Source organism: Plectropomus leopardus, chromosome 7 (assembly GCF_026936395.1).
Source record: "Plectropomus leopardus strain MGB_pleo_1.0 chromosome 7, ASM2693639v1, whole genome shotgun sequence".
In the NCBI taxonomy this organism is placed as follows: Eukaryota; Metazoa; Chordata; class Actinopteri; order Perciformes; family Serranidae; genus Plectropomus; species Plectropomus leopardus.
Genome location: NC_142182.1, coordinates 29841268 through 29983209, shown reverse-complemented (window position 1 = coordinate 29983209; position 141942 = coordinate 29841268). Strand labels below are relative to the sequence as shown.

Here is a 141942-nt window from a genome sequence, read left to right as displayed (position 1 = left end):
TCACATGGTTCCTGTCCGCCTTCGACTCCTAGGTAGTCACTGACCCAACACACAAGGTCGCCTCCGAGAGACAAACAAAGCTGTACTCATCCTCCTAATTGTCGGGAATGTCCTCATTGAGACAAGAAAGAAGCTCATTCACATGGCGTTATAATCAGAGTCATGCTCCCTGTGCTGAATTTCGGAGAACACTTGTTGAACAACTGCCTTGTCCTCTTCCAATTGGCTCTGTGTCCTACTCACCCCTGCAGAACCACCACGGGACAATGTTAATTCACAGCCTTTGCCCATATCCCGATCTCTGTAATGCCACATCCCTTAACTGTCACTTGTCACCTTTTTGTGTCTCTTTGATTATTCTTTTTGTTCATACTACGGAAAATCTAGGGAAAGAGCACTCAATAAATTACAGATCTCCCAGAGTATGTTAATCAGGGTTGTGTTGGGGTTGAACGCAGGGGCACATGTTGCCAAACAGATTCTAACAGCTCAGGTGGGTTACCTTTAAAGGTCAGAGACAAGTCAGTGCAGTTTGTGATCAGGCTCTTCATTCAGCTGCTGAATGCATCACTCAGTATGTTTACATGCACAGTTTAGTCGAGCCAAGATCATAGCTCAATTAGGCCATTTAATTGGACTACTGTCCTTGTCCCAGTATACAAGAACTGGGGGAGAATCGATTTATTAGAGGAAGTATGTCAGACTCTGCCACAGCAGGTGGAGATATGTCATCTTTAATCTAATTGCTATAGACCTATAATTTGTACAGTCTATAATATAGACTAAATCACAATCATAACATATCACAGAAAACTGTCGTGTCACGTACTTATAATCAAAAAACGGCACTGAGCAAGCTCTGCCTTCATTGATTAGTTGTAAGCCCCCTAAAAAATCTATTTCAGTCTAAGTGTAGCTTACATTTTATTTAGAATATTTTCACTACTTAGCCTTGCTGTGAGACAGTCCTTACTGATATACCATTATCAAAAGCAGTCATTTTACTCCAGTGAACGGCGGAGTTGCTGGTTTACTGCTGTAGTTTCCGAGTTGGGAAGTCATTCTTCTGAGTCGGGAAGTTGTTCTTTCGACTTTGTTGTGTTCATGTGCTTTGAGGTCGTAAAGTGGAAAAGACCTGGAATCTACAACTACAGTGGGTTGCATTTTAATGATTAGAGTGTTTAAACAAGAGGTTGATAGTTTCTAGTTTATTTATATTTTAATATAATATTTAATTTTTCTATATTTGATATACAATATTTTTTATGCTTAATCTAGGTCAATCTGTGGACAGCAGTTAACATTATTACACTTTACATGTCATCAAAATTGAAATTTAATACATGAATCAATAAAAAAAAATTCCCAGTGACCAAACACTGACTTTTTCCTGCTATGTTTATGCATTTATGACATCTAATAAGCAACTCATGTTATAAAATAACTATCACTATTAGTATACTCGCCTGGCATGCTTTATAGTTAAAAGTTTGCTTGCTTGCTACCACTAATAGATGCATATACTAAAATGTGCAACTAGTAAAAGTAAATGATAGCTACCAGGAACAAAATAACCAAATATATATATTTTTTACTATCAGTTGTTGACACTGTCTCCATGCCTTCTGCCATTTCTGCTGCCCTGAGACATCACACAAACGTCACAACTCCACAACTCTGATATCATCTAAATTTCCCAATTTCCCACTCCTGATTACGACTTTGGATGACTGGTCATGTGCTCATAAATACAATATTTCCAAGGAACATGTGAAGGCAGCGTAACTCTGTTTAGAAGCCAGCTTCAAGTGGCCATTAGAGAAACTGCAGTTTTTGGTACTTAAAGCTTCATTCTTCAGCCCCGGAGGTTGCCAACTGGTTTAATTCAGTAGTTGTTTTCTTGTCTGTATGCTTACATATTCTTGCTGTAATCTTATCATTTTTAATAACAAGTTTGGAAACACTTTGGTGTACCGCCCCATTTAACAAAATGATCTGATGTCATGTACTGAGAATTGACCATGAATACATTTCACTCCATATTAAACATGAAATGAACATTCTAGATGTTATAACAAACGAGTGTGTCAGCCACAAATATGATGTTAGTGTCTGAGCGTTGGTTACAGCCCCACTTTGCTATGCTGATAGAAACACACGGCATGCAATTCTGACTTAACTGTGATTTGTGTGTTCAGATGTGATCTGAGTCAGCTGCAGTAGTCATCATTGTATCCAGGAGTCTGTAACAATTATAGTAACAAAGCTTTACAACATATAACTTGAGAGTAGGGCCTCTGGCTGCTCCGCAGGTCTCTGCTCTCACTATTGTGCTGCAGGGTATTACTGTAAATCTACGGGCCTTCTTGGCACAATCCAAGAGGGTGTAGTCTATCTTTAACAATATGACAGTTGGCAAGTCGGCTGACCAAGCATTAAAGACACATGTCGGATAATACACTTGTCTGCACACACATTTGCCAAGATTGCTTCCACAAGTCCGCTCCTCAAATAGTGGCGAGAATTCTCTGACATTTCTACGATCCTGGATTTAAGATTAACATTTTCTTTTATATTGTATAACTGTCCCTGACTTTGTAATCCCACTGAGAGATCGTGTCCCTTTGGTTTTGTAATGAGCCGTATTTCACAGACTTCAGCTCCTCCGGGGACTTTGATTTACTCTGAGAATTAGCAGACTTGAAGTAATTTATGGAACTATTTCCCTGCATCATAGTACAGCTAAGGAGTGGGCCATTTTCTTTATTATTATGCCAGCCATCTCCTGCCAAATTTGCATGAGCTGGGGCAGATTGACAGTAAACAGCTGTGTGAATGTGGGGCTAATGGGTCCACACGCACGGGTAATATTTCAGGCTGGGATGAGTTGTGTCACAATTCGGAGTAATTTCACAATCCTGTGTTGCTGATGTTTTTGAATTCAAGGCTTTCTTCTTTCAGTTGTTGAAAGCAGTCAAGTCAATGTGCTCGGTACTGTGTGATGGCTCAGAGTTCGCTGATCAAACATTCCTAAAACTCCATCTATCTAAGCAAATAGATTTGTGGAAATTCTGCTCACAGACAATAATAATTGGGATGTTTCTGTGTGGTTGATCCAGGTCTAAAGATAGTGTCTCACATGGCAAACACAAGACGTGGACTGCCGGGTACTAAACCTGTATACTGCGTGGTTCCTGAAATTGGTGGCCTACTCAATTAATGCGTACGAGTACACAGTGGGGTTCTGGCCAGAGGCCGATCAGGCCGCGTGATTTAGCCTGAAAGGTATCAGCGATGATGGAGGGACATGGACAAAGGCTCCAGTCACCAGTGCTCTTTTGCTTTACGCCTCAAACTCACGCGCACTGCCCTTCGATTGCTTATTGAATTACATCTAATCATTCAATTAAAGTCACATGGAGGAGCAGCATACGTTGGGACGCTGGATAACGGGCACTGTGTTGTTGTGCGTGGGAAGTTTCAAAACAAGATGTCTAAAATGTTAGCACCATGACAAACATCTTAATGTCCGGCTGCAGTCAGTTTTATTTGGCGTCGATGTCTTGAGAAAGCACCGCCATGAATGTACATTAAACAGGGGCAATACATCCCACTCACAGCTCACAGAATATGAATTCATGATTAGATGCTTACAGATTTTTTTTGTAATATAGAAACATCTTTCTTATAGTTAGACACTGATTGAAATGTATTTATTCATAATTGAGTAGATTATGCAATTAGTGTCCACACTTTACAAAGAATAATATGATCAGCAAAGATTATACTGTAGGAGAGAAGAGTTAGGAAGAGAATAATGGGATTCAAGCTTATTAGGTTGTCAATCAACATTTTAGTGCAACAGTGCAGAAGAGCAACAAATCTTTTAATTTTGTGATGTCTGGTGCAGCCGAAGATCCAGCCTGTTAACAGATAAGAACAGGATCATCAGGCTGTCCCGAGCAAATGATCATTTAATAACTGAGGGCTGTAAAAAATACAATGTCTGTGTCAAATGACTCATGTTGATAGTCCAACATTTGGGATAAACATCATGAATCTGTCATACTGTTAGTTGTACAGGCTCCTGCAAAATCATGAATTGAGACTTTTGCAAAAACATTTTAAACTTTAAAAAAAAAAAAAAGCCCAACCTGAAATACTTCTTACTTTTCTGGAGGCAACAGGTGTACTACAAGGTTCTGTAGAGGTACATCTTTGGTGAGTGCAGGCTGGTGTTTCAGTCACTGATTATTGTCATTAGTAGTTGATCTGATGGTTATTTTCTCAATGAATCATTTGGTCTATAAAATATATGAAAACGTATGATTGAATAGATGTGTCATATCATAAAAATGGTTAAAAATCCCTTTATGGGATTACATGACCCACAATAATCTTACTTATAAACAGCTTTGACTTTCATGTTCCAAAGACAAAAAAAATCATGATGGCATGTTTTACACAGAACTAATTAACACGTATTGTCCAAATACCCGGACAGAGCAAGATTGTCAAAAAGTTTGTTCATAATTTTATTATTTTCCAAAATACAGCAATTACATTTTAGTTTAAATGAATAACCTCTTTCTAAAGTTGTGACAGTTACAGAAAATAGTAAAAATGTAATAATTGTTTTTTCAGTGTGAAAACTGACATACTTGTGTTCTTTGTTTTGTCTTATCAACAGTCCCAAATGTAAAGATTAGGGCTGTGTATCTTTACTTGATACCTTTGGTACTGAGCCAAAAAAAAGAAGAAGAAAAAAACTTACTACCACATAAAAAAAACTTCTCCAGTTAAATGATACCTTATCAATGTTATCATATCTATCTATCCTTTTTCTACCCATACGTGGTAAAGAATGACCATTTCTTTGGTTTTGCATGAAGCCAAATATTGCACGTATTCTTCAATTTAATGCAACGTATGATTGGCCCGCTACTGCCACAGCTCTAACCCATTCAGTCTGTGGTGCTGTAAAGGCGAGTGCCCTTTAGTTGACAAGTTGGCAGTTCAGTGTGCAGTGATGTCACCAAAATGTGTGAAAATGTGGCTAAACTACATGCCTGTGGATGAAGAACTCTATTGTTATCTGTAGCACACAATATTACAATTTTCTCAATGAGACCCAGCATTATCAACCCTGTGTCTATTTTAAAGCAAAAAAAAGCAGAAAATCTTTGTATTTAAAGATGCTGCAGTCAGTGACTGTTAGTGACTTGTGCTTGAAAAATGATTTAAAAGCAAATTGATTTTCAAAACTGTTTTGTTGATCAACTAATTGGTTAATAAAATAATTATTTAAACGATGGTTGACATTAATCCGTGCAATTGAGGCCTTTTTGCTTATATTCAAGGTTGTAAAATGTTTAAAATGACTTCTCCTGTTAGATTACCAGCAGGATCTGATAGCACTGGCATCAGCATTTATCACTATATTATATGTTAATTTCCAAATGTCGACATTGCAACAAAGTGTATTATGTAATATGTGGGAGAAGTGGGTCATTTTTTGGCATAGTTCTCCATGTATGTCTAAGGCCTTATGCAGGGTCACTTCCAAGGTTTTCTCAATCTATACAAGTTCCATGTGGAGATCTGCTGTGGCTGCAGCCGGTTGGGTGTTGAGAGGCAGCAGCGAGTGAGGAGGAAATGGGGTCTGGCATGTTGACTCAGGAGTAAATCCCCCCGGACTTCTCAAAAGGCTGCTATTAGAGTTTAATCACCCTGCGATTCTGGACACACTCTGTAGCTGAGAGGGATGACTGATGAGCATGCAGAGTACAAACTGTGAGCATCAACTCATCCAGAAGCTGCAATCAACGCTTTGGATGGATGAGTGCAATCCAACGATGAGGAAGCACAATAAGCTTTGGGGGAAAAAAAACCCCATTAAACTCGTCTTTCCACATTTCATGCTTCCTATTTTATGAAAAACTGGCTTTGGAACAATGTGTTTTTGAATCCATTAGATGTACTAAATGATACTAGTTATGTTTTATTAACTCAATTTTCTTAAGGCCTTCACAACAATGTTCTCAAGTTCTCAACAAGCCAGGCTCTTAGTTTTCATTATGTACTGCTTATTTTTGGACAAAGGGCCCATTCTGTTGTCTGCAAAAGCAAAAGGCAGAGCACCAGTGAATTGTTTCAAGGAAATTTGCATAATGCTCAGTGACTGAGTCTCTATTTTGAGGGGAATTTTTTCCAGACATGGCTGCTCGATCTACCAGAGAAAAGAGAAACGAACAAGTGTGGAGAGAAATGGACTATCAAAGGAAGGAACTCAGCTTTCATGTTAGGACACTTTGATTGTGTTACAGATTGGTTCCAGGTGAGGAAACTCTGAAAGAGAGGAAATCCAAGGGAAGAGAGAACCCCTTAACTAAGGATGGCATTGCCAGGATTTAAGCATTAAGGGAAGATTTAGAACAGCAGGTGTAGAGAATCGATGAGGCTCAAATATTTTATATTGCCGTGGGTGGCAACTCCCTGCACTGCTCCAACAGTTTGGGAAAGTGTCATTGTCATAGACGACAGACAGTGGTGGATGTACATGTACTGAAGTTCTGTACTTTAGTGCAGTTTTAGAAGTGTTTAAGTTTACTTTACTTTAGTACTTAGTATTTAATTTGTATGCTACTTTTTAATTTTACTTCACTACATTTCAGAGAGAAATACTGCACTTTTTCTTACACTACATTTATTTGGCAGCGATAATTACCTCTTTACACATAAAACATGCAATCAGTTTCAGGGCTCCAACTAACGGTTATTTTAATGATCACTTTAATCTGCTGATGATTTTCCTGATTAAGTGATTACTTGTTAGATCTACATCACAGTATCCCTGAGCAGAGGGTGACATCACAAAGCCCAGTTGCCAGAAGAAAATTTGGGCTTTGGGCCTCTTTGGGGCCTCTTCTGCAAAATAATAAGGGGCCAGGACATTTCTAGGATTTTAGGACATTTCTAGGATTTTCAGTTCTGAAAACCACAACAAGGGCTATGTTACACTTGCAAGTTTCATACGCAAACTATACTGCAGACAATTGCTCGAAACCCAACAAACAACCAAACCCGTTGTGTTTTAGCGAGTCATTGATGTTTGTCTAGCAGCTTTTAGGTTCCAGTTGTGGGTGTTTTGTAGCAGCCAATGTGTGTTTTTCCACCTGCTCTTAGGCTCCAATCTTGGGTGTTTTGTCATGAACTGTCTTTGTTTTTCCAGTGGCTTTTAGGCTCATCAGTGTTTTGTAGTGACCCACTGGTGTTTTTGCATAATCTTTTAGGGTCCAGTTGTGATTATCTTGTAGTGTCCTGTCTGTGCTTTTTCAGAAGCTTTTAGGCTCCGATTGCAGGTGTTAGACTCCAATTGCAGTTGTTCTGTAGTGACCTGTGTGTTTTTCGAACAGCATTTAGGCTCCATTTGTGGGTTTTTTGTAGTGACTCATCATTTTTTCCCATTGACTTTTAAGCTCAAATTGTGAATGTCTAGCGATCTGTGGGGGTTAGGCTCCAGTCGTGGTCGTTTTGTGTGACTAGTCTTTGTTTTTCCAAAGGCTTTTAGGCTCTAATCTTGGGTGTTTTGTAGCGGCCCGCTGGATAGAGCCAAGTAGAACCATTGTTTTTTACTGAGACATGGCTGGTCTTCTCGCTGGGCTTGTACCCCCCAAACTGGGTATTTTAAGCCAAAACATGATCTTTTCCTAACCATAACCAAGTGGTTTTTGTGCCTAAATCAAATCATTGTAACCACAGCATTGTTCACACATGAAAATTTCATAGTAAACACTACATGATAAGATGCAACTGTAATATATTCATGGTTTGCAGGAACGTTCAGTGCCAACATTTTTTTATGGTGATTAAGTTGCATCACTTAATGTCTTGTTTTCCTTACCAACCAAAACCAAAACCCCAAAGTATTCAGATCAAGAAAAGCAACAATTATCATATTGTGAAATACAACAAATGTTTTCCTTGAAAAATGACTTAAGCAATTATTAAGTTCTAAAAATAGTTGCAGATTGTTATGTTTTTCAATAATCAATAAATCGACTAATCACTGCAGTGCATGCATTTAGGTGTAACTACTCAGGATACGAATAAGTTAAAATTAGCCACATCTTGACCTGCTACAACTTGAAAACTACATATACATACAGTACACAAATGCAGAACTTTTACCTAGAGTATTTTTACCTTTTGCACCACTGACAACAGCCATACAAAACCTGTAAATGTGCAATTTAAAAGCCCTGCCCAGTCAATATTTCTGTGCTTAAGTTTTTGGTGATCTGTCCAGCTGTGATCCACCATCCTGCCAGTGTGTGTGCCTGCATGCGCTGGCTCTCTGCAATGATTGGAAGCAGGCATTGCGTGGGAAGTCCAATTAGAGACGGAAATTGCGCTGAGCCCGACGCTGTGTAGCCACAAGTTTGCCGCATGGTCACTTACCTGCACATCTGCACTGATTTTTTAAAAGCAGTAGCCACCTTTTTCCACCACCTTAATTGGAGTTTCCATTGCTGATTGCTTGAAAGAGAAACACACTGCCACGGTCTGCTTCCTGGTAACGGTCTGGCTTTTCACTGATGTCTGATGAGAAGGAGGTGGGTGTCAGGTTTAGATTTATACCAGGAGGTCTTTTTTTATGCTCATCTAAATACAGCACATTTAGACTTATAAGGTTTGGTGCACAAGGTCACCCATACTGTCACTAGAATGCTATATAAAATATGTTGTGCATGATTGTGTTGTGTTTTAATGAGAAAATGGAGATTGTTGGCTGAATAAGAAGAAACCACAAGAGTCAATCTCAAAATTGTTAATAACTGAAATAGCTATTCACATGTAGAAGAGAATAAATCATAAACATGATTTAAGATTCTCACTTATGAAAATCATTTTTCTACTTTGTCGGACAGGTTTACTCTTTATAATTAGCCGCTTTCTGTGCTTGCACTACAGACAAAGTTCACCTTTGACCTGTGACATCGTTTTCACTTACTCATGGTCACATTGAACCCTCAAGAATGTTTTCATCCGATATGTTGCTTCATTTTCTTTACTATTCATCCATGAAAGTACAACAAGTCAGTGGTTTTGGAGTTATAAGACACATAAAGCCCATGATTGTAGTTTTAATCTATAGTATGTGGTCTTGGCATGCATCTTTATTATTCTGCAATATTGCTGCTTGCCCGTGTGTCAGTCAGTGTGGGAGAAAAAAATGGTTCACCTAACACCCCACCCATCCCATCAGGCCAGCATGTTTGATGCTGGTCGTGGGACAGAGCCTCATGTGTAGTTGGTTCATCAGAAGCCAGGAACACTGCTCAACATATGGGGATCATTTCAGGGGGGAAAAAATGACTTATAGCCAAAGAAACATATGTAAAAAACACACAGTATATTGGCTTGAAATAGATTTACTACACTAGCATCATATATTTTTGCAGATCTAAAGAATTTCAGCTATGATAAATGCAATAGTGTGTCAGCATATGCACGTGTTCAGTGACAGTGGTGGAATGAAGCAAAGTGCATTTACTCAAGAACTGTATGACCATTTATATATCAATTACTTACTGCACATTACATTGAATTTGCAAATGAGACTTTTCTTGCATGCCTTTGTGATGAACGGAAAATCCAAAAAGGGCAAAATTTCTTAATTAATTGAAGTAATGAGGGGATTACTTGGCTGTGCTTGAGACTGTTTGTAGTGATGTTTTTTTTTAAATCCTAAGGTTTTTGTGAAAATACACTTGGGAAGTACTGAGCATACAACAATATAACACAAGTTATATTGGAGTTTATAATTTTTTTTTTCTTATTTCCTTTCTCACTGGGAGTTAGATAAGTTTATAGATAGCAATCTCATGTTTGTATGGTGAATTTGAAGCTACAGCCAGGAGCCGGTTAGCTTAGCACTAAGGCTGAGGGAAACCACCAAAGTTTGGAACTATTCCTTTATGTACAGAGTTGAGGTATTTTTCTGTTGTATTACCATTTTATGCTAGTTTACACTTCCACTACAGTTCTGGAGGTAGTATACTTCTAACCACATTACATTTATTTGACAGGTACTTCACAAATTCAGATTTTCCATACAAAACATATGCTCATGTCATAAAATATGATATATTTTCAGTGATTTAAAGGTTTTCTATGCAGGAATTGTCAACTTCTGTTTGTACATAGTATCACCAGAGAAAGTGAGAGCCAATCCCATATAAGGTATATTTGGGTTTTGGTTTTTTTTCCCACAACAAAATAAGAAGAAAACAGGCAGAGGCATGGATGCATTACTGAATATGCCTACATGCCCTTCGCCTTGGTGTGTTTCTGTGCAACTTTTTGGCCGAGACACAGCGGCGTGGGGTGATACAGCAGGGGGCTTTCGCCGCCTCTAGTTCTCCGATGTCGGCTTCATGTGTCACCGCCTTAACACGTACTGACCAGGAAGAGATTCATACATAAGGACTACAAACAGACACAAAATATAAAGAGGCAAATTCACCACAAAGTCTGTGTCCTCCTTCTATTTAGCAAAGGTGCTGAGGCCTTGTGCATATCTGTGCCCAGTGGCCCATTGTCTCACGTCATTGCGACACACTTCTAGTGGGTAATAAGTGATGATAGAGACAGATTACTTTTATGTGTATGACTATACTGTTTTTTAGAAAAATCCTGGATCGTATACCTTTAACTATATAAAACTAAATTTGACTCCATTTTTGGCCAACTAAAGAGGTAAAATGCTACTTATACATTAATGCATCTGTAATGAAAATTCAGTTTTATAATATACAATAGACTGACACTCACAGGGTCCATTTTCTGCATTGAGTACTTCTATTTGGATACTTAAAGTAACATGTAGGTCTTAACTGAGTATTTTTACATTCCTACTTTTGATTTGGTAGAAGATGTAAATATTTTTCAACCACTGTGCTCCAGTCCCGCAACCTGTCTCTTTGACATAAAAGCCTGTAGGTATCCAGGCTGAAGCAGTAAACATCCACAGTATTCACAGAATCCATCACATCACACATCTATACACGCGGCTGGTTGAGGGGATGGTGAAAGGGAAATACAACAGAACATGGAGGGAGTAAAAAACGGATGGGAAGGTAGATGAAAATAGGTGACAGAGAGATTGTGTGAGGTAGGAAGAGAGAAAATATAAGGTGGCAGAGAAGTCAAGGTGGAGGCAGCTCAGTCTTGGAGTTCTTTTGGGGCCCCAGAGGTCTCCTACCTAATAAATCCTCGGCACATATTTAATCCAGTCAGAGGACAAGCCCAGGGAGAGTTAAAGGATGCACGCTTATTACTCACCTATCCACCTCTGAATGTGCTGCCGCTACTCCAAACCCCCCCCCTTTCCAAACTCTACTCCCACAGCCTGTCCCCCGTCCAGACTGCAGGCGCTATGAGCTATCAGAGAATCGCAGCAGGAATGTGACTCCTGACAGACACATCTCTCAGGACCACAGACTGAATATGTTCCCAATTAGCTCCATCTGATAAAGTGTGAGTGCAAGTGAAATCCAAGGCGGGCATGATCAATAGCGCTTGACTCATTTTGTCAGACGGGTCTGACATTGACGGGCCACGTTGTGATTAATCACCGTGGTGCTGCAGATAATTGTCCAACCACATCTTCCTTTGTAGGTGTCGTTGAACTTTCACTGTCACGTCTGTAGTGCTTTGAATATGGCTCGTCACTTTCAGTTCAGCTCTAATTAATCTTTTCTCGAACTGGCGTCCATATGAAAACCAGTTATATTACACACATACAGGCTTTTTTTTCTTGTACATTTGCCCAAGAACTTGGACCAGAAGTGCCATCTGCTGTTCAGGCTGCTCACTGCAGCAGAGTGAGGTCGATGTGTGGTGGTTGTTTCAGTGGGGTGAGCTGTTTGATAAAAACAAGCTGCGAGCCGTTGCGGTTTCATCCTCAGAAAGTCTCCTTGGTTTCCATGCCCACAGCTGGATGTTTTTAGGTTTACCCGTACGGGACTGCTGTGACATGGGCACTGGAGATGAAACAGGCCTCCCTCAGCACACAAACACAGCACTACACTCCCGGCCTTGTGTACAGCTGGTAGGGATGACACAAGAGGCACAGGGCTTTATTGAGTCCTGCTGAGGCTGCTGTGCAAGTCAGCGTAGTGCTCTGGCAAAGCTCAGCCTGCAGGGCAACAGTGGAGAGCCCGGCCGATGGAACGCAGGCCGCTTGGCCGATGCTGTGGGTCTCTGTAGGCCGGTGTGTTGTGTGTGTGGATGTCATGAGATGAGACCTGGCCTCCACTCAGCTCAGCTCTCATTAAACTCAGTGAACTCTTTATAGAGAGAGAGAGCTACAGATGAAGAGTGCAACACCTTCCTTAACACTCAAGTTCTGTTTGGGACTCCTGACTCAACTTGACAGCTCGAAAAAAACATACCTGACATGGTTTTATCATTGCATGCTTAAAAATGCAATTCAGGGCCGATGACATGTTTCAAAGATCAGCTACAGAAAACAATGCTTTATTTATGTTTGAGGTCCAGGAGGCCACAGCCATAGACAAGAGTCTATAGCAAGTGGCTAAAAAATGAACGTAGCAGTGCCAAACACTGTAGTTCCTTGAATGGTCACTTGAGACTGGCTCTGGACGTGGGTCAGTCCCCATAGACCCCAATGTTAAAATGCCCAGTTTTACTTCAAAAGTAAACATGATTATAGCCTTGTGCAAAAACACTTTTGGTCTTTGTAGTCATGGCAACTGTGCAGTGGGTGATTTTTTATACAACTCTTCCTTTTAACTGTCATTAAGGCTTATAGTTATCGACAAATAACGGCGTCAACTTGGGTTCTCAGTCAGATCCACCCCTTGCTCCTCCACAGCTCCACCATCATGTCCAAATATGTTCACCTCTGGCTCCAAGATGTCAATGGCAGAAATGCCAAAATCGAGGCTTTAAAATAGAAGTCTAAATTGTTAAATAAATGTTAACACGTCACAGTTTACAATGATATCATGTTTACAATTAGAAGTAATCACAAGTTATAGCTGAGGCTTATGGGAATGTTAGTTTAGCAGGTATTTAGTGCCAAAAGTATTGAACAAATTTTAAGTTTAACCAGATGATGGGTGTTTAAAGGATCACCAAAGTTGTTAGGACTCATCCTCTGAGTATTACAGATGTCTGTACAAGGTTTCATGTCATGGTAAGCACCATTAAGGTTAATTCTCATGGCACCTTGGGTATAAAGTATGTTTATTTAGCCTATAATCACTTGAAAATAAGAACTTACGAACTACGTACCTTTGAATGAGCTGTTTATAATCTATATAGGGAACGAGTCCTTGTCATCACCATAATGTTGCACCACCATGTTTTCTAAAGTAGCCCAGAACGATGTAACCTAACATAGACTCTAGGTAGGGCCTTTCGCATTTTTATATATTTGCGTCGGCCTCTTTTCACTGAGCAGCATCAGAAAAACACAGATTTTTATTAAAGTGTGACACTGCTTGATTCAATGTTGTTACCAGTTTAAATCATCAGGTTGTTTTTTTTTTTTTTGAGAGGAAGAGACCTCTGAAGATCATTCAGCTCCTAATAAAAGCCCTCAGGATCTTAAGATGAGTTCACACTTGGCACATGGGAGGAGTTTCAGCCAGTGGCATGTCCAGAGTCTTTTTTGTTTTTTATTGGGGTGGCCCAAATGGGGCACTGACTAATGCAGGGGTGGCATGTAGTACAAGCGCTGCGGCAGGCACACATAGCATAGCTTCAATTTACCACTTTTGTCTCCACTTCCCATATCTACTATTAATTACTAAAATTGCAGTGTCTTACAGTGAATTGCACCTTTGAACGAAAATTAATTTTACTCGTCAAAGAGTTTAGACTGACTGGGCAGATAGGACCAATCAGCTGGTTGCAATTCTCACCGCTAGATTTTAATCCTACGCATTGTTTCTTTTAAATAGTAAATTCCATATTTGGTGCAAAAACAATGCTTAGTTGTCATTTCTGTATTTTGTCACATTTATTAAATGTATAGGCCGAGTTTGTGGCAAAGAGAAGGGTTACAACTTTGCTACATATTTAGTTTTAAATGCAGTCAGAAGAAAAGAATATCTGAAGGGGGGAAAAATTGTGGTTTTGTAATTATTATTCATATACACAGCTTTGATGTTTATGAGACTCCAAACTATGAAGAAATAAAGCCAGTGTCAACAAAAACACAGGGCTTAACAGTACTATGTCACCAGCATTGTGGACGTTTTACTACTGAGCGGTTTCCAATACTTTTCGTTGTTACTATGTTATTTATCCACACACATCTTAAGCCTGGTGTTCAGTATGGAGCTGATTTGTTGTTGAGACCACCGTGTAGTAGTTTTTTCTTTGCAGCCATTCCTCAAGCATTGCTTAATGCCACACTGACGATTCTTCAATCTGCAGACCTCCAAATGAGCACAGGCCCAGTATCCCTCTGTGTGCCTATACACTATATTCCCATCTCTATTGTGGGAAAACTCGTTAGTTTCCCCATAAGTATCTCTTTCAGCAAAAGCGTCATCTCAGCCTGGGTGGGTTTTTTAACTCTATCTGTTCCTTCATTCCCCTTGCTGTGAAAAACTGTCAGGCCGTGCCAAAGACACCATGCTGGAGCTTCTGTGCCCTGCCGTTACCCTCTTTTTGTCTCCCCTTTTGTCTTTCTTGCAAATTGTTTCCCGGTTACATTTTTCACCCACTTATTAATGTCAGTTAAGCCCATTTCTCTCACCCACTAATACAGTGTTGTCAGGCGCCTTTGTTCCCAACCTCACACGCAAGAGCAATCCATGGATTCAATTATTGATGTTATAGCTGTAAAGATAACTGGGGATGGCAGGAGTTTGTGGGATGGCACTGGAGGAGCACGCCTTGTGGCCAGTTCAGAGTATAGTTGACAGCTGGCAGACATAAAGAAGAGAGCAGAAACACTGTGAGGGGTACCAGCTTTGAAGACAAGACAGTGAGGAGGGAAAAGCCAGAGACAGTCAGTGTTACAGCCCAAAACATCATGACTTCATTAGCATCAATTTCTTCTGTTTCTCTCTCTATGATGCATTCTCTCTTTTGGCCCTGCCAAGAGTTTGTTATGAGAAAAATCTGCATCACATAATAGGTTTTTAATATTTAACAGTTTTCAGCAGCTCCCTATGACCTGTCTAAAACAACCTTAACTCAGTGAACTACAAGTCATTTTATGGTTGGAATTTATTAATCTTTTAGTGACCTCTTGTGGCTAAAACCAGTGTAAAGAATAGGGCGCTGCCTCATCAGAAGCGTCTACTGTTATTCTGTTAAACACACACCCACTATGTTTTTCTTCATACTCTTAAAGCTCATAACTGTTTCTCAATTTGATATTCACTAATTACACTGAGCATATGCTATGTGCTAATCTTTTTAGTATATTTGCATTTTGTGTCCAAGAAATCAACATACGCTGCTTTGTACATTATTTTTTCACACTATGTGTGCAGTGCAAAGGCCATTAACCCTTTGAAACCTGGATCGACATCAGCTTTCTTGTGCTGCGTAAAGGTCTGTGTCACAAGCATTTAAACCTTTGAGGCCTGAATAAACTGGGTGCGCACAAAAATCAGCATTGTTTTATTTGCATACTGACTGAGTATACTTAAAACTTGCCCAGTGCTGGTATGTAGTATGTATGTTGATGGCCATCACAATTTTCCTTTGAATGTATGGACTTTAAGTTTCTTTGTAACTGACAGGAAGACACTCACACCATAGATGATCACTGTTTTTCTAAACTGTAATTTATTTAATAGTAAATATCCCAAAAGTCCTGGGTGCATCTCCAGAGAGGTGTAACAATTATAAAAGACACTGAAAACAGCTCCAAAGTCAGAAAAATTAGTATTGCGTGGAATCCCTCGATCACTAGAGGGCGCCACCAGTTCAACCTGGCAGCACAGTACAATCATTCTGATCAGGATTTTTCAAAATTGACTGTTTTCCATTTATAGCATGAAAATCTGGTAATGCTTCATTTTACATGTCTGCAATTTCCTAATTGAGTCTCTAATTTCCTGGAGCAAAATACAGAACTGTTCATGTAAAAAAGAAACAGTCTGCAATGTGAAAATGTGAAATTTGTCCACAGGCACGCATGTAATTTTTATTCTAATGCGTTTTCACTGGTTTAATATTGCTAATTATTTATTTTTATAGGTATCTATTTATTCTATACACAATTTGAGTACTTAATGCTATTTTTTACACCGATACCTGGGTACTGCATTTTGTTCTTTCATGTTTTCATGGTCAGAATAACAATAAAGTATCCTTGAAGAACATGAAGAATTAATCTTCCAGTAATGAATGAATAATTACTTGGACTGGAAGTGGTGAAGTTCCTTTAGCAAAGTTTCTATTTTCCCTATAATTAGGACCAAAATACATAGTTCTTCCCAGGAAATTCTCAGGAAATTACGCACACATAAAATAAAACGCTACAGAAATTCTCATTTAACGCTTCAGACCAGACTGAGCTGATGAAACAGTGTTTGACTGCAAGAAACTAGCAACTTTTTTGTTCATTACTATGCATTGCAAGTTCTAAAATTCCAGTGTGTATAACAAACAGCTATTATTGCATTTACAAGTATTTCCAGTATTTAAGCATTTTTTGCACTTAGATGAAAAGCCTTCTGTTATTGCTGGTGCAGCAGGGAGCAGTGCAGAGATGTAGCCTCTCTTTGAGTTTAAAAATGATTCCATATGAATGTCTGATGCGTGATACGTACGGCCTGCGCAGGCTGCAAAAAAAGTCTGCTTATCAACAATTTGTTCCCTTTAAAGCCAGCGGGAAAAGGCAGGGTGACGCTCCTTCGTGTTGGGTGAGAGATTCTGCTAAACCATGTTGTTACTGTTGAGTTTGGTCCACTCAAAGATGTCCTGCTCACACACAATGTCTGAGTTGATGAGCAGGTAGCGGTCACCCACGCAGAAATGCTTCTGGCAGGCGGCACACTTGAAGCACTCCAGATGGTAAACCTTGTCCCGCACACGCATCGTCATCTCAAACGCTCGAATCCTCTTTTCACACGAAGCACAGAGACCATCTTGACCGAAAAGCCTGAATGGATGAGAAAATATGAGCATAATACTGAAAAGACGATAGAAAACATGAAAATTTGAGGAATCTATTGAGTCCAGACCATAAACCATACAATAATACTAACTGGCCTCAAGATTTCTGTGGTCCAGTTTGTGGTTACTAGAATAAACACAATTGCATTTAGGAATAAAATAAGAAATTTTAATTAAAAATCATGAGTGAGGCCCAGCACCATTAAAAAACAGGGCAACAACATTAGACTATAATTCACAATTGTATAATTTCCTGCAAAATCTAAAATACCAAGGGCCAGACTGTTTCCCCATTATATCTACTGCATAGGTATAAAAATGCACCTGTTAAACAATTAATCAGCAGTCCAGCATGTGAAAAAGTGGTGATTGTCAAAAAATGTGCAATAATTTACTGTGATTTTTAACACTTAAGATAAGACTGGCATTATTCTATATTTCTGTTATTGTCAACACAACCCTTGAAACAACCAACACAAACAATGTGTTTGTGCGTCTCTCAAAACTTTCTGACTTTGTTATCCAGTCTGTGGCACGCGACCTAAAGCTAATTTTTACTGAAGATGTAAATCTTTTTAAACAGGTCAACAATATACAGTTTATTCTTTTAAAAAACAAACACCTCAAACACCTGGGCACTGTCATCTTTTTTAAGTATAACCCAAACCAGTGTAAAAACTACATTTGTAGGGGGAATATTTTCAGCTGTAGATTAACACATTTGGTGTGCGAGTGTGTATTTACAGCACTGTATGCGACCGATTTAAAACAAACATGAGTCCAAGTGTAAAGAAGAGACATGTAACCAAGCGCAACAATGGTGCAGAGGAATATTTAACAGGCTTTGTCTACATTTACTTGCTGGTCTTTTCATCGGATTTTATTACAATAACATAAATATAGAATATTATGAGATTTATCTTTTAAAAACTTCAGTGTCTCGTATTTACACAAATCACATAAAACTAAATGAATAAATCGTGATGTTTAGACACCATCGGACCAACCTGAGGTAGTCTCTCCGACATAGTTTTCTTCCTAACTTGTAGTAGAGCCGGCGGCCCACCTCCCCCAGTCGACAGCCACACAGGTCACAGCTCAAACAGTCCTCATGCCAGTACTGCTCGATGGCCTTCAAGAAGAATCTGTCACCGATGCTCTGCTGACACCCACCGCATGTCAGCAGAGACGGGGGCATCTGGAGGACCTCGTCCACCGGCTCCCTACACAAGAAAGAAAACTGATTAGAAAATCCAATATTCTACACCAAGTTATTGTTTTCTCAGTTACACAACTCATGTAATAGGCTGCTATTTTATCTAGAATAGCATACGATGGGAAAACGTTTGCTGATTTGTTCATATTTTGAGTTTTTCAAAATAATTGAGTTTAAGGCTCCGACTTCCAGATGATCTAGTTTTGCCATTTATTTGTCCACTGAATCTAATCTGTCCACCTTGAGTTACTTGGACAATTGCAGTTTGTTGCTGTCCACCTGAGGGAGCCATTGGATATTGTTCAATTCAGTCCTGTAGTTGCAAAAGAACTGCCACTTTATAAACCCCTCAAAATGTCCCTTTTCTTTCTCCCTAAGAGTCATTAATTGTTGTAGAAATGATCTAATTCCACACTGTCTTATGGTACCAGTGACAATATTTTCTGTATCGACTTGCTCAACTCTTCATGGAAACTATATGATTGTTAAGTGAAATATTTAAAACCTAAGACCCCACTTTTTGTGGCTACACACCATTCAAAAAAAATTAAATATTCTACATGTCTTTTGCATTATGTCAAAGCCAGATAAATTTGGTAATTAATCATTCCAGTAGAATTTAAAATGAAGTTCTGTGTGTTTGAATAGTGACCTAATGTTTAATACACAATTTGTTATTACTGACCCACTGCTCTTATACACAGCATCTTCCCAGCTTGCAACTTTTAGTTCTTAAAACGTTAAGAGAACAGCACAGTGCAACCAGTGCAGTGTTTTAGTAATGTTTTCAGCGGCAATTTCCAGATTGCTCTTCTTAAAGTTCGGACAACATTCTCTATAAATATTTAAAAAATGTTAAAAATTAGCATGTGTTTTTTTTGTTAACTTATCACATTACATTACATTTTCATAAAAAAATGTTCTGTAATCTCAGTCCTCAATAAGATATTAGGGTTAGGCTTTATTCTCATGTGACATTGTGGGAACGTTTTATAAAAAGAACATTCAATAATCTGCCAGCTCTCAACATCACAAAAACATCCTCAGAATGTTGCAGTTAAAGTGTTACGTCTTAGTCAGTCCTTAAAACGTTATTTCAGCATTAGATGAAAATGTTTTCTTTAAAACATTATTGCAACTTGTAGGTAACGATAGCCAATGTTGTGGGAATGTACCCGCTGGCTGTGTTTGGCCTTCATACCTGAGGAAATATAGATAAAACTATAATAATAATTTTCAACAATCAGACTGCAGAGTTACACAGCCTATTGTACCTCCAGGGCACTTCATATGAACTTTTTCTTGCCAGGGTCTGTTTTTACTCCCTGTGTACACACCCTTGACAATCTGCTTTTGGATATATCATTTTTCTTGCCTGTCAGCAGGAGACTCCTGACCTCATGTTATCAGCCATCTGCAGTTATTGCACATGAGTTAGGCTGTCACAATGATGATGCGTCCTTTTTTTTTAAAATAGCCTATCAGAAATGATATTATTGCCAGTTTACACCTATGCTACTTACTCATTGGCTTCCAGTGTCTTCCTCTCTATAGTGGATGTCATGTCTGATCTGATGTCCAGTCGGATCCAGATGAGGTTTCAGAGTCCACAGCCGGCTACCTGTGAAGCCCACACGGGCTGCACCTGCTCCCACAGCCTCCACGAGACCCCTGTTTGCGCTTTTCTGTGCTTTAGATTAAATGCGGCAGAGTGGCGTGGAAATGGCCGCAAGACAAGACAGTTTCGCTCTAAGCAGCTAAGCGATGATGGAGGACACTGTCATCATTTCCTGAGGCAATAACCCGCCGTGACACTTCCATATCTCTCAAGTGTATATTCATCATCCTGCAGCGACTTTGCGGACTGTCCGCTCTCTGAATTAAAACAGCATCGATCCGATCATCAAAAGGTCGCGCGGGGATCTCCGTGTCCGTGCGTGTTTTTTAAGTGAGCGGGCTGCAGACGCGCTCCTCCGTTATTGTGCGGCAGCGGCAGCATCGTGTTTAAATACGTCGGGCCCCCTCGGTCTCTGCTTTCGTTTCCCTCTTCCTGCTCACGACTGTTTGACAATGGGGGGAAATCGGTCTTAAAGCGACAGCTAAACACAGCACAGCCTGCGCTCTGTGTCAGCCGGGGAGTTTTCAGGTCGTGACTGAGACTAATGAGTTCATTATATGCTTTGCTTCACCAAAGTGCCGATAGGACAAAAGATAAAGAGTGGCATGTTATAATTAGTACATGCCTCGTGTATTTTCTCAGTAATTACAGTATGTCTCATTACTGCCCATATGAAAACAGGGATGAACAAAATGTGTTGAAAAATCATTTATACAGAGTTTTTAGTACCACTTTCTGATAAAGACGTTATTCTTTTTAAAGGATTTTTAAGTTAATAAATAGGCTAATTTACTTATGTGTTATAGGCTGGGTAAGTTATTGCCATACGTCATGAATTATAATAGCTTTTGGGTTAAAAAGAGGGAACAAATCTCTCTGGCTGGTGAGTCTTTAACCCTTTGAAACCATTGCAAATTGGCTGGATGTCTTTTAAAGACACAGAGAAGAGGCATTTAGCAACCTGAAAACACATAACCAAAAAAATTGCAAGGAAGTTTTGAGTCATTTAAGAAAATTACTAATTTTTTAAAACATTTTTTTAAAAGGTGGTCATGGGGGACTTGGGGACCGGGGTGATGTTAATACGAAAGCACAAGAGATTTACCTTAAACCTACCTTAAATAGTAAGTCAGTAACATTATTTAGAAATATATTTATATGTATTTTCTGAATATTTCCTTAGCTTTCTAAAATTATTTTCTAAATCAACTCATTTTAAAGTCATTCTTTATTTGCAGGACATTTCTTGGCAAGTTGCTCATTGTCTTTTGTCCCCATGTTTTCAAAAGACGTTAAACCAATGTGCCCAGGGTTCAACAGGTTAAATACTTGTAAAAGGCGTCTGACTGCTTCACAAGAAAAGTGATGTCAGTCCAGGTTTCAAAGGTTTAACAGTGCTGGAAAGTAAGCCTAGCTATAGGATGTTTACTCAACTGTTAAGTACAAGTACATGGCATTGTACTTTATACTATTTTGTTACTTGGTACTCCACTAACCTACATCTCAGAAGGAAATATTGTTCTTTTTTACTTCGCTACTTTTATTAAAGGTTAATATCATCAGTTAGCCAACATTGAATTTATATGCAAGATTATAAAATATGATACATAATTTTAGATTACAGGTGCATAACAGCAGGTGTTTCATTTACTCGGCTGACTAGAGCTACGCAGGTTGGAATTGTGCAAAGCTATATAGGCTACATAAGGTCACCAAGTATTTACAACAAAACTAACAGGAAAGTCCCTAAAGTCCCCATATATCTTTTTTTTTTTGCACAAGATGATAACTTATGTGCACAAAAAAATGAAAGGCATATCTTTAACTTTGACAGCTTCATAATTTACCATCCTGACAGAGGTGATTCCCCACAATCAGTACTTTTCCTTTTGATATAACAGGCCACTTTTTGCTGATAATACTTGTGTACTTTTTTGTCTTAAGTAGATTTTTTAATTCAAGGCTTTTACAGTGGAAAAAGCAGTACTCATAAGTAGAATTAACGGATACATATCGAACAACATGCAAGATATAAAAGTTGCATCACGTGATGAAATGACTAGCAGATGCAGAGATTTCACAATACAAATCATATCACACTGAATGATGCAATAGGTACAATTATGCAACTATGCTGCAATAGGTACAGTTATGCAACTATGATGCAATAGGTACAATTAAGACGGTTGCTAATAGTATGATCTATTTATTTATTCAGATCTGGAAGTTTAAGTCATGTAAATGCACTTAAAACTACTCATTGTGCACAAATGGCATTTATTATGTTATGTATGAGTATTACAACTGGTTCCTGAACACGTAAGTAGCATTTCTATGTTGCACCTCGTATATTTATACTTTACTGTATTGTTGTGCAGCTCATGCTATAACATGAGCAAACTGATCAAAAATGGTTGTTTTTTTAATGTATAATCTTAATATGTAATGTACTAATGACAGATTTCAGATAAATAGTTAAGTAAAAAGGGCAATATTCCCCTCTGAGATGGTTTTGAGGAGAAATAAATGAAAGGGAAATGTTACAAGTGCAAGTACCAGTGCAGTTCTTGAGTAAATGTAGTTACTTTCCACCACTTTTGAAATCACCTAAGATCAAATACAGTTATTAGTACACATACTGAGCTGGTTATTGCATTGTCTTCTAGTTTTGTTTATTTTTTACCCGCTATCAGTTTGTCTTCATCACAGAGCTCTTGGATTATTAGATAAGTCAACTAACTTGTAAACTGATGGAGAGATGATGACGAATGCTATGAAATATCCCAAAATAAGATCTTTTGAAAGATGCCTCTTTGAGAGTGATATTTCTAAATAGTTGGTACCCTTACAGCCTTTCCTTTTCAAAACAGAGCTTCTGTTGGCTCTTCCTCTTATCTGCTGCCAAGGCCTCGGGGCTGCCTGCAGGAGGGAGGGACACAGACAGCAGTTGGACTGGGCAGGGAGATAAAGCACAAACAACTCCAGCAGCAACAGTCAGCTCCTCAGCCAGATGCAGCGGCGGAAGATCGCAGGCAAACTCTAAATTCAGGCTGAATGCATCCTTGGGCTACATGGTTGTTGGACTGTGTGGGCTCACTGGATAGATACCAAGCTGAGAGGGCCCAGGAGCAAGGTGAGCATGGTGCTGCACTGAGCCAGCCGCACAGAGAGCAGAGCAGCTTTACAGAGATAAAACTCCAACTACACGTCCTTCAAATGAAAAACATTTTTAGAGCAAGGTTTTCGCCTACTGTCTTTGTACAACACAACAGTACAGTGCAAGGGCTTCGGTGACTTTCTTAGTCTAAAATAAATTAAAAAGCCACACATTCTACCCCTGAAATCTCTGCATATTTAGTATCTAAAGAATTCATGGCTTCTCATTTAAAATTAAATTTTGTAAAGTGTTGTCTTAATAATGATGAACACTAGTGATAATCTGCGAGGTTCGAATATCTTAATCAAAGTCATCCATCAGTTGCATTGACCCTCCAAAATGTCATGTTGCACAATTGCAAAGCTCAAGAAAAAAAATGTATGATAGATGAGAAACAAGAGGAGAGAAAGTCAGTACTGATATGACACCCAAGTCATCCGCTTCCTCCTGTGGAGCTGACTGAAATGGCCCAGAGGATGTGCAACTGGCGTGCAGAGATGAAGCTTTCCTGGGGGGGGGGGGTTGGTGCACATTCACTTCCTATCCCCCCTCCATGCATATTGGCACCCCTCTCATGGCTTCCCGGATAGACGGGTCGACTCCAGATGGTTTAATATGATAGTATGAACACTGCTCACAGCGCACCATAAAAACCATCATGTTATCATTTGGCAGTAAAACCCTTATCTGTGTCTTAAGGGTGCTTAAAGGTTACCAGAAAGGAGGCGCAAGCTTCCCGTCTCAAGATTTGTAAATAAATAATTGTTAATTTATGGGCATTTCTTTCTGTTTTTATTCATATCTGAGGAGGAATTTGGGAAGTAAACAGTTAAGAATGTAAGACAACCTTTTGGGAAGTGGTGTCACTCATGTCCAGCTTCCTGTTTTGCCTGTTTGGCACTGAGAGCATTATGGAGTTGAAAGCAGTGCAGAATTTTGAGGGCAGCTGGAAAATGAGCATCGGCACTAAGCACACAGTAGAATTATATTAAATATTCTGTCATAGTTCAGCAAATAATGTGAATTCATCACAAGTTCCTTTACTTTCAAGCAAAGCATAGGAAGGCAGTGACAGGATATGCTACCTATCATGATGACTCATTAGAGATTTCATATTAAATAGGTCTCCTAATTAGTAGTGGAACAAAGATGGCAATCCAGGCTTTGCAGGTCCATATCCTGAAATACGAGGGCTCTGGACATATTGTTGACGCTTTGATAGCACGAACTCTGGAACAGCAATAACAAAGCTGACCACTTCCTGCCTAATCTGAAGTGAAGTGATAATTGGCCGTTGTTTCAAAGTCCTCCTCCTAAACTGTCACAGGTCTACAAAGGTGGAAATGTTTTCTTGTTCACTGTAACCACACTGGTTTGAGAGTTGTGGAAGTAACTTTTACAATGTCAAGGTGTAAAGGTCAGAGGTCAGACGAGGAAACACCCTGGAATTCTTTTAGAAAAAGGCTGATGTTCAGTGTTGTTGTTTGATTGAAACACAGCAGGCTGCGGAAATGAGTCACTCGTTGAAAGGGAGCTTCACTTACCCTCGGGACCCTCCCATAATCAGTATTATCCCTGAAAGAAAACACTTTCAGTGGAACAGTGCAATCAAAAAGCTCCACAGCCATGTTAACTGCTTCCTGTATTTGGCAAAACAAAAGAGAGCTGGTTTCACATTCTTCTGCTCAGTTTGCTCCCCTTTACACACTGATGGAAAGTATGTGCTCAAAGGTGAAGCTGGGAAAAACACGAGCAGTTCCAAAGATACTGGAAAAGTTTGACAGTAAAATGTATATTCACCTGTTTTCAGCATTTATTCACTGTGTGTATGCACATGCACCATGTGTAAGTAAGCTATTATTTCTGTCTTATTTTGGTAAATTTGTCAATTAGTTTACTGAAAATAGATACTTAGTGTATGTATTTCAGAGTTTGAGGATGCACAAAGTGAGTTTTCTCTTTAATCCGAGTTTTACTGTATCAGTGTTTTGTTGTTGATCACGCTGCTGAGCTTTACCGCCACCTACTGACGAAAGGTGGCAATTGAAAGCCAGACATGCGGAAAACAGATTTGTTCCTGTATAGATCTAGGACTTTCCATTTACTTAAGTGCTTGCACTGCTTATTACGTGATTCTCTTTTTAATGAACTTCCGATATGGAAAATAATGTTTTTTTGTCTTTAAATTAACATTTTTATTTTGTATAAAATGGAGTCAGGACAACCAAGATAAAGGAAGATGTGTGGTTGTAAAACTGGAAGATTGACATTTTTTGACATAAACGTGAACAATATATTAGGTTGGAGAGAGTTCACATCAGGATTTCTGTAACATGTTTTTGGACCTCCGGAGTTCTTGAAAGTACAATGCATAAGAAATTCCATATATACATGATAACTGTACAGTTCTTTACATACTGAATTTATACTTTTAGGACTTTAAAACTAGGCCAGGTCTATCGTCTGTAACTCATCATACAACTCATCCTTCAACTCCAAAGATGTAGCAGGATCAAGAACAAATAAAATTCTGTTTATAAATTTTGTTTAAAAAATGTCTAATAAATCTTCCTACTACCTACCTATTACTAAAGGTGCGTCAGTGTAGGGGGAATAGATTATTTATATACAATAACTTACTGTTTGGACCAACAGACTAAAAAAGATGTGGTCTTTAGGTCAAATGTTGTTACAGGTGGGGTTCTACTTTTCCCGGCTGCTGTGGGAGTTGCAACTTTGCAATAATATGCTTTCATTTGTCAATCTTAGATCCATCTTGATTTAGAATACGTATGTAATGTAATGTATACATGTGTCCAGCAAGGGCAGACCACATGGGCGGCACAGAGCAATAAGCGTTCAGTAATGCTCCCTTTGATAAACATAGTGGTTAAACAATTTTTTTTTTTATTACAGTTATGCAAACCAATCATGTAGACAATTTCTGAGCAGATTTAAATTAAATGTGAGTATTCCTCCTTACTGTAATTTCATTCCAAGGTATAGATGTATAAATTTTGTTTTGAAAAAAGGTTTCCAAATACTCTAAAAATGTATATAGTGGATCCATATTTGCTAAACACGGACACATCTTTAAATACTCTTTAAAAAAAGATAGTTTGATCTAGACAGGGACTCAAACAACCCCAGACTCTTTGACTCTCACGTTTAGTTTATTTGCGTGGTCCCTATTGTTTTGTGCAACCTATTTCAGTATTATGCCTGCACAGAATTGCATAATAGCATTTTATTTTGGTTTAAAATGTAGTTATTCAATGATTATTATTAGAGAAATGTGTTATTATTATTATTATTATTATTATTATTATTATTATTATTATTATTATTATTATTATTATTATTATTATTGTTGTTGTTGTTGTTAGTGTCATTGGTTCATGGATAAAATGTTCATTTTTTTTAAATCTGTATTTTGGTTTTAGAAGTGTGTCTTGTTTATGGATTTACATTTAGGTTTTTATCTTACAGCTTGCAACCTAATCTTTTGCAGGTCATTAAAAAAGAATTAAAACATGGGATTTAACTGAAATGTAACTTTTAAAGGTCTTCTTGGTGACAGTCGTCTTCAGATATTTAAATGCCAATTTTTCATGTTAAACTTCAAACTGTTGTGCAACTGATGTGCAGACATGTATTACCATGACTGAATATGTAGTGAGGCAGCTGTGAATCAACACGCCCTTACAGCAGAATGGCACAGCTGCTGCAGAAATAAAATACTGCACAGTGTATTTTATAGTCTGTGTGTACTGTATATGGCAAAGGGACAGAGCAGAATAGCCTAATCAAAGCTAATGATTGTGCAGATTTTCTGCCAGGAGGCTGTTGTCTATTTTGCCTGACCAGAAATAGCAACCTCCATATGTTTAATTGCGGTAAGAAGAACCACTCACGAAATAGTTTAAGTGATATGTTTATGTCACGTACGAATATGTTGTAATTAATAAAGCTATGCTCTATTCGGGTTTGTTTTCGTACTTTATTTATTCAGGCACATCTTGGACAGCTAAAAACGGACCATCGCCTTTATAAAGAGTTTCTCCGTCTTTCGAACCGTCTCAGTTGTCGGTGAGGCCGGCGGGGCGGATCCCACACTAGAGTGAAAGAGAAAATAAAGCAACACAACAAAAATAATAACTTGGCCGTTTCGTACATTTGGCTAGCAAGCTCCCCTGTGGATACATACCATCAAGGTGGGTGAATCTGGTGTTGTGCTGCCAAGGTAACGCGGCTCCCGGCCGGCTGTTGGTTAGCACGCGTCGCTGTAGCAGATGCTAGCTAAGTCCCTGGTCCGTGCTAACGGTTGTGCGGCCAGGGCCATTTTCCCAAACCTCGGCGATAACAACGACGATATGACCGCACTGTTAAGAGGACATCGGGCCAAGAACCTTGTAGTCGAAGATACAGCTTTGTAGCCGAAGTTAGATGATGTTAGGATAAGAAGAAATACGGAGTTCAAAAATGTGTTCATTCGGTTTATACACACTTGGGACCAAAGTTAGCCGGTTGCTATGATGAGGTGGTTTTTAGGCTTAGGGATATAGTCTGTCTGCTACACTTATTTTATTATAGGGCTATATTTCACGTTTATATATCGTTTGCACCTATCAGATGTAAATGATAGCGCACCACTGTTAGTACTGGTATTGATTTGCTTGTGCAGTTAAATTACTTTAAAACTGCGGCGATTAGTCAATTAATCGATTACCTAGTCTACAGAAAATTAATCGGCAACATTTTTGATAAACCTATAATCGTTTAAGTTATTTTTCATGTGAAAATGAGATATTTCCGGGTTCGTAAATGTGAAGAGTAACCGTTTTCAGTGGTCCTACATTAAAGTAGAAAGTTATTTTGTGTTTAGAAATGTTGGTTGGACAAATAAAGACATGATTAGGTCATCTTCGGCTCTTGGATATTGTTACAGACTATTCTCATTGTTTACAAATGTTTTTCATACCAAGAAAAAAGATCACAGCTTAAAGGGAAATGAACATTGGCATAATCGTTAGTTGCAGCTTTATATCCCTCAGATTTTGTAGTATTTGTCTGACAAAACAAAACAGGCAGTTTCAATATGTTGATTTGCGCTTTTGGAAATTGTGATGGTCATTTTTCACTTTTTCTAGGGACACACAGATCTGAGCCTATCTCTACTGATACCTCAACTCAGGTATCTGTCTGCTAATAACATTTGCCAATCCAAATACTGCGCTTTCTTATTTCCAAATTCAAGCTCTCCATATATCACTGCATGAAAATCATTGGAATGGTTTGTTTTTAATGTACACAGTTGAGTTTGGGGCCTGTTGTGACTAAATGAATGTAATGTAAGGAACAATGATGCTTCTGCACTGTAATGATCTTGACTATGTGATCAGTGCATTTCTATTATCTTCAATCAATTTTAAGATCAAATAATTACTTAAACTGATAAAATGATCGACAGAAGTATTGATAATGGAAATATTTGTTGGTTGCAGCCCTAATCCCATGACACTGTTTTCAAAAGTCATTATGCAGCCTTTATTGATTTTTAGTAGTCTGTACTAATCGTAGTAATCGTAGTTTTTAAGGTTTCAACTACTACAGATGATGGTAGCTATCTCAGCTTAATCGTATGCTTATCTGTTTATGTATTTTCTTTATCTCCATGCTATCACAATAAGTTAACCTATCACACTTTAATTTCTAGATGCCCTCAGCGATGAATGCAAATAGGACAGTGCAGTCTGCCAGCCCAGATGTGGGATCCGCTCCAGGGTCAATGGGCGGTTTTGCACTTGGTGGGCAGTCTGAAGTTATGAAGCAAGTGCTGTGTGTCCTCGACAAGAAGGTCCGCAACATGGAGAAGAAAAAGGTGAGTACTGTCGAGAGCCATCTGTTCCAGATCTGTCTGGATAACATGTAGCTGAATCTCTGCTGTGTACAGTATGAGTCATGACAGGTGTCCCACTCAGACGAAATCCATGGCTGAAGTTTTGGATGTTCTTTTACAGAGTAAACTGGACGATTATCAAGTCAGGAAGGATAAAGGGGAGCGTCTCAATCAGGACCAGCTGGTGGGTGCACCAAAGCCTTCATCATTTTGTACAGAAGGACAAATAACTCTGCAGGTCCTACAAAGATTTTACAATCTAGTAATGTGTGAAATGTTTCTTTTATTCTTTGCTTTTTTAGGAGGCCCTCTCCAAATTCCAGGAAATCACGAATAACTTAGAATTTGGCCGAGAGTTGCAGAAGACCTTTATCACACTGGGACAAGATGTAAGGATGACTCAGTTGGTTTTTTTTGTTTTTTTTTTTGTGAAAATGTTCCCTGAGGGTGTTGTCCACCCTGGCTCACAGTCACTTGGCTTTATGTGGTTCATGTACTGTATGTTATTAATATTAGATCCAGAAGGTGGTGAAAAAGTCTGCACGGCGGGAGCAACTGCAGCGGGAGGAGGCAGAGCAGAGGAGGCTGAAGACGGTTCTGGAGCTACAATTCCTCCTGGACCGGCTGGGAGAGGACACTGTGCGGCAGGACCTGAAGCAGGGAGTCGGTGGCTCACCGCTGCTCACAGACGCAGACCTTGCAGCTTTTGATGAGTTCTACAAGCTAGTGGGGCCAGACCGTGACCAAAACATCAGGTAAATCTGAGGCATCGATGTGTGTATAAAGCTGAGATGCAGATGTTTTTTTTTTCAGCCCACACAACTTATTGCTACATGTGCAGGTTGGTTGACCAGTATGACGAGGCATCCGTGCACCTCTGGGACCTCCTGGAAGGAAAGGACAAGGCTGTGGTTGGAACAACATGTAAGTGAAACTTAACGTGGAGCCTACAAATGTTTGCAAGCAGTTTAGCTCGATATTTTGGACCCTTAAGTCCAGTCATTCGACAGCAAATTAATCTGCAGTTCTTTTGATTATCAGTTAATCATTTGAGTATTTTTCTTTAAAAAAGATTTTTTTAAAAAAAAGCCTGGTTCCTACTTTACTGGTTTCATTAGTGTCCTATAATGGTAAACAGAATATCTGTGGGTCTTTGGTTTTTGGACAGACCGGTGATTGGCATTTTTTGTTATTTGCTGACAGTTTATAGACTAGTAATTAATTAATGCATACAGAAAATGCATTTTAGTCACTGTTGTAAATAATTGTTAGTAGCATCCCCACTTTAATAACAGATTGAAATAAAAGGGTATTCATTGTTTAAGTCAAAGTGGCTTTATTTAGATGCCCAGCTGGTGTTGAAAATTGTTGGCAGGACATTTTATCAGATGGTTGATGACAGCATCAGTGAGCATTTTATTGTGTTGAGGCCATAAGTAATCTGCCCATACTTTTGATTAATCCCAAGGCAAGGTAGATAAAGTTGTGAAGTGCCCAAAATAAAAACCATCTTGTCATTAAACCAGCCCTAATACGTTAATGTATCATGTGTATTGTATTCTGTAAATGCAGTATGTGTGCGGTGCTGTGATGTGAATAATCAGGGCTTGGGGATATTGGCGTACTGCATTCTCAGCGATCTGGCCTCAGGACTCGCACTGCTGCATTCTGCTTGGGGGCTGAGCGCCGCGGGCTTATCCTGACTCAGCAGCGGGGCAGGGTGCCAGTGGCCCTGTCGCCTGTGGTTCCACTGGTTAGATCTCTGGAGCCACATTAGGATACTAGTGACCCAGTTCACAGTAGTGACACCAGCCAACCCTTTCACCTCAGTAAGGAGGTCTCACTTGGTGACTCAGGGTGATATTTATTCAGGCAGCAGCAAACTTCTTGGCCTGAAGCAAGAGGCATTAAAGGAAATAACACCAGCCAGCTTTGCCTGAAGAGCCAAAGTGGAAATGCCTGAGCTAGCTTAAAGGCTCTTCTGGTGTTTTCTAGGATATTTCAAGTCACTATTGTTATCGTAGCAAATTTCTTACCTAGTCAGTCAGCAATGTAGGACACGTTAGCACCGGTCACATGTTTTGTGTTTTAAATCATGAATTAATGTTAATAGTTCAAGTTAATAGTTAACAGCACTTCATCTTGTGACTACTGAGTTCTGGAGTTTTCACATTTAATGCCATAAAACATATTTTCTGCATCAGCTTGTATTTCCATTTTTGGTTCTTTCATGTGAAATTTTTCTGTGCGTGTTGTTACATCACAGTTTGGAAAAGGTGATTTCACTTACATTTGTGCACTAACAGGGATAAAGGGACATTTGAAATGGAATATGTCAACACTTGTAGGTTTATTTACTTATCAGATCACTGTCAGTCACATTTGTTTAAACAATACCTACACCATCCTGATAAATATCATCAGAGTTTTTCTGCATTCATTAAATGATACATACATACGTTTATCTTAACTTTTTAACTTTCTTAAGTTTTGATGGTTGCCTATTTAGTTTTGAATACTGAATTATGTAGATAATATGAAGTTGCAAAACTTGGTTTTTAGGTCTTTTAAAGTGGCTATGTTTGTCCTCCTGACCAAAATGTTGAGTTTGGGTATAAATAAAAGCACTGCTTTAGGCTTTGATTGCTGCAGTGTGCACAGTCTGACTAGCTGAACTTAAAATGATCCTGTGACCTCATTTGCCTCGTTGCTCCTCACTACTCTGTCACCTGCATCTGGTCGCCAGGATAACTCTGCTTTTTGAGCCTTTCCGTTGTTTTTGTTCAGCTGTCTGACCTGCAGTCCAACTCACAAGGATAGTCAGAAGACTACAAAAACTAGCAAATATTACATTTGAGAAGCAAACTGAAAACAGACTGGTGTAATGTTATATCATAGCTGGTGTTGTTGTTAATAATTGTCATGATAGTTGGTGGCTGGTTGACTGTTACTTGGGCTGCAACAAAAAAATAATTTCATCGTTGATTTATTCGCAAGTGTTAACTTTATTTTAGGGTCTAGTATGAAGGATTTTGTGGCATCTAGCAATGAGGTTGCTGATTACCAGCAACTGAAACGTGTAGGAGAAGTACAATGGCAAATGCGAAAAGGCGAATGGCCCCATCTAGAGCGAGTGTTTGATTTGTCTGTTCTGGGCTACTGTAGGAACATGGTGGACTCTGTGAAAGAGGTTCTGATCTCTATGTAGATATAAATAGTTCAAAAACACAGCTGTTCTTAGTTTTAGGTGATTATAAACTAATGAAAACATATTTCTGAATATTGTACTGCATTTCTGCCAGTAGATCCCCCTAAATCCCAGTCTGGACCCTTCATTGATTGATCATTTGGTCTTAAAAATATCAGAAAGAAAAAAGTGAAAAGGGCCCATCACAATGTCCTGAAGTCTGCTTGGCGACGTTAATGTGGTGGACCTGGAACTATCACTTTTTCACTTTTTTTGTATTTTTGCTTGAAAAAATATTACTGTGAAAACAAAACATTCAGACTTGACCCCTTGCCCCGACACTGTTTGTACCTTCACTATCATGGACCACTATAGGAAACAACAGCAGATACTCAAGCATGCTAACTAAGCTTATTGTCGGCACCAACCTGTCCACCAGAAAACAGGCCCACTCTTCGTCGCTCTTCATCCACATTTTCTCTCTTTGTGGAACAAACTTTGTCTGCTTAGCATTTTGTCTCTCTTTATGTGCATTTTGTTGGGGCTGTGTTCACAATTTTCATAGCTTCCTCTTGGATGTGTGCTGCTATCAGCCGGGGGCAGCACGTCCAGGAACATCCCAAATGTAGCAAAACGATAAGAAAATACAGACAGAGCGCAGACCCTCAGCAGAGAGCCTTAATTATATTGGCTAAATCATAAAAAAAATGTTTCGACCAAACACCGGTCTTCCTCAGGGCTTCACTTGATGATCAAGTACTTTTTAACAAGAGTATCTTCACTTTAAGTTCAGATTTATTTTGCGAGCCGAGTTGGGGAATCTGTTCATCACTCCACCCTGATGGATGGTTAATAATTCAAACAGCGCAACACGATGGCTCGATTGTTGTGACTTATGTAAATATGATAAATTGATGTCTGTTTCCATGGCTTGCTTTCCAATTAATTGCTGACTATGTTCTTCCTTTGCTAGACAAGGCACTTAGAGAGACTTTGGACCAGGTTCTGCTGAGTGGGTACTTTGACCGGGTTCCATCTCACCAAAACGGAGTGTGTGAGGAAGAGGAGGAGGAAGAGCCAGCCTCAGCAGCAGCGGTGGCGGCAGCGGCAGCAGCAGCAGCAGCAGCAGCAGCAGCAGCAGCAGTAGCTGAATCGTCAGAAGCAGAAGAGCAGGCTGTTGATCCAGGTCCTGACATTTCTCTGGAGTAAAGTAGCTATTTTTAAAATGCTAATGTAATGAAGACAGAAAGAAAACTGCACTGCGTTCTGTAAAATCGTTTTTCTGTTTACAGAAGCTGAAATAATTGAGGAGTTCACAGAGCCCATTGCGGTGGAAACAACAGAGGTGAGATAAATTTTTACCTTTCCAGTAAATTCTCGATGGTGATATTTGTTAGCGTTGTGTTGATAGTTCTTTTTTCCCGTGCAGTTTGTAAACAGACAGTTCATTCCAGACGGCACATACAGCGGCAGCGAGAAGGAGCAGGGGGATGAGTGGACCACGGAAACAGAGGTATGCTGCAGGGATTTTGAAGCAGACTTTTCCCTCTTTGGTGTTACTGATTAATTGCTTCATTTTACCGAGTCAAGCTTTTATGGCAGCCTTCATTAGTCTGGCCTCAAATAACCTCGATTTTAAGATGGAGGTTCCTTTTTGATAAGTCATGTTGTAGCTGGCTGGGACATCGTAAAAATGATCAACTCTGATTGTTACAGAAATCCAGAGGATGTCAAAACCTTTGCATGATTTGCAGGACTTGGTTATGTAGTTATTTGTACCTGACAGAATGACCTACTCCACATTTCACTACATTTTTACAGGTAGTACTATATTCTGATAGATATTTGTGCCTGACAAAATGACTTATTCTACATTCAGCCATTTTTCCTCTACAATATTACAGGCCTGGTGCACCGTAAATGAGATCCCTCACTAGGCCAAACATTTGGAGGTTTGCGTAGGACGGCAAAGTACACTATATTTCTTTCCCCGTTAGGAGGTAGAAGTCATGACCCACCCTAGTCTGCCTCTGGTTGGGAGTACTCTGTGCCTTCGTTGGTTACACTGTTATAACAGCAGCATGGCTCTTTTAGAGACAGGTTAGTGCGTGCATGTGTGAGTGTTTGGTGTGAGTGGTCGAGAGACAGCATGTGAGCGGGTGATTCGAGTGTCAGTGAGTGCAACGGAGTATACGGAGGAGAGAGCAGGGAATCGGGTCTTTGCCTAGCAGTGAAGGCGGTCAGCTTAGCAGTAAATGTGCAGTTAAAGTCACGGGTTTCAGTTTAATAAATGCTGTTGATTCTCAAGACCACATGGAGCTCCCATGTGTTTCTTTCCAGCTGATGGTTTTAGTGAAGGGAGTTAACCCCGATGTTACTTCGGCCCTGGAGGTAAACAGATATCCACCGTGCTTGCTGGCTACAGTCTGAGAGCTTAAGCAGGAATGGTTAACAATTGGTTAGATTCAGGATGAGAATATTAGGCAAGCCAGTCAGACACAGAGGAGGGCGGGTCATGCCTTTGCCATCCTGAGATTGCCTCCCAGTTAGTGCTCTGCTAACTTAATTGCGGATAAAATAATACAATAGTGATTGCAAAGCAAGTCATGCAGGAAGTCACAGACACAACGTAATCCTGTCAATTTTCAAAATAAAACACCCCGTGCAGATAGTTTTGCTTTACTAAATTTTACTGCAGCTGGGAAAAGGCAAAGAAGGTCATAGGTTAGCTAAATGACCATTGTGCCACCTTCCAAAATGAAACAAACTAACACGGAACCCAACATGTTCACTTTTTCTCAACTGAGCCAGGGAGTAAGTGGAAAAGGAGAAGCAGTGTATTCTGCACACTTCTGCTCATGATGTACTACTATTTTGTAAATATATGCATCTTGTTCAGACATCCTCTTCTTGTTGTGCTTACTTTAAGTTTTAATATACAGAGTGAATTAAAAAGTGTGATCTCCTGTGATAACTCTGCAATTTGCTCTGGTTGTTCAGGTTTTTGTGTGGAATCTCTGCACTGGAATGCTAACATTACATGTTTAATTGTGAGCTTTCATGTTTCCATATGAACATAAACCCACAGTTATCATCTCATCAGCTCTATGCCAGTTTCCAGTTATTCCTCTTCCTCTATGTTTCTTATTCACCTGTTTTCACTGTCTCCAACACTCAGGCAGTCAGTGCCATGCAGCAGCAGCAGCAGCAGCAGCAGCCGCCACCGCCTATGCAGCCTGCGGCTTCACCTGTTGCCCTGGAAACCCACCCCTTGAACTTAGCGTCTCCTGTGCCGCCAACTGACCCCATGGTCAGAAAACAGGTGGTGCAGGACTTAATGGCACAGATGCAGGGAACGTACAACTTCATGCAGGTGGGAATGTTGTCCTAGGAAGTTTGTTCACTGAAGATATTGAGCACAATGCTCATCACTTCTCTGTTTTTCAGGACTCTATGCTGGAGTTTGACGGACAGCCCATCGACCCCGCCATCGTCTCAGCGCAGCCCATGAAACCCGCTCAGAATATGGACTTACCACAGATGGTGTGTCCTCCAGGTATGATTATCAAACAGAAACTCAGTTCTAAAAGCCTGTTCGAAAAATGACACTTGCAAGCTTGAATAGACTTTTCTGGTTTACTGAGATGAAACGCTCAAATCTTTTTAGTTCACCCAGAGTCCCGGCTCTCACAACCCAACACTGTTCCTGTCCAACCTGAGCCCACACAAGTAAGTAAGCAAAGTTGGCAAACAGCGCTGACAGACAACAGACTTTTTTTAATGTTTAACTTAAACTCTCTCTTTTTCAGGTTCCTATCGTCTCCCCAACTCCGCCCCCCATGTATCAGACCTCACACACGCCAGATCCTCGACCCTCGACAGAACCCATCGACCCCATCCAGGTAAGCTATGCTGTTGTGTAAGAGTCCTTCTGTGAGAAAGAGTTTGTCCTTTTGTGGTTATTTGATTGGAATTTTTCCTGATGGAATTAAGGAATCTTTTCTAACGTTGGACTATTTTCATTCGGGCAAAGGTCTTATTTAACATGCAAAACACTGCTTGATATATTTTAAAGGAATACTTCTCTACAAAATGACCATTTTTATATCAATTACATGCTGACAAATTTAATCAAATTTGTAAAGACTCTTTTTTTGTCTACCAAGCCCCAAAAGAGAATCCAAAAAAAGCAAATATTTTCATGAACTGCAGGAAAAAATGGGAACCGTGTTAACAACAGCTATAACAAAAACATCTGTTTACAAACGTTCACAGAACACCTGCAGTATAATTTAAGTCTTATCATCTTGTTGTATGCTTAGTACTTTCAAAGCACCTGCACTTTCACTGAAACATTATGATTTTAAACACCTCAGTAAACAGTCTCATGCACGAGTGGTGTGCCAATCACATGCCTGTGCACGTGCATGTTTGAGCATTTAAACTCTGCTTAAGTGCAGCTTAAGCTGCTTTCTTCTTAAATTCAATGTAGCGTGCAGTGAGTAATTAATTTAAATCAAAAATAAGATTAAACAAATGTTAATATTTCCCAAAGCAAAGTACCGCTTAAGCATATATAAAGAGACCATGTTTACTAAAAGTAGCCAAATTAAAGTATATGGAGTCTAAATGAATTTGTAATTTAGTTGTTATTTACGACATCTATGGCACGTCTGTCCATCCTGGAAGAGGGATCCCCCCTCAGTCGCTCTTCCTGAGGTTTCTACCATTTTTCCCGTTACAGGGTTTTTTTTGAGGAGTTTTTTCTTTGACGATGTGAGGGTCTAAGGGCAGACGGATGTCATATGCTGTAAAGTCCTCTGAGGCAAACTGTGTTATGTGATAATGGACTTATATAATAAAAAAATTGACTTGACTTGACTAACCCTGCTGGAATGTGCCTGTGAAATACCCACCTTGTGTAAGTATTTACTTGTAAGTTGCTGACTTGGAGAAAATACTAAGGATATGACCTCAGCTATCAGCCTGCATCATATTTTCATCTCATCTTTTGATCCTGCCAAGAAAATCTTAAGAATTTGGAAATGTAAAACGTGAAACCTGCACTTCACTAATACATGACACTGAGAAATGTTTCCACCTGTTGAATTTGTTCCCCTTCTCTTTTAGACCTCCATGTCCTTGTCGTCAGAGCAGCCGCCACCCTCTACAGCTCTCCCACCTGCTTCTCAAACGCAAGTTTTCCAGCCTGTTTCGAAAGCTCCTCACAGCAGTGGCATCAATGTCAACGCAGCGCCATTCCAGTCAATGCAGACAGTAAGGCCCTTTGTGATGACACTTACTGAAGCATTGCTCATGTTGTCAAATAATACCCATATGAAAAGCTTTTAATGGTTACGTTTATTCAAAACCTGGAGTATCTTGCCTGTCATGCAGATAAGAGAGATCTTTTCAGGACTGTGTGCGTCACTACCAGTGAAATCAAAACAGAAAATCATAATGACTTCCATTAGGAAAGTCTTCTGGAGTCCTTAAGAGCCCTCTCATCATTTTGCAATTACATGCGTTTGTAGTAAAGCAGCAATATCCAGGAAATAATGAGTAATGGATTTTAGTCCTAATGAGCCTGTGACCTTTCCTCTGGTTTTGGCTTCACCACAATGTGGCCCTTGTTCTCCCCCTCAGGTGTTCAACCTCAATGCCCCGGTCCCGCCAGCTAATGAGACAGAGGCTTTGAACCAGGCCAGCCAATACCAGAACAGCTACAACCAGGCCTTCAGCAGCCAGCCGCAGCATCCTGTGGAGCAGACAGAGATGCAGTCAGAACAGCTGCAGTCTGGTGGGCAGATTTTTTCAGAATTTTTTTCAGTATTTACTTACTGGATTGATTGTGCCAGATTTGTGTTTCTTCGTTCCAGTTTAACTCCCTTTTATGTAAATACTGTGTGTTCAACTGTCACTGTAGTTTGACTTGCACCTGTTTTGGGGAAACTGTTTTTTTTTTTTTTAGTAGTTGGTGCCTTCCATTCCCAAGACCAGTCAGGAGGTCATCAACAGCCTTCCCAGCAGGGCCCAGGCTTCGTCCGACAGGGACAGTCCTTCTACAACAGCAGAGGCATGTCTCGCGGTGGACCTCGCAATGCCAGGGGCATGATCAACGGCTACAGAGGCTCATCGAATGGATTCAGAGGTAACACCACAACTTACAGCCACAAATAAATCCTTGAGTTGCTCTGAAGTCCTTTTCATACATGGATTGTGTGACATCGCCGACTTCATCTGTCTGTTAAAGTAATGATGATGGTGTCGGTTACGTGATTGCTTTATTCAGACATCATGAGAACTTTTATGGAAAGAAGAATCATTGCTGAATTGTTATGTATTTGATTTGTAGGAAAAGTATTTTCTGTCTTGAAGGCTACAATTGTGATGGATTTTCATATCATTTTTGATGCCTTAATTCTTAACTGTCATGAGTGCGACCCCGTGTCTACACTGCAAGTGTATCACATACGTTTTTCACTCTAACATCTTAAGCAACAGATGCGTTCCCATTTTAATCTATGCAGCTGTCTGCACCAACTGTGTATGGGTTCCTGTCTAAGTAGGCCTCACAGGCGTGAATACAAGTCTATTTTTTAACAATATGTGAGTAAGCAGACAGTTGATACTTTATTAGAAGGAACTGTGTAAATAAATGTATCGACATTTTGCAAGCTGGGTGGAGCAGTGCTGTCTGTGGACAGTCAGAGCAGGATGCTCTGCCGCGGCCGCGCTCCCACAGACTTTTGCCCAGCAGCTGGAACACAAGACATGAACTTCTTGGATATTGCGGAGCTGAAGTGTGACATGGACAAGAGATGGGCAATCTGTAAAGCTTTAAAGACTTTGGCTTTAGTGTCGTGGAACCCGGTCGATATGTGAGCAATGACGCTGACGTGACATTTGCCATCTAAACAAGGATTCCTGCAATAAAGAAAATCTCCCGGCACTTGAGTATTCATGACAGAACTCTGCTGCCTGTTGTGTGATGTTCAGACAGTCCACGAGCATTGAAGGCGGTGTCGCCATGTTGGGACTCTTGTTTATTTGTTTACAAACTGTATTTTAAGTGTTTTGCTGTATTTAGAATTTCAGTTGCTGTTAATGAAAAATGAAAACACACAGAGGAAGCAAGTCTGATTATTATTGTCATGAGGTTTGTTTTGTTTTTGACACTTTTTTTAGGTATGAGGGAGAAAATAATCTTTTTCATAGACTCATCTTACATGAATATAATCTACACCTTTTCAGCTGTTAAAAAATTGTACAATCTTGCATTTAAGACGATAAATATATTGAAGTGCTCTTAAGACACGAACAAGGAACCATCATCTATGCATATTTAACCAACATGCTGCTGTTGCCTTTAATTATTTTTTTTTAAAGCGTTTTGATTCAGTTCAGATTAGTTTTTTGGGTTTTTGTTTGGTTGAGATTTCACTCAGCTTTACTTAATAACATTGCCATTGTCATTTTTACGTAAAAGTGACGTCAGAAAAAGCTAAAGGCCTGGCGCTTATTTTATTGCTGATCCCTAAAGGAGCATTTTAAGTGTAAAGTTTTCTTATTTTCAGGTGGATATGACGGTTATCGTCCTCCTTTCGCTAACACTCCAAACTCTGGTTATGGACAAACTCAGTTCAACACACCTCGGGATTACTCAAATGGGAATTATCAGAGGGTAAGACAGAAGCGCTCACACTGGTTTTGTATATCATCTTGCTGTCTGTAGAAGACGTTTCTCAAATGTATGTCTTTCTTTCTTTTCCCCTCCTCTGTTGCTCAAGGATGGTTACCAACCAAACTACAAGCGCGGCGCTGGTCAGGGACCCAGAGGAGTGTCAAGAGGCAGCACTCAGGCAATACGATCCTGAGAAGGCCTTTCATAATGACTGTGACTGACTAACTTGCACCACACTGAAAATTCAAAATTCAAGAATGCATTTGCCCCAGCTCACTCATGTTATCTTTTTTTTTTGTTCTTCATCAGTGGTATTTTTCCTGTCTCTTAAATCAAAGTAATGCCTGCTTTGATATTTGGAAATTTTAGATCATTCAAAGTCTGAAACACAAAGCTGTGCTGTAAATCCAATCATCGATTTACACAAGCCATGTGTTACAATATTCCTGTAAACTTGAAAGATTTCATAAGTTATTTTTTGTATAAAAAATGCACCTGCCACTGCTGGTCCAACCCTTGGGAGTTTATTTCCCTTCTCAGTTCTTTTCTGTCATTTTGGTTCTAAAAAAAAAAAAAAAGCGTTTTATGTACAATGAGCTCCCGTTTCCTTGTTTGTAAATTGATGTTGCTTCAAGAGTTTCAATAAAGTTGTGTTGCATACCCATGCTTCAGCCCCAGTTTACTGCTGTAAAGTAAAGGCATGTGCCCATAGACTGTATATAAATATATATAATATCTTCATGTACAGTCTATGTGTTATCCGGTCAGCTTTTTATTCTGCTGTGGATCATTTCTATTCTAATGAGTTCTTGGTTGTCTTTAGGGTTTAAATTGTCTTTTTATTTTCTCGGTTTTATTGTAATAAGACTGAGAAAACTAAGTTAATAACTTATTAAAATATAATCTTAGTTTTCAGCAGCCTGTGATCCAGCGTCACCTCGTGGTTAACAGAGTATAGCTACTGACGTCACACTGAAGGACTACAGTACTGTCCTAAACACCTTTTCAGAAAAGCCTCCCTCACTAAAAGTAAGTTAACTATTGTTGTTTTGTTTTTGTCCACGTCAATTAGCAGTTATATTGTCTTACAGTATAATTTGAGTGTTATGCTAAATGTTATTTCTAGTGCTAATAAATTGTGGACAGACCGCTTTGGAAAAACGTGAAATTAAACCTAAATGTTAAGTTCACGCAGTTATATTGCCTCCACAAGCAGGCGCGTTGTAATTATAATGAGCTTTTTTCCCCCCGAGTTAATACTCACAGGCAGAATTCATACATATCCGCCTACTTATATATATATTTTTTTATGATAAACCTGTTAGTAGTTTGATTTAAAGATAGTCTTTCTATAAGATATTAGAAATACTGTAAAGTGGCAATCACAATTTCCCCCAAACCATGGTTACAAATGTGCTTTCTTTGACCATCCAATCAGTTTAAATCCTTAAACATTTGAGCCAGTGTCACATCGGAATAAGGAAACAGCAAAACATTCCCATTTGATCATTTATTACCACTTTACTTATTGATACTCTTGCTTTAACAGTAACTTAAACGACTGACCGACTATCAAGTTAACCGCAGAAAAACAACTCACCCTGGCAGGCTAAATTCGGGGCTAAGCACGTTGAGACGCAACGTCGCGCAGTTTTGACGTCACACCCGGGGGTCCTCCATGAACGGATGTCTCCACGTGAGTGTATCAACAGCATGATATTTAGCATGTAAATTCAGCTCTCGACTTGCTGCAACTACGTGAAGACTGAACAAAAAAACAGTTTGTGCTCATCAGAAGGTACTTTAAAACGCCGAATGTTCAAAACGACGCTTTAGTTCAACGTTTCTGCATCCTGCGCTAGATCTTAGTTTGCTGTAACGCGTTTGTTTTGGCTGCATGTTAGCTGCAGTCAGTCCTGCCTCACTTTGACAACATTTTGTGTGTGTTACTGCACCGCTTATGTCGCATTGTATCTAAAGTTTGCTTGTTTTCTGAACTCTCTCAGCTGCAATAAGACGATGGCGACAGTCCGCAAGAAGGTCGACAACCGGATCCGAGTCCAGATCGAGAATGGAGTCGCTCTGCAGCATCGGACCATATTTGTGGTGGTGGGAGATCGAGGGAGAGATCAGGTACTCCTTCACAGCCAGTAACCCCAGAAAAATGCACTACTTTCATTTTATACAATACAATTCTTCTTACATTTGATATTAAAAGCAATGAAACTTGCGTCTGATCCAGGTTGTCATTCTGCATCACATGCTGTCTAAAGCTGCAGTCAGAGCGAGACCCTCTGTGCTGTGGTGCTACAAGAAAGACTTGGGCTTCAGCAGGTGAGTGTGCTTTCACTGATTTCTTTTTTTTTTTAAAGTGTCATGCACAGAGACATATGCCCAATCTTCGTGGTTTTACTGGCCGCATTACAATATTGCAATATTATAATAATATCACTCCAAAAATACATGTTATCTTTCTGCACAGTCACCAAACATCATATTCTGCCTTCTATCCCAGGCCCGACAAACACATTCTGCCACAACAAAGGTTCCTCTTCATTTTAGGTCATTTTACAGAAAAGTATATTGTTTATGTCTTTGTATGTAGATCAGTAACTGCACAGTAATAAAAACCCTGTCATTCTCAATTCCTCCTGTGCTACACAGCAGAGTAATTTTAATTAATAATGGTAATTTATTTCAGCCCTTTTTAGCAATTTCCCATAAGGAATGTGCATGATAAAAAACATCGAACAAAAAGGCATCAAAATAAAAATCAAAGCATAAAGAACAAAAAGGTGTAGGATGAAGCTTAAGCTTATGTTTTTCACTTCACATATTCTCATAAGAACAAAAAAACAAACAAACAACACAACAGAAACAACAACAAAAAGGAGAAACTATACCAAAATTCAAAAACACACCATACACAATAATAATCATACCTCTGTTTTTAAGCTCTTTCCTCTGTGTAAACTACACAGTTAAAATTCATTGTCACAACCATGAGATGAGTTAACCCCTCGGGCAGATGTACATCTACTCTTTATGTTTTTCACAACACATCTTTTCTGGACATATATATTTCCCTCAGTTTACACGGGTGTTTTCTAATTTTAACACTTGAAAACCTGAGCAAATCTGCTGGTTTTCTTAAAAAAAAACATGGGAAGTAGACAGTGCGTAACTCAAGAGGAACTGACCCAAAATTAGCAACACATAATAATTCTGTTACATGAATTTAAATAAGTAATTATGATCACCGTAACTATAGTTTCTTCTTTTGCCTTTTTTTCACCAAGATTTTCAAAAATTATTCTCTAAATCTGCTAATTTCTTGAATTTTTTTCTAAATAAATCAAACCAATTTGCTCAGGGTTCAAACATCTTTTGAACGTCATCATAACACAGAGCCAGCAATCACGTCAACCAGGTTTCAAACGGTCAAACAGCCTCGAGATAAAGTTAGGTAGCATATTATTTTTTGCTTTGTACATTATCTGTACATTTTAGGATCCGCTGGATCAGTGTAAACTCTTCTGAGAGATGTATTTGTTAGCCATTTTTCAGATCAAAAAAGAAGTTTTGATTTGTCTTAAATGTCTCAAACAGCAATCGGAAGAAGCGCATGAAACAGCTGCAGAAGAAGATCAAAACCGGCACGTTGAATTTGAATCAGGACGACCCGTTTGAACTCTTCGTCGCTGCAACCAACATCAGATACTGCTACTACAACGAGACACACAAGATCCTGGGAAACACCTACGGCATGTGTGTCTTGCAAGTGAGTTTCTCCTCTTTGGCTGCACACCAGTGCCTCCAAAATATATTAAAAAAAAAAGACGTGATGTAGCAGATACACTCGAGCTTTTGTTTCTGTGCCGCAGGATTTTGAAATGCTCACTCCTAACCTGTTAGCGAGAACAGTTGAGACTGTAGAAGGAGGAGGTTTAGTGGTGATTCTGCTGAGGACGATGAACTCTCTCAAGCAGCTCTACACTATGACTATGGTACGTCTGTAACCCGTTTGTCTCCGCACGCGTCAGAGTCTGTTCGCTTGACTTTGGGATCATTGTCGCTCTTTTTAATCCAGGACGTGCACTCACGATACCGGACCGAGGCTCATCAGGATGTGGTGGGAAGATTCAATGAGAGGTAAGAGCGTCTGTCTTTCATGGAGCGTTGAGCATTTTTAGTCAATGAAAAGACAATTTTGCAATTTTTATACACTTTGTTTCACTGTTTATAGGTTCATTCTGTCGCTTGCGTCCTGCAAAAACTGTGTTGTCATTGATGATCAACTCAACATCCTGCCGATCTCCAGCCACATGGCCAACATCAAGCCCGTTCCCCCAAAGACGCAGGTAACTGCTTTAGAGTAGCAACGATCGGCTGTTCAGAAAACGAATCGAATTCAATTGAGTGAATCTTTATTTTGAAAATCTAAAAACAAAACAAATAAAAGGAAACAAGCCTCACAGCTACGTGCAATAAACAAAAACAAAAAAATCAAAAGAAGGTCCTTATAAAACCTATACATCAATCTCAATAAACAGATGCTGAAGCTACTTAAGTATCACAGGTTAGAAAAGGAGGGTGAAAAAGTACAAAATAATTATTTTTTGTAAATAATTGCCCCGGGCTCTCACGTTTTTTTTCTCACTTCTACGAAGCACTGTGTGGCAGCTGTTTGAGAAGCTGGCTTGCTTGTGTGCTGTATGACCCCTGATTTCTGACCAGCTGTCTCATCCCCGTCAGGAGGACGGCTTATCTCCACGAGAACAGGAGCTGAAGGATCTGAAAGAGTCCCTTCAGGACACTCAGCCTGTGGGCGTGTTGGTGGATCGCTGCAGGACCATGGATCAGGTCAGAAGCTCTCACTGACGAGCCCCTTCACACATTTATCCGGTGTAACTGCTGATGGAATATACTCAGGACAGTGTTTCAGAGAAATTTCTCCTTAATATCAGTCTTTGTAAATGTAAGGTTTCGAGTTTTGTTTTGTCCTCCAGGCTAAAGGAGTGCTGAAGTTCATCGAGGCGATCTCAGAGAAGACTCTGCGGAGCACCGTGGCTCTGACCGCCGCCCGCGGTCGAGGCAAGTCTGCAGCAATGGGCCTGGCCGTCGCTGGAGCTGTGGCTTTTGGGTACAGATTAGTTATATGATATCATATAAATACATCAGTTCAGTCTTACATTTTTGCTAATGATTGCCTGTCATTCTTTACAGCTACTCCAATATCTTTGTCACCTCCCCGAGCCCGGACAACCTCCACACCATGTTTGAGTTCATCTTCAAAGGCTTTGATGCTCTGCAGTATCAGGTACGCCGCCTGAGAGCCTGCTCTGTGTCAGCGACAGTCTGCTCATGCTGTCATCACTTCATATCTCTGGTTTTGCTTTTTTAGGAGCACCTCGACTATGAAATCATCCAGTCTTTGAATCCAGACTTCAACAAAGCCGTGGTGCGCGTGAACATCTTCAAAGAGCACCGGCAGACGATTCAGGTAAACAAGATTAAACCTCCGTTTCCTGTTATTTACAATAGAAAGTGACAAACGGAACAGCGGACATCGCACGGAGGCCACTTAGAGAACCGAGGAAAAGCGGGCGGGGGGTTGAAATAAAACACGCCTGCCCTCAGTGACGTTCAGCCCAACTAACACAGATCGACCACCAGTTGCAGGAGTTGCTCTACACCACTTTTTACAAATGATCAGAAATACATATAAGTAAAGTAAAACCTGCAGAGGCCTCTCTGTGAGCTGAAGGCGTCCTCTGCAGATGGTTTTTAATACACCCCAGTGGCTTGGTAATTAGCTGCATCAGTTTCTGATTCAATCATTTCTTAATGTGACCTGTATCATGACTCTCATGGATGTTATTTTTTACAGGTTTATGATATCTTGCATAACAGCTATTTTCCCTGTGGATTTACAGATAATGTTCGGAATAAAGAAATCGCACAGTCTGAACAGAACAACAGTAGACGTAAATATCAACGAGCAACCGTCTGCTAATAGTCAAGTAAATCTATATAATAATAATAATAATAATTAAAAAAAATCTTTATTTATATAGCACTTTTCAAGTTTACTCACTTCTAAAAATATTCAAATCCAAAATATCTCAATTGGAACGGCGCTTATCATGGCAGCAGAGATTCCCGAGGGGAAGTGACTGAGGGCAAAGAGAAATTGGACACCTCTCAGAACACATGGATACTCAGATCTAACCTCCCCGTTCATGTGACCGACAGTACATCCACCCGGGTGACGCGGTGAAGCTCGGCCAGGCTGAACTGCTGGTCATTGACGAGGCCGCAGCCATCCCTCTTCCTCTGGTGAAGAACCTGCTGGGGCCGTATCTGGTTTTCATGGCCTCCACCATCAACGGGTCAGTGACAAAGCTGGATGATATTCACATAATAAAATGTCACACTACTTGTGTCTAAATAACATTGTGCACAAGGTTATTTTGAGAAACTGTTTTGAATATTTTGGATTTAGTGGTGCATTGTGCAGGACCTGATGGTTACCGTCAGTAAACAGGATCACCAGTGAAAGTGGATACACTTTTTCTGCGTTTCGCCTGGCTGTATTTGTATTTTTTTCCGTGCTATGTCAGAGCTACGTTTTTGTAAAGATCCAACCTCACCTGTGCGCTGTACCCGGTAACATCACAAACACATGTAAAAAAAAAAAGAAGAAAATTAGAAATGCAGGCAGAGGGATGAATCTCTGCAAATAAACGCACTGCCAGACACTTCTAGTGAGTTAGAATTGATGATTAAGAGGGATTCATTTTTGACTATGCATTGCTTTTGTTTTGTTTTTAGGAAAATACCTTTGTAAACAATTCAATTAGCAGGAGTAATGCAGATTTTTATTTTGCTATTTTGAAGCAGAAGCGCTAATAATGAGATATTTTTCTTTGGGCTGCAAGAAGTGATTATTTTCATTATCATTCTCAATTAATTGTTTGCTATGTAAATTTTCAGAAATTCATGAAAAATCACAATTTCTTTCCCAAACCAATTTTACCTACTAAAATTATTTGTTTTGTTTGCCCAAAACAAAAAAGATATTCAGTCAAGTACAAGAGAAAATAAAGGAAATTTAACTTGAGAAGCTGCAACAAGTGATTAAGAAGAATAAATATAGAAATAGTTAATATTTCTGTCCATTAATAAATCGCCTTATCTCTTCAGCTCCAGCCATTTACATTTCAGACCGATGTCTTCTTTCGTCTCTGCAGGTATGAAGGCACCGGTCGCTCTCTTTCCCTAAAACTGATTCAGCAGTTGAGGCAGCAGAGTGCAGACAGTCAGCAGAGCATGTCGGCAGAGAACCGAAGCAGCAACACAGAGAGGCTGGCAGCAGGTACAAATCTCTGTCGCTTACCCTGTGTGTGTGAATGTGTGTGTGTGTGAGTGTGAGTGTGAGACACACAGAGAGATGTGGAACGTCAGCTCTCTGGCAGGGAAAGAACCAGTGCTGGTGTGGGAGCTGGACTAGCTGGTCTCACCTCTAATCACAGCGCTCAGTCTGCAAGCAAACTGCTGGAGAGGGAAATCAGCCAACTGACATTTTAATCTGTCTTTGTTCACAGCTCGCTCTCTCCACGAGGTCTCTCTCCACGAGTCCATCCGGTATGCTCCGGGGGACGCTGTAGAGAAGTGGCTGAATGACCTGCTCTGTCTGGACTGCCTGAACATACCAAGGCTCATTTCTGGCTGCCCACTTCCACAGACTTGTGACCTGTATCCTTGAAACAGCTAAAAAGACTTTAAGTATCCTCTGGTTATGTAGAGTATGTCTTTATACAAAGAGGAAAAACACCAAGTAAACAATAAAAAAAATATTAAGACAGAAAATACATCTAAAATTTAACACGCATACAATGTAAAATAAAATAATATAAATTTCAAATTTGTACAAACATGATACAAAACATGAGCAAAACAAGTCGCAGTTCCTTCTGCATTTGTCCTTAACCCACGCTGTCCAGATATTATGTGAACAGAGACACGCTGTTCTGTTACCACAAAGCATCCGAGGCCTTCCTGCAGAGGCTGATGGCCCTCTACGTGGCATCGCACTACAAGGTGATATTGATAGTTTGTTTTCTTGTAACAGCTTTTTTTCACAGTTTCCGACACACACTGTTGTCATTCTTGTGTTCACTCACTGACTTAAATGTTTCCTTTGGGATGCAGAATTCTCCAAATGACCTGCAGATGTTGTCTGATGCTCCTGCCCATCACCTCTTCTGTCTGCTTCCACCTGTTCCTCCCACACAGAACGCACTGCCTGAGGTCCTCGCTGTGGTGCAGGTCAGACGCCACTGATGAAACGCTCTCATTTATGTTTTTTTAATGGCCACAGTAGCCATGGCTATCCCATGCATCTGATTTTTTAAATGTGTTTTTTATTGCATATTATGACATTTTTTATGACACACTTTTTAGTCATATTTTTTTATGGCATACTCTTTTCTGATTTTTGGACATTTTTATTACATACTTTACCATGAGATTTTTTATGACATACTAAAGTAAGACTTTTTTGGGAAATTTTCTATGACACACTTTACTGTTGTTTTTTTTTTTTTTGGAAAATTTTCTGTTGTACTATAGTATGGGTTTTCTTGGACACTGTTATGACATATGATATTTTTATGATTTTTGATTTTTTAAAAATGGAATCTCTACTATGACTTTTTGGGACATTTATATATCCAGATGTACTATGACTATTTTTTGTCATTTTTAAAGGAATACTACTTTGTGCTGTTTGGACATTTTTTATGACGTACTATACTATGATTTTTGGGGAAATTTGTATGATACTGTGACTCTTGGATATTTTTTGACATGATATACTATGACTTTTCTTGGACATTGTTACGACATACTATTCTATGGTAGTTTTATGATGGAGTATGCTATGACTTTCTTTTTTAAAAAGTTTTTTTTTTTTTTACGTTTTTATGATATACTAAGACTTTTATGACACACTTTTCTATGACATTTTGTATCGCACACTACACTATGACTTTATTTTTTTGTCATTTTATACTACAGCATACTATACTGTGATATTTTATGACATACTATAACATCCATTTTTTAAATACTATACTATGACATTATGAATATTATTATGACATTCTATGACTTTTTTGAACATTTTTATTATACCATTTTTCATGACGCAATAACTTAAAAAAAATCCTTTATGACATACCGTGCTATAACTTTTTTGTGACATTTTTACTTTTCATTTTTACTTTTTACTTTACTGTTTTTCATGACAGTTTTCTATGACTCCTTTGGGCATTTTAATGGCATGCTATATTATGACTTTTTAGAACAAGTTTTTTTTTAGATTTTATGACATAGTATATCATGACATTTTTTAAAAACTTTATGACATATGACATTTTTAATGAAATACTATGATTATTTGGACATTTTTCTGACATGCCGTACGACTGAATCTTTTTTGTCATTTTATTAGGACATGCTATACTATAACATTTTTTTACAACATACTTTACTTTGACATTTATGACATACTATATTAGGATTTTTTATGACATACCTTACTTTACTTTTTTATAACATGACTATGACTTTTTTTGGATAGTTTTATGACATACTATATTCTGATTTTTTGGGGACTTTTTTATGACATACTATACTATCATATTTTTAATGACATACTTTACTACAGAATTTTTTAAGGACTATTCTTTTACTTTTTTGGATCTTTTTATGACATACTATACTGTGACATTGTTTGGACATTTTCATGACATACCATACTGTGACTTTTGGGGATTTTTAAAAAAATACTTTACTGTGACCTCATTATGACATTGGACATTCTGACATTTATTAACATTATGACATGCTATACTGTTACCTTATTTTGGACATTTTTGTTGACATACTTTACTATTATTTTTGTTTTGGACATTTTTATGACTTAAACTATGGTTTTATGACATACTATACTGTATTTTTTTCATGACTATACTATGACTGTTTTTTGTCATTTTTTAAGACCTACTATACAGTGACTTTTTTGGCTTACAATATAATATCATTTTTCATGACATCTTTTGTGACATAGCATCCCATTACTATTTTTATGGCATACTATACTATGACATTTTTATGACATACTTCACCATGGTGCTCTTGCTTTCTTTTTCTGACTATAGTATGACTTTTTTTAATGACATACTATCCCATCATTTTTTTGCCCCAGATATTTCTGATTTTGTCTTTATTTTCTTTTGGTATGTCTGACTTGCCTTACCGTATGTTTTTTTTGTTTGTTTCCTCAGGTTTGTCTGGAGGGAGAAATATCTCGACAGTCCATCCTAAACAGTCTGTCCAGAGGAAAGAAGGCCTCTGGTGACCTCATTCCCTGGACGGTGTCAGAACAGGTACACACTGGTCACAAAGCATTGACAAAATCATAAGAGCTCATGTTTCTGTAGTGCAAACATAAAATCCTCCGCTCTTTTCCTTGTAGTTCCAAGACCCAGAGTTTGGCAGCCTCTCTGGAGGCAGAGTGGTGCGAATAGCTGTCAACCCAGACTACCAAGGAGTAAGATCTTGCAATGGTCTGAGCATGTTTTTCCATTTTTTAAAATTAATCTTGATGTATTGTAGGTGACTGGTTTTCAATCTGTCCACCAGATGGGCTACGGCTCGAGAGCTCTCCAGCTGCTGCAGATGTATTATGAGGGCAAGTTTCCCACCATAGATGAGAGCACACACTCAAACCACAATGAGATCACCTCCGTCAGCAGTGAGGTAATACCATTAAATGAATTCAGCTACTTTTGAAAGACAGTTACTCATATGAAGCGTAACCTGTGTAACAATACAATTTAGAGAATAGATCAGGCAGATTAAAGACACCTGTGTGACAGGAGCCCTGTCGTTGTCTCTTGTTGTCCAGGCTGTCAGTCTGCTGGAGGAGGTGATCACTCCTCGGAAGGAGCTCCCTCCTCTGCTGCTGAAGCTGAGCGAGAGGAGAGCAGAGAGACTCGACTATTTAGGAGTTTCCTATGGCCTTACCGCAAAGCTGCTCAAGTGAGTTTTCTTGAATATGGAGAAGGAAATGACGGGTTGTTATATTTCTGCAGATTTAGAAAAACTCTTTTCTACCCGACAGGTTCTGGAAGAAAGCAGGTTATACTCCAGTCTATTTAAGACAAACCCCTGTAAGTATATTAAAAAAACACATTTTTTTGATTGTTTCTGTACATCGTGCCATTGTCACATGCAGTAATTATTGCTGTGTGTGTTTTTCTCTAGAATGACCTGACAGGTGAGCACTCTTGCGTAATGCTGAAGGAGTTGAACACAGATGAAGCCTCAGAGCAGAGCCAGTGGCTGTCTGCCTTCTGGAAAGGTGAAGCTCCGTGACTTTTCCTGTACTCAAGATCTGTTTTTTTCTTTTTTTTGACTTAAGTCTGACTGAACAGTTGTTTCTGTTTTCCACAGATTTCCGCCGGCGCTTCCTGTCCCTCCTCTCCTACCAGTTCAGCCGCTTCCATCCGAGCCTGTCACTCAGCATCCTGCAGAACAAGATGTCCAAGGAGACGACGAGCAGTAAGACTTTTCTACTGACTAACCTGATCCGATTTACTCTGCGTCTCACAGGCACGATCTGACTTGTCTTTGACCTTCGCAGCTCTCACTAGCTCCGAGCTGGCATTCCATTTCAGCCCTTACGACCTCAAACGTCTGGAGTTGTATTCGAGGAGCATGGTGGACTACCACCTCATCATGGACCTGATCCCAACAGTAGCTCGCATGTATTTCGTCAAGCAGCTTGGTGATGTATCTCTCTCAGCCGCGCAGTGTGTAAGTTTGCCCACTGGTTATGGTCTTGGTTGTTTCTTCGTCCTGAAGTATCAACTTTCATGTGATAACTGATGATTTTGTTCTTTTCTAGGCGTTACTGCTGGGTATAGGGTTACAGCACAAGTCAGTAGAACAGCTAGAAAAAGAAATTGAACTCCCAAGCTCGCAGCTCATGGGACTCTTCAACCGTCTGATCCGTAAATTTGTGCAAGTAAGTTCAGTCTTCTCCAGTCATCATTCATTTGAAAAACATGACATAAAGAAAATGCAATAAAAGCTGCCTTTAAGACTATTGCAACAACATTAATGCCCTAAATGTAACTATCCTAGGTCTTCACCAGCATCCAAGAAAAGGCTATTGAGGCACAGATGGCAACCACTAAAGACGTCTCCATGGAGCCGACTGTCAGAAGCCTGAATGACGATCTGGTATGTGATCAACAATTTAGATGGTCAGTTTATTGTTAAAGTCATTTATCAAGAAAAATGCAAAAAGAAATTGCTGGTTTCAGCTTCATAGGTGAGAATGAGTTGCTTTAGGGCTCGGTCACACACTGGCAAAGTTAACACTGGCGAATATCCGTCACCCTATCACTTTCATGAAATGCTAACGAAGCACAAACATCATTTCGCAGGGGATGGTCACTCACCTGCGTTGCATTGGCTAATGTGTGACTATGTCATTAATTGTAAATTAAATATTTCTGAATCTGTTTGTCAGGATAAAATAGTAATTTAAAGATGTCATCCTGATCCCTGGCAAATTACAGTGTTACCTTGTTTTATACAATTCTGCCATTTTTATAGACCTAACAGTTAATGTGTTAATTATATTTCCAGGTAAAGTGGAAACAGACAACTTTTTTTAACACTCGTAATGCCGACGGTATAATTATGAAGTAAATGCTGATTGCACGATGTAATAATGACATGTTAAGGCAAAAAATACTTTTCCACTTTAAGGAAAAAATCGTAACATCCATTCAAATTGATGATATTTTTTCAAGAAAAAAAAAATCTGTTCCCTACAGAATGAAGCAGCTAAGGAGTTTGAGGAGAGACACAAGCAGGACGTGGAGAAAGTGAAAGAAATGGACATGGAGGAGTGAGTATGAGGTTTTGGTGGAGTGGCCTTGGTCATTATTTGTGTGTAGCATTTTGAATTAAAGGGCTATATTTACTCTATAAGTAATAATTGCCTCTGTATCTACAGGTACAGAATCCGTGGAGATGATGAGGAATGGGACCAGGTGTTGAAGAAAGCAGGGAACACAGCCATCGTCAGCATCAAGAGGTGAACTGACATTAAGGATCTTTGGTTAAAGTGTGGTTTTATGGCTGTTGTAGAAACATGTTTGTAACAATGTCCTACTCTGACAGTGACAAGAAGAGGAAGTTGGATGCGGACGCCAAAGCAAGCAATGGGACTCCAGAGCACGGAAAACTAAAAAAGAAAGAAATGCCACACAGCAAATTTAAGAAAAACAAGGACAAACGTGGAAAATTTGGAAAGAGGCCGTGATTGTAAATAGATGTTGACAGGACTTTGTGTGTGGGCGAAAAGTAGGATCAGTATGATCTCAAAATCCAACAACTTTGGATAATCTTGGATGGACACTTGCAAATACTGGAGAGAACCCAAAAGACTTGATATCCTTTGAGTTTTTTTTTTTTAATCTTTAGCAAAGTCTTTTTAAAAAATCTGTTCTCCATATCAGCCGAAAATAACACACTTGCACTTGCTCGAAATGGGTGTCATTTAATATCAGTTATTTCAATAATTTTCACATGATTTTAAGTATTCCCTTTTAGTTGATGTCATGAATTACACAGAGACTTGTAAAATGTTAATGAAAACACTTTTAAAACTGAAGACTGAGGTATATGATTGGCTATCAGTTCCACTGAACAGGTCACTTGAATACCTGAGGCTGTATGTAAGTCCACTTCTGTTTGAGCTGCTGTTTCACAGTATCTGGTGCAAAGATACAGTCTATGGCCTGCTGGGACAGTTTCCATATGGCTTCACGACTGAGACCAAACGTAGAGGCTGCCAACTGATATTCCTGAGACAAGTCTGTACTGAAGACTCCCTTATCATCAGTCTGTAGAATAAAAAAAGAACAGAAGTCATTTATGCTAAACTTTTTGGTTTTTTTAAAGTATAGTATTCCAGTTAAGTTTCAGTTAAAAAAGTCAAAGCACAGCATACCATAGAAAGTAATTAAAGTCATAATATAGTGTCATAGCAGTGTTATAGCATGTCCTCCAAAATGGCATTTTTCATGAATCTTGAAAAATTGCCATAACATTGTATGTTTTCAGAAATCATGACAAAAAACTTGAGTACAATATGTCATCCAAAATCATAAAAGAATCATATTAAAATATGTCGACTAAAAATCATAAAAAAGTCATAGTACTGTTTTTGTTGTTTGAAAAAAGGTTAAAAAAGTGATCGCTCCAAAAGCTGAAAAAAGTCATAGAAGAGCATGTTGAAATCGTTTATATAATAGCCTTTTAAAAAAACTCTCCAAAATGTCAATATCTGGAGCGTTTTAAACCAAAGCATAATATGATGAAAAAAGACATACTAAAGCACAGGTGAAAATGGTCAAAAACTTGATCTCTCCAAATACCCAAAAAAGGCGTAGAACTGCATGTTGAGGCCGTTTATAGTATAGCCTGTTGAAAACACTGTTCAAAAAGTCAATATTTTGAGCGATTTAGACCAAAGTATAGTTTGCTGAAATAACATTCTATAGCACAGGCAAAAATGGTCCAAAAAGTGATGGCTCCAAATGCAGAAACAAGTCAAATTACATAATTTTGAGACCGCTTATAGTATAGCCTGTTGAAAAATCTTTCCAAAAATCAATATTTTGAAAGATTTAGACGAAAATATAGTTTGCCGAAAAAAGACATACTATTGCACAGGGAAAAATGGTCCAAAAAGTGATCGCTCCAAATGCCGAAACAAGTCATAGAACATCATGTTGAGGCTGTTTATACTATAGCCTGTTGAAAAATCTGCCCAAAAAGTCAATATTTTGAGAGATTTAGACCAAAATACAGTTTGCCGAAAAAAGACATACTATAGCACAGGCAAAAATTGCCAAAAATAAGATGGCTCCATATGCCGAAAAAAGTCAAAGAATAGCATGGTGAGGCCGTTTATGGTATAGCCTGTTGAAAAATATTTCCAAAAAGACAATATTTTGAAAGATTTAGACCAAAGTACAGTCTGCCTAAAAAAGACATACTATAGCACAGGGAAAAATGGTCCAAAAAGTGATGGCTCCAAATGCTGAAAAAAGTCATAGTACATAATTTTGAGACGGTTTATAGTGTAGCCTGTTGAAAAATCTGCCCAAAAAGTCAACATTTTGAGAGATTTAGACCAAAGTACAGTCTGCCGAAAACAGACATACAAAAGCACAGGGAAAAATGGTCCAAAAAGTGATGGCTCCAAATGCCGAAAAAAGTCATAGAACAGCAATGTGAGGCCGTTTATAGTATAGCCTGTTGAAAAATCTGCCCAAAAAGTCAATATTTTTAGAGATTTAGACGAAAATATAGTTTGCCAAAAAAAGACATACTATAGCACAGGGAAAAATCGTCCAAAAAGTGATCGCACCAAATGCCGAAAAAAGTCATAGTATATAATTTTGAGACCGTTTATAGTATAGCCTGTTGAAAAATCTTTCCAAAAACTCAATATTTTAAGAGATTTATGTCAAAGTACAGTTTGCCGAAAAAAGACATACTATAGCACAGGCAAAAATGGTCCAAAAAGTGATCGCTCCAAATGCAGAAACAAGTCATAGTACATAATTTTGAGACCGTTTATAGTATAGCCTGTTGAAAAATCTGCCCAAAAAGTCAACATTTTGAGAGATTTAGACCAAAATACAGTTTGCCGAAAAAAGACATACTATAGCACAGGCAAAAACTGCCAAAAAAGTGATGGCTCCAAATGCAGAAAAAAGTCATAAAACAGCAATGTGAGGCCGTTTATAGTATAGCCTGTTGAAAAATCTTTCCAAAAAGTCAACATTTTGAGAGATTTAGACCAAAATACAGTCTGCCGAAAAAAGACATACTATAGCACAGGCAAAAATGGTCCAAAAAGTGATCGCTCCAAATGCTGAAAAAAGTCATAGAACAGGATGATGAGGCCGTTTATAGTATAGCCTGTTGAAAAATCTTTCCAAAAAGTCAATATTTTTCGAGATTTAGACGAAAATATAGTTTGCCAAAAAAAGACATACTATAGCACAGGCAAAAATTGCCAAAACGTGATGGCTCCAAATGCAGAAAAAAGTCATAAAACAGCAATGTGAGACCCTTGATAGTATAGCCTGTTGAAAAATCTGCCCAAAAAGCCAACATTTTGAGAGATTTAGAACAAAGTACAGTCTGCCTAAAAAAGACATACTATAGCACAGGGAAAAATGGTCCAAAAAGTGATGGCTCCAAATGCTGAAAAAAGTCATAGAACAGCATGTTGAGTGTGTTTATAGTATAGCCCGTTGAAAAATCTACTCAAAAAGTCAACATTTTCAGAGATTTAGACAAAAATATAGTTTGCCGAAAAAAGACATACTATAGCACAGGCAAAAATTGCCAAAAAAGTGATGGCTCCAAATGCTGAAAAAAGTCATAGTACATAATTTTGAGACAGTTTATAGTATAGCCTGTTGAAAAATCTTTCCAAAAAGTCAACATTTTGAGAGATTTAGACCAAAATATAGTTTACCGAAAAAAGACATACTATAGCACAGGGAAAATTGGTCCAAAAAGTGATCGCTCCAAATACAGAAAAAAGTCATAGTACATAATTTTGAGACCGTTTATAGTATAGCCTGTTGAAAAATCTACCCAAAAAGTCAATATTTTCAGAGATTTAGACCAAAATATAGTTCGCCGAAAAAAGACATACTATAGCACAGGCAAAAATGGTCCAAAAAGTGATTGCTCCAAATGCTGAAAAAAGTCAAAAGACAGCATGTTGAGTCTGTTTATAGTATAGCCTGTTGAAAAATCTTTCCAAAAAGTCAATATTTTTAGAGATTTAGACAAAAATATAGTTTGCCAAAAAAAGACATACTATAGCACAGGCAAAAATGGTCCAAAAAGTGATTGCTCCAAATGCTGAAAAAAGTCATACAACAGCATGTTGAGTGTGTTTATAGTATAGCCTGTTGAAAAATCTTTCCAAAAAGTCAACATTTTGAGAGATTTAGACCAAAGTACAGTTTGCTGAAAAAAGACATACCATAGCACAGGGAAAAATTGCCAAAAAAGTGATGGCTCCAAATGCAGAAAAAAGTCATAGTACATAATTTTGAGACAGTTTATAGTATAGCCTGTTGAAAAATCTGCCCAAAGTCAACATTTTGAGAGATTTAGACCAAAATATAGTTTACCGAAAAAAGACATACAAAAGCACAGGGAAAATTGGTCCAAAAAGTGATCGCTCCAAATACAGAAAAAAGTCATAGTACATAATTTTGAGACCGTTTATAGTATAGCCTGTTGAAAAATCTACCCAAAAAGTCAATATTTTCAGAGATTTAGACCAAAATATAGTTTGCCAAAAAGACATACTATAGCACAGGGAAAAATGGTCCAAAAAGTGATCGCTCCAAATGCTGAAAAAGTCATAGAACAGCATGTTGAGTCTGTTTATAGTATAGCCTGTTGAAAAATCTTTCCAAAAAGTCAATATTTTTCGAGATTTAGACGAAAATATAGTTTGCCGAAAAAAGACATACTATAGCACAGGCAAAAATTGCCAAAAAGTGATGGCTCCAAATGCAGAAAAAAGTCATAGTACATAATTTTGAGACCGTTTATAGTATAGCCTGTTGAAAAATCTTTCCAAAAAGTCTATATTTTCAGAGATTTAGACCAAAGTACAGTCTGCCGAAAAAAGACATACTATAGCACAGGGAAAAATGGTCCAAAAAGTGATCGCACCAAATGCCGAAAAAAGTCATAGTACATAATTTTGAGACCGTTTATAGTATAGCCTGTTGAAAAATCTTTCCAAAAAGTTAATATTTTGAGAGATTTAGACAAAAATATAGTTTGCAGAAAAAAGACATACTATAGCACAGGCAAAAATGGTCCAAAAAGTGATTGCTCCAAATGCTGAAAAAAGTCATACAACAGCATGTTGAGTGTGTTTATAGTATAGCCTGTTGAAAAATCTACTCAAAAAGTCAATATTTTCAGAGATTTAGACCAAAGTACAGTCTGCCGAAAAAAGACATACTATAGCACAGGCAAAAATTGCCAAAAAGTGATGGCTCCAAATGCTGAAAAAGTCATAGTACATAATTTTGAGACAGTTTATAGTATAGCCTGTTGAAAAATCTGCCCAAAAGTCAATATTTTGAGAGATTTAGACGAAAATATAGTTTGCCGAAAAAAGACATACTATAGCACAGGCAAAAATGGTCCAAAACGTGATCGCTCCAAATGCTGAAAAAAGTCATAGAACAGCATGATGAGGCTGTTTATAGTGTAGCCTGTTGAAAAATCTTTCCAAAAAGTCAATATTTTTCGAGATTTAGACGAAAATATAGTTTGCCAAAAAAAGACATACCATAGCACAGGGAAAAATTGCCAAAACGTGATGGCTCCAAATGCAGAAAAAAGTCATAAAACAGCAATGTGAGACCCTTGATAATATAGCCTGTTGAAAAATCTGCCCAAAAAGTCAACATTTTGAGAGATTTAGACCAAAGTACAGTCTGCCTAAAAAAGACGTACTATAGCACAGGCAAAAATGGTCCAAAAAGTGATGGCTCCAAATGCTGAAAAAAGTCATACAACAGCATGTTGAGTCTGTTTATAGTATAGCCTGTTGAAAAATCTACTCAAAAAGTCAATATTTTTAGAGATTTAGATGAAAATATAGTTTGCCGAAAAAAGACATACTATAGCACAGGGAAAAATTGCCAAAAAACTGATGGCTCCAAATGCAGAAAAAGTCATAGTACATAATTTTGAGACCGTTTATAGTATAGCCTGTTGAAAAATCTGCACAAAAAAATCAATATTTTCAGAGATTTAGACGAAAATATAGTTTGCTGAAAAAAGACATACTATAGCACAGGCAAAAATTGCCAAAAAAGTGATGGCTCCAAATGCTGAAAAAAGTCATAGTACATAATTTTGAGACAGTTTATAGTATAGCCTGTTGAAAAATCTGCCCAAAAAGTCAATATTTTGAGAGATTTAGACCAAAATATAGTTCGCCGAAAAAAGACATACTATAGCACAGGCAAAAATGGTCCAAAACGTGATCGCTCCAAATGCTGAAAAAAGTCATAGAACAGCATGATGAGGCTGTTTATAGTGTAGCCTGTTGAAAAATCTTTCCAAAAAGTCAATATTTTTAGAGATTTAGACGAAAATATAGTTTGCCAAAAAAAGACATACTATAGCACAGGGAAAAATTGCCAAAAAAGTGATGGCTCCAAATGCTGAAAAAAGTCAAAAAACAGCAATGTGAGACCCTTGATAATATAGCCTGTTGAAAAATCTGCCCAAAAAGTCAACATTTTCAGAGATTTAGACCAAAGTACAGTCTGCCGAAAAAAGACATACTATAGCACAGGCAAAAATGGTTCAAAAAGTGATTGCTCCAAATGCTGAAAAAAGTCATAGAACAGCATGTTGAGTGTGTTTATAGTATAGCCCGTTGAAAAATCTACTCAAAAAGTCAACATTTTCAGAGATTTAGACCAAAATATAGTTTGCCGAAAAAAGACATACCATAGCACAGGGAAAAATTGCCAAAAAAGTGATCGCTCCAAATGCAGAAAAAAGTCATAGTACATAATTTTGAGACCGTTTATAGTATAGCCTGTTGAAAAATCTGCCCAAAAAGTCAACATTTTGAGAGATTTAGACCAAAATACAGTTTGCCGAAAAAAGACATACAAAAGCACAGGGAAAATTGGTCCAAAAAGTGATCGCACCAAATGCTGAAAAAAGTCATAGTACATAATTTTGAGACCGCTTATAGTATAGCCTGTTGAAAAATCTTTCCAAAAAGTCAATATTTTGAGAGATTTAGACCAAAATATAGTTTGCCAAAAAAAGACATACTATAGCACAGGCAAAAATGGTCCAAAAAGTGATTGCTTCAAATGCTGAAAAAAGTCATAGAACAGAATGTTGAGGCCGTTATAGCATAGCCTGTTGAAAAATCTTTCCAAAAAGTCTATATTTTCAGAGATTTAGACCAAAGTACAGTCTGCCGAAAAAAGACATACTATAGCACAGGGAAAAATGGCCAAAAAAGTGATGGCTCCAAATGCAGAAAAAAGTCATAGTACATAATTTTGAGACAGTTTATAGTATAGCCTGTTGAAAAATCTTTCCAAAAAGTCAACATTTTGAGAGATTTAGACCAAAATATAGTTTACCGAAAAAAGACATACAAAAGCACAGGGAAAATGGTCCAAAAAGTGATCGCACCAAATGCCGAAAAAAGTCATAGTACATAATTTTGAGACCGTTTATAATATAGCCTGTTGAAAAATCTACCCAAAAAGTCAACATTTTGAGAGATTTAGACGAAAATATAGTTTGCCGAAAAAAGACATACTATAGCACAGGCAAAAATGGTCCAAAAAGTGATGGCTCCAAATGCTGGAAAAAGTCATAGAACAGCATGTTGAGGCCGTTTATAGTATAGCCTGTTGAAAAATCTTTCCAAAAAGTCAATATTTTTCGAGATTTAGACGAAAATATAGTTTGCCGAAAAAAGACATACTATAGCACAGGCAAAAATTGCCAAAAAGTGATGGCTCCAAATGCAGAAAAAAGTCATAGTACATAATTTTGAGACCGTTTATAGTATAGCCTGTTGAAAAATCTGCCCAAAAAGTCAATATTTTCAGAGATTTAGACCAAAGTACAGTCTGCTGAAAAAAGACATACTATAGCACAGGGAAAAATGGTCCAAAAAGTGATCGCACCAAATGCCGAAAAAAGTCATAGTATATAATTTTGAGACCGTTTATAGTATAGCCTGTTGAAAAATCTGCCCAAAAAGTCAACATTTTGAGAGATTTAGACCAACGTATAGTCTGCCGAAAAAAGACATACTATAGCACAGGGAAAAATGGTCCAAAAAGTGATCGCACCAAATGCCGAAAAAAGTCATAGTACATAATTTTGAGACCGTTTATAGTATAGCCTGTTGAAAAATCTTTCCAAAAAGTCAATATTTTGAGAGATTTAGACGAAAATATAGTTTGCAGAAAAAAGACATACTATAGCACAGGCAAAAATGGTCCAAAAAGTGATTGCTCCAAATGCTGAAAAAAGTCATACAACAGCATGTTGAGTGTGTTTATAGTATAGCCTGTTGAAAAATCTTTCCAAAAAGTCAATATTTTCAGAGATTTAGACCAAAATATAGCTTGCCGAAAAAAGACATACTATAGCACAGGCAAACATTGCCAAAAAAGTGATGGCTCCAAATGCAGAAAAAAGTCATAGTACATAATTTTGAGACAGTTTATAGTATAGCCTGTTGAAAAATCTGCCCAAAAAGTCAATATTTTGAGAGATTTAGACCAAAATATAGTTCGCCGAAAAAAGACATACTATAGCACAGGCAAAAATGGTCCAAAACGTGATCGCTCCAAATGCTGAAAAAAGTCATAGAACAGCATGATGAGGCTGTTTATAGTGTAGCCTGTTGAAAAATCGTTCCAAAAAGTCAACATTTTGAGAGATTTAGACGAAAATATAGTTTGCCGAAAAAAGACATACTATAGCACAGGCAAAAATTGCCAAAACGTGATGGCTCCAAATGCAGAAAAAAGTCATAAAACAGCAATGTGAGACCCTTGATAGTATAGCCTGTTGAAAAATCTGCCCAAAAAGCCAACATTTTGAGAGATTTAGACCAAAGTACAGTCTGCCTAAAAAAGACATACTATAGCACAGGGAAAAATGGTCCAAAAAGTGATGGCTCCAAATGCTGAAAAAAGTCATAGAACAGCATGTTGAGTGTGTTTATAGTATAGCCCGTTGAAAAATCTACTCAAAAAGTCAATATTTTGAGAGACTTAGACCAAAATATAGTTTGCCGAAAAAAGACATACCATAGCACAGGGAAAAATTGCCAAAAAAGTGATCGCTCCAAATGCAGAAAAAAGTCATAGTACATAATTTTGAGACCGTTTATAGTATAGCCTGTTGAAAAATCTGCCCAAAAAGTCAACATTTTGAGAGATTTAGACCAAAATACAGTTTGCCGAAAAAAGACATACTATAGCACAGGCAAAAATGGTCCAAAAAGTGATCGCACCAAATGCCGAAAAAAGTCATAGTACATAATTTTGAGACCGCTTATAGTATAGCCTGTTGAAAAATCTTTCCAAAAAGTCAATATTTTGAGAGATTTAGACCAAAATATAGTTTGCCAAAAAAAGACATACTATAGCACAGGCAAAAATGGTCCAAAAAGTGATTGCTTCAAATGCTGAAAAAAATCATACAACAGCATGTTGAGTGTGTTTATAGTATAGCCTGTTGAAAAATCTTTCCAAAAAGTCAATATTTTTAGAGATTTAGACCAAAATATAGTTTGCCGAAAAAAGACATACTATAGCACAGGCAAAAATGGTCCAAAAAGTGATTGCTCCAAATGCTGAAAAAAGTCATAGAACAGCATGTTGAGGCCGTTTATAGTATAGCCTGTTGAAAAAATCTTTCCAAAAAGTCAATATTTTTCGAGATTTAGACGAAAATATAGTTTGCCGAAAAAAGACATACTATAGCACAGGCAAAAATTGCCAAAAACTGATGGCTCCAAATGCAGAAAAAAGTCATAAAACAGCAACGTGAGACCCTTGATAGTATAGCCTGTTGAAAAATCTGCCCAAAAAGTCAATATTTTGAGAGATTTAGACCAAAATATAGTTTGCCGAAAAAAGACATACTATAGCACAGGCAAAAACTGCCAAAAAAGTGATGGCTCCAAATGCTGAAAAAAGTCATAAAACAGCAATGTGAGGCCGTTTATAGTATAGCCTGTTGAAAAATCTGCCCAAAAAGTCAACATTTTGAGAGATTTAGACCAAAGTACAGTTTGCCGAAAAAAGACATACCATAGCACAGGGAAAAATTGCCAAAAAAGTGATGGCTCCAAATGCAGAAAAAAGTCATAGTACATATTTTTGAGACCGTTTATAGTATAGCCTGTTGAAAAATCTGCCCAAAAAGTCAATATTTTCAGAGATTTAGACCAAAGTACAGTCTGCTGAAAAAAGACATACTATAGCACAGGGAAAAATGGTCCAAAAAGTGATCGCACCAAATGCCGAAAAAAGTCATAGGATATAATTTTGAGACCGTTTATAGTATAGCCTGTTGAAAAATCTGCCCAAAAAGTCAACATTTTGAGAGATTTAGACCAAAGTACAGTCTGCCGAAAAAAGACATACTATAGCACAGGCAAAAATTGCCAAAAAAGTGATGGCTCCAAATGCAGAAAAAAGTCATAGTACATAATTTTGAAACAGTTTATAGTATAGCCTGTTGAAAAATCTGCCCAAAAAGTCAATATTTTGAGAGATTTAGACCAAAATATAGTTTGCCGAAAAAAGACATACTATAGCACAGGGAAAAATGGTCCAAAAAGTGATCGCTCCAAATGCTGAAAAAAGTCATAGAACAGCATGTTGAGTGTGTTTATAGTATAGCCTGTTGAAAAATCTTTCCAAAAAGTCAATATTTTTCGAGATTTAGACGAAAATATAGTTTGCCAAAAAAAGACATACTATAGCACAGGCAAAAATTGCCAAAACGTGATGGCTCCAAATGCTGAAAAAAGTCATAAAACAGCAATGTGAGACCCTTGATAGTATAGCCTGTTGAAAAATCTGCCCAAAAAGTCAATATTTTTAGAGATTTAGACCAAAGTACAGTCTGCCGAAAAAAAGACATACTATAGCACAGGGAAAAATGGCCAAAAAAAGTCATGTCTCCAAATGCTGAAAAAAGTCATAGAACAGCATGTTGAGTGTGTTTATAGTATAGCCTGTTGAAAAATCTACTCAAAAAGTCAATATTTTGAGAGATTTAGACCAAAATATAGTTTGCCGAAAAAAGACATACCATAGCACAGGGAAAAATTGCCAAAAAAGTGATCGCTCCAAATGCAGAAAAAAGTCATAGTACATAATTTTGAGACAGTTTATAGTATAGCCTGTTGAAAAATCTGCCCAAAAAGTCAATATTTTGAGAGATTTAGACCAAAATATAGTTTGCCGAAAAAAGACATACTATAGCACAGGGAAAAATGGTCCAAAAAGTGATTGCTTCAAATGCTGAAAAAAGTCATACAACAGCATGTTGAGTGTGTTTATAGTATAGCCCTTTGAAAAATCTTTCCAAAAAGTCAATATTTTTAGAGATTTAGACGAAAATATAGTTTGCCGAAAAAAGACATACTATAGCACAGGCAAAAATTGCCAAAAAGTGATGGCTCCAAATGCAGAAAAAGTCAAAAACAGCAATGTGAGACCGTTTATAGTATAGCCTGTTGAAAAATCTGCCCAAAAAGTCAACATTTTGAGAGATTTAGACCAAAGTACAGTCTGCCGAAAAAAGACATACTATAGCACAGGCAAAAATGGTCCAAAAAGTGATCGCACCAAATGCCGAAAAAAGTCATAGTACATAATTTTGAGACTGTTTATAGTATAGCCCTTTGAAAAATCTTTCCAAAAAGTCAATATTTTTAGAGATTTAAACCAAAATATAGTTTGCCGAAAAAAGACTTACTATAGCACAGGGAAAAATTGCCAAAAAAGTGATTGCTCCAAATGCAGAAAAAAGTCATAAAACAGCAATGTGAGGCCGTTTATAGTATAGCCTGTTGAAAAATCTGCCCAAAAAGTCAACATTTTGAGAGATTTAGACCAAAGTACAGTCTGCCGAAAAAAGACATACTATAGCACAGGGAAAAATGGTCCAAAAAGTGATGGCTCCAAATGCAGAAAAAAGTCATAGTACATAATTTTGAGACAGTTTATAGTATAGCCTGTTGAAAAATCTTTCCAAAAAGTCAACATTTTGAGAGATTTAGACCAAAATATAGTTTACCGAAAAAAGACATACTATAGCACAGGAAAATTGGTCCAAAAAGTGATCGCTCCAAATGCAGAAAAAAGTCATAGTACATAATTTTGAGACTGTTTATAGTATAGCCTGTTGAAAAATCTTTCCAAAAAGTCAATATTTTCAGAGATTTAGACCAAAATATAGTTCGCCGAAAAAAGACATACTATAGCACAGGCAAAAATGGTCCAAAAAGTGATCGCTCCAAATGCTGAAAAAAGTCATAGAACAGCATGTTGAGGCCGTTTATAGTATAGCCTGTTGAAAAATCTTTCCAAAAAGTCAATATTTTGAGAGATTTAGACGAAAATATAGTTTGTCAAAAAAGACATACTATAGCACAGGCAAAATTGCCAAAAAGTGATGGCTCCAAATGCAGAAAAAAGTCATAAAACAGCAATGTGAGACCGTTGATAGTATAGCCTGTTGAAAAATCTGCCCAAAAAGTCAATATTTTCAGAGATTTCGACCAAAGTACATTTTCCCGAAAAAAGACATACTATAGCACAGGGAAAAATTGTCAAAAAAGTGATGGCTCCAAATGCAGAAAAAAGTCATAGTACATAATTTTGAGACCGTTTATAGTATAGCCTGTTGAAAAATCTACTCAAAAAGTCAATATTTTCAGAGATTTAGACCAAAATATAGTTTGCCAAAAAAAGACATACTATAGCACAGGGAAAAATGGTCCAAAAAGTGATGGCTCCAAATGCAGAAAAAAGTCATAGTACATAATTTTGAGACAGTTTATAGTATAGCCTGTTGAAAAATCTTTCCAAAAAGTCAATATTTTGAGAGATTTAGACCAAAATATAGTTCGCCGAAAAAAGACATACTATAGCACAGAGAAAAATTGCCAAAAAGTGATCGCTCCAAATGCAGAAAAAGTCATAGTACATAATTTTGAGACCGTTTATAGTATAGCCTGTTGAAAAATCTTTCCAAAAGTCAATATTTTGAGAGATTTAGACCAAAATATAGTTTGTCAAAAAAGACATACTATAGCACAGGGAAAAATGGTCCAAAAAGTGATGGCTCCAAATGCTGAAAAAAGTCAAAAAACAGCATGTTGAGTCTGTTTATAGTATAGCCTGTTGAAAAATCTGCACAAAAAAATCAATATTTTGACAGATTTAGACGAAAATATAGTTTGCCGAAAAAAGACATACTATAGCACAGGGAAAAATGGTCCAAAAAGTGATGGCTCCAAATGCAGAAAAAAGTCATAAAACAGCAATGTGAGACCGTTGATAGTATAGCCTGTTGAAAAATCTGCCCAAAAAGTCAACATTTTGAGAGATTTGGACCAAAGTACAGTTTGCCGAAAAAAGACATACCATAGCACAGGGAAAAATTGCCAAAAAAGTGATGGCTCCAAATGCAGAAAAAAGTCATAGTACATAATTTTGAGACCGTTTATAGTATAGCCTGTTGAAAAATCTGTCCAAAAAGTCAATATTTTCAGAGATTTAGACCAAAATATAGTTTGCGAAAAAGACATACTATAGCACAGGAAAAAGGGTCGAAAAAGTGATGGCTCCAAATTTAGAAAAAAGTCATAGTACATAATTTTGAGACAGTTTATAGTATAGCCTGTTGAAAAATCTTTCCAAAAAGTCAACATTTTGAGAGATTTAGACCAAAATATAGTTTACGAAAAAGACATACAAAAGCACAGGGAAAAATGGTCCAAAAAGTGATCGCACCAAATGCCGAAAAAAGTCATAGTACATAATTTTGAGACCGTTTATAGTATAGCCTGTTGAAAAATCTGCCCAAAAAGTCAATATTTTCAGAGATTTAGACCAAAATATAGTTTGCCGAAAAAAGACATACAAAAGCACAGGGAAAATGGTCCAAAAAGTGATCGCTCCAAATGCTGAAAAAGTCATAGAACAGCATGTTGAGTCTGTTTATAGTATAGCCTGTTGAAAAATCTTTCCAAAAAGTCAATATTTTTAGAGATTTAGACGAAAATATAGTTTGCCGAAAAAAGACATACTATAGCACAGGCAAAAATGGTCCAAAAAGTGATTGCTCCAAATGCTGAAAAAAGTCATAGTAAATAATTTTGAGATCGTTTATAGTATAGCCTGTTGAAAAATCTGCCCAAAAAGTGAATATTTTGAGAGATTTAGACCAAAATATAGTTTACCGAAAAAAGACATACAAAAGCACAGGGAAAATTGGTCCAAAAAGTGATCGCTCCAAATACAGAAAAAAGTCATAGTACATAATTTTGAGACCGTTTATAGTATAGCCTGTTGAAAAATCTGCCCAAAAAGTCAACATTTTGAGAGATTTAGACCAAAATATAGGTGGCAAAAAAAGACGTACAGGCAAAAATGGTCCAAAAATTGATCGCTCCAATTGCCGAAAAAAGTCATAGAACAGCATATTGAGGCTGTTTATAGTATAGCCCGTTGACTACTAAAAAAAGTCAATATTTTCAGAGATTTATACCAAAATATAGTTTGCCGAAAAAAGACATACTATAGCACAGGCAAAAATGGTCCACAAAGTGATCGCTCCAAATGCTGAAAAAAGTCAAAAAACAGCATGTTGAGACTGTTTATAGTATAGCCTGTTGAAAAATCTGCCCAAAAAGTCAACATTTTGAGAGATTTAGACCAACGTATAGTCTGCCGAAAAAAGACATACTATAGCACAGGGAAAAATGGTCCAAAAAGTGATCGCTCCAAATGCAGAAAAAAGTCATAGAACAGCATGTTGAGTGTGTTTATAGTATAGCCTGTTGAAAAATCTACTCAAAAAGTCAATATTTTGAGAGATTTAGACCAAAATATAGTTTGCCGAAAAAAGACATACTATAGCACAGGGAAAAATTGTCAAAAAAGTGATGGCTCCAAATGCTGAAAAAAGTCATACAACAGCATGTTGAGTGTGTTTATAGTATAGCCTGTTGAAAAATCTTTCCAAAAAGTCAACATTTTGAGAGATTTAGACCAAAGTACAGTTTGCTGAAAAAAGACATACCATAGCACAGGGAAAAATTGCCAAAAAAGTGATGGCTCCAAATGCAGAAAAAAGTCATAGTACATAATTTTGAGACAGTTTATAGTATAGCCTGTTGAAAAATCTGCCCAAAAAGTCAACATTTTGAGAGATTTAGACCAAAATATAGTTTACAAAAAAAGACATACAAAAGCACAGGGAAAATTGGTCCAAAAGTGATCGCTCCAAATACAGAAAAAGTCATAGTACATAATTTTGAGACCGTTTATAGTATAGCCTGTTGAAAAATCTACCCAAAAAGTCAATATTTTCAGAGATTTAGACCAAAATATAGTTCGCCGAAAAAAGACATACTATAGCACAGGCAAAAATGGTCCAAAAAGTGATCGCTCCAAATGCTGAAAAAGTCATAGAACAGCATGTTGAGTCTGTTTATAGTATAGCCTGTTGAAAAATCTTTCCAAAAAGTCAATATTTTTAGAGATTTAGACGAAAATATAGTTTGCCGAAAAAAGACATACTATAGCACAGGCAAAAATTGCCAAAAAGTGATGGCTCCAAATGCAGAAAAAAGTCATAAAACAGCAATGTGAGACCCTTGATAGTATAGCCTGTTGAAAAATCTGCCCAAAAAGTCAATATTTTGAGAGATTTAGACCAAAATATAGTTTGCCGAAAAAAGACATACTATAGCACAGGCAAAAATGGTCCAAAAAGTGATTGCTCCAAATGCTGAAAAAAGTCAAAAGACAGCATGTTGAGTCTGTTTATAGTATAGCCTGTTGAAAAATCTGCCCAAAAAGTCAATATTTTCAGAGATTTAGACCAAAATATAGTTTGCCGAAAAGACTTACTATAGCACAGGGAAAAATTGCCAAAAAAGTGATTGCTCCAAATGCAGAAAAAAGTCATAGTACATAATTTTGAGACCGTTTATAGTATAGCCTGTTGAAAAATCTTTCCAAAAAGTCAATATTTTGAGAGATTTAGACCAAAATATAGTTTGCCGAAAAAAGACATACTATAGCACAGGCAAAAATGGTCCAAAAAGTCATGGCTCCAAATGCTGAAAAAAGTCATACTACAGCATGTTGAGTGTGTTTATAGTATAGCCTGTTGAAAAATCTGCCCAAAAAGTCAATATTTTGAGAGATTTAGACCAAAATATAGTTTGCCAAAAAAAGACATACTATAGCACAGGCAAAATTGTCAAAAAAGTGATGGCTCCAAATGCAGAAAAAAGTCATAGTACATAATTTTGAGACAGTTTATAGTATAGCCTGTTGAAAAATCTGCCCAAAAAGTCAATATTTTCAGAGATTTAGACCAAAATATAGTTTGCCGAAAAAAGACATACTATAGCACAGGCAAAAATGGTCCAAAAAGTGATGGCTCCAAATGCTGAAAAAACTCATAGAACAGCATGTTGAGTGTGTTTATAGTATAGCCTGTTGAAAAATCTTTCCAAAAAGTCAATATTTTCAGAGATTTAGACAAAAATATAGTTTGCCGAAAAAGACATACTATAGCACAGGCAAAATTGCCAAAAAGTGATGGCTCCAAATGCAGAAAAAAGTCATAAAACAGCAATGTGAGGCCGTTTATAGTATAGCCTGTTGAAAAATCTGCCCAAAAAGTCAACATTTTGAGAGATTTAGACGAAAATATAGTTTGCCGAAAAAAGACATACAAAAGCACAGGGAAAATGGTCCAAAAAGTGATGGCTCCAAATGCTGAAAAAAGTCATAGTACATAATTTTGAGACCGTTTATAGTATAGCCTGTTGAAAAATCTGCCCAAAAAGTCAACATTTTGAGAGATTTAGACCAAAATATAGTTTGCCGAAAAAAGACATACTATAGCACAGGCAAAAACTGCCAAAAAAGTGATGGCTCCAAATGCAGAAAAAAGTCATAGTACATAATTTTGAGACCGTTTATAGTATAGCCTGTTGAAAAATCTTTCCAAAAAGTCAATATTTTTAGAGATTTAGACGAAAATATAGTTTGCCGAAAAAAGACATACTATAGCACAGGGAAAAATGGTCCAAAAAGTGATGGCTCCAAATGCTGAAAAAAGTCAAAAAACAGCATGTTGAGTCTGTTTATAGTATAGCCTGTTGAAAAATCTGCCCAAAAAGTCAATATTTTGAGAGATTTAGACGAAAATATAGTTTGCTGAAAAAAGACATACTATAGCACAGGCAAAAATTGCCAAAAAAGTGATGGCTCCAAATGCAGAAAAAAGTCATAGTACATAATTTTGAGACAGTTTATAGTATAGCCTGTTGAAAAATCTGCCCAAAAAGTCAATATTTTGAGAGATTTAGACCAAAATATAGTTTGCCAAAAAAAGACATACTATAGCACAGGCAAAAATTGCCAAAAAAGTGATGGCTCCAAATGCTGAAAAAAGTCATAGCACATAATTTTGAGACAGTTTATAGTATAGCCTGTTGAAAAATCTGCCCAAAAAGTCAATATTTTCAGAGATTTAGACCAAAATATAGTTTGCCGAAAAAAGACATACTATAGCACAGGGAAAAATTGCCAAAAAAGTGATGGCTCCAAATGCAGAAAAAAGTCATAGTACATAATTTTGAGACAGTTTATAGTATAGCCTGTTGAAAAATCTGCCCAAAAAGTCAATATTTTCAGAGATTTAAACCAAAGTACATTTTCCCGAAAAAAGACATACTATAGCACAGGGAAAAAATTGTCAAAAAAGTGATGGCTCCAAATGCAGAAAAAAGTCATAGTACATAATTTTGAGACAGTTTATAGTATAGCCTGTTGAAAAATCTGCCCAAAAAGTCAATATTTTGAGAGATTTAGACCAAAATATAGTTTGCCGAAAAAAGACATACTATAGCACAGGCAAAAATGGTCCAAAAAGTGATTGCTTCAAATGCTGAAAAAAGTCATACAACAGCATGTTGAGTGTGTTTATAGTATAGCCTGTTGAAAAATCTGCCCAAAAAGTCAATATTTTGAGAGATTTAGACGAAAATATAGTTTGCCGAAAAAAGACATACTATAGCACAGGCAAAAATTGCCAAAAAAGTGATGGCTCCAAATGCAGAAAAAAGTCATAGTACATAATTTTGAGACAGTTTATAGTATAGCCTGTTGAAAAATCTGCCCAAAAAGTCAATATTTTGAGAGATTTAGACGAAAATATAGTTTGCCGAAAAAAGACATACTATAGCACAGGGAAAAATGGTCCAAAAAGTGATCGCTCCAAATGCTGAAAAAAGTCATAGAACAGCATGTTGAGGCCGTTTATAGTATAGCCTGTTGAAAAATCTTTCCAAAAAGTCAATATTTTGAGAGATTTAGACCAAAATATAGTTTGCCGAAAAAAGACATACTATAGCACAGGCAAAAATTGCCAAAAAGTGATGGCTCCAAATGCAGAAAAAAGTCATAAAACAGCAATGTGAGACCCTTGATAGTATAGCCTGTTGAAAAATCTGCCCAAAAAGTCAACATTTTGAGAGATTTAGACCAAAGTACAGTCTGCCGAAAAAAGACATACTATAGCACAGGGAAAAATGGTCCAAAAAGTGATCGCTCCAAATGCTGAAAAAAGTCATAGAACAGCATATTGAGGCTGTTTATAGTATAGCCCGTTGACTACTAAAAAAAGTCAATATTTTGAGAGATTTATACCAAAATATAGTTTGCCGAAAAAAGACATACTATAGCACAGGGAAAAATGGCCAAAAAAAGTCATGTCTCCAAATGCCGAAAAAAGTCATAGTACATAATTTTGAGACCGCTTATAGTATAGCCTGTTGAAAAATTTGTCCAAAAAGTCAATATTTTGAGAGACTTAGACCAAAATATAGTTTGCCGAAAAAAGACATACTATAGCACAGGCAAAAATGGTCCAAAATGTGATTGCTTCAAATGCTGAAAAAAGTCATAAAACAGCAATGTGAGGCCGTTTATAGTATAGCCTGTTGAAAAATCTACTCAAAAAGTCAATATTTTAAGAGATTTAGACCAAAGTACATTTTCCCGAAAAAAGACATACTATAGCACAGGGAAAAAATTGTCAAAAAAGTGATGGCTCCAAATGCAGAAAAAAGTCATAGTACATAATTTTGAGACAGTTTATAGTATAGCCTGTTGAAAAATCTGCCCAAAAAGTCAATATTTTGAGAGATTTAGACCAAAATATAGTTTGCCAAAAAAAGACATACTATAGCACAGGCAAAAATTGCCAAAAAAGTGATGGCTCCAAATGCTGAAAAAAGTCAAAAAACAGCATGTTGAGTCTGTTTATAGTATAGCCTGTTGAAAAATCTGCCCAAAAAGTCAACATTTTGAGAGATTTAGACCAAAGTACAGTCTGCCGAAAAAAGACATACCATAGCACAGGGAAAAATTGCCAAAAAAGTGATGGCTCCAAATGCAGAAAAAAGTCATAGTACATAATGTTGAGACCGTTTATAGTATAGCCTGTTGAAAAATCTGCCCAAAAAGTCAATATTTTCAGAGATTTAGAACAAAGTACAGTCTGCTGAAAAAAGACATACTATAGCACAGGGAAAAATGGTCCAAAAAGTGATCGCACCAAATGCCGAAAAAAGTCATAGTACATAATTGTGAGACCGTTTATAGTATAGCCTGTTGAAAAATCTGCCCAAAAAGTCAACATTTTGAGAGATTTAGACCAAAGTACATTCTGCCGAAAAAAGACATACTATAGCACAGGGAAAAAAGGTCAAAAAAGTGATGGCTCCAAATGCAGAAAAAAGTCATAGTACATAATTTTGAAACAGTTTATAGTATAGCCTGTTGAAAAATCTGCCCAAAAAGTCAATATTTTGAGAGATTTAGACCAAAATATAGTTTGCCGAAAAAAGACATACTATAGCACAGGCAAAAATGGTCCAAAAAGTGATTGCTCCAAATGCTGAAAAAAGTCATACAACAGCATGTTGAGTGTGTTTATAGTATAGCCTGTTGAAAAATCTTTCCAAAAAGTCAATATTTTCAGAGATTTAGACGAAAATATAGTTTGCCGAAAAAAGACATACTATAGCACAGGGAAAAATGGTCCAAAAAGTGATCGCTCCAAATGCTGAAAAAAGTCATAGAACAGCATGTTGAGGCCGTTTATAGTATAGCCTGTTGAAAAATCTTTCCAAAAAGTCAATATTTTTCGAGATTTAGACGAAAATATAGTTTGCCGAAAAAAGACATACTATAGCACAGGCAAAAATTGCCAAAAAAGTGATGGCTCCAAATGCAGAAAAAAGTCATAAAACAGCAATGTGAGGCCGTTTATAGTATAGCCTGTTGAAAAATCTGCCCAAAAAGTCAACATTTTGAGAGATTTAGACCAAAGTACAGTCTGCCTAAAAAAGACATACTATAGCACAGGGAAAAATGGTCCAAAAAGTGATCGCTCCAAATGCTGAAAAAAGTCATAGAACAGCATGTTGAGTGTGTTTATAGTATAGCCTGTTGAAAAATCTACTCAAAAAGTCAATATTTTCAGAGATTTAGACCAAAACATAGTTTGCAGAAAAAAGACATACTATAGCACAGGCAAAAATTGCCAAAAAGTGATCGCACCAAATGCCGAAAAAAGTCATAGTACATAATTTTGAGACCGTTTATAGTATAGCCTGTTGAAAAATCTGCACAAAAAAATCAATATTTTGAGAGATTTAGACGAAAATATAGTTTGCTGAAAAAAGACATACTATAGCACAGGGAAAAATGGTCCAAAAAGTGATTACTCCACATGCTGAAAAAGTCATAGTACATAATGTTGAGTCTGTTTATAGTATAGCCTGTTGAAAAATCTGCCCAAAAAGTCAACATTTTGAGAGATTTAGACGAAAATATAGTTTGCCGAAAAAAGACATACTATAGCACAGGGAAAAATGGTCCAAAAAGTGATCGCACCAAATGCAGAAAAAAGTCATAGTACATAATTTTGAGACCGTTTATAGTATAGCCTGTTGAAAAATCTGCACAAAAAAATCAATATTTTGAGAGATTTAGACGAAAATATAGTTTGCCGAAAAAAGACATACTATAGCACAGGCAAAAACTGCCACAAAAGTGATGGCTCCAAATGCTGAAAAAAGTCATAAAACAGCAATGTGAGGCCGTTTATAGTATAGCCTGTTGAAAAATCTGCCCAAAAAGTCAACATTTTGAGAGATTTAGACCAAAGTACAGTCTGCCGAAAAAAGACATACTATAGCACAGGGAAAAATGGTCCAAAAAGTGATGGCTCCAAATGCCGAAAAAAGTCATAGAACAGCAATGTGAGGCCGTTTATAGTATAGCCTGTTGAAAAATCTACTCAAAAAGTCAATATTTTAAGAGATTTAGACAAAAATATAGTTTGCCGAAAAAAGACATACTATAGCACAGGGAAAAATTGCCAAAAAGTGATGGCTCCAAATGCAGAAAAAGTCATAGTACATAATTTTGAGACCGTTTATAGTATAGCCTGTTGAAAAATCTGCCCAAAAAGTCAACATTTTGAGAGATTTAGACGAAAATATAGTTTGCCGAAAAAAGACATACTATAGCACAGGCAAAAATGGTCCAAAAAGTGATTGCTTCAAATGCTGAAAAAAGTCATACAACAGCATGTTGAGTGTGTTTATAGTATAGCCTGTTGAAAATCTTTCCAAAAAGTCAATATTTTTAGAGATTTAGACGAAAATATAGTTTGCCGAAAAAAGACATACTATAGCACAGGCAAAAATGGTCCAAAAAGTGATTGCTCCAAATGCAGAAAAAAGTCATAGAACAGCATGTTGAGGCCGTTTATAGTATAGCCTGTTGAAAATCTTTCCAAAAAGTCAATATTTTGAGAGATTTAGACCAAAATATAGTTTGCCGAAAAAAGACATACTATAGCACAGGCAAAAATGGTCCAAAAAGTGATTACTCCACATGCTGAAAAAAGTCATACAACAGCATGTTGAGTCTGTTTATAGTATAGCCTGTTGAAAAATCTTTCCAAAAAGTCAATATTTTCAGAGATTTAGACAAAAATATAGTTTGCCGAAAAAAGACATACTATAGCACAGGGAAAAAATTGTCAAAAAAGTGATGGCTCCAAATGCAGAAAAAAGTCATAGAACAGCAATGTGAGGCCGTTTATAGTATAGCCTGTTGAAAAATCTGCCCAAAAAGTCAATATTTTTAGAGATTTAGACCAAAATATAGTTTGCCGAAAAAAGACTTACTATAGCACAGGCAAAAATGGTCCAAAACGTGATCGCTCCAAATGCAGAAAAAAGTCATAGTACATAATTTTGAGACAGTTTATAGTATAGCCTGTTGAAAAATCTTTCCAAAAAGTCAACATTTTGAGAGATTTAGACCAAAATATAGTTTACCGAAAAAAGACATACTATAGCACAGGCAAAAATTGGTCCAAAAAGTGATCGCTCCAAATACAGAAAAAAGTCATAGTACATAATTTTGAGACCGTTTATAGTATAGCCTGTTGAAAAATCTTTCCAAAAAGTCAATATTTTCAGAGATTTAGACCAAAATATAGTTCGCCGAAAAAAGACATACTATAGCACAGGCAAAAATGGTCCAAAAAGTGATCGCTCCAAATGCTGAAAAAAGTCATAGAACAGCATGTTGAGGCCGTTTATAGTATAGCCTGTTGAAAAATCTTTCCAAAAAGTCAATATTTTTCGAGATTTAGACGAAAATATAGTTTGCCAAAAAAAGACATACTATAGCACAGGCAAAAATTGCCAAAACGTGATGGCTCCAAATGCAGAAAAAAGTCATAAAACAGCAATGTGAGACCCTTGATAGTATAGCCTGTTGAAAAATCTGCCCAAAAAGTCAACATTTTGAGAGATTTAGACCAAAGTACAGTCTGCCGAAAAAAGACATACTATAGCACAGGGAAAAATGGTCCAAAAAGTGATGGCTCCAAATGCTGAAAAAAGTCATAGAACAGCATGTTGAGTGTGTTTATAGTATAGCCCGTTGAAAAATCTTCTCAAAAAGTCAATATTTTGAGAGACTTAGACCAAAATATAGTTTGCCGAAAAAAGACATACCATAGCACAGGGAAAAATTGCCAAAAAAGTGATCGCTCCAAATGCAGAAAAAAGTCATAGTACATAATTTTGAGACCGTTTATAGTATAGCCTGTTGAAAAATCTGCCCAAAAAGTCAACATTTTGAGAGATTTAGACCAAAGTACAGTTTGCCGAAAAAAGACATACCATAGCACAGGGAAAAATTGCCAAAAAAGTGATGGCTCCAAATGCAGAAAAAAGTCATAGTACATAATTTTGAGACCGTTTATAGTATAGCCTGTTGAAAAATCTTTCCAAAAAGTCAACATTTTGAGAGATTTAGACCAAAATATAGTTTGCCGAAAAAAGACATACTATAGCACAGGCAAAATTGGTCCAAAAGTGATCGCTCCAAATACAGAAAAAAGTCATAGTACATAATTTTGAGACGGTTTATAGTATAGCCTGTTGAAAAATCTGCCCAAAAAGTCAACATTTTGAGAGATTTAGACCAAAGTACAGTCTGCCGAAAAAAGACATACTATAGCACAGGCAAAAATGGTCCAAAAAGTGATGGCTCCAAATGCAGAAAAAAGTCATAGTACATAATTTTGAGACCGTTTATAGTATAGCCTGTTGAAAAATCTTTCCAAAAAGTCAACATTTTGAGAGATTTAGACCAAAATATAGTTTGCCGAAAAAAGACATACAAAAGCACAGGGAAAATTGGTCCAAAAAGTGATCGCTCCAAATACAGAAAAAAGTCATAGTACATAATTTTGAGACGGTTTATAGTATAGCCTGTTGAAAAATCTGCCCAAAAAGTCAATATTTTCAGAGATTTAGACGAAAATATAGTTTCCTGAAAAAAGACATACTATAGCACAGGGAAAACTGGCCAATAAAGTGATGGCTCCAAATTCTGAAAAAAGTCATAGAACAGCATGTTGAGGCCGTTTATAGTATAGCCCGTTGAAAAGTCTGCCGAAAACGTCAATATTTTGAGAGATTTAGTAATGTAACCATGTAATTGATATTGTAACCATGTAATTGATGTTGTAACTAAAAAAGTTAACTTCACCAGGGCACGAGCGTTAAATCACAGACAATTTGTTGCTTTTTTGGAGGAGCATGAGACTCAACATAGTGACATCGGCTACCACACAGCTGTCAGATGGCTCAGCCTGGGCAAAATGCTAAAACGAGTTTGGGACCTGAAAGCAGAGATTCGAGAGTTTTGTGAAAAGAAAGGCAAAGACATCCCAGAGCTCTCAGATGAGGACTGGATGGCAGATTTTGCATTTGCTGTTGATGTGACTGCACTGATGAATGACCTGAACACCAAACTGCAAGGCAAGGGCCTTTTTGTTCATGAAATGCACAGCCTAGTGAAGGCTTTCATGAGAAAGCTGCAGTTTCTTTCAAGCCAACTAGAGAGCAACACTCTCATTCACATGAAAACCCTGAAAGAAGTCGCACCATCAGCTGATCACCTCTGCAGGTACTCATCCATGTTAGGAGCACTTCATGGTGAGTTTTCAAGGCGATTTGAAGATCTCAGAGCAATCGAGGATGAAATGCACATGATTTCCTCTCCCTTTACCTGCACTGTGGATAATGCACCCAGTGATGTTCAGCTGGAACTCATTGACCTGCAGTCTGATGCGGTACTGGCAGACCACTTTAAGTCAGGATCACTGCTAGATTTTTGCTCTTCTCTCAAGGAGGAGAACTTTCCAAACCTGAGTAGACATGCTCAGAAGATGTTGGTTGTCTTTGGCTCTACTTACATATGTGAACAAACATTCTCAGTGATGAAGTTTACCAAATCCAGGTACAGATCCTCTCTCACTGATGATCACCTGTCAGCTGTGCTTCGCATCTCCACTTCAGACATTCAACCTGACTTTGATGCACTCGTGAAAGCCCAACAGAGACTAGATTTCTCTCACTGAACAAGAAAAAAGAACTGAAAAACACCAAATGAGGTGGTTAGACTACAAATGTACGCACCAACTAGCAGTGTACTGGGGCACTTTCTTTGGAGGCCGTTTTCTCAAAATCACAGTTCAGTGACAATCATTATGATAAGATGTTTCTTGCTTAATATTTGGAATACAAAGACAATATTGTGGTGTCTTCAGAAAGCTAAGAACCTCTTTCCAACTACATGAAACTCAAAATGTGTTTTGGAGTTAATGTGACTGAAAATGATCACTAATATGAGTCACAAATAGTAAAAGTGTTCAAATTTTGTTTACCATTGTTTTGGGAAATTTCACTGAATAAATGACATTTTTTGTAAGGCAACCTCACTTTGTCATTGCTTAATCAAAACATATACTCTTACCAGTCTCACCAGCTTGTCAAAACAGTGCTGCTTTTTATAAAGAAATACAATTAATATTGTGCAGAATTGAGTTCAACCTTTTGGCCTGGCCCTCCACAATATTTTCTGTTTCTCATGTGGCCCCATGGAAAAAAATAATTGCCCACCCCTGGTTTATAGTATAGCCTGTTGAAAAATCTACTCAAAAAGTCAATATTTTGAGAGATTTAGACCATAGTGCAGATTTCCAAAAAAAAGACATATTATAGCACAGGGTAAAATGACCAAAAAAGTGACGGCTCCAAATGCCGAAAAAAGTCATAGAACAGCAATGTGAGGCAGTTTATAGTATAGCCTTTTGAAAAATCTGCCAAAAAAGTCAATATTTTGAGAGATTTAGACCAAAGTACAGTTTGCCGAAAAAGACATACCATAGCACAGGGAAAAATGGCCAAAAAAGTGATGGCTCCAAATGCAGAAAAAAGTCATAGAACAGCATGCTGAGGCTATTTATAGTATAGCCTGTTGAAAAATCTACTCAAAAAGTCAGTATTTTGAGAGATTTCGACCAAAATATAATTTGCAGAAAAAAGTCAAACTATAGCACAGGGAAAAATGGCCAAAAAAGTGATGGCTCCAAATGCCGAAAAAAGTCATAGAACATCATTTTGAGGCTGTTTATAGTATAGCCTGTTGAAAAATCTGCCCAAAAAGTCAATATTTTGATTGTATTATTTAAAAAAGTCACAGTATGGTATGCCATAAGAAGGCAAAAAAAATCATGGTAAAGTATGCCATAAAATGTTAAAAGTAAGTAAAGTAAAAAACTTACACAAATCACACTTGGATGTCCCATCTGGTACCAGTACTTGAAATGATGTTTGGAGTAACATGGTACAGTTTGTCCTTTAACATTTGATGTCAGGCAAAGCTCTACAAGACACAGAAAGTTGAGAAAAAAATAAAAGTCAACATCTTGTGTGCACCACAGAAAACGTATTATTTCATCTCATCCTTACCCAGCGGTATGTTGTTCTTCACCACTTTGTCCACAACATTTTGGGATCCACCCACTTCAGGATGCAGGAAGGTGCCGTGACCGATTCTGTCTGGAGGAAGATTCAACAGCAAATCTGACTCCTCCAGCTGTGATGGTACCTGCAACAGTTTTTATTGTAATGTCAGTGCACACACAGATAATATGACTTCAAATGATTAACAGCTTAAAAAATGCCATGATCATACTTCTGAGAGGTGCAGTGACAACTTCAGTCCACAGTTCTTGGCCCTCTGTAGAGCAGGAAGCAGATCTTTGCCATGGCCAACCTTAAAATGAAAGTTACATAAACAACAAGTGATTTGACAAAATCCAATAGCTTGGCACACAAAAAAAAACAACTGAGCCCCACCATACTGGAATTATTATTCTAATGGTGCATAACATTCAGAATGATCTCAGCTGACTGTTGGATCTCCACTGAGGTCGAGTCCCACCACCAAACCATCAGAGGACAGCATGAACTCCTCAGCAAGCTTCATTGTCTCCATGGCAACTTCTGTCCCATTCCTGCGGTCAATAGCCACCAGAAACCTTCAGGACAGATGGACACATTAAGAAGCATTCACAACTGCTGCCAGCAGTCAAGTTACTGGATCATCATAGTAAAACATTATGCAGTATTTTGGTGCTTTTATTATCAGCCAGAGATGGTGGCAGCAGCGTGTGCAACACAGCTGCGTCTCACATACCCAAGATACATTTCTGGACTTGTTGCACACTGAAATAATAAATTCTCTGCCTAAATGACATCAATATCCACTCCCTCGCGTTTACACCGTTGGATGGCTTTGATGACAGTTTCAACATATCCCTTTAAAATATAGTTTTTCCAAAAAAAAGAAATACTATAGCACAGGGAAAAATGTCCAAAAAAGTGATGGCTCCAAATGTCGAAAAAGTCATAGAACAGCATGTTGAGGCCGTTTATAGTATAGCCTGTTGAAAAATCTGCCCAAAAAGTCAATATTTTGAGAGATTTAGACCATTTCTGGACTTTTCTGGACTGAAATAATACATTCTCTGCCTACCTGACATCAATATCCACTCCCTCGCGTTTACACTGTTGGATGGCTTTGATGACAGTTTCAACATATCCCTTTTTTGTCAATCCTGTAGGAGAAAGATTCTTTTTAAAAAACTTGTAAGCCAAATTATTTAGTAAGACCATCCTGATTGTAAATTACACAATCAAAGGTATTTGTGTCCATGCTGACATCCTTACCTGTGTTTTTCTCCTCCCTCGGTGTACTCCTCAGCTCTAAATATTTGACACCATCAGCTGCAAACTCATTGATAACATCTGTAGCCACCTGGAAAGAAAGAAAAGGGATCACATTAATGAAATTATGAGCAAGAAATGACAAATAAAAGAAAGCAAGATCTACTTTATTTTGAAAAACATTTAATACTAACCACCAGGATGTCCTCCTCAGTGTCGACCAGCTGGTGGATAACTCTGAAGACCTGAAAACATCTGCAGACGTATGCACCATGTTACTCTTCCCATTGGGCCTCACACAAGAAACTATAACCAACCAGTTTTCTCTTTTTTTTTGCTAGTATCCAGGATTTGTTCTTATTTTGTTAGTACCCATTGATTTGGGGGATTCACTAATGTTTTCTTATTTTTGTCTTTTTCTTAGGTAAGAGAAAATTTTATGAGAGGTCCAGAGCATCAAGAGAAAAACATCTTGCTTTCACGAATTATTGTCCAACACAAGGAAACAACATAAGCCCAACATAACTTTTATATTTGAGGAAGATTTTAAAAAATGCAATACTATCGTTTAATCAAATTTAGTTGGGGTTTTAGAGTGATTTTAATGACTGGATTATTAATTTTCAGGGCTAAGGGGACACTACTATACTTTGTCTATTGATCGCGAGTAGTGTAATTTCAATTACTGTGCGTCCTGCTGACCTAAGTACTGTACTTAAGTACAAATCTGAATTTTTACATTACTTGAGTGTCTTAATCTCATGCTTCTACTTCTACCCCACAAGACTTCAAAGGGGAAATACTGTACTTTTTAATCCACTATTATAATTATTGGTATTAGATAGCTACTTTACAAATTCATATTTTTAACATTAACCAAATATACAAAAATATACAAATACTGTCACTTAATTAGAAAATTAATTAAGTCATTTGATGCAACAAAAAAAATCATGAATCCAGCTTCTCACATATACATATATACTGTATGTATGAGGAATTGTTGTTTTTTTCTTTTCTTTTATTTACTTTGATTTATTAAATCTATTTAAACCTTTTTGCATGTGTTCTTTTACTTTTAATACTTAAAAGCGTTGCATGCAAACAGCAGGCCTACAACAGTTTCATTACTGCATTAGTTCTTACAAACTTTTTCTGGAGTCTCGGCACGAACCTGCTCTTATAGTGTTTAGGGGGCATTACCTGTGCTAACAGGTGACTTATGATCGCGTGAGAGCAGGTTTGGGTCGTAGAGAGCGTATAGTGCATCTGTAGTTTACTTCTTTTTTTTCTCCTACCAGAAAATTAAAATGAAGAATTTAAAGAGAATGTTGTTGCATGAAACCTAATGTCTGATCACCCTTTTTCTGCTTGAATACAATTCATTTTCCGTTAAACACGATATCAAATATCAACCGTATTGTTTTTTCATCCTTTAGGTAAAAGAAATACACGAATGAATGAATGGACGACGAATTTTTAACTAACAAACTGCTGGAAGAATTCGTTGCCAGCACTCGTAGTAAACTGTGAGTTAAAGGTATACGCACTCATCCAGAGTCCTCCGCTGGCCTTTGCCGATAGCTGTCATGCCGTGTTGGATGTTGAGATGCGGTTTTCGGCGGATGAGTTTCTCGATGGTTTGGGAGCTGACGGAGCCGTTAAGATGCGCGTGAAGCTCCTGGGAACATAAAAACGCAGACCTTAGCATGTAGCTCGTCATCAAGTAACTTACACGTGCCGTCTTTAAACTCATCCCAGTCTTTTTCTCATCGAAAGATTTAGCGGTACATTTGTGACTTACCACTTTTGGTAGCTCCCGATAAAAAGTATCAGCTTGATTTTCCATTACAGTGCTACAACAAAGCTTGTGCTTCTCCGCGAACCCCGGCTGTTCTCCGTCTCAACCACCCGACACTGTTTTCAGGCTACATTTCACGGTGGCACCACCGTGTGCACCACAGAAATACGCCCGTTTCAGAGTGGATTCACCTCATCAAGGTTCTGCTACTTTAACTGAAGCTCAAAAACTTCTTCAGAAGCCCAAAAATTAAAACTCATTTTATGCAAGAGTTTTCCCTTCCTTCTAATATATTATCATAGGTTCTATATTCTAAATTTAAATTTCATTAAAAATGTTTTTGTTTTTTTTATAATATATATATATATATATATATATATATATATATATATATATATATATATATATATATATATATATATATATATATATTTCGTTTAAAATGTTCTCAATAATCTAATTTGTGGCAAAGTTTCATATTCATAAGAATAAATTGTTTGCCATTTATTTGAAAAAAAGAAAAGAAAATTATACAGTCACTTTCTCATCCTCCCTAAATTGGAAAGTTCATTTAACTACAGCAATGGGGTGACTACAGCTTTTATTTAGACTAAATGCTTATAGTTTACAAAATTTCTGAAAAACATTTGGGGCATTTTAATTGCAATATATATATACATATATATATATGTGTGTGTGTTGGCTGTAATTATCTATTACTTTAACAGTGATTTCATCGTGCAAAAAACATCCATTAGTCCATTAAGAGGCAGAAAGTAGCAAAAAAATAATATACTATACTAAAAATATACTAGTTAAGTATAAATATCTCCAAATTGTTCTGGTACCAATTGTAAATACAGTTTTTTCAGTAATATTACAATACCCTTTTATATACGAGTTTAAATTACAGTCAACTGTTTTTGCATTTAATAGCAAATACTTGAGCTGAGACAATTGATTAAAAAAGTATGCTATAAAAGTTACTATTGCAAAACAATTTTAAAAATGTCTTATGTTTTTATTGTTGAAAATGGCAGCACAGTAAATCTATTAACATTGTCCTTTTCTTATTACATACAAAATCCTGATCATTTGGTCAAATCCAAAACTTCCCAAAATGAGACATTTATTAAAGTCAAAAGGAATATTCTGTACATGGGAATGATGCCGACATGACTGAGCTGAATGGTGTTATTATATCAGTAGTAAAGATGACATTTGTCCAAACTTGTGATTTCTCTTTTCACTTACAGAGACATCCAAATGCATTTCAAATGATATAGCAATGAAAAAATAAAGCTGCATAATTATAGTTTCTTTAACTTAGTCCTTTTTAACAAAATAATTCAACAATCCAACATGCAATAAGGTGTACCTGAAACTGTAAAAAAAATAAAAATAAAAAAATAATACAGCAAGTAACGACTTATCAGTCTGTAGTCCTACTTTTGAAGCGTCTCTTCTCTTTGAATGGAGACCATGGTTTCATACAACTCAGTCAATTTATATTACGGTCTACATGTTCATAAAATGTAATGATGCCACCAATAATACCAAGATATCAAAATAATGGATGTAAATTATATATTTTTTAAAATAGGTCAAGGCACTGTGGCTCTGAGGCAGCACTGTGTTCTAAAGAAAGACTCATCGATATGACAGTTAATCATTCACTCTTGATAACCGAGCGCAGAAAGAACGACTGAGCCAGTAAAAAGAGTTACTGAAGTTTCACCAACCTGAGGGGAGGGATCGAATAAACGTTGACAGTTTTAATTAGCGGTTCCAGGACAATGTGAGAAAGCAAACTTTGTTGTGAACTTTGTAAAATCAAACAACCCTCTGAAATCTTTTTTTTTTTTCCTTCTAAGTTATGGTCCAAGTGGTCAAAATGAAGGAAGAGAAAAGTCACTGTCTCTGTTATGTCACATGTCTCAGTGTTTTTTCATCCCTTGGCTGATATGTTGTAGCCACTCCTTCAACATTTGAAAGCTTGGTCGAGCAGCAGGATCCAGGTTCCAGCACTGTTTCATGATGTTGTACACCACTTCAGGACAGCCATCAGGACAGTCCATTTTGTATCCCTTCTCCACCCGAGGCACAACGTCTTTTAATGGCTACAGATTGAAAAAAGTTGTTGGTAAAAAGTGTTGAGAGGAAACACAATTTATTTTTGAAAAACTAATGTTACTCTGCATTATGCAAAGGATGACTTTAGACAAGTGATGAGACTGATCAAAAATGTGGTCAGTACATTGGAAACAACAGTACATACAATGCTTCTTCTTAATCCAGTTTTGAAATTTTTCAATTTTCGAAAGACAAATGTTTTTATAGTCTCTAATTCAACCTGTTTCTTAATTTCAGGTATGTACATTACCTCAAAACAAACTTTATAGATATTTTAAATCGTTTAAAACTCAAAATACCACACCAAATCTGTACCCTTTAGCATGATCTATTAAAAATGCACACGCATTAATGTGATAGGAAAGACTAGCCTCAGAGTCTTTACTGTAAAAGCATTGCTGTTTAATCTCCCTCTTAAATCAAAGCCCTAACTGCTTCTCAATATTTTCTGAATGCCTCTCTTGGGACTCTTGTGAAACTCGGGGGTTTCTGTGCACTAAATTGTGATTTTTCTGCATCAGTAGATGTCTTTAATTCTGTCAAAGTAAAAGCCCTCTGCTCTGCATGTTTTTATTGCGGGGGCACAAATTTACATGTCCTGAAATCTACACCTATGTGTCTTTCCAGAAAGATAGTAATACTTACAATTCTCGGGTAAGGCACTCGGCCAAAAGAGTAAATCTCCCAAAGCAAAATACCGTAGCTCCAGACGTCAGATTTGGTGGAAAAATTCTATTGATTGAGAGAAAATGATACATGTAAGAGTTTACTTCAATCAGTGGGAGTTACACATGGCAAAGCACTCTCCTCGACATGCTACAGTCCTTGTAAACAGCAGTGTACCTTTTCTCTGAGGGCCTCTGGGGCTGTCCACTTCACAGGCAGCTTAGCAGTGTCCTGAGTGGAAGATGCCTCCTTGGTCAGTCCAAAGTCACTGACTTTGGCTATGTTGTCTTCTGACACAAGAACATTGCGGGCTGCTAAGTCTCGGTGCACAAAGTTATTGGCTTCCAGGTACGCCATGGCTTCACAGACATCTCTGTAAAAGTCAGAGAAAAGAAAGTTCAAAACCTGAAGAATATTCACCTTTAAACTCTCAATCCTGAGATCAGAAACTTGCAGAACAAAGTTTCTGATGATGCCATAAAACATGTACAGTGTTAAAGTGCACACTGAAGAGGTGTCATGCAAATAGGATTTAGTTAAAATTCTGTTTCTTTACCTGTTATACCTGACAAACAGGCAGAATGCATCTACAACTTCATGAAATTTCTGCAAAGCTGGTTCTTTTCTTTTTTTTTTGCATTTTCTCGTCTTGTAATGATGCATTGCTTCATTTTATCCATCAAACCAAGAGCTGTCATACAGCTGTACTTAGGATAATCTTGTAATTTGATATGCAGGCAGGAACCTTCTGACTGTTCCCACCTCACAATTAAAGAATAAAAGAGACCAAGCGTTTCGTGTCACGACTCCTCTGCTGTAAAACGACCTGCTTGAGGAACTCTGACCTGCTCCATCAGTATCTGCTTTTAAATCACTTTTGATCACTTTATCAAAATGCTTTCCTATAATTTCTTCTTTACTTTTTTCGGTTTATTTTTATTCTGAGCTAGTGAGTTAAAATGCATCTTACTCTTGAAATCGCTCTTAATTATTGCACTGTTCCATTTTAACTTCAATTCATCTATTGTTTTCATTGCTTTTATTTACAGTTTTTAATCATCCATCACTCTTACAAGTTTATTCCTTTTTTTTATGCTTGCCTGGTTAGTCAAACATTAACTGTGTGTTTTATTGTTGTGTTTTTATGTGTGAAGCACTTTGCAACACTGGTTTTGTTAAGTGCAAATACACATAATAATTATTATTATTATTATTATTATTATTATTATTATTATTATTATTATTATTATTGAACCAAAAGTAGCAACTGATGTTTCCACTTAGTTTTCTAAAAATGTTAAATGTACAAGCTGAATTAATCGTATTGGTACAATCAATAAATATTTTAAGATCTGAAAATATTAAAGAAAATAATAATGGACAAAGTATCAGCTAGCTGCATGCAGTTCAGGCAGCAGCTCATCAAAACATCGCTCCACAGCGTCACTAGGGATCAAAACTTCCTCGGTCTACCGTGGATGAAGTATTATTTTAGATATAACTGCAGAAATACGCACAGTGCAAAATTAAGGAGAGCATCTCCACCGAGTACCGTCCGGCCTCTGGACCGTAAGTAGTCGACCAAACAGCCCTGAAAACAAAGAAACAAACATGAGACATCGCTACAACATTTCTCTGGATGTTGTCAAACTATGAGACAGACAGGCTGCCACCTACCTTGGCCATGTACTCAGTAACTATAAACAGACTCCCGTTCTCCTCTACAATCACTCCAAGCAGCTGCACCAGGTTATCGTGCCGTAGTTGCCTGAGGATAAAGAGGAGCGTTCAGGCATTCATATTATGTTGTCTATATGTTTCTTGTGTATTCATGTTTCTTAAAACAAACAAAAAATATCCAAAACACTTAAACTATGTTAATATCCTCACGTCATGACAGAAGCCTCTGCAATAAAGGCCTGCGCTGTAGCATCATTTTTTATGCATTTCACAGCTACTTTGGTCCCTCGGTAGTCTCCCACCATAACATCTGGAATGATCATAAACAATAAAAATGAACAATGATTTAAATAACAAACAACAAAACAATTCACTTAAAACATAAAGATCACGAGGGAATATGTTTTTTTGATAGAAGTTGTTGACCTGAAATTTAATGTTGAAATTTAAAGTTTGCATGGTTAAGGTTTTATTTTTTCAAAACCGCTGTAAAAGATTTTTAAAAAACCCCTCTATAGTCAAAAAGGTTAGTTCATGCTAAACTTTCATCCATACTTGTTTACACAATGTGCTATAGTAAAACCAGCCATGCTCCATCTTTTCTCCCCGTTAACACGTTGCATATCTCATCTCAGCCACATGTAAACAATAAAATCAAAATAGATTACTTGTAGATTATATGTACTATGTACTATGTGGATATTTAAAGCTACTTGCCTCCAAACTCTCCTTTTCCAATCACCTGCTGCAGTTTGAGGTCTTTTCTGTTCATCGACCAGCCACCTGTTGACGGTTTAAGGAGGAAACAACATGCAGCTGAAACCTAACACTCTTCTCATAAACAAAACAGTCTACAATGGTGCAGTTGAGTAAATTGTAAAGGACTGACAAACTGAGACTCACTCCTGGAAAACTCATCCTGAGCGGCCACCGTCCCCTCCTCCAGCTTTGGCTTTATTAGTCTGGTGCATAGGCCGTCTGCATCTTTGGTGTAGTGCTGCAAACAAAACAAGAAAATACAAATATTAAACCAAAAAAATAAATGAAAATAAAGTGGAAACACCAGCACTGAACCCCAAAGGTTGCTCATTGAACAAGAACTCAACTCAAGAACAATTTTACTAGAAAACCAAAAACACCAGGTCCACCTTCAGTACATCATTGATCAAATGATTTGTCAGGTATTCTCCAACTGAACAGGTTTGTTCTGAAGGAAAAACATATATTTTCTGATTGTATATAAGAAACAGATTGCTTTTTCAAACAAGTCCGTACCTATATGAATCAGAAGACTTACTCTTTGTCATATACCTCTTAAAGGATCTCACTTTTATTTAATTCATGTGCTTTTCTTGCGATTTTCTCCTGTTTTGTCAGTGTGCACATTTTAACTGTTTGTCCTTGATTCCGATTCAGGTAACATTATTGCCTGTCGTTACAGAAAATCATCTCAGACGTGACTCGACATACGACATTCAGCACAAAACAAACTCACACAATAAACATACAGCATGTGTTCCTAAAACACACACCTAATACAAATCATTTAGACAGAATAAAAATTACAATATACTACTGCGTGCAAAGTGTACATGTAGATGTGCAGATCATTACTATTTATTTGAGATGCTTATGGCAGTGGGAATGAGGGAGTTTTAATATTTTATTATATATATTTTATGTTTCATTATGAATGCCAGCACAAATTTTGTGTTGACATTATTTCATGGGATATTAAGGCATATATATGAGCCACCTTTCTGAACACCAAAAGAGTTTTATATAAATGCATACTGTATGATAGAAAAGACCACAGTTCAGAAGCAATAAAACTCAGCGAGCAGTGCTTCAGAATGACCAACAGAGGGCTCTACAACTAAATCAGCAAAGGATATAATGGGCAACTAAAAAGGTTTTCCCTTAAATAGGTCACACTAAAATTATCCATGCTCCTTTCTTTTACTCTGCCGAATAAATAATACACTCAAAATAAGCCAGCTATACAGGGGAAGGACTCATATTGAGAGTAAAAGTTTTGATGTCTTTTTGAGGTTGGGACTCTGCACCTCGGCACACTGTTCACGCTTCCTCTTTGACACTTCCTGTTCATTATTTGTTCCAGGAACTGTATGTGGTCTAGCACAGAGATGCAGGGGCTCTCAAACAGGAAAATACAAGACAGATACAGTAAACCAAAGCTCTATATAGAGCATTTACATTGTTTTATTTATATACGAGAACCTAATTCTAATGTCTCACCTCAACCAGCTGCATGAGGTTTTCAAAGTACCCCTCTTCATCGATCGTGAGCTTGCCGTTGTGGTAGATGATGCGGTAGTGCTCCACCTTGCCATCACAGCTCACACACAGGGTGTAGTCACCGGGGAAGTTGGTGCTCTCTCGCACCAAGAACAGGCCAGTCTCCGGAGGGTTGAGCAACCGCTCTGCCTGTTCCCGCGTTATCTTCCCGTGAAACCATCTGAAAACAGAAGAAACAGAGGTTGACATCAATGCACACAAAAAAAGAGATTTACAACTCTGTCACCAACACTAACTGTGTAACACTTAAAAATGTAGCACAACAATCCTAAAAATTATGTAAATGTATACATTTTAGAAACCAGCTTTTAGTTTATTAGGCACACAAATGTAAAACGAATGCGGTCTAATACAACAGGCCTGCAATAAATCCTCCCTTCATGAAGCTCATCATGTTTGCTTTTTGTTTAAACAGTTTTAAAGCGGTGTGAGTTCAGTTTTATGGTCATTTTGGCTGCTACACTTACAGTGCTGTTGAATTTGACCGCTTCATACTAATACTGAGAGGTGTTTCTTATATTTTGGTCACCCTATTTTTTTCTTATTTTTTTAGATTAAATATTAGAAGCACCACTCTGTAAGTTACTCAAGTGCAATACCAAATCAACAGCAATAGAAACTACAAACTACTAAATAAGCATTGAGTTTTAATTATTTTTACAAAGTATATCTTTTGTTGTCATATGTCATTGGAAGGGATGTCTCAAACTGTTTTAAGAGCTATAAATCAGACGAACGTCAGTGTGTAAAAGCAGTGAACTGCAGGGATCCATTCTGGGCCTGTTCTGCTGATTATCTTCCATTAGTCTTTGAGAGATGTTCATCTTTCCTTGTTTTAACACACTTCATTATTTTATTATTAACCTTAATTTGGCCCTAAATGCAAATTAAACAGCTGTTGTTCTGGAGATATCAGAGGTATAGATTACAGTCATTTGCATATCCACTGTGACAAGTTCTATTACCGAGAGGGTCACAGAGTGTACGGTAAATGCATTTGCATCTGGCTCCATGAGAAAGTTACATTTAAATATCACACAGCTTATTTTTTATTCCCTCTGAGTTGGAATAAGAAGACTGTTGAAGCAGTTTTCTATATTACAGGAATTTAACATTTCATACATAATGCCGCCTCCACTCAGAGGTCCCTGCATCTCCTTTACCATTCTACTCACTCATTCATGACTGGAGATATTTACAATAATGAGAACTACATTTTTAAATGTGATGAGATCAGTGCAAAGGGGGAGAACCAGAGAGGCGTAAGTGATGTTTGACCAATTTTGCAGGACAGCCATAACAAAAAAGGTGACTCTACTTTAATCTTTAACAACAAAACTTTGTAAACATGTGGAGAACAATTTGCTTGATGATCAACATTTTGACATTTATCTAAAAGATATTTTCAAATGCACTTTTTCCCTTTTTTGTCCCAAATTGTTCAGTGTTTTTTAATGGTCATTTTTGGTGTTGGATTAACACAATTATGAATACGACTAAGGTTTAGAATTCACAAGTACCCTTTTGGTGAGAGGAATCAAGTTTATTTCAAGTTTATTCCATTATATATCACTTTAAAAAGCAAAACTGGTTTTGCACCAAAGTGCTTAACAAGAGAATGGATGCTCAGCCACACTGTTCCCCATGTAACTAAGACACAATTTGTCTAAAAACATACAAACACAAATGGTGAGTAAATTCAGCTGACAGTGGCTCAAGCATGGCCATTTTGTCTTCCTAATGGTGATATTTTGTCATATTGTGTTTCATATTAACTTTCTTTGCGTGTTTTTTGTTTTTGTTTTGTTTTGTTTTGTTTTGTTTTTTATCAGTGGTTAATGTAGGTTTGCTTATCTTCATGAAGTCACTCAGACACAATTTTGTGATCAAGGGCTCTAAAAATAAACCATTCATACTCATACATGCACACTGACAGCCGTCATGTGGATAAAAGGGAGATTTTTGAGATTTCTTCAGTCTGAGATAGAGAGGAAACAACAGGAAACTATGCAGAGTTCAAGCAACGCTGTGCTGGAAACAGACACGAGTGCACTGCAATTACAACACAGCCCGACCCAACTGTGGTCTCCATTCACATAACTACAGCGTCACTGCCACGACAAATAGCCCATCCGCCTTCAGGAACCACACTGCCATAGAAAGAGGGCAAAGTCAAGCTATTTTAGCTGTCGCTGCAGACGCCACACAAAGCTGGTGTGGCAACTTTTGAGATACAGACAACAGATACTACAACCTTATCCTGTTTGCTTCAAAGATGACACATTGCATCAGGCATCAAATAAGACACAATAATGTGTGTGTACTCACGGCATTAAACTCAGCTTGCCTCCTTGTCTCACACCCTCTCTCTTCTGAACATAGTTGGCTGGAATTGTTCCCTCGCGTCCTGCAGAATTTTTAGCTTTGTACCAATTTGGATCCTGAGACAAAAAATGTCAGAACAAGTAAAAATGAATAATGTGGAGTAGACAAAGGGACTATAAAGTCATTCTGTTTGTTTTTTCACATCCACGCACATGAATGACTATCAGAATCACAGATTGCATGAAAACTCAAGCACAAAACTCCACATTTACAGGAATATAAATAAGGCCGTTACACATTACCTTTGTGACGATAATAATAGTCAACACATCTCCTTTGTTGAAGGGCAGGTCCTGCTCTGATGTGCCTTTGAAGTTGTACCTGGCCACACACTCTGTGCCCTGCGGCCACGGAGTCTATGGGAACATAGGCAAATCACTAATTAGCAAACAAATGTCTCATAAATTACTCATCAGACATGTCTTGCTGTGTATCTGAGTTCTGACATGCACCACTGTTGGTACTCTGGAGGCCTGTCTCAGGGCCACCCCTACGGGGTTAAATAGGGGCACACTCTCCAGGGGCCAGCAAATATCATGTCCACCCTATATATAAGCAATGATAAACCACCTTTATTTTGAACCAAAATATTACTTTTCTAAACTGCCACTTTTTTAAAAATTAAAATAACATTTTATTTACTGTTGCTTTAATGTAAAAAAAAAAAAAGTATGGTAGGCAGCCACATGACCTCTGAAATTAACTGATCTAAAGTTTTGGGGAGGGCCCATCATGTATATAGAGAAAATGGACACAACGTTGAGGGGCCTCGTTCATTCCTGTGAAAGTTCCTTTGTGGTGCATGAAGCCGAAAAACTTCAACCTCCTGAGTGTAGATTTGCATGGATCTTCCCAGGCCCCCCAGGAACACCCTTTAGTCTTGCTTCCAATATTTCCCAGTGCTTATATGTGGTATTGCAAAAAAGAAAACCCCCACAGCCCAAAAAACACACCTTAAACAGCAAACAAGGTCAATTATGAGTCTTTCTGTTAACTGAGTTTCACACATATTCATTTACTTGTGGCAGCCCACCATAATTAAAACATCTACCACCACAAAGAAATTTTTTTCTTTTTTCAAGCTGTACCACACCCCTGGAGCTCATAGTGTACTCTAGGCACAGACGGAGCAGCAGAATGTCAGGCGCATTCAAAATGAAACTTTTGCAAAATTTTGCATTCACTCAAAGTAGCTGCTCTTTTCATCCATCGATCTGCTCTGATCAACTCTGAACAGATTGACGGATAAGTATCCACTATACGTGTCACACACTGCTGCTGAGGAAAGAAAGAGCTCATGGAGAGCTCCGCCTGCGCTGCATTCACAGACCCACAAAAAAACTCTGAATTTAGAGAGGGAACAAGATTGTTGCAAAGGGACACACACACATTTTTTATGGGAAAACAGTGATTATGCATTTTTCATCTATACAGGTTCAATATTTGTTTAACTTTCCTGAAACCAAGAAAAACTTTTTTTCAAAACCATGAAATCATCACAATGTAAAGTCATTGAGCTGAGCAGAAACCTACGGGCAGCTCTTTGTTTGCTGATTTAATCATTTTCGCATTTGGAAAACAAATGAACTATGCCGGTACATACTCCAGATTTTTTTTTCTTTTGATGTTGGCAGGTGAAAATTTACTAAATGTGTATCAAGCTTAAGTACTAATGTTATCATAAACCCTAATGCAGAATCCAGCAGGGGGAATACTTCTGCCCATATTCAGTGGGCCATATACCGTAAAAGTAAACCCAGAGGCTAGAAACTGTTTTGGCATATGAGCAATTACATTAGACTAAATTGGCGCCATCTTGGCATCTGGTATCTAGTTGTTATTATAGATCTCTGCATGAAGCAGCAAAAGTTCGACTTCTGGGTATAAAGTTACCTCGATTTTCCACATTGTTGAGCACGTTGAGCAATACACAAAAGATTTCACCAGCCAAGCTGGCTACATCCTATTTAGCCCCCAAATGGGGTACAGATATCTCTTTTTTATAATTTAAGTCTATGGGAAAAAGTCTTTTTGGCCACATGGCGTTATCTAATGGTATCACTCCATAGTTTGACCACTATGTCAAATGTGCTTCAAAGCTTGCCGCTGTGTCCACGGGGCTTAGGGCCAATAACTGGATCTTACCTGGACCTCTGTCATGGTGAGGTGGTTCAGTCCTCTCAAAAGTGACGTGTTCTAGCTGCTACCATTAGAGCTGGTAAACACACACTCCTACAGTACCTAAGAAAAGAAACAGAATTTAGTCAGAGAAATGCCCCTGCTTCAAAGATATTCAGGAAGACAGTGCATTTGTGACTTCTTCTCTGCAGGGGTGCATGTTAATTCACAGGAAACTCTTCAGCTACTATTAAAATGCACCAGAGTAGCATCGGATCAGGCAGTGTCGGTAAAAATAACTCACTGATGCAGAAAGCAGAACTAACAAGTCTTCTTTTTTTAAATCACACTTTCACAACTGAGGCAGAATGTTTCCATGACGCAGGATAACAGTATGTACATAAAGACCAGGCCTCAGAGTGTGAAGGATATTAACTCAGAAATATACTAAATGTTTACTTTGGAATAATATTCTACCTGATGAATGAAAGGCAGAAAACTTGATCTACTTTGTATACTATATGGTAGCATGGTTCATTTTGACCAAAAATGGACACACACTGGTTCAAGCATAAATGACTGGGCCTGGTAGGAATCAAGATAGCTCTCTTCAACGCTGGAATGCAAACTTGTGGTGAGATCTGACCAGGCCCGAGGGACTCATCCAGCCCAGTGTTTCTTTACGTCAATAAAGCAGCCACTGCAACTCTAACCTTAGGCCTGAGTCACCCTGGGGCAGCGTTTCCATGATACATGCACAACAAATCAGAGCAGAGGCGTTATAACAAAATGATGACCTATGGATTAAGTCATGCTCAACATCCCCACTCTCAATCCTCCCCCCAAAATCCCACTTCCTCTCTTCCTGTATCAGTTCCCAGCATGTAGACGTGGTGAGACTTAATGGTCAGAGCTCAGGGAAAATCCTGGCTCTGATAGATCTGACACTTCACATGAGGTCACATCCTCCAACATATCCATTACTATGCAAGCCTACTTCCTGTAAGAGAGCCCAGATTTAGAAAACTACAATATTAGGGTGGAGTTAACATGAACATGCTGATATCACTTTCCCAGCTCTTCCTTTTAAAACCATGTTTCTTCCACTGAAAACATGATCTGGCATATCTTATATTTCACACATTTGAATGAATAAGCCTCACAAACATCAAATGTGAGACTATAAACTCTGAGTGTCCCACAGCGGACTGTCATCACTTCGTATGATGAGGATGTGGTTGATGTCGTCCCCTATGGAGTCCTGTCCACAGCTGTCCATCTTGACTCATTTCCCACGCCCATCAACCCAGCAAGGACACCCCCATTTTGCATCTGCTCATCCCAGCCCATCTTGTCTATGTTACACTCTGACATTTCACACTGTGCAGAAGGTCGTAACAGGAAAAGAACAGTAAAGGTCCACGGCCTTGCAGTCCTACTATTCATTATGAAGGAAAAGAAACCATCTCAGATTTAAAATACCTATAAGTCATGACCAGTTCTGACCAAAAGTGATCTTCCTATCTAAAATTGTTATATTTGAATAGTTTTTAACCCTTTAACACTTGGATCACTATCAGTTTTTAAAGTATTTAAAGTATTTGATTTCTCTTCAAAGTGCATGGGAAAAAACACAATGAGCAACTTGGCAAGAACTGTACCTAAAACTGCAAAATATATACACATGTATATATATGTTCTGACATATTGTTACTAAAAATAATCATCAATGGTAAAATAGTGTATATGATAATGTAACAACAACAGAGCCCATTTTATCTGAATAATGAGGAGTTTTGTGCTTTAATTCAGTTTTTTTTTCATTGTAACACTTCTTCCACCTTTGATAAAAGTGTGGAGATTACTGAAACAAAAACCATGAATGTCTGCAACAAACTGCATGGTAATCCATCCAACAGAAGACATTTCACTCTGACTCACATGCGTCCATCTACTCGTAGTGATAAAGGTAAAGTGAGGGTATTACCAAAGTCAGTAGACACATTCTCTGGGGACTGTTAATGTTCATACAATACGTCGTGCCATTTCATCCAATATTGGTTGAGATTTTTTTTAGGCTGGACCAAAGTGGTGCACCGACTGAGAATGCCATTCCTAGAGTCATGCCACTAGCGTGGCGAAAAACTCATCTAATGTGGGTCAGAAATCAACTCCTCTGACTGTAATCTCAGTATGCATTATAACCTGAAGCAGGAAATCATTCTTATGACGCTCCAACAATTGCAACAGAATCTGTCCGGGCAGAGTCCTTGGCGAAGGAGCAAAGTGATCTCATCGAGTGAAGAATGGATCAGTGGGGCCAAGGCCGACACACAACAGCACTTTCAAATTCCTCTCTTTTGGGGACAGTGAATGCATCTCAGCAGCAGGCCACTAGCAGCTGACTGGATGGGACAGAACTCAGTCTGTCATGGTGTCACATTGCCATTTCCAGAGAGCTCTACACGGAACCACAGCTTGCTCTTTTCAGGAAGCGAACAAGGCTGTCATTGTGAGTCCGTCAAGTTGCTACTGACCCCTGGGCTTCTACTGACCCCCTGTCTCATTGAGAAGTCCATCATCGTCAGTCTGTCCAGTGAGTAGCTTTGGAAGCGGCAATGCTTCAGTCCTGCAGGTCTGAACATATGAAGTTTACTTCACATTTTATTCAGCCAGTACAATCAACTTTTGTCTGCCGCTCTGTTGCTGTCATGTGAATTCTCTTTTAAAAATTGACAAAAATTAACCTCATAAATACTTAACAACAGCGACTGCAATCAGTGAATTACTACATCAGACTGTCTGCTGCAGGAGAAGTGATGCATAACATATAGTAAGCTGCTCAAAGAAACAGGAAACCAACAAACTTAGTGACAGACTGAACGTGAATGGAGTCACGAAGGAGCACAAAGATGACAAACTTGGCCCAAATTTGACAAGCAACTAATAAACAGAGGTGTCATATCTCATCAGATAAGGCTAATGTGGCTATTTTAACATAATTTGTTTTATTCTTTGCATTCACAACAATCCTATTGTCCAAACCAAACCGGTTGATCAACACTTGTCTTGTGCAAATCAGCCGTAGTCTAAACTGTACAAATCAGTGGCAGCCTGAACGCTCAAAGCAAGACAGGACAGGAATGTAGAAATATCTTCTTTGGTCGTGTTTAAATCTGCCCCTCCCTCGTCTATCCGCTGAAGTGAAAACGCTGATCATGCAAGGTGTTGCCAAAGCTGCTGTGACACACTGAAGTGAAGATGGTTGTGGATAGTTAATTTTTAAGTAAAAAACAGCATCATGTGCAGGTCTTTGAAATGTTGTGTTAACGAATAAAGGGGCAGTTTTCAAATAAATATCATCAGTTGTATAAAGCAAAAAGTATATTTACTCATGTACTGTACTTATGTACAAATTTGAGGTACTTGTACTTAATGTGCTTGTATTTCCATGTTATACTATTTAGCTACTGATAGATATAGGAGAACAACAAAAACCACAGTTAATGCACTTCCCTTGTGCCGTAAATCAAGCCTTCATTTTTCTGGGAAGTTACTCCCAGCGGCTTACAGGACTGCATAGTGACAGACAGGCTGATAGGGATTCAGTTTAAACATAGATGGTGTCATTATTCTATGGCCCTTACACTGTAAAATAAACATTTACCTCGTTAAAATAAGTTCAGGTAAAAAAGTATGAACTACTACTTAAAAGATTTTTTTTGTAAGAGTTCTATTTTGAAAATGCCCAATAAAGAATAAAAATAAAATATAAGCAAGAAAAACAACACCAGAATGTCCACTGAGCATATGCAGTAAACAACATAAGTATTTCATGTCCGAAAAGAGGTGGGAAGAAATGAATACATATCAAATGCTGGCCACTTTTTTTCAATTTTATCAAAAACATGTAATAAAACTTAAAATTAAATCAGTGGCTTCAATTACTTTTTTCTCATGTCCCCTTACAAAGAAGCAGAGTCTACTTGGCACCCCTTGTCACATTTAAGATGTATATAAGTGTCCCTCTAAACATCTAATATGGCTTTATTGAAGTAAGGTTGAATTGTTAAGTATTAATGAGGCATAAAGTCTAAAATATTAATACAAATGTGTGCATCAGAACGTGTTTTTTTCTTCCTAATTCCCCTTCATTCATCCCGTTTTCTTGTGACCTTTTGAAGGGGCCTGACCCCTAGGCTGGGGACCACTGGATGAAACTACCTAGCAGAATATAAAGCAGTCCAAAGTAGCTCCACATCGATCAGTTCCAAGTGAAATGCTGTGTACACATTGATACTTCAGTATAAACCATATAATAATATAATATTTAATAATATAGTGTCACAAGGGGCATTTATTTATGTAATGAGTATTTTTGCTTTTGATACTTTTAAGTATATTTTGCTGATAGTACTTCTGTGCTGAATTAAAGACTGTATTTGTGCATTAATGAATTGGTTCTTTTACTTAACTATATGATATGAATACTTCTGCCACTGGATATCCTGTAGTAAGAATGTTACACTGAGCATCGTGACCGTGTGCTCGTCTGTGCAGCAGGGAATCTGAGTATCTGCCCCTCATCCCGATCCTCCTGTCTCAGGATGCTCTATGACTCCTTTGATGCTGCTGCCCTGTTATCATCACCATTAAAGCAGCAGGGTGGCAGGGCCAAGTGCAGAGAGAAGAAAACAATCATTTCTTTCCATATTCCCTCAGCTTTTATCTGGCACAAATATAAACCAACACACTGAGTGGTGGGAAATGTACAAGAAAGAGAAAGGGTGCATGCCAACAGTTCACCCAGCTGGGTCTGACAGCCTGCAGATGTTCTTGAGGAACCTCAGAGGAGGAAATCACCTCTGCCTCTGGGACAACAGCTGGACTCCGGTTGAGCAGCAGTGCTCAGTCAAGCAACTGTCTGCAGGATATAAGACAGGAAGTACGAGTCCAGTGGTAGGCCCTGAAGCACAAGCCGTCATTGTATCACTTTAATGACGGTCAGTTTTGCCTGTGAGGCTCAGTCATGCAAGGCATGAGAGCAAATGACAGTAAAATTGCATCCTGTTTATCATAAACAAATACAAACTCAATGCTGAGAAACAAGACCGTCTTCAGAGGAATAGGAAGAGAGAAATCAATTATTGTCAGTCAAGGGAAAACCCCCTTTAATTTGGCATCCAGGCATTACAGTAAACTTTGCATTTTACACCGATCCAAAGTTCAAACATCCCAATGAATGTGCTGACACTTGTAACACTTTGGGTAATGAAGATTTTACAAAGTAAACACGTCAAAAAATACCATGTAAGGCAAAGCTGCCATGTGTGAGCAGTGGACTGACGCTTCCGTGCTGAGGCCCTATGCACAGCATGCAGTGCAATGCTGCTCTGCTGTTGCAGCCATGCATGACACATTACAGGCTAGCAGAGTATGCTTTGCTGTGGTTTCATGAGCTTCTTTCACCAGCTTCATCTTTTTTCACAGTTTTGTCACACTCTAAAAGACGAATCCTCTATGGAAGGAACTCTACACCAGCACCAGATCGATTTCAGAAGTTTGTTCTCACAGCCAGAGGGGCATCACCCCAAAATCATGAGCTCCTTAGGTCAACTCTCTGGAAAAAAACTGTATCCACTGAACTTTTTTTCCTGTTTGGCACTTGCTTTTGGTGCATTAGTACCTTTTCCAAATTTCTGATGAACTATTTCCTGAGGACAACTAAATGAGAAAAAACAGTAGCTTTACTCAAATCCCTCTGAATATTGCACCTTCCTGCAAGGCCACTTTTACTAAATTAGTAGAAGTTTCAAAACACTGTCAATGATCAGAGGTATTGAAAAAGGTTTAATGCACCAGCTTGAGTCAGCAAATAAAATTATCTCTACAAATTACACTATCTACCATGTTGTGACAGCAACTTGGTGAGCTACAGTTTAGGGGTCGACAGATTATTGGCCTGGCCAATTACCGGGGCCAATACTTGGCATTTTGCAGATTATCTGTATCAGTGTTTTATTTTAATGATCAACTATAGCATTCATTAGTTAATTTAAAAAGTGTGCTACTTTGGCTCCACTGCAGCTGTGTCTCTCCCTCTGGTCAGTTTTCACTTACCACTCTGTCTTACCTAATGTCCTGCCCTCATTACTATCTACACTTAAGCGAGATCCAAGTGCATTATGGGGGTATTACAATTAATCAACAGCAGGGAAGGCGGTCCTGATTACACGCAAAGAGCGTCAGCATGGGAGGAGCTTTATCTTTTATAAAACTTCATTTGTTTGGTTCAATTTTCTCTTGACATTATAAAAAAAAAGTTGCTGGAAACTTATATGATGTTGAAAGTTTCAGTTTTGATTTAACATTTGCTAAAGGCATTTAAACAAAGTTGTGTTGTGTAGTTTGTTATTTTCCTAATTCTAAATTTTGACATAAAAATGTTATTTTGTTTTTAAAGAATGAATATCGATTCCAAATATTGGTTATTGGTCTCATTATTTACCAATAATCAATATCCGTATAGGACCTGAAAAAAAGCCATATCTGTCGTCCTCTAGTGCAGATGCTGCACCCCCAAAAGTCAGAGGAAGTGGCAGAAATTTGAAGGATGTTAATAAGGCTGCGTCTGTCATGAAATCACAAATTCCATTATGGTGTTACCGTAAAGCACTCTGAGCTGCACTCATGGCGTAAAAGGAAGTTTAGATAAACGTTTAATTATGATGTACTCAATGCTATTTTTTAAAATAAATTCAGAGATGTCAGTCTGTGTACATGCAGTGTACAAGTTGACGGGTTAGCTCTATTTTAAAAAGGTATATCCAAACACAACAGCTCCACTGTATCTACAAGGCTACGACTCTATTTCAAAATCAAACTCTTACCTGTTTGCAGGCAAAAAAGCGAGAAGTTTGGAGGCACTAACAGGTGATTCGGCTACAGCCCGAGGTCTCTTTTCATCTGAGCGACAGCAAGCAAATCCCCATTCACCAAATAAATAACCGACAGCTGATGTCGAAGCGCAAAACGCATCAAGTCCCGATGAGGAAGTGAAATCTGCCTCAGGTGACCTGAAACTTCAGCAGTCCAAAAGTAGCTCAATAAAACCAGACAGCACTGCAGTCGGCGTGTCCCCTGTCAACATAACTTGGAAAAGTCACTTCATATGATGAAAAACAAAACACGGCTTTTTTAAATAACTTATTACTGCAGTCTCGACACTTCTGCGGGAAAACGTTAAATTAGCAAGGAAACAACGCGATAACTCGGTTGGTTGAACATGCAGCCATGAAATAAACGCGATTCAGACTAGTTTGAGTCTACTTCAAGCTGCCCCACTCCTTTTCCCCGTCAGAAACATTCAAGTTTTTTTTGCCCCACCTTAATTTTGCAGTGCACATGCGCGTTAATGAGAAACTAGTGTGGCTAAAAGGGGATCACAGAATCAATTTCAGTCAAGTTAGTGAAGGAATTTGACCGACAATGTTTACAAAAAGCCCACAAACATAAAGTGACGGTGAAAATTGTTTTAATTGTTTCAATCTGCAGAAATGACAAAAGAGGACCGCACAGTATCTTTGATACACTGACAATGAACTCCCAAAAAGGAAACGGTTGTCCTGTCTAGACAACACCTCCCACTAGCCATTTAATGCGATTTTTTTCCTGATCTGCAAACTAATCTCGCATGGACATAACATCCAGTGCAGATGTGAGACTTTGAAACATGTAAACATATTGAATAAATCTCAAAAAAAGCATAACCTGACACTTTCAAAAAACAGGCGCTTTCATGCCAAAAGCCAGATCACCCCCTGGTGTCTGACTGTTCACATTTCAGAGAAATAACACTAGAGTTTGAGGAAACAGTACACAAAGCTGCCATTGCAACAAAAATAAGGAAGAGCCACTAAACGTGTGGTTTCATGGCCCTCTGGTGGCCAAAGACAAGAAAAACTCATCACATTCAGTAAAACGCTGGCTGATGTTTCCAGGCCAGACTTGTCTCAACAGATGTGACATAACACATCAGGCTGGAGGAATGTTGGAGAGAGGACAAAACCTCTGTGCATGACTTTCACTGCATCAGTGTGTGAGCTCTGTGCAGACTAATGTGCACAGAGGGAGAAGAAAGAAAACAAATATAAGGTGAGTATTGGTAATCCTCATGAGAGGATATACCACATTATAGACCATATCCAAAAATACATCATTTGTAGCTTCGGCAACTGCCTGAATCCAGCCTTTTCTAGACTACACTGACCTCACCGATACAATATTTAAAGGAATAATTACCCCCCTAAATTGCCATTTGTATATTAATTACTCACCTCGTGTTACATTGAATTTGTCCAGGACACTTTTTCACACACACATCTCCAGTAAACACAGATTCCAAAAACTGAGAAAAAAATCTTCATGAACTGGAGTCATACGGGTCCATGTATGATGACAGCAAAATTATACTCATCTGTTTAAAAGCCCTCGCACAACTCACATAAATAAGTCATTTATCCAGTCATATGATTCCCAAACAGACAGCCCTTTCTGACGGGGAACTGGACTAAAAGTTAAACCTTTCAATGCTCTCTTTGAAGCCACACTCCTCTGACAAAAATAATAATTCAACCTTGATGAAAACAGTTGCTGCTGGTCTACAGCTGCCTCCAGCAGTGAGTTTTTGCCATTGTGCTATAATAACCCTTTAAAACACCAAAGTCACACAATAACACAAACTGATGGAAGCAGCTGTAGAGCAGCAGCTCCTGTGTTCAGAGGAGGTAAAAATACCGTTTTTTTTCGATGGAGTCTGGCTTTCAAGAGGGTATAGATGAGTTTTAATTTAGGTTCACTTTCCTTTTGAGAAAGGCTATCTATTTGGGAAGCACTGAGCATCTTCTCTCTTTTGCTTTCTTTCTTTTTTAAAAGTTGAATAATTACAAAGACAAAGGTGTATCACAGTCATACGCAGCTGAGAAAAGCACTGAGCATATGGCTGGATAAATGAGAGCTTGATTATACTGCATGGGTTGAGTGAGAGTTTATAAACTGATGCCTTGATACAGTTTTGCTGTTAAATGTGGTCATCATTTACTTCAATACAACAAGAATTTTCTCTGTTTTTTTGGAATCTTCAATCAACACAGAGAGATGCAAGAAAAAATGTTTGGTTTTTTTTCCCACAAATTCAACATAACACAGAGTAAGCAATTGATATTACAAATGTTCATTTGAGGAGTGAAGTATTTCTTTAAGGACACGTTAATACATAATGTCCAGTAAAGAGAACTTAAGACAGCTGCTTCTGTTCTGGACACATTTCAGAAACAATATGATCTCACCCAAGAACAAGCAAAGGCTTTGACTTGCATTGTCATGAAGATCTGGCAGCAGGAGGCCTTGACAGAGGCCTCCAGAAGCAGCACAAAACAAGCAGCTCTCCTTAAATTAAACTTCACAGTCTATTGTTTAGTTAGTTAATACCACTAACTGTAACATAAAAACGGGAAAAGAAATGTTCACCAATGTCTTGTCAGAGGGACCTAATCTAGTTGGTTCAGGGGGTACCCACTGCAGGATGCTGCATCTTTGTTGGCAGGTTTGGATCAAGATGATTCACCCAGAGAGGCATTTGACCCTCAAATATGCATTTATACTTTGGAAAATGCCACTTGTTTTGTCAATCAACATAACTTTGATTTTAGAAAACAAATGTTGACACACTAACCTGCAAGGTGGTTTGAAATTTAAAGGACCATACCACCTTTTTTTTTTTTACTAATCAAATTTTACATCAAAACTAACCATGCTACTGTGTTTTAGAAATCTAGATGTATTTTGTGTTTCAGGCATCTGTTGACATTTTAATATAAACACCAAAATCTATTAGGACACTTGGAAATTTAGTCCATTGCAGACATAATGCAGTGCAATCTGCGATTAAACTACATTTCTACACAACAATAATTCAATTACTGCAGTGTTTGCTGTAATGGGCCTAAAACTTAACAGAGCTCTAAGATTCAGCTTCTTAGTTTTGTTTATCATCCAAAGTAATCATTGGAAATCAATAGAAAAATATATTTTAAAGTATTAACTGTAGTCTGCATTTAAAAAGATCAGAGCACATGTAGTTAAGGTGATGTCTCGTTAGGGAACTTAAATTTACAAACACTCTGGTAAGATCCTTTAACAGAAACAACAGAGAGGCAAAGTTAAGCCACAAATTCCAGGTTCTGTTCTGAGAAAACGTCTTTCAAAATCTCATCGACATTTGATACCACACCAGTAACTTAAAACCAAGATTTGGAGCCATCCAAAAAGTATATCATGGGATTCGCTTCATGGGTTTAGACAGTAAAGATCTACAATATGACAGCTCCCCAAAAGTGAAGCCGAAACATCTTGATTACTCCTTGATGGCTGGTTGCAGCACAGGTCATAAACCCCACCCCCTCCATGTTAGTGGGACATGGGTCAAACCAAAAACTCAAAGTAAACGCCAAACACATGTTTCCCCAAAGATGGTTTTATCGTCTTAGGTAGTTCTTTTCATGCTGCTATTTGTTCAAGTGTTGGTTTTAATTTTAATTTTTAATGAAGTTATTTGATGCTATAAAAAGGGATTGTGACATCAATGTTGACAGCTGTGATCGACTTGCAACTGAGTTGGGTGGGACCTCAATACCACCGCTTCACCTCGCATTCAGTGCTCTGCAAACTCTGACCCCTAATGACATCACCGGCGTGAAGATGTCAGCGCCTGTTGTAGGAATATTTTGGCTTCATTTTTGTTCAGTAGGAGAAAGCAGAAATGTGTCCTCCATCATTATATATATTCTATGGTTTAGATGAGTAGGTAGCTTTTTGGAAAACTATTAAAAATAATTGTTTATGGTTTTTTTACAGCCTTAAAAGAACAGAATTTCCTACAAGCCCTATCTGTTTTATGGATATGGACAAAACCAAGTTACTATGATTGAAGTACTCTTAACTGCAGTTTAACTTCGATAACGTAACAAAGGTATTAATTTCTTATAACAACTGCTGTAGTGAGTGCTAAATTTTCTTGATTGTCTAGCCATGACTAATGAGTTCAACGCTGGATAAGAGATAGCATTGAGTTGCAGAAGCTACTAGAGCAGAGGCTAGCCTGGATGAGACTTCATCACTTCAGCTCTCTATTGTACCAAAATTTAGTTAGCAGACATTTTATTTTTTACTAAAAGGTTAGGTTGCGAAGGTTTTTGAATCCTGTGTCATCTCATCAAAGCCTTTGTCATGACAGTCTAGTTCACCATGGACAAACGAAGCTATAAATATCTGGTTGTCTGTTCCAATTAACATAAGTTAAGACTGAAAATACAAAATTATTCAAACAGATGACTGAAGAGTATGGCAGGCTATATGCCAAGACGTTTAACACCAATGTAAATTGGATTTATGTTGTTACAATCAGATTCATGTCAAAACATCACATTTGCATGTATTATATGGCGGATCTCTGTTTATTCAACAGATAGTTTTGGAGTGAAGTTAGATTACATATGTTTTTTTTTCCATTTTAAGTCAAAGATTGTCCTATTCAATCTAAAACTGAACACTGTGGTATTATTTTGACACTTTGCTGTATTCTAAAAAAAAAGTCTTTTAGCGTTATGCAAAAACAATTGCATGTACATAATGTTTGAAGCTTCTGATGGTCAACACATTTTCTTTCTCATTAAAGCGCTTGTCTATCCTATCCATATGCACTTAGTCCTTGTCGAACTAATGTACAAAACAGTGGTCCCATTCACATGTTGATGAGTTAGAAACTTAATGGATGAACTCTGGAATATAAGGCGCCAAAACCAAAATGGTCATGGAGGGTGAAAGATTCAATTTGTCATGGTGACCACTAGTGCCATTATGCAGAGTGCAAGGGGATGACAAATTTGCAGCCAAAAGGAGAAAGGTATTTGATTCCCACTTCCTGGAACACTTGGCGAGGAATACCTATGTCACACAGGTAAACGCTGCCAGCCCCCTCAGACAGGGGAAGGGGGAGGCAAAGAGAGAGGGACCACTTTGCCTCGACCGCCTGCCCCTGTCCACTACCAGGAGGGTCTAAGCTGAGCACTGGCGCTCGGTTCTTGTTGGCCCAGTCTGCAGCTGCTCGGTACCAAGGCTGATCCATCAGGAATGTGTTCTCATGGCAGTCCAGGCAGTTTATGATTAAGTCTACTGGCGTGTCTGGAAGGTCTGTGGAGTCAGAGAAAGAAAAATGTAAAAATGTGACAACTTCCAATGCAAATTGTATAAAAAAAAAACAAAAAAAAAACAATTTAGTAAACAATGAAAGTTGAAAAATTTACCCACCTTTGATATTTGACACCTGTTTGCCACCAGTCTTGTTGAAGAGTGTGAGCTCGCTTGTGACCGAGTCAAGCATCTTGACAAAATTGGGCAGAAACAGGATGACCTCAACTTCATGATTGGCTAAGTGACGACCACAGCTGATGCCCTGAGCACCTTGAACGTGAGGGCCACACAGCAGAGCCACTGTGGGACGCTGGTGTAGATTTTTTGGTGTAAACCTGGAAGAAATATGAAAAAAGTCACTATCCTGAAATTTACACCTTCAAAGCATCAAGTTCCAGTAATTTCACATTTGGCATATAAAGCAATAAGCTTCACTTGTATGGAGGCTGAAAGCATCTAAAATTTCAAAGAATTGTAATGAAATTAACAAATACATAATCATGTGAATTGTATAAAGATAAAATATATATACATTTTTAAAAGTAAGTCATTGTGAAATATTCCAGTATATTTCCAAAACATAGCCAAATATTACAACATGATTCATCCCGCTTCTTTTCTGATCGTATCAATCAAAACATTTTGCTATAATCTATTATTTAGTTACAACTGATAATGTACCTTGCTAATAACACTTAGAAACTGTAAACAGGTGACCAATTTCTATTAAAAATGAACATTACAATGGCCAGATAAAGTTATTTTAGGCTGATCTTTTTTGAAGGATACTAGCTTAGTAGGTAATAAAATGTTAGTAGGACTAAACTGCACCTAGCTAGGGCTGTTCTCATCTCCGTCAACAAACCATCCCCACATGCTCACCTGTTGGGTCCACCCAGCAAGGTAAGTGCCATCTGACTTGCACACACTCCAGTCATCTCAAGTCTTCGTTCCAGTGAGAGACCGTGACGCTCAGCGACTGACAACAGACGCTGGTGTAATTCATAGGATATACTTGGCACAACAAGCCCAGAGTCTGTATGGACAAAAAGGACACAAATATATACAAGTCTACTTCCAATCATCTGTCCTAACTCCCATCATATGCCCTTATTGCTATTTGTTTCATTACAAAGTGTAACAACTTACCAGTGCAGTACTCTTTGGCCCCAGGCTGTGGTACAGTAATCTGTCTGTACACAATAGGTTTGGCCTCCAGGATGTTTTCATCATGACGGTACCGTGTGGGCGTCTGCTCTTGAGGCGTCCCACGTGACCTTGCACCATTACGGCGCTCTGATATGTCAATTTCTGAGAAAACTGCTGCTTTATCAAAAAGAGCCAAGTTTCCTTCAAAATCAAAGTCCGTATCCAACCCGTCATCCATGCCATCCCCGAAACACTCATCATCTCTGTGCTTCATCTGACCATTCTTCACCCCATTCTTTTTCGGTGTTGCTTGGTTTGCTCCTCGACTGCTAGATGACCCTGATGGGAAAAATATCCAGTAAATCTAAACCAGCAACAATCAGGTATATTACTACCTGATCGAGGTGTACCACATTGTACTTACAAGAGTTGTGTCTACGACGAAATCCTTTTGGCTGGCCGGGCACGTCCAGGTGACGCTCTCCATAGCTTTTGGAGCAGTGCTGAGGAGAGTTGAGTTTCTCCACTGATCTGGGGTCACCTTTTGGGACTGCAACTGGAGCACTGCTTACCTTTGTAGATGCAGAAGAGCTGTTCCTAGCATTGCCGTTTCTGATATCCAAAATCTTCAGTTCCTTTATGTCAATGGCACTGCAGAAACACAGACAAAATACTATTTTAGTAACAGGAACAAATTACCACAACATCCAAAAATATCCAGGGAGCAAACATTTAATGTCTAAGCTGTACCTGAATGTGACCTCGGGAACAGGGCACTTAACTCCATTGTGGAAAGGTTGTCTTAAGGAGATGGTTTGGCTGGACTGGTCCACAGACACCACTTCTCCTTGATAGACTCCCAGTGTTGGCCCACAGTTAATTGACACCAAACTACCCAACCAATCTGCTGCCATATCTGCACGGTATTAAGAACAAAGTTTTAATTTAACGTTACTTGTCGGAGAAGCTTTGAAATAACCAAAAACTTGCTGTTAAGTTCATAAGCTAACTTTGAGAGAGAGGTACTGATTGGTATGGTTAACAGTTGTGCTAACTATCGTTAGCGTCGGCCTGTTATCTAGCGTTAGCTGAGTGTCTTACGTTATCTAACGTTAGCGTTAATTCCAAAACGCAAACTTATATAATCAAAGACGTAATATAAAAGTATCGTACCTCCTCAAAATGCCAAGCAAACTCTTCTCAAGAGTACAAATTAATGAAATGTCAAATTAAGTGCTGAAAGAAAACTCGTAGCTCCTTTACACCGCTAGCTTTTAGCTTCTTGAATGGTCAAACGATGCTGCTGCTAAAAGCGTCGAGATGACAACTTCCGGCTTCCGATGTGGGGCTTTTCAAAATAAGAGCTTAACTTTTTTTTTTTTTTTAACCTTTTAGTAAAACTTAGGGACTGTACTTTACTTGTCAGAGCAGGGGGTGGCTTTGGTGTTACTTTTCCTTTCATATCACGATCCTTCTCGGGGCTGCATATTTTTTTCTGGAGCCTCCCTCAATAACCATAAATAACAATATTTCACAGTTCCTGATTATAACAGTCTAAATAACATGATTTGGAGATTTCTAAAGAAAACATGGCTTTAAATCCCACTTTCCATGTTCTGGGGGTTTGTGGGTATTTAAATAGATACAAAAACAATAATTTAAAGTTGAAAGTCTCACCCCTAAGCCAAAAAAAACCCCCACAATATCCCCCTCTCCCCAAATACTGAAAAAAAATCCTTAGTGCCTACCCCGTTTTGCACCACCCTCTCCCTGTCATAAATGACAAACTATCCCTGAATCGATTCGACGATTTCTATTATCCAGATGGTTTTGGTTATCAAACACGTTTTTTTGCTGAATTTTAAACCCTGAGTGTCACTAATGACCATTTGAGTATTAACTGGGATGTGCAATATTTTTGAAGGATAGAGCTGAATAATTGCGTGACTGTTACATGCAAAGAACCCCTTTGGAATTAATCAGTTGCATGCAATATTTCACACTGAACTGAAGAGTATTAGCATGCTTACAGTTATGGTAGTATCTGACAGTTTATCACACGCTTCCTTTTTCCTGGAGCTAAAATAAAACCCTTTAAAAAAAACACCTATAAGAGCACTATGGAGCATTTTTTTCTTTGTGTGCGCCTTAAGGCAATCATTCTCAGAAATAATTAATTTGAAAGTGTAATGATCAGTGTTTGTGGGATGTTTTTAGCTACTCATGTCAACAAACAGCCAGTCAGCGGACTGAGTGAGATCATGTGGAGACTATCCCAGAAGTGTGAGCACATGACACACCCACCCCACTGCGCTCTGTGTACAGATATAACCATGGATACCCAGTTCAAGGGCTTTATACTGAAAAGCTTGCAATCAAAGCTGTGTGAGGTTTACAGGCAGATCAAGGGAATCAAGTGGACAGGAGAAGGTTTCTGCAGCCAGGTACAGTCAGAGAAGGTAATTTTGCGCAAACTCCAGCTATTAAATCAAAACACATGTTGTGTTTCTTTTCTTATCAATCACATTTACAGACATACTTGCATAAGGAAAATGGTATCATTGAGATGTTCATAATCCGAGGGAATATTTCTGTAGATCATAAACACACTGTGTTAAAAGTAGTTGTTGACCATTAAGCAAGCAGTGGAAATATCAAGACATGATCCAAGAATAGCAACACACCTCAGGCTGCCACCTTTATGTGAAAATCTGTCCCTGATGCTTGGGCAGACAGACACATGAGGAGATGAGGACTATAGCTTCACCCATACAAAGAGAAGAGATCACTTGCTAGGAGGACACTCAAAAATGTTTCGAAGTTCAAGCCCATTTTCTCTCACGGACCTCGACATGTGGGACACCAAATCCCGCTTTACGGCTCAGGTAAGACCCAGATTCAGTCTTTTTTTCCTCCCAAGTAGAACAGGTTGGTCAAATTTATTTAAAAATGTGTGTTCTGCTTTGTTAGACCTCAGCATGGTGTGGTATGGAAACTGTCACTGGGACAGGGTTTCTGTCCAATATCAGCACAAGGTGAGGGGAAAATGTATACAGCATTTAAGTGACAGAGACACAGTTTTAGTTGTGGCTGATATACTGTATGTATTTCAGCACATCTGGGAGCAGCGGTGGCTTCCGACACAACGACCCAGGTCTAAGGAAGTGGCAGTCGTTGTCCCATCTGGCCCCTGATTGTGCTACACAACACTTTCCTTCATCTCCAGGGGCTGAATTAAGAGCTGCTCGAGGTGGAAGTAGCTTCAGACAAGCAGAAGGGGTGCAATGGCTGCAGGATGCTCACGAGCGTTTAGACACTCATCTGGACCGACTGAGGACCAGAAATGCACAGCTGAGCTACAACATGACTAGTGCACAGCTGTTTGACATGAAACATAAAGTAAGGGGAAAAAAGTCAATAGAAACACATTTTTTCCAACTCCTTTCTACTGGTTGTTTGTTGTCACAAGTGTGGTTTTATAGTTTTTCTGATTTGAAGAAGTGCTTGGTATGTGTTTCAACTGCACAGAGAACCCTGTTATTTTCACTGATGTGTTTGACAGCAGCTGTCAGAGACGATGGGTGCTCTTGAGCGGCAGAAGGAGGCAGCTGAATTATCCCAATTTGAAAAAAGCCAGCAGCGAGCAGAGCTTCATGAAAAGTAAGTGCAGCAAAAGACATGGAGAGGAAAAATTTGAAAGACTTTTGGGAAGAAAGACAATCTTCATGTGAAATTTACCCACAAGGGTCATACAGCTGGAGAAGGACATACAGCAGATGAGGTCTTCTTTGGACCGAGGAAGCAACGATCAACCATCTGAAAGAACTCCTGGTTCACTGAGCAGAACATTACCACTGAGTCAAGAAGAATTAAATGGACAGGTGTGTAAGATTAGGAAAACTATTTTTTTCAAATGGAGTTATGTTTTGAATAATGAACTATTCTGTTTTTTTGTTTGCTAAACACATTATGATTCAGGACAGACAGGAGGTTGACACAGAGTTGTGCGAGCTGAGAGAGGCTCTCAAAGATGCTGAGACAAGAGCAAAGACATGCGAAGAAGAACGAAACCAGGCGATCCAGAAATGCCAGACAACTACAGAGGTCAGTTAACCCTTTGAAATCTGAGCTAATTGGCTCGATTTCTTTCTGAAACATGGAGAAAAGGTAATGAACACCTTAACAAGAAATGTCCCAAAAATAGCAAGAAAATTATTTGAAATTAGAAAAAAAAGAGGAAATAAAAGCAACAGAACAAAAACAGAAAATGTAGTGAAAAAATAACATTTGTATTGTAACCTAATTTAAATATGTAATTATAATAATTATAAATATAGTTTTCTTGATATTTTAGTTTTAGGTCATTTTCTTGTCACATTTTAAGATTTTTTTGCAATATGCTGGGCTTCTCACGACAAGGTGCTGATTGTGTTTCTATACAGACGCAGAAGACGTTGTTGAATCAAATAGAGGAGATGAATCAGAGGCTTCGCCTCACAAGAGAGAATCACTCTGAAGTGCAAGAACAGCTGCGTGAAGCCAACAACAAGATTAGCCAAGCATGCCTGGTCAGTTTGTCTCTGATTCAATATTATAAGTAGACTATAACATTTTATAATAGGCGTGACACCATGAAAATTGACTTTTGACTCTTCTCAGGAAAAAGCCATTCTGTCGACACAAGTGCTAAAGCTGGAGGATAATGCAAAAGAACTGAAGGCCAAACTGACATCGGCTCTGTCTGACAAAAATCACCTGATCCAGGTATCATATAATCTCTAACTGAAACAACTGGAGCGTCTAAAAATATCACACTTTGGAGTTATGACTCACTTTTTTGCACTTGTGATGTACAGCAGAAAGCAGATCTGCACCAGAGGGCCCAACAAGGTTCAGATGGTTGTGATGTCCCCGTCATTCAGGCTGACACCAAGTCACACAACAACAAACAAGATGAGCTGATAAAGGAAGAAGTGAAGGCTCTCAGAGAGGTTGAAATATTAACGTGGACAAGTTATTGTTAAGTTCCACCTTTTCTGAATTCTTGATGAAATGATCCCAGTTATATCATTACATCAGGTAAATGAAAAGCTGACAGGTGAGCTTCAGATGATTCAGGAGAAACTGAAAACATCACAGTCTCAGCTTCAGGAGGTAACAGCGGAGAGGGCCACAGACTCCAAACAGATCACAGATCTGCAGGCAGAACGATCTCAGCTGATCAGAGACAAAGAGGAGCTGCTGAGGAGAATGAATGAAGCTGGAAACGAGCAGTTAATAGAGATGAAAGAAAAGTGCTGCAAGCTCAGGTGAGATGTTAATCAAGTACAAATCTTCAATATCTGAAGAAATACAATGTATCATAATAACATTCTCTTTACTGAAACTCCCAAATGATTGATCTAGAGAATCTGTAGAAGTTTTGGAATTAGAAAAGCAGAAGCTGCAGGATCGGTGTCTGTGTTTGGAGGCTGAGGTTCTTGAGAAGGAAGAGAAGCTACAGCTGCGAGAGGAAGAGCATCTGAAACAAGATTCAACGAGAGTCCAGAGAATTGAGGAACTAAAAGCTGTGGCTTCACATTGGGCAGAGAAATGGGAAAAGGTGGCTTTGACACTGCATTTGACAAAGGAGGAGCTAGAGGGACTCAAGAAGAGCAACTCCAGAAATGAAGTAAGACCATTCCTCGAATATAAACTCTATAGGCATATCAGTGCATTTAGATGCATCTAAATAAAAAAGTTAATTTCAGCATTTTCTGGAAACTGAGACTGAAAAACTTGAGAAAGAGGGCCAAAAAGATATTATAAACACCAGTTCTGCTTATCAATTACCTGTTTTCCAAAGCACACACATCTTGTTTTGATAATGCATACTTCCCCTAGAGTAGAAATCAAGAATCTGCTGCAGCACAGAGCTAGCATGGAGACAGTCCTGACCAGAGACAGGGTATTAGATGATCTAATCATTAAGATGAAGTATAAACTCTACTGTTTTTTTAAACAGTGTGCTTTTTAACAGACAGAATCAGGCTCACTGCTCAGGGTTGAGCTTGATGCATGCAAACAGGAGCTGGAGCTGGAGAGGAGCAGGGGTCAGGCACTGCTTCACAGACTTAAAGTTAAAGGTGAATGTACTTTTTTCTCAGCCTTCTGCAGCACCTGCAAATATTCACAAGATTACTCTTTAACCCTTTGAAACCTGGATCGACGTGACTTTTCTTGTGGTACATTCAGACTTCTTTCACACATATTCAAACCTTTGAAAATTCAGCAGAGTGCTTTGATTTCTTTAAAAGCATGGGGAAAAAAGGCATATGCAACTTGGTAAGAAATGTGCCACAAACTGCAAGAAATTAGTAGATTTAATTATTTAATAAACTATCTCTGAAAAAGCTAGGGTAAAATTTCCAGAGAAATGTATTTATAACCATCATAACTGTATGGTTAAAATGATTTTAAAGAATTACTATAATTTAAAGCCATTTTCAGGCCTTTTTCCTTTTCTAAAATTTCTTTTTTTCCCCAATGCTATTTTTTAGGTAATTTTCTTTTCTTTTTTATTTTTTTTGCAAACAAATTTCTGGGTCATTTTTTTCTTTAGTCTGCTCATCGCTTTTTCCCGATGTTTTTGCTCTGGTTTCAAAGGGTTAAGCACAGCAAGTGTTATTTTATTACTTAAACACAGGGAGGTGTTAATTTGCTCTGACCTCATATTTGCAGGTGGTAAAACTTTGGTGCACACTGAGGACACAGAGACACAGACAGAGTGAGTGGATTTTGACGAGATTTTCATTTTCAAAATGCGCTGTCAGCAAAAGCTCAAAATGAAATTCTGTGATCTGTCTCTTTATCGTGCCCTCTATCTGTTTATCAGCTTATCAGAATCCTCTTTGTTATGGGAGCCACCATCAGACGCCCACAGCAGCCAAAACAAAGCCCCACAGGTAACAAGATGTTCCTCCCTCGCTGAACTGAATCTGAACTTAATAATAAGGGATTCAACTAATAGTTAACTTTCCCAATTCATAGGTGTGTATACAAAGCAGTGAGGTGCAAAGACTGAAGCAAAAACTGTCACTAAGAGAGAAGGAACTGAGGGAAAAGTAAGCCTTCTTTGAAAAATAAACGAATGACCAACTGCTTTAAAGGTTGGAAAGTGAGTAAGAGTTTTCATCCTCTCTGTGACAGGGAAGAAGCTTTGACGAGTTTAGAGAGGCTGAGAGAGACAGAAAACACTTTGGCTCAACTTAAGATTGCTGCTCTAGAGCTCAAGGTGCAGTCACTACACACTAAACATGCAGCCTCATCAAGCCTTGAATAAAATGCATTAACCCTTTGAAACTTTGACGCAAATTGTTTGGATTTCTATCAAAAACATAGGGGGAAGACAACAAGCTATTAAAAAAATCTAGCAAAAAAAAGTTGCAACCCCCCCGGAAAGCTGAAAATGACCTAAAAAGTGCCAAAAATCAATTTATTTTATATATTTATTACCTTTTTTTTGGTAACATAATTTAGAATATGAAATCATTATAAATATGGGGTGCCCAGCAGCTCAGTTGGTGGAGCAGGTGCCCCATGTACAGAAACGACGGCTTTGACACAGCGTCCGTGGGTTCAATTTCGGCCTGGGCCCTTTGCTGCATGACATCCCCTCTGTTCTTTCACACTTAAGTTGTCCTGTCTGAATAAAGGCAAAAAAGCCCAAACAATAATCTTTAGAATAAAAATTACTACAAATGTAATTTTCTGGACATTTTTTCATATTTTTGGGCTGATTTTCTCATCCTTCCCTTTTCCCCTTTCTTTTCAAAAGAAATCAAATTAGTTTGCTCAGTTTTTAAAGGGTCATATAGCTTGTAAAAGGTGCCTGAATGTGGCACAAGATGTTGATGCTGATCCAGGTTTCAAAGGGTTAATAGCTTTGTTGAGTGGGGAATTAACCAGCACGGCACGCTCAACCCTGTAAAGTAACACAACAACGACACCTCTAATGACGGCCTCCTGTGGCGGTGATGTCCATAATAAATAACAGATACTTTGTTTTCAGGTTAAAGATGAGAAACCATCTGCTGAAGGCAGGAAGGATAAAACTGTCTGTCCAGTTCTACTAGAGACGGAGCAGCAGAGGAGGATGGTCACTGAGCAGGTAAATACCGCATGATGCCAACGTGATCTCAGCTTATTTATCCAGTGATGTGGCTCTACAGAGAGTCCACTATTTTGCCTCTGTCTGAAATATCTCATTAACTGTTGGATGGGTTGGTCATGAAATTTTACACAGAAATTACTATCTCCTGATGATCAATCTTAACGACTCTGCTTTAATTCTACAACATTGTTATGTGCCTACTTTAACAGAATATTTCTACTTTTTGGTACTGCTACCTTCACTTGTGTTAAAGTTCTGAGACATCCCACCACTGCTTATAAGCAGGGTTGGTTACACAGAACAGGTTACATGTAATTGAGACTAAGTAATCAGATTACAAAAAGTAAGTAATGATGATCAACCCAGATTACATTTGGAAAAAAATGCATAAAAAGCTTATAAATAAGTTTTAGGGGATTAGTTGATTACATCTTAAAAGTATGGCACATTTTTTTGTCTTTTGAATTGACCCACATTAAACACTGGATATGCATAATGCATTTAATTTGCATTAAATCAAATAAATATAGATGTATAGATGTTTAAAAAGAAAAAAGCACATTAGTAGAACTATAGAATATTTGTGGCTATGTCCATTTTTCTCAGTGTATTAGGTGCAATATTTTCAGTGTTTGACTTTGTAGTAATCCCAAAGTATTTGGATTAGATTACAATTTTTCGCTTTTACATTATTTATTACAAAATTTACCACACTTGTATTCAGTAACTGACTACATTTTAAAGTCAAATGACCAGAAGCCTGAAATAAGCTAATGTTGGCTTGCTAATGTGCCAGACTAAGAGGGTGACAAAGGTAGACATTACATTCCCCTGCATCTATTTTTTTGTAAGCCTACAAAGTGCAATATTTTCAGTGTTTTAATTTGAAGTACTCCCAAAGTATTCGAATTAGATTGAAATTATTTGCTTATTACAAAAATGACCACACTTATAATAAGTAGGCAAACTGACATACATTTTAAAGTAAGGTGACCAAACCCTGAAATAAGCTAATGTTAGCATGCCAAAAAAAGCAGACAATACATCGTCATGAGTGTCTGCTGTCATTATCAGCATGCTCATGTGCTAACATTAGCATTAAGATCAAAGCACAGCTGTGCTTGAGTATAGCTATATGGGGCTAGTGTGGCTTGTCTTGTTTTATTCCAGCTGTAAGGGAAAACAAACCTCATCAGATGAATATCCTGTATCTTACTATATTTGCAGCTAAAGAGTCTGTTTAAGGGGCGAGAAGGAAAGGACATTGGGAAGGCTGACAGCAGATCAGCAGCAGGTCAAACAGGAGCCTCTTCAGTGCAAGACCGGTCCCAAACATCTAAAGCTGTAAGGGTAAGAAAGGTGATATAGATTAAAGGGACAACACTAATGGGAATATGTGAAGAAAGAACATATTTTTTTAAAAACTTCATCCAGGGTGCAGTGGACAGGAGGAGCTGGCAGCAGCACAGCTCTGGTTTGATGCCAGTGTTTGAGGAGGACGAGGAGGGCGTCGATCTGCCAGGAGAGGAGGAGGGAGGGTCAGCAGAAGAAGCTCATACCGAGGGAAACGTCCACAACCAGAGCCAACAGGTTATAAAGGCTTAAATCACACCTAAAAAAAACCAAGTCATCCATAAACAGTCTGAACAGTCTGTACGTGCAACAGCTAAATGACTGAAACATCAACATTTAACCTCCGGCCACCACACCACTCAAAATACCATCTGCATCTGTCTATAAGTCATGTATTAGCATCTGATACAAATTAATATCATTGATGGAATAATCGTGTCACGCAGATTATCATAAAATTAACAGACCTTCCCTCACATTCATTCATTACATACACACACACACACACACACACACACACACACACATATATGTGCACTAATCCCAGCCTCTGCTTTAATCACAGAGCGTACAGCAGTGAACAGGGAGGGGTGTCGCAACCAATCAAACTCTGTGGAAAACATAGTTCAGCCATAATCGCACATATGACTCTTTCTACTCTGCAAAATAATCGGATTTGACGCTGAGGAGTGAACCGGTCAGCTGGAGCACATCTGACTGCACCATAAGAGGATAGGAAAGAGTTACAGAATGTCACCGTCTTATACTGACGACCTGTGACTAGAGAACCTGTCAGTTACATCCAGACATAATATGATAACGTCTGTATCAAAGTCAATGGAAAATCTCAGTGGTATTGAGTGCTAATATTTAAGAAATTGCAAATATAGTAACTACAGACTGAGACTAAGGATCAAAGTCTTAAATGTAAAACATGAAGACTCACAATAAAATAAAATGTGTCTTTGAAAAAGATATGAAACAAAATGTAACAAAAACCTACATAAATTTGCAAAAAAAAGTCTTAGCATCCATTATAAAGACGAAATAAGAGATGTGAAACCCTTCTTTCCTCTGCCAGATGTCAACTATGCGTGCAGAAGTCTGCAATCTGAAGGCTAAAAATGAGAATCTGCTGCAAGGTGAAGTTGTGCATGAATTAGTGACATAATCATTAGCGTGTGTGTGTGTGTGTGTGTGTGTGTGTGTGTGTGTGTGTGTGTGTGTGTGTGTGTGTGTGTGTGTGTGTGTGCTGTGATCTGTGCCGTGTTTATAGTTCTGGAGCATTTGGGACAATCTTGGGATTCAGATCTTTATCTTTGACAGGGACATATCCACAAAAACTATGTATAATATAATAAAAAAGACGACATATAAATATGAAGCACATTGTTTAAAAAAAGAACAAACTACTTTTCTCATCACTATTGGTGGATAAGTCCCTGCTCTTAATTTAATTGTCTTCTTCTTCTTTCCTCAGCCCATCTCCTGCATGTGTCAGAAATATCCATTTTTATGTGTAATTATTTCACCCCTTTCTCTTGATTTAGCCACATTAAGGTGCAAGCAACCAACCCAGGACAAATCTCATCATTGTTCGGATGAGGTCGACCTGCCGCTGACGAGGCCACTTTCCCTTTACCCTGATGGAATATTCCTGGCTGAGCTTGTAGATATCTGTAGCCCTGATGAAGATGAAGAGGAGGGAGAGGATGAATGAGATGTTTTGTTACGACTCATGCATGGACAAGCACTTTCTACATACAAGTCTATACATAGACCAATTGTTAGAGGGAGCTGCACCAATGATCTTTGTGCCTTATAACCTATTCTGTATTTTTGTTTACGCAAATGAACTTTAAGTACTAATTCACAGCAATTCAAGGATAAGATTCTGCTAAGGCAGAGATACTCAGCGTGCTTTGCTTAAGGGGACACTTTTGCAAAATGACAGGAAGAACCAGACAATAAAAGACCATTAATAGTATTTTGTCAGTAAAGGAATTGCCTGTTTTCAACCTTTCACATTTGGTGCCCTCATTCATCTTCGCCAAGAGGTAATTCTAGCTGCAGCATCTGACATTTCCTTTGAGCTCACACAATAGTGTTAATAAAAGCCATCAAACTACCTCAGGCAAAAGTGTGTTTTATTCATTAGACATGACACAGTTTTTCACATCATCTTGACATTCAGGAAATCCTACAGCCAGAGATCTCAAAAGAACAGTTAAATTACAGACACGTGTACATGTGAGAATATAAAATATAAGAGATATATAAGAGAATATAAAATATATTTGTGTGTATTACATGTTGAAACGAATGATGAAGCATGTGATAGTCAAAAGGACTGAATACTGGAATAATTGTTTAGTATTTCTTCATAAAGCTCAGTACCTTCATGTTTTCCTTTAGAAGACAGACTGAATGGTTACAAGAGACAAAAAGTAAAAGATCAATTTAAAAAGTCTGTTCTAGGTAATGTGTCACAAATATATTGTTCTGTTAAAAGCCTACGAACTCTTAACTTACATTACGCTGTTCCAAAGGTCATTTGTGTTCTTACAGTACCTTCCTAAAGGAGAATTCACAGGTCGATGCATTGGAGTAAGGCCATTGTAAAGATTTTATTGCTGCGTGCCCATATATCGTCCCATTAGAACTGCCAGTAAATACATCATTTAAGTGAAACATTATCTGTGAGCACTTTATGGCAAAGGTGACCTATAAGAGATAATTTTGGGTGCCCACTGACTTCATACAGTGCGTCAGGTCTACTGGTCACGAACTAGTGTTTTTTGGGCATACCTGTGACAGAAGTCTACAGTGGCTCTGGTTGTACTGTGTGCCAGCGAGCCTGCTCCACCTGCAGGCTGCACATGTCCCTCCAGTGAGCGCGTCCTGCATCTGCAGCTTCTGCTCCAATCAGGACTCGTCCAAGAACTTTACCCTCTGAATGCACCTGAGTTTGTCACATAAGGAAGGAAGTGGAATTTACTGGGTTACTTTATGAATACATATGGATATTTGCAAAAAAAATGTGTGAAATTCTGTGATTGTGAGCTTCCAAAGAAACCTTTACCTGCATGATTATGAACTCTAGCACGAGGGACAGCTGACTGATGTCTCCTGGAGGCAGGTCGAACAAGAAAGATGAATTCCACACAGTGCAGGACCCTCCTTCAGTTTCTCTGCTGCTGATCACAACTCCTTCATGATGCAGGTTGATCACCACCTGGTATTCTGTGCACGGGTACACAAACGTTATAAAATATGAGAGGAAACCAATTCTAAAATAGATATTAATTATGGAAACTAAGATTCAGATGCAAGCTTTAAAAAGAGTTTACCACTGTTATGATCCAAATAAACCAAATTAGAGACAATGAATGGCAGGACAGCACTACAATGTGTAAGACAGGCTTAAAACTCAAATGAAAAATCAAATTCAGGAAAAATAAGTTTTTGTAATTTTGAGTTTTTAAATTCCTGCGGGTCCTTAAAAAGTTTTTAAAGGCATGAATTCATTACTATAAAAAATATGTGGTATTCAAATGTCTTAAATCAGTATTTCAAAAGTTCAAATGCTCAGACATGGCAAGTATTATTTTATGAGTCATTTTTTTGACATTGCATTGTTAAATCTCAAAATAAATAGCAACATCTTTAAAAAATAATAATAATAAAACCACAAAGAAAAAACACCAACAAAAGCTAGCTATTTCCCAGTTTTAACTTTTTCATTGGACTGTAATGTTTGTTTATGTAACAATAAACGTTTGGGCAAAATTGTCTTGAGCCTTATGTTAACCTCTTTTTTTCCCCCAATTTTGGTTTCTGGTGACATTAAAAAAAATCTTAAAAAGGCCTTAAACTGTAGGAACCCTGTATATTATAAGCTGCCAACCCCATAGTTAGAGAAATATACATTTTTTAATCCACAAGAGTTTATGTATTACTCATTAGGTCTTAAACACACTTCCACAAGGTGGAAATGAAAATTGCATTACACAAGAGCTTTTAAACCAACTGTCCAGTTATAAAAACTAGAATAAAGCTAAAGAAGATTTTTTTTTTTACTGTCCTCACATCACTGTGTCTCCTGTAAGTACAGTACAAGGTATGATGAGGTAAAATGTGGAGCTAGAATGCATGAAATGAATATGTTTTTCTCATCTGTATCCGTAGTAATGCAGTTAGGTCCACTCTCATGACAAGCATATAACAAAAGAGATTATTAAAGTCATATTCATGCGACATAATGTGCATGAAACAGATATCATAACATTTAATGGCTCTGCACGCAGGATGTGCTTGTCTGCAATAAAAGTAATGCCTTGACAGGCTAATGCTAACAAAGATTAGATCTGTCAGATCAGAGATCCAGAGGAGATTGGAACATTTTCCTGAGGATTTTGAAGAGTGAAGGATTAAACCACAATGTCATTAAAAAAAAGGGATGATCTCCTGCTGCATTCGGTTCCTGTAAGACATTATTTAATCCCCTAAACATTAAAAGCAAACATAGGGAATTACTTTACCTCTGCCCCTGAAAAGAAAAAGTTAGCTCTGCCCACGCATGCTTACATAATGCCTCTATGCATGATGTCCTTATGGGATCTCGAAATCAAACACACATTTTGTCAAATTCAAGTGACACTGAATGCTGGATTTACCTGCTGCTGCTGCTGCTGCTGCTGCTGCAAACGTGTGGACAAGGTTGTCGATGTTATCTGCTCTGAGGACCGTGGCTTTAATGCGGTGAGCCAGAGTCTGATACTGAAGCAAAATGAAGATTTGTGGAGGACAGCTAAGCCCCTTACACATCAGTGCATCCTGAGAGATCAGACTCTGCAGTCAAAGAGCAGAGAGGGAAACCTTAATCAGCAGGAAATGCAGCATGAGGCTTTGTAGTAAACAAAAATCACACAAATCACCAAGAACAAAACCCCCTGCAGAGATCACATGTCTGTATGTAACCAAGCAAAACAAAAATCAAACAAACAATATTAACAAAATACAGATTTTTGTCTTTTGCCCTTTTTGCTTGTTTAATTATATAACTTCAACAGCTAACCTCTATGCAAAGTTGGATAATTAACTGGGCACCACTCTCTGCCCTGGGCCCCCAGACCTACTGTGGCCCCAAAACATGTAAGTTCACATTGTTTTATTATATAGAGAGCTTGAATGTTCATTCTTGAGTTTTAGTCTTCAAACATTCAGGTCTCAGGTGTTCGGGATTTAGAGGGATATATATGGCAGAAATGGAATATAATTCAATTATGAGAAGAATGGTCATATTTTCAATACCTTAATACAAGACAATTCAATTCAATTCGAATCGATTTGATTCGATTTGTGTTGCAGCAAGTGTAAAAAAACAAAAACAAATAAAAACACCAAATTTGGCTCCCAGAATAAACCTCTTGAAAAATGAACATTGAAGGAATTCTAACCAGGAGAAGTTTTAACTGGTTGCAATCTGCAATCCTCAGTGCTAGATGCCATTGCAGCCCCCTAAAACTTACACACTGGACCAGAAGCTGTAAAAGTACTCAAAGGGTGCCCAGCAACAATTTTTTGCCTCAAACAGGCTTCAATCTGTCCATACTTCTATGCATCTTGAAAAAAAAAAGCTGCACACAGATATTAATTTTTAGAAAATCAATACCTTTTTTAGCTTCCACTTGTTTTGGTTAAGCTCTTTCGTGAAGTGAAACAGATGCTCTGCTCTCCAGTCTCTTCCTCCACAGTCAGCCTCCAGTTCACCCAGTGTGGTGCCTCTTGTGCTCGGAGGTTCCCGCGTGTATACGGCTATTCTCAGTACACACTTTTGGAGCTCCTTCACAGAGCTCACCTTCAAAAGCAGCACCAGGCTGCAGGTCTCAGTGCCGCTCTGTGCAGAGGCCTGAATGGGACAGGGGTACAGAGGCAGCAGGCTGCCCAGCACAGACACATCCTCCAGTCTGTGGGATGTCCCAGTGAGGCTGAGGACAGCCACTGCCAGGGTTTGCTGCTCTGGAGAGAAGGCCATAGTGAAATGGAGGCAGGGTTTTGGTGATATTGCCGGTTGGCAGCTGGCACTGGAGCCATAGCTCAGTGGAGCCAGCGGGATTGGTTCTTCAGGCATAGAAGGGGAGACAGCACTGGGGCTGGTGAGCCTACTGTGTTCATTGTAAGATATTTTATCTCCGGTCGCCATGCATCGCCTCTGCAGAGCCTTACATGATTTGGACAACAGTCCCAGTTTGGGAAATGTTGGCAGGGAGGCAGGACTGGGATCTATGGGTTTATAAAGGGGTGATGTTAGCGGTGGTGTGCTGAGGCGGCGCAAGGAAAAATAAGACTTTTGCCGCTCCTTCTGTTCAGAAGCAGCTCTAGATCGCTTGGAGAATGACAGAGAGGTGAATTCACTCTCAGAAGGGGCAGGGCTGGTGAAAGTGGATGGATACTCCACTGTGTCTCCATCCAGCTCCTCATACTGCTGCCTGGATGCTGTCATCGCCGCTGAGGGAGGAGGAGCCTGAGTAAAGGTCACCGGTTCAGCAGGAGCTGGTGCTGACGTCACAGGATCTTTGTCCATCTCTGCACAGATCTGACTTTTCCTCCAGCACAGAATACATCCCAGTAACAAACACAGACAAAAGACGATCAGTCCGACCAAAAGAAGAATTTGGAGGTGAACTGCAAAACACAGAAGAGAACAATAACATCAATCAGATGGCAGCAGTTTACAAACTGTTGTTATTCATGTTCATGCAGTCTCTGGATATCATAATTCACAACATGTACCATTTTCCCTATTTGCCTTAAATTATAGATTCCATGTTTCATAATCAAGTATTGATAAAAGAGTAGTTTACATCCTTCACGTCTGTCTTAAAACTTTATTAATATTTATTATCATTATTATTATTATTATATTTTGTTATTATTGTTTTATTTTATCTTTATTTTACCATAAAGTCAACTTGAGAATAAAAATCTCTTTTACAATAGGGACTTGCAAAAGGTAGTAGCTATTCAAAATAACATTAAAATATAACATATTTATGACAAAAATTCACAATAAAAGAGAAAACAGCTATTTAACACAGTGGTCTATTAAGAAAAATAACCATATGCTCCCATCACCATATTTTTTTTAAATAGTGCCATTGAATTCATCAATGTATATGAAACTTTATAATTTTAGATCTCCTTGCAGATTATTTCATGCTTAAGGTACAAAGCAGGAAAATGCATTTTGTTCTAGGCTTAAAAATATGTCAGCCCTGGCCAGACCATACCTTCTAGTTGTTTGGTGAAAAGGACCTGCACCAGAAGCCAGAAGAAGAGTATGACCATGATGCCCTCGATCATTCCCTTACAGCAGAAGAGCAGCACAGACTGCCACAGAGGCTGACCTGGGTACTCCTCGTCATGGTAAGGCATGGTGCCAGCAGTGTGCTGAAGGGTTTTCAGAGTATATATTAAAACATCCACACGTAGAAGGTCCCAGTGAAAAAGATCATTTGCTTGACTCACTGAAACACCTTCTGGGTTTCAGTCCTGTAGATATCTCCCCACATGATTCTGCCTCAGTCAGTCAAAGCCATTGTTTGGTGCCAAAGTAACAATGGCAGAAAAAAACCAAAACCAAAACAAAAACATCAGTATCTCATTAAAACATCTTTGATAGTAAGAATCATAAGTTTTAAGTATGAGCAGCAAAATGAGTAAGATAGCATGCACTGATTTTATGAAGAGGATTCATCATCTTTTGCAGCTGCAGGTGTCCTTCCTTGTTCACAGTTGAAAATCATCCTGCTGTCCTAATTTGCCACATACAATTTATTCCAGACTTCATTCCAGGACAGTTATCTCCTCATCTGCTGAGTGACTTGACTGGTATTATTTCACCCAGGCGGGTGGGGTCCGTGGGCGGAGATATCATCTCATAATACCTCTAAATTGTGCCTGTAGCATCTTTCTTCTACAGTGTTCCAGATGCCAGTCCAGCAGTGTCACTATAGAATAAACTATCCCAGCAGTAAATCCAGCAGCCCATCCCCCGCCCTCATCCACTGACCCATGAGCTCCTCTCTCCATTAGTATAACCTCTGTCATAGATCTGCTGCAGAGTTCAGGAATTAACTCTTGATGCAGACTCTGTCTGTGCTTTCTCTTTCATATGCAGGCCCACACTGTGTTTATCTTTTTAGAAGTAATCTGATACGAAATGCATATTGTGAAAATCACAAGGACAAATTTGTTCTGTACAAATGTAGTAACTAAGAACAAAACTTCACTGAAAAAAGAGCCGATAAAGGAATTGTTAAAAAAATAAACCAATCAAGTTGCGGTCACAGTCTATATCCATGTCACTTATGGACATGAATATCATTGCTTGAGTTCACAATGACTTTGAGCTTTACTGCCCAAATCTAATTAGATCATCTTAAAGTCCAAGTGGACATTTGAGCCAAACTTGAACAAATTCCCTCAAGGGGTTACTGAGATATTACGTTCACAAGAATGGGACAGGCGGACAACCATAAAACATAACGCCTCTGATAACAGCTATTGCCGGCATGGAGGAATGAAAAAAGGAACGCAATCATTGTACAGCACACAAGATTGTTTTATTTTTCATGGCCACATGTCCAAGAAATACATTAATCAAAGACCATTACAGAGTTCAACACTAACCTTTCTGAAGTTCACAGTGACATTTGCTTGCATGATTGATACTTCTACTTGATTGTCCACTTACAGTGTATTCCAGCAGATGACTTAATCAACACACACTGCATTACGTATTGCATATTTCTCTAGAAGAGTGAGGTAGCACTGTTTCAGTGTTCAGTGTTGTCGAAAGCTTGAGGTCATTAGCGATACATTCTCTGCGTTTATGCAAATACAACAAAGCAACATATTATAAGATACAACAGCGATGTGTCCAGAGGACTTTCCTGAGTCCAGAAGAAATTTCCAAGAAACTTACCAACACTGGAAGTCGATTGAGGTGATTGCCTTTGATTCACAGCTGACATGAAATAATAAATGTCTGTAATTTTGAGGCTGAGCCACAATGATTAAATAAAAAAAGTAAAATGAAACACAATATAAGACAAAAAAAATTTCAACCAACCTGCATCAAATTTAGGAAACAGATGATATACTGTACATAATCCCTGAAAGCTGCTATGAAAAGTAGAAACTATTAGCTTTCACTCGAAATTAAAGCAAATGTTTACTATGAGGATTCTAAATGGCTTCAGCAAACAGTTACAGACAGCAGCTATGACACTGAGCTAAGGCTTTTTGGTCTTCATTAGCTGCACTTTGGCAACAAAATGTTCTACTAAAGGAAAAGGCAGCTACAGAACTGTTCAATAATTAGCTATAAATACAGTTGACACCCAAAGAGGCTCTAAAGACACTTCTGAACAAACGTTGCAAGGCTGTTTAGACATGAATGTCACTACATTAAAAAAAAAAAAAGCTTCTTGGTAAACTGTGATCTGAATCTATATCATGTTCAGATGAAGTTAAACATCAATGTCCTCTTAACTTATTCAAAGCACATTATGTCATCAAAATAATGGAAAAACAATGCTAGATTTCCTCATGTGCTATGGCTGACTTTCCCAAAAGACTGCCTGAGTGAAAAAAACAGGAGGTCAACTAGTACAACAAGAGAGGAGTAGGCATTTTGCTGAGGATAGATTTAAAGACCACTGAGGCTTAATTTGGTCCCTTTGAGGATGTGGAAGAAGAAGAGGAGGAAGGACTGTGTGAGGAGGACATGGCACTGAAACCATTTGTTCCTGCCATGGTTACAACCTGTGACGCCACAGCAGCAGCTGACTTCTGGGCAAACAGCATTCCTGCAACGCAAAGATCAGAGAGAAGATTAAAGTTAAAACTAACAGACATTAAAGAATACACAGTGAATAATTAACTTGATGTTTGTAGAAATGACACATTTCAAGGTCAAAATGAGGTCATATTTGGAGAAATAAAAGCCCTTATTGTTGCAGAGAAGCAGATTCAACCCCCCCTCCCCACGCACCCACACACACACACACACAGAAAAAAAACATAAAAGATAGTCATTTTTAAAGGAATAGTTTGACATTTTGGAAAAAAAACCATGTTTTTTTGGCAGTTAAGATGACAAAGTGATACCACTCTGTCTGTGCAATATATATAAAGCTAGAGCCAGCAGTCTAGCTTACAGGAGATTGTTTGTGTCAGAAGGATTTTTACCTACTGACAATACTCTGATTAGGCGAGGGGTGGCGCCTGGGTAGAGTGTGCAGCAGGCAGGGCATGACACATTGTGGTCATGTATCCAGTTCCTAATTTGTTCACAAACAAACAAAGTCTCTTGCCTTTCCTTGAATTTGCCTAATTTTTTTTATACATTGTTTGGTACAGATTAAACAATAACATGTTAGTAACTGAATACCTGTTCCCATTCTTTATAATAAACTAAGCTAATGTCTGCTGGCTGACCTATTCTTGTAAGTAATATAAGAGAGTACGTATAGTATATGTTTAATATAGAAAACATAGTATAACTGAGATTCTAGATGTGCTTAATAAATAGAGTGCAATGTATTGCAAAGTGCAGTCTCACACCAATGAATGTGTGCCATTTTCACAATATACAATAAAAATGAGTGAAAAGATAACAGAAAAAAAACTATAAAAAAAGAATATGACATAAGAATAACCTTTTTATTAGGCTTTAATAGAAACTGAACGACTAAAATATTTTCCTAGCTACTTTTTTTCTTAAAACAAAAACATATATGACAGGCCAAACTCAGTTAAAATGTAAGCGCTCACCTGAGTAAACAGTGCCATTGACCTCCACAGACACACTGATACTGGCTGCTCCGTTAGTGGAGATACTCAGAGACAAATCCTGTTTGCTCTCTGCAGGAGAAAAATGACTCCAGTTAATGGACTTTCCTAAAATTGTGTCATGCAATGATCAGGCCTGTATCAAAACAGCGACGGCAGCTCACCCTGTCCATTGTTAAGTTTGAGGTTCATGGGGTTGAAGTGAGACGCCAGGGCCAGGAGGTTTTGTTGGAGGGCTTGCTGCAAGAGGCGCTGCTGCTCCTCAGCCATACGCATCATTTTCTTGTCTGGACCGTTGGCTGCAGCTCCTGTAGCTCCTGTAGCTCCTGCAGCTCCTGCAGCTCCTCGCTCCAGTCTCTCTCTAAAATGCTCTAATGTGGCAGCTTGTGCCAGCTGTTGCTGCTGCTGATGCTGCTGCCCCAGGGCCAGAGCCATGGGCAGCCGGCTGGGTATTACAGGGGTTGACATCTCATCTGATTGGAAAAAAACAATACTTTGGAAATTATTTTTTTATGAAATCAGAAGAGCAGCGTAAAGTGAGGGCAAAGAAAAATTACAATTTTCCTTTACATAAAATGGTATAAAAATAATTATAACTTTGAAACTTGCATTACAGCTGAAAAATATATGATCAATCTGCTAAATGTGCACAAAGATTTAAACCACTAGAGGTCACAAGTATCTTAAAATCCCCCTTACTCACCAGAAATAGTAAACTTGTTAAAACAGTCTTTAAGAATCAAGGAGGGGCCCTCTAATGGATTTATGTAAAAAAAAAAAAGAATAAAAAAGAAAATGGAATCAAAACTGGATCAGACACATTTTATAACGGGGATTCCACCTACCACCAGCTTATCTTCACCACCAGAATGATTTTCAAAGTAGGGACACCAATTTTCCTTTGCACTTTTTCATACCTGCGTGTCTCTTTAGATTTGGACTAGCGGATGCATTCAGGCTGCTGTGTCCCGTCGGTGTGGTTTGCATCGAGGGTGAAGAGAGGAGGGCGTGCGGAGCGGAGCTGGGGGAGGGAGAGTAACGGTACAAGCTGCTGGTGTAGCTGGGACGTCGACCTTCTCTGCGATTACTGTCGATGGCAGCCTGCAGCTCCCCTGGAGAACTCAGACCCTTCTTCTCACACTCAAATGGGTACAGGTACTTCATATACCTGTAAGGAAAATTTCAAATTGGTCGCATGATTTGGTGCACATGAGCACTATTTTTAAATAAAGATAATCTGGTTTAAAATAAATATTTAATGCATTAATTTAATTTGCCCCCTTATTTACTGATAATTAAAAACTACTGAACTTAAATAAGCTTGGATTCAACATGTCAGTGCTGAGAAATGTTTGTATTACTTACTCAAGCACGTGGCTTTGGATTCTGCCAAGTGTAAATAGTACTGAGAAATGTGGGCTAACTATTACCGAAATGTCCACGTTTGAGCAAATAGAGACGCTAAAACTGACATTCTGTGATCACGATTACATGCTGACTTGCACACAACATGAAAACAATTACAAACTATCTGAAAGAAGAGAACAAAGCTGGATTTTAAATGATTTTTTTCATTCTTGGGGCAAATTGTGATTTTCCATCATCTAAAAATTTACCAGAGCTGCTTTAAAGCAGAGAAAAAGCATATAGCAAACATAATGGCAATAGTTAGTAGAGGGTGCACTGCATGGTGTAAAAATATTGAAAAAAGGTTATTTAATTTAATATTATTTAATAATTAAAATATTTTAATCAAATGAAAATGTTAAATAATAATTGCAATCATTTCAGGATTTTACATTTTAACCCATTTAGATAAGACTCACATTTGGAGAAGTCTTTAAATCACCAGACAGTTACATTATCAGCTGGTTCTAAATGCTAAGGCACATTTTTTATATTTTTTATTCCTCTGACAGATTCTGAAGAGGATGTTGTGAATGCAACAACTTTTTGAGCTTTTCTGTTACAAATGAGAGAGACACCTACTGGGTGCGGAGGGTGAAGGCGGCGCTGGTGATGGATGTGGGGAGGTTGAGACCTTTGGTGATCTCCCTCCAGATCTTCTTGTTAATAACCTCCACCAGGCCTCCCTTCTCTGTCACAAGCTTGTAAAGCCTGTACAGGTCCAGCACCTGCTTCGCCATGATGGGGATGCGGTTCACAGGAGTTCCTGAATAAATAAAAGGAAAAATACTATGAAATGCATTCATCTTATTTGAAATTACTTCTGGGCAGTAAATGTGGTCTAGTAAGAGCACAAGGAGGGCAAGAACATATTCTGCTTTTCCCCACCTGGGGGCTTGAGGGTAATGTTGAGTAATATGGCTTTGCATGTTGTATAATTTGTGTGGACAGACCTCTTTAATAAAGCTCATTTCAGATGGATGGGGGTGGGGATAATTCCACAACAGCAGCTCTGTTGCTGCATTGATTGAGTGCAGGGGGGAGGGGTGATTATAGAGCCAGCAGTGCCTGCCAATCACAGGTTTGACAGTTAACCCTTCCAGTCCCGATTTGGAGTAAAGCCAATTAAGCAAAGAGGCTATAAAAGCAGTGGACAAGATTTCTTAGAGCTTAAGATGAACACATGTCACAGACACACACATTTGCCATGGCCGTGACCTTTGCACACGCGAGTAAAGACTGCAGACAGTGTCACGCTGTGTCTTCTTTTGTTTGTTTTTATTGGACCAAATGTACCTGCGGAACCGTTTTTAAGATAAAGTACTTACAGCTTTAAAATTGAAGGTGTAGAAAGATCGCATACTGCAAATGCCTGAAGGTATTTCAGCTGCATTGCTATTACTGATTGTGGTTGTTGTTGCTGTTAGTGAATTTAAAAATTCCTTGATTTTTTGTAAGATGTGAAAACTAAAGTTGGGATGCAGGACTTAAAAACATGAATTAACTTTTGTTATATTCCAACCCCGCCAAACAAGTTTATACAAAATTGATGAAGCTGATCGCCGCCAAGCTGTCTTTCACACTAGAGTTCTGTGCCTGCTGCCGACAGCGACTGTCTCTATATTTCTTTTTCAGAAGTGATGCATTTTACGCCAACTAGCCAGAGTAAATGAGAGAGAGACCATAGCAACAGAGACCATAGCGACAGGGCAGCAGCTATAGGAGTATGGTGGAAAATCCTATGAAGCGTCCAAGAAAAATTCTGGAGCCCACTGAGACAGCCTGCTAATGCACACAGGAGCTGCATAATGATGCAAGTATGAAAATCAAATATGGTACAACAGTCTTAAGAAAGGTCTGTAATTATGAATACATTTTTTGTTTTTTTCCCCTCTTATCTGTAATCAAAAATTACATTGCAATTCATTCTATTAACCCTTTGAAAACTGGAATGACATCACTTTTCTTGTGCAGCTATCAGATGCTTTTCACAAATATTTAAACGTTTGAAATATTAGACAATTGGTGGGATTTCTTTTAAAAGCATGGGGAAAAGTAAATGAAGAACTTGGTCATAAATATTTCTCAAAATGCAAGAAAACAGATCTAAAAAAATATGTTTGAAGAGAAAAATGTCTCGGGGAAAAAATAGAAAAGCTAGGAAAAAACTATATTTATATATATCATAATTCTATGTGTAAAAGTAGGCTATAATTTTTAAGCATTAAAATAACATTTTGTTTTTTGTTTTATTTACTGATCTAATTTTACTATTATAATTACTATCACTAATACTATTATCATTATTATTTATTTATTTATTTATTTGCACTAATTTTCAGGTAATTTTCTTGTACTATTTACAAATAGTATATTAGTAAATACTTGCTAATGTCTGGTTACTTTTTTCTCATGCTCATCGCCTTCTTCCCATGTTTTTTACATAAATTAAGCCAGTTTGCTCAGATTTCAAAGGGTAAGTGACAATTTGGGATCTAGTTGCAGCTAATGAAATGTCACACTGTTCTCTCTTTGGACATCTATCATCGGTTTGACTTCTGCGGGTTTATGAGGACTCACACATTATTCATTTCATGCTCTTGTTTTATGTGAAAATGTTTTATATCAAAACAAGCATGTTTATTTTCAACAACAAAACTTGTCTTTGTATTCGACAGGATCAAATGCTTTGATTATCATGCTTCTGATCTATCAAAATAACAGGCTGTTTTTGTCCTTCCTTGTTTTTTGTCACAACGTCTTTAATTGATACTTGCATTTAAATGTATAATTTTGTACTTTAAACACATTAGGACTCAGCAGCAACATCCTGTTAAATTTCTCTTCATTTTCTAGTAATACAAAATATATGAGAAGTCAACTACTGAGCCTCCTTTGGGGGTAAGGGAGATGTGGTGAGCTAACCTGCAGGTATATGCATGTGGCGACGATGCTTGTGTGATTACTATCACTGCTGGTGGGGGAGGCAAAAGAGCTGCAGTCCAGTTTCAGCTAGAGCTACATTAAAACCGCCAGGCTTAGTGCTCAGATATGTTCCTCAGATCTGATGTTTTGGTTTGCCTGTTTATGTTATTTTTGTAAATGTGGCCCATATCAGATTACAGTGAGAACTGGTCACGGTGCTGAACTGACCTGCATGCGCAAAAGAACAATAAAAAAGTCGCCACATTGTCACATGGAAGTAAACATAGAGCCCACTGAAGTAAACAATAATGGCTTCTGTCGAACAGATTTCATCACAAATTTCAGGATGTCAAAGCTACATTTAGCTATAACTGTCAGCGCCTCTGCATAAGACTCTCATGGCAAGGCGCTCAAGTTCAGGTGACGCATCTGTGAGTGACGTAACGGTTTTCCTTTGTCCGTTTATGTTTATCTATAGATTATTTGTGACAAGTCACTACGAATTCTTAGAATCAGTTTTTTTCCTCCCTAAAGTTTAGGGGGGAGTTTTACCATATCCATTGTGAGGGCCCAAAGACAGAGAGATGTTGTGTGCTGTGACGCCCTCTGAGGCAAATTGTGATTTGTGACATTGGACTTTATAAATAAAAGGGAATTAAATTAAGCTGAACTCAAACTATCCACTCAACCTATGCTACATAGACTGAAATTATTTTATAAAGCAAAATTTTTTTTTTTCATTTAAATATCTGTAAATCTTAAAACTTGTCCGGCAGTGATTGTGGGTTTACTCCTTAAGTGTGTTGTTGCATTCACTGGCAGTAGAATTTCAATACAAGCTACAATACCAGCCCTGCTCTAAAATGTCCACTCCTTTAATACCAAATTAGCATCTTACTGACATAAAAAAATATTCTATCAACAATACCTCTAGAGTAACACTACTTTGTTTTGTTTTTTTAGATTAAAGAGAATCTGCAAAGACTGCCAACAAAATAAGGAGGGGATATTGCTTCCCAACTTACAAAAACAAAAGGATGCTTAAAACAAGAGGGCTCTCTTTTGAATCTCACCTCGTTTCTGCATAAAAACAAACAGTTGATCAAGGAACTCCTTTCGTTGTGGGTCATTATCCAGTTCATAAAGCTGTAAGTTAAAGACACAAAAAAACCCATCAGCAACAAGCTAATAAACTGTTAAGGGCCGTCCAAACAAGGCAATATAACTATAACTAAAACAACAACAGTGAGCATCCAAACTGATAATTAATGTTCTTTAAACAGCGGTGCAGTGCAGGCGCTACACAATCCTTATGTATTTTTCCAACACAAAAACATACATGTTGTGGTCCAAATGACATGTTAACATCTATGTTCAATGCAAATAAATAAAGACCTATTCTGATTGCTTTCAGTATCTTTATTGTTCATGACATCGCTCTAAGAGTGATCCTAACAATACAGTTTGCTGCTTTCATTGTCATTATAGCTGTAGTGTTGACTCCACCATCCACAAGTTGCAACGATTTTTTTAAATTACCTTTTTATAGCAGTTACTGTTCTTGGTGTGGACAGCTCTTTACCCTGATGATCATTTTAGCCATTTTCTTGTTTACGTAAATTTACTAAATCTACAGACCTTAGCAAAGTCTCGAGATGGTTCTCCTCTTACTCTTCCTCCATCATTGTCCTCAGCCCAGATGGCACTTCCTCTCTGGAAATAAGATGCAGAGAAACATTTTTTAACACCACGTTTGCTTTATGTGATGAATTATATATTTTTTATTTGCTCAAGTCAAGGCTAAAGTTGGATATGGTGTATATATATATATATATATATATATATATATATATATATATATATATATATATATATATATATATATATATATATATATATATATATATATATGCACAGACAGAGTATCATCAAAAAAATAACGACAATCAAAAGAACACTGGGATGAGATACCATTCCTATTTAAAGCTCCTCTTTATTTGTAATGTTTTTCTCAAGGACTCTGGACTTTGTGCTTCCCACCTCATGTGTCCAAACCTGTTGTTTTCCCAGCACTGAAACCATTATGTACTGCAGGGAAGACATTAGACAGCTGCTGTAGCTGTAATGCATACTATATATGTAAATATTATGTGCTATGTTATCCTGTTTTATTACATTATGTACTATATTATATTAATATTAATACAACTAAAAACTAAGTATCATTAGTGATTTCTATTGTATATCACTTTGGTGTATGCTGTCATAGTAGGTTCTATAATATTACTTATACATATACTTTGCTGACTTTGCAGCTACTAATCACACCAACAGCAAGTACAACACTGGATGTGGTTACCATATGTTTACTTTGTGTTTTGAATTTTAGAATATGATCTTCTATGGTTTCTATTTTTATTTCTACTCATATCTTATATACTTATTTTTTTTACTTTTTTCTTTTCATCTGAAATAGTTTCTGTCCTCATTCTGCTACAACAACCTAATTTTCCCCTCTGGTGATCGATAAAGGCTTATCTTATCTTTTATTTCTAAAAGGGAAAGGCCCCCGTGTTCATTAGGTAGATTAATGTGACATGTTATTCCTCCATCACCCTCCCCCTTAACATGACAGTTAAAGGTTAAAAATGTGAGAGGAGGGCAGTCCTTGCAAACTGTGTGCAACTGTGTGGAAAAGCCTGCTGAGACGGTATTGTCCTGCTGACACACACCGGGAGCTGCATGATGATACAAGTATGAAAATCAAACATGGCAGAACAGTCTTAAGAAAGGTCTGTCATTACAATTACATTAAATAGATAATGTTTTTTTTTCTGTTTTTCCTCCTATATTTAATCAAAACTTACATTGCTATTCACTCTACTAAGGACCATATGGGATCTAGTTGCAGCTTATGAAATATCACGTTTTCTCTTTGGACATCTATCACTGGTTTGATTTGTGCGGGCTTATGAGGACTCACACACCATTCAGCTCAGGCTCTTGTTTTATGTGAACATGTTTTATACTAAAACAAGCACATGTATTTTCAGCAACAAGACCTGTCTTTGTATTCGACAGGATCAAATACTTTAATTATCATGCTTGTGATTTATCAAAATAACAGACTGTTTTTGTCCTTTCTTGTCTTCCCTAAAAGTTTTTACTTGATACTTGAATTTAGATGTATCATTTTGTACTCTAAACACATAATCCCATTCACTAAATGCTTGGCGTGGCAACCTGAATAGACATGGCAGGTAATACCCATAATATTCCACATGGGAACCAATCATTTGTTGGCTTATAGTCAAACTGTAACTCTCCTCGTGTTTACAGTAAAAACACTATTCAAACTGTAAATGCTGACACACAAACAGCTGCTTTATTGTCAGTTGTTGTAAGACATTCCCCCACAGCCCCATCAGAGGTTATGTGAACTGACTTTAAACCATGACCTTTAGCTGTTCAACCATGTATACATTGATTTTGGCTAACTATTTTAATCACTTATACATTACTTTTAGCTAACTGTTTTAATCATTCATACATTGATTTTAGCTAACCGTTTCAGCCATTTATACACTACTTTGACTAACTATTCAAGTCATGTATACACTGCTTTAAGCCAACTATATTAAATATTTATGAATGACTTTTAGCGACCTATTTTAAGCAATCATACATTAGTTTCACTTAACTATTTCAGACATATTAACGTTACTTTTAGCTATCTGTTTCAGCCATTTATACAGTACTTTGAGCTCTGTCTGAGGCCATTTGAAATTATTTTCAACCATTACTTCTAGATATTTCACTCTTTTATACATTACTTTTAGCTAATTACTTTGTCAGTTTCTACATTACTTTCAGCTAACCATTTCAACCATATTTATTTTACTTTTAGACAACTATTTCAACCACTACCAAGCTAACTATTAAACCTTTTATACATTACTTTTGGCCGTTTCAGCCAAACACATGATGCTTAGTTGGCTGTTTCAGCCATTAAAACATTACTTTTAGCTAACTATTTAAAAAATGTATACATTATTTTCAGCCACCTGTTTTATCCATTAATGCATTACCTTTACAACCGTTTCAACCATATTTACATTACTTTAGCTAACTAACAAAACCTCTTTTACCATACTTTTAGCTGTTACATCATGTTTTAGGTAGGCATTTTAAGTTTTCAGCCTGCTTGCTAACTCTCACATACTTCAAACTGCAACCCACTGGCTGATTTTTAATCAGTAGACTGTATTTTTCTACAAATAACTGCAGTAACTTGCCCCTCAAGCTGGGGATTAGTTATAATGGGCTTATGTTAACATCACCTTTTCCTCTAGAAAATGATTTTCTATTCTTGCTTTTAGTTGTTAACTAGTTTAACAGTTTATCTGTATGTATCCACTTCACTCATAAAACTAATATACTACTAATAAAGGACCTCTGCTCCCCAAGCAGCAAGATTATTAATGTGAAGGTAGATAAACATCCAAGTCTTTTCACCATGAAATGGAAATAAAACCCTCCCCCCTTATTGATGAGCAAGTGAGACCTACTGTGGCTCTATTAACAAAGAGCTTTCAGTTAATTGCTCACAGAGTTTTCACACATCCAGCCCTGGGAATCCTGATCAGTATGTAGGTCAGAAAAAGGTTTCTTTTGTTTTGTCAGATAAGGCTAATTTTTAAATGGCTTTTAAGCAGATTTCATTTATATTCAAATTACAAATTATAAGATGAATGCATAATGCATATTAACAATATATGTTTTTTAAAGTACGCCTGTTCAGTCAAAATAAAATAATAATAATTATTATTAATTTTTTTTTTTTTAAAAAAAACCCAAACACCTCTTCGGAAGTATCCCATTGAAATACTCAAACATTAATACTAACTGGAAATTGCCTCCTATAATGAGCTTCATTAAAATGATTCAGCTTCTCCAGCAGAGCAACAGTGAAAATGTATCACTCTCCGAATGTTAATCTCACTGCATGGGGGCCAAATTTTTAATCCAAAACAAATCATTGGGCCTTTATAACCAAAAATAAAGTCAAGATAATTTATCTGGCCCCTTGCTGTGCTGTAAGCTGGGACTGAAAGCAAACAGGGGCCTTTTGTGCCCGCCCATGCTGCATTTAGGGGTGTACAGTGAGTCCAAACTCAAGCAGTGAACAATGGCTGCCCAGCATGGTGGGGCTTGTACAGCATGTCCACATCTTCAAAGATTTTTTTAATGAATGAAATGACTGAAAGAAAAACCTAAAGAACTATAGAGAGGGTCCCAGTTTTGGGAGAAAAAGGGTAACGAGTAAATCATTACAACCATTACATAGCTTTACAGCAAACTATTAAAGTAGTCTTGTTAATAAAAAAAACAGTCTTCAAAAAAATAACGGTGACAAAACAAGCAAATCTACATTTAAGCAAAGTGGAAAGCATTTTCAACTTTCTTTCTGAATATAGGCTGCGTACCACTTTACAACAGCTTGCAAATCTCAATAATGTTCCCCACAAAACCAGTTAGCAATGATAAAGACTCCTATAATGCTTTTTAGCTTATCTTATCAAATAGATAAATAGGATTACATTAAACATCACAAGCAAAGCCTCCCAAATCTTAACACAAATGGCTTAAAGCAAATGCCTTACAGTTTTTTTGTTCCAATTATAAGGTTCTGAGATGTTTCTTGTGATTTAAAGGATGGACAAAAAACAAAATTCAAACCAATTCACAAACACACAATTAAATTGCTTTCTCTCACGGTTCCTTATTGAGCTTTAATGAAAACGGACCAAATGCTGCACCAGGTGTTGTGCGCTTGCCTGACAAAAGGAAATGCAATTCTCACTACAGTGGCCATATAATGTATTGATTACTGCAGCTGAATTAAGCTGCCATTAAGTGTTGCCAAGCGACGGCTTAATTATGCAAAGCTATCCACAGAGCAACGTCAGCAGTGAGTTTCAGTGCCTGCTGCAGTTTTAAAAGAGGCTAATGAACACAGTTTTTAATTTTATAAAGAGTAAGATTGACTTTTCACCCCAACATTTAGCTTTTACCAAAATCAATGGCAATGGAGGTGACAGAAAAGCAGAAGAAAATGTGAAATATTTCTGAATAATAAACAAGAGATGTGTAAAACTGAGACCATTAGGCTCCAGTTAAGTAAACTTAATGGGTAGTTGCTTGCTGGTATGCTGTGAGGCACCAACACAGCTGTCCCTCTGGCCACAGGCCTCATTAATCATAACGTATTGTATTTGAGTGGGGCCTTTTCAAGGGAAACACACACGGAGGAACCAATCAGATTGTCCTCCATAAAAAAGGAGAAAAAAAACTCTGACTAGACCCCCTGTTTCCTATATGTAGTCAAACATACCTGTTGGAAAACACAATTGGAAATACCAGCTTTTGATCTCATGTTTTATATCATATTATATTGTGTTTAAAGGAGATCTGCACGATAGAGTAAGAGAGAAGTTCACCCCCACCAGGCAGTTCCTTAAAGCAGTTAACCCTTGACGTCAACCTTGTCCATAAATACACACTTGAGGCTATTTCATTAATCATCTGCTCTCATTTTAACTTCATCTCTGTCAAGCCTGAAACGGCTACTTTGAACAGTGAGTACTGGACCACGGCCAAGACCAATTAGCTCAGGGGTGGCGAGGATGCATTTCCAAAAGTGAGAGGAGAGAGTTGAAGTTCAGCAGAAGGAGAGATCTCTAGCGTGGCTGGTAATTAAACACTATCAAATATGGGCAACCTGCCAAAGGGGCACACACAAGTGAGAGAACAAGAGGCAGTGGTGAGCCTGACTCTCAGCAGGAAGAAGTCAACAATTAATAATAAGAATTAGAACACACACCAGCTAACACAGAGAGAAAAAGATGTTGATTTCCTCTCTGCAAAGATTAAGATTGAGGCTCTGGCTACCTAAACTGGGGTTCAAATGACTATAATATACACAAGAGTGGTCAGGAATTTTGACGTATGTGTAATTTATGAGTGAAAAGCTAACTATAAAAGACGACAAACAAAAAATGTGGCCTCAAAGTGTGCAGTACAGATAACTTACTTGTTTTAATGACTCATCGTAACTCCAGTCCACAAAGCCATTGGGTGATGAAAAGGAATGTTGGCCTGCAGGAGACAGCAGCTCCTTCTCCTTCTGCTCCTGTTTTATTGCTGGGGGTGGAGATTGGGACAATTGCTTCACAGCAGACGTCTGAGGTGTGGAATAAGGAGGGAAGGAGAAGCCTGCAACCTGCTGGAGTTGAGGCTTCTTCGCCTGTTGTTGAGGCCCGTCCTCCTCCTCCTCATTGTCTTCCTCTGCCTCATCGTGCTCCTCAGGCTCCCCCATTTCCTGTCCCTCCTCATCTGAGTCATCCTCCTCCTCATCTGGATCTATTCTGCTGAGAATAGCAGCACTCAAAGCATGCTGAGCTGCTTGATAAGTCTGTCCATCTGCTTTGCCAAATAATGCAGAGTCCAGTCTGGAGCCCGAGGCTCTGGCTGCAGCAGCATGTTGAGCAAACAGGAGCTGGGCATGAAGAAGCTGCTTCTCTTGCAGGTTCATCTCCAGTTTGGCTCCCTGTTGTCTCTGCAGATGCTCCATCATCGCCTCCAGGTTCACACCAGCGTTGCTGGACTGTGGACACCCAACTGAACTGCCCTCCTCAAGTGAGCTTGCCTATGGACAAAAAAAAAAAATCATTGACAAAATTTGATCAGGTAATTTTGTTTTTTAATGCTGCAGGAAATTATCCAAAGTTCCAAATAACTAAATAATGGAAACTGCATTCAACAAGTATAAAAAGACTCAAAGAGGCAAATGAAACCAATTCTAGGTATTTTGCCTGAATAAAGTTGCAAACTTTGATGGGGGATATAAACAAATTAAGTGAACAGTTTTCTAAAGAGGAGCTGGTTAGGCTTTACAAAGCAGAGCAATGATGGATTAAAGTGAAACAAAGCTTAGTGGTTTGAAACAATAATTAACAGAATATAAACTAATTAAATTGAGAGTAAATTAGCAGCTGGGCTCAAAATGTTTCTCTTAATATTACCCGTGTCCTCACTTGGTTAAAAGCTACTTAAATATAAAAGTACCCAAAATTTGGGTATTTAACCAGTCGATTCTTCGTTTTTCTTTTAATTGAAAGGCAACTTTATTTCAGTGCTAAATGCGAAAACACGGCCTACACGCCGATAATCGCGGAAAACACTTTATCTGATTAATGACTAAAGCGAAAATTTCATAATTCAAGTGGGAATGTTGCTCAACATTAATCGCCATTTGCTTTGTTACTGTAACAAACACGAGTAGGAGCGTTACCAGTTCGTCGACACTCACCATTTGCGCCTTCGAGTAATCCATCATCGCCAACAGGTCTTATCTAGTTTTTCCGTCTTCCCTCCCGTAGAAATAAATCGCATCGCATGACCAGTTTCCTTTTTGAAACAGAAAAAAAATATTCTTCTGATCAAATGTGGTTTAAAAAGCTCCTGCAGTGTGGAGGCCGGATTGATCGGAGCTGGAGGAGGGGTAACACTGCTGTGCGCTTTACCTCCCTGGTCACTGCGCATGGAAACTCAAACATCTTTGATTGTCTTTGACTGAGTGGCCTACACCCCCAACTCGCATGAATGAAAGGCCCGCCCCGTGCGTAAAGCTCGTAATGTGGGTCTTCTTGCCCTCACAGCTTTTCTGTGGAGCTACCCACCCACTTCACGAGGAAATCCCACCCACTGCTGTGATCCTACACACTGGTCTGCTTAATGAGGTAATACCAGCACTGCAAAAAATATGGGATAACATTATTTTAGTCAAGAGGTTCTTCATTCACACAGTAAACAGGCCTGACCTTTACACCCAGAGCAGCACTTCATCTTTACACCAGCGCTGAATTGGATTTATTTCACAGTGGAAACATGCATGGAAATGCAGCGTGGCTCATGGTCTGGCTATAAAAGTCATGGTTCGTTAGTCATTGTCCCTTTTTCTTTGGAGCAGCACTAAGTACATTTAACAGGGATTTGATTTGGATTAATATGTCACTGCACAACTGTCATTCTAATTCAGATATAGTGTACATATAGTATTTTTAATCTTTTTATTGCATTTTTATTCTATTCGTGTTCTTGATTTTTACAGTGCTATTTATTTTCTCTTACTTTAGTTATTGCACCAATGCGCCAAAGCAAATCCCCTGCACGTGACGACGTAATGCGTTTCTTAACAGAAAGTGTGTAATAAGAAGCTGGCAGAAGTCATCTTTTGGAGGTATTGCAGATCTTGTATTTTCTTCCTCAAAACGGCCAGTCTTTAATTAATGTATTCATGCTGGCATTCACAAATAGAACAAACTATATCATGCAATACTATATGGTTTCTTAGAGCTCAAACAAGAACAATACTGGATGTCTCTTCTCTCATCCACGAGCCAAAGGCAGATGCTGCTGACATGACTGATTACAGAAGAAGAGCAAAGTGAAGATTTAATTCATTCTTTCATTAAACTCAAGATGTCTTTGTTATGAGTGTTCAGCAGTTGAGGAGGTAAGTTAAGTAAAGGAATAAATTACATCACGACGTATCCACACATTCTAGTGGTCAAATGGTCTTTTCACAGTCTTGAAATGGGTAGTTGCAAGGATGCAAAATAATAATTAAAATATCTAAAATTGATTTCAAAGTGACCTTTTCGCAGCAGATGCAGAACAGTGAGCACTTTAATTAATACATATAAATAGTCACTCGTATTTCGTCTCCTGCAGGTTTACTTGAATGGTATTGATTTGTAAATCTTATTCTCAGGGATGCTGAAATTGGCAAAAATATTTTTTTGCGTACTTTTCTTTCTTAAGCATATCATAAGACAAAGTACACCACAAGAGGAGTTAAGTCTTTAAAAACATGTTGGACCTTTGACTTGTTGACTGCATTCGTATTGCAGCAAACTCTTGCAAAGATTGCTGTGAAAAAAGAGCTCTGAAATAATTTAGAGGAGACTGAAGATGGTTGTAACTTTTTTGACATTTCTGTCCGTGTCTTGGAGCTCTTTTAAGCCAGTGAGTTCACACTGTGATACAAACTAAAAACACACTGCCTTTACACAGTGTAGCTGTATTCTC

The 141942-nt window shown here is 37.9% G+C and overlaps 9 protein-coding genes and 1 pseudogene across 18 annotated transcripts; 4 read left to right on the top strand and 6 right to left on the bottom strand.

The window, feature by feature from the left end:
- Positions 1-15817: 15817 nt before the first annotated feature.
- Positions 15818-20451, bottom strand: lmo2 (LIM domain only 2 (rhombotin-like 1)). The gene is made up of 3 exons (XM_042496229.2): positions 19915-20451; positions 18183-18398; positions 15818-17161 (listed from the first exon to the last, which is right to left on the bottom strand). The coding sequence occupies exons 1-3, from the start codon at positions 19953-19955 to the stop codon at positions 16936-16938; spliced, it is 483 nt and encodes a 160-aa protein (XP_042352163.1). The 5' UTR covers positions 19956-20451; the 3' UTR covers positions 15818-16935.
- Positions 20452-27221: 6770 nt separating this feature from the next.
- Positions 27222-40596, top strand: caprin1b (cell cycle associated protein 1b). Of its 3 annotated transcripts, XM_042496340.2 has the most exons (19): positions 27233-27380; positions 28317-28360; positions 28883-29047; positions 29187-29249; positions 29368-29454; positions 29582-29820; positions 29907-29989; positions 33226-33438; positions 33545-33597; positions 33682-33765; positions 35431-35625; positions 35700-35808; positions 35920-35981; positions 36062-36154; positions 37383-37529; positions 37899-38052; positions 38224-38403; positions 39830-39936; positions 40043-40596. In XM_042496340.2, the coding sequence occupies exons 3-19, from the start codon at positions 28883-28885 to the stop codon at positions 40127-40129; spliced, it is 2121 nt and encodes a 706-aa protein (XP_042352274.2). In that variant the 5' UTR covers positions 27233-27380; positions 28317-28360; the 3' UTR covers positions 40130-40596. The 3 variants fall into 3 exon arrangements, with proteins under 3 accessions (XP_042352275.2, XP_042352273.2, XP_042352274.2); XM_042496341.2 differs by lacking the exon at positions 28317-28360 and having other exon boundaries at positions 27222-27380; positions 38227-38403; XM_042496339.2 differs by lacking the exon at positions 28317-28360 and having other exon boundaries at positions 27222-27380.
- Positions 40597-41485: 889 nt separating this feature from the next.
- nat10 (N-acetyltransferase 10) lies at positions 41486-54235 on the top strand. Of its 2 annotated transcripts, none has more exons than XM_042496745.2 (29): positions 41486-41632; positions 41943-42069; positions 42179-42270; positions 43546-43717; positions 43821-43943; positions 44027-44088; positions 44183-44297; positions 44692-44799; positions 44946-45079; positions 45163-45256; positions 45341-45439; positions 46192-46328; positions 47190-47314; positions 47544-47694; positions 47943-48039; positions 48151-48267; positions 50289-50390; positions 50480-50554; positions 50647-50763; positions 50912-51045; positions 51128-51176; positions 51271-51367; positions 51460-51567; positions 51650-51822; positions 51914-52033; positions 52153-52251; positions 52854-52927; positions 53036-53116; positions 53203-54235. In XM_042496745.2, the coding sequence occupies exons 2-29, from the start codon at positions 41956-41958 to the stop codon at positions 53342-53344; spliced, it is 3111 nt and encodes a 1036-aa protein (XP_042352679.1). In that variant the 5' UTR covers positions 41486-41632; positions 41943-41955; the 3' UTR covers positions 53345-54235. The 2 variants fall into 2 exon arrangements, with proteins under 2 accessions (XP_042352679.1, XP_042352678.1); XM_042496744.2 differs by having other exon boundaries at positions 41576-41734.
- On the bottom strand, positions 53562-82555 carry mapda (N6-Methyl-AMP deaminase). The gene is made up of 10 exons (XM_088080433.1): positions 82398-82555; positions 82144-82274; positions 80788-80848; positions 80597-80684; positions 80403-80484; positions 79779-79905; positions 79560-79640; positions 79334-79472; positions 79147-79247; positions 53562-53927 (listed from the first exon to the last, which is right to left on the bottom strand). The coding sequence occupies exons 1-10, from the start codon at positions 82440-82442 to the stop codon at positions 53736-53738; spliced, it is 1047 nt and encodes a 348-aa protein (XP_087936559.1). The 5' UTR covers positions 82443-82555; the 3' UTR covers positions 53562-53735.
- On the top strand, positions 77032-77940 carry LOC148189218 (general transcription factor II-I repeat domain-containing protein 2B pseudogene; annotated as a pseudogene).
- An 839-nt stretch (positions 82556-83394) lies between the features above and the next one.
- On the bottom strand, positions 83395-101074 carry LOC121950739 (tyrosine-protein kinase CSK-like). Its single transcript, XM_042496837.2, has 13 exons — positions 100586-101074; positions 93723-93818; positions 91820-91933; positions 91521-91633; positions 89133-89352; positions 87777-87870; positions 87591-87656; positions 87084-87183; positions 86871-86961; positions 86711-86784; positions 85371-85566; positions 85173-85259; positions 83395-84514 (listed from the first exon to the last, which is right to left on the bottom strand). Exons 2-13 carry the CDS (start codon positions 93735-93737, stop codon positions 84332-84334), a joined length of 1353 nt encoding a protein of 450 aa, XP_042352771.1. The 5' UTR covers positions 93738-93818; positions 100586-101074; the 3' UTR covers positions 83395-84331.
- Positions 101075-101212: 138 nt separating this feature from the next.
- Positions 101213-108415, bottom strand: edc3 (enhancer of mRNA decapping 3 homolog (S. cerevisiae)). The gene is made up of 7 exons (XM_042496836.2): positions 108267-108415; positions 107844-108009; positions 107518-107744; positions 107094-107432; positions 106827-106980; positions 106062-106279; positions 101213-105944 (listed from the first exon to the last, which is right to left on the bottom strand). The coding sequence occupies exons 2-7, from the start codon at positions 108005-108007 to the stop codon at positions 105610-105612; spliced, it is 1437 nt and encodes a 478-aa protein (XP_042352770.1). The 5' UTR covers positions 108008-108009; positions 108267-108415; the 3' UTR covers positions 101213-105609.
- Positions 108416-109351: 936 nt separating this feature from the next.
- Positions 109352-118710, top strand: LOC121950101 (uncharacterized). Of its 6 annotated transcripts, none has more exons than XM_088080430.1 (22): positions 109352-109552; positions 109826-109978; positions 110064-110128; positions 110207-110492; positions 110656-110753; positions 110839-110974; positions 111072-111197; positions 111536-111661; positions 111753-111857; positions 111953-112084; positions 112173-112402; positions 112500-112764; positions 113113-113218; positions 113814-113859; positions 113968-114037; positions 114123-114196; positions 114282-114366; positions 115144-115242; positions 116473-116595; positions 116680-116835; positions 117680-117740; positions 118149-118710. In XM_088080430.1, the coding sequence occupies exons 2-22, from the start codon at positions 109904-109906 to the stop codon at positions 118316-118318; spliced, it is 2634 nt and encodes an 877-aa protein (XP_087936556.1). In that variant the 5' UTR covers positions 109352-109552; positions 109826-109903; the 3' UTR covers positions 118319-118710. The 6 variants fall into 6 exon arrangements, with proteins under 6 accessions (XP_087936556.1, XP_087936558.1, XP_087936557.1 ...); XM_088080431.1 differs by having other exon boundaries at positions 109354-109552; positions 111950-112084; positions 116473-116589; XM_088080427.1 differs by having other exon boundaries at positions 109354-109552; positions 111950-112084.
- Positions 118711-118728: 18 nt separating this feature from the next.
- On the bottom strand, positions 118729-124462 carry LOC148189217 (uncharacterized). Of its 2 annotated transcripts, none has more exons than XM_088080426.1 (5): positions 123891-124462; positions 122273-123285; positions 121281-121449; positions 119681-119844; positions 118729-119560 (listed from the first exon to the last, which is right to left on the bottom strand). In XM_088080426.1, the coding sequence occupies exons 1-5, from the start codon at positions 124033-124035 to the stop codon at positions 119420-119422; spliced, it is 1632 nt and encodes a 543-aa protein (XP_087936552.1). In that variant the 5' UTR covers positions 124036-124462; the 3' UTR covers positions 118729-119419. The 2 variants fall into 2 exon arrangements, with proteins under 2 accessions (XP_087936552.1, XP_087936551.1); XM_088080425.1 differs by having other exon boundaries at positions 119681-119841; positions 121275-121449; positions 123891-124461.
- A 741-nt stretch (positions 124463-125203) lies between these two features.
- On the bottom strand, positions 125204-140467 carry LOC121950315 (AT-rich interactive domain-containing protein 3B-like). The gene is made up of 9 exons (XM_042496266.2): positions 140162-140467; positions 138884-139498; positions 133429-133503; positions 132864-132936; positions 129448-129631; positions 128376-128626; positions 127623-127931; positions 127441-127530; positions 125204-126473 (listed from the first exon to the last, which is right to left on the bottom strand). Exons 1-9 carry the CDS (start codon positions 140186-140188, stop codon positions 126331-126333), a joined length of 1767 nt encoding a protein of 588 aa, XP_042352200.2. The 5' UTR covers positions 140189-140467; the 3' UTR covers positions 125204-126330.
- Between the last annotated feature and the right edge of the window lie 1475 nt (positions 140468-141942).

What these genes read in the sequence shown, in the direction of transcription:
- caprin1b (XM_042496339.2), top strand. Translation starts at nt 28,883, where the DNA reads ATGCCCTCAGCGATGAATGCAAATAGGACAGTGCAGTCTGCCAGCCCA. An exon ending in TTGCGGTGGAAACAACAGAG is followed by an intron (nt 33,598 to 33,681) that starts GTGAGATAAATT and finishes TTTCCCGTGCAG; the next exon opens with TTTGTAAACAGACAGTTCAT. An exon ending in CATTCCAGTCAATGCAGACA is followed by an intron (nt 37,530 to 37,898) that starts GTAAGGCCCTTT and finishes TCTCCCCCTCAG; the next exon opens with GTGTTCAACCTCAATGCCCC.
- edc3 (XM_042496836.2), bottom strand. Translation starts at nt 108,007, where the DNA reads ATGGCAGCAGATTGGTTGGGTAGTTTGGTGTCAATTAACTGTGGGCCA. An exon ending in GTTCCCGAGGTCACATTCAG is followed by an intron (nt 107,745 to 107,843) that starts GTACAGCTTAGA and finishes GTGTTTCTGCAG; the next exon opens with TGCCATTGACATAAAGGAAC. An exon ending in TTGCTGGGTGGACCCAACAG is followed by an intron (nt 106,280 to 106,826) that starts GTGAGCATGTGG and finishes TATTTCTTCCAG; the next exon opens with GTTTACACCAAAAAATCTAC.
- LOC121950739 (XM_042496837.2), bottom strand. An exon ending in GCAGAGGCTTCTGTCATGAC is followed by an intron (nt 86,962 to 87,083) that starts GTGAGGATATTA and finishes CTTTATCCTCAG; the next exon opens with GCAACTACGGCACGATAACC. An exon ending in TTACTGAGTACATGGCCAAG is followed by an intron (nt 86,785 to 86,870) that starts GTAGGTGGCAGC and finishes CTTTGTTTTCAG; the next exon opens with GGCTGTTTGGTCGACTACTT.
- LOC121950101 (XM_088080427.1), top strand. Translation starts at nt 109,904, where the DNA reads ATGTTTCGAAGTTCAAGCCCATTTTCTCTCACGGACCTCGACATGTGG. An exon ending in CGAGCAGAGCTTCATGAAAA is followed by an intron (nt 110,754 to 110,838) that starts GTAAGTGCAGCA and finishes TTTACCCACAAG; the next exon opens with GGTCATACAGCTGGAGAAGG. An exon ending in TTGCTGCTCTAGAGCTCAAG is followed by an intron (nt 114,367 to 115,143) that starts GTGCAGTCACTA and finishes CTTTGTTTTCAG; the next exon opens with GTTAAAGATGAGAAACCATC.
- mapda (XM_088080433.1), bottom strand. Translation starts at nt 82,442, where the DNA reads ATGGAAAATCAAGCTGATACTTTTTATCGGGAGCTACCAAAAGTG. An exon ending in CTGAGGAGGACATCCTGGTG is followed by an intron (nt 80,685 to 80,787) that starts GTTAGTATTAAA and finishes CTTTCTTTCCAG; the next exon opens with GTGGCTACAGATGTTATCAA. An exon ending in TGTCACTGCACCTCTCAGAA is followed by an intron (nt 79,473 to 79,559) that starts GTATGATCATGG and finishes AAACTGTTGCAG; the next exon opens with GTACCATCACAGCTGGAGGA.
- LOC148189217 (XM_088080425.1), bottom strand. Translation starts at nt 124,035, where the DNA reads ATGCCTTACCATGACGAGGAGTACCCAGGTCAGCCTCTGTGGCAGTCT. An exon ending in ACAAGTGGAAGCTAAAAAAG is followed by an intron (nt 121,450 to 122,272) that starts GTATTGATTTTC and finishes CTTTGACTGCAG; the next exon opens with AGTCTGATCTCTCAGGATGC. An exon ending in AGCAGCAGCAGCAGCAGCAG is followed by an intron (nt 119,842 to 121,274) that starts GTAAATCCAGCA and finishes ACCCGTGCACAG; the next exon opens with AATACCAGGTGGTGATCAAC.
- LOC121950315 (XM_042496266.2), bottom strand. Translation starts at nt 140,188, where the DNA reads ATGATGGATTACTCGAAGGCGCAAATG. An exon ending in TGTTTTTATGCAGAAACGAG is followed by an intron (nt 129,632 to 132,863) that starts GTGAGATTCAAA and finishes TTATTTATTCAG; the next exon opens with GAACTCCTGTGAACCGCATC. An exon ending in CAAACTTAACAATGGACAGG is followed by an intron (nt 127,531 to 127,622) that starts GTGAGCTGCCGT and finishes TTTCTCCTGCAG; the next exon opens with AGAGCAAACAGGATTTGTCT.
- nat10 (XM_042496745.2), top strand. Translation starts at nt 41,956, where the DNA reads ATGGCGACAGTCCGCAAGAAGGTCGACAACCGGATCCGAGTCCAGATC. An exon ending in GCTGCAGGACCATGGATCAG is followed by an intron (nt 44,800 to 44,945) that starts GTCAGAAGCTCT and finishes TTTGTCCTCCAG; the next exon opens with GCTAAAGGAGTGCTGAAGTT. An exon ending in TCTATTTAAGACAAACCCCT is followed by an intron (nt 51,177 to 51,270) that starts GTAAGTATATTA and finishes GTTTTTCTCTAG; the next exon opens with AATGACCTGACAGGTGAGCA.
- lmo2 (XM_042496229.2), bottom strand. Translation starts at nt 19,955, where the DNA reads ATGACATCCACTATAGAGAGGAAGACACTGGAAGCCAATGA. An exon ending in AAGACACTGGAAGCCAATGA is followed by an intron (nt 18,399 to 19,914) that starts GTAAGTAGCATA and finishes TTTCTTGTGTAG; the next exon opens with GGAGCCGGTGGACGAGGTCC. An exon ending in TGTCGGAGAGACTACCTCAG is followed by an intron (nt 17,162 to 18,182) that starts GTTGGTCCGATG and finishes TCATCCATTCAG; the next exon opens with GCTTTTCGGTCAAGATGGTC.